The sequence below is a fragment of the Chlorocebus sabaeus genome, chromosome 19, assembly GCF_047675955.1.
Source record: "Chlorocebus sabaeus isolate Y175 chromosome 19, mChlSab1.0.hap1, whole genome shotgun sequence".
In the NCBI taxonomy this organism is placed as follows: domain Eukaryota; kingdom Metazoa; phylum Chordata; class Mammalia; order Primates; family Cercopithecidae; genus Chlorocebus; species Chlorocebus sabaeus.
The window spans coordinates 34,641,716-34,785,894 of record NC_132922.1 but is presented as its reverse complement, the minus strand read 5'-3'; the positions used below and the strand labels follow the sequence as shown (position 1 = coordinate 34,785,894).

The window sequence follows — 144,179 nt, the reverse complement described above, 5'->3', positions numbered from 1 at the left end:
TTTATTTCTTTCTCCTGCCCGATTGCCCTGGCCAGAAATTTCAATACTATGTTGAATGGGAGTGGTGAGAGAGACCATCCTTGTCTTGTGCCTGTTTTCAAGGAGAATGCTTCCAGCTTTTGCCCATTCAGTAGATATTGGCTGTGGGTTTGTCACGTATGGTTCTTATTATTTTGATATATGATCCTTCAATAGCTAGTTTATTGAGAGTTTTTAACATGAAGGGATGTTGAATTTTATTGAAGTCCTTTTTGGTATCTTTTGAGATAATCGCACTGTTTTTGTGTTTAGTTCTGTTTATGTGATGAATTACATTTATAGATTTGCCTATGTTGAAGAAACCTTGTATCCCAGGGATGAAGCCACCTTGATCATGGTGGATCAATGTATCCTTATCAGTCTTAGGTTCAGTCTTTTTACATAATTCCATATTTCTTGAAGGTTTTGTTCATTCTTTTTTGTTCTTTTTTCTCTATTCTTCTCTTCTTGTCTTTTATATCAGACAGATAGTTTTCAGGCTCTGAGATTCCTTCCTCCACTTGGCCTATCCTGCTCATGATACTTGTGGTAGCATTGTGAAGTTCTCATGTTGTGTTTTTCAGCTCCATCAGGTCAGTTATGTTCCTCTCTAAACTGAATATTCTGGTTATCAGCTCCTGTATTTTTTATGATTCTTAGCTTCCTTGTTTTAAGTTAGAATGTGCTCCTTTAGCTCAGTGAGGTTTGTTATTACCCACCTTCTAAAGCCTACTTTTGTCAATTCAGCCATCTCAGCCTCCGGCCAGTTCTGTGCCCTTGCTAGGGAGGTGTTGTTGTCATTTAGAGGAGAAGAGGCATTCTGCCTTTTTGAGTTTTCAGCATTTTTGTATTGATGCTTTCTCATCTTTGTGGCCTTATCTACCTTTGATCTTTGACATTGCTGATCTTTGAACGGGGTTTTTGTGGGGTCTTTTTTGTTGATATTGTTGTTGTTGCTTTCTGTTTGTTTTTAACAGTCAGACCACTCTTCCCTAGGGCTGCTGTGGTTTTCTGTGGCTCCACTCTAGACCCTAGTCACCTCAGTCTCTTCTGCACCTGGAGGTATCACCAGTGAAGGCTGCAAAACAGCAAAGATGGTAGCCTGATCCTTCCCCTGGGAGCACGAGTCCAAGGGGATACCAACTTGATGCCACCTGGAATGCTTCTGTAGGAGGTGTCTGGAGACCCCTGTTTGGAGGTCTCACCCAGTCAGGAGGAACAGGATCAGGGACTGCTTAAAGAAGCAGTCTGGCTGCCCCTTGGCAGAACAGGTGTGCTGTGTTGACGCCCAGGAGTCTCTAGAGCCAGCAGGCTGGAAAGGCTAGGTCGGCTGTACTGGGGAGATAGCAGCTATCCCTCTCCCTGGGGACTTCATCCCAGGGAGAAATCAGAGTTCTGTCCATAGAACTCTGGCTGGATTTGCTAAAATTCTGATGGGGAGGTCCTGTCCAATGAGGAGGGATGGATTGCGGTCTCACTTAAAGATGCAGACTGGCCACAATCAGGCACAGCAGCTGTGCTATGTTATGGGGAACTCCTCCTGGTCCCTGGTGTCAGCAGGTTAGAGTGGCCAACTCAAACCACAGATATAGCGGCTGCCCCTCCCTCCGGGAACTTGGTCCATCTCTGGATGTTTCTAGCCTGCCGCTGCTGGCCAGCTGGAATTCCAAGCCAATAGGCCTTAACTTGTGACGTGCTGTGGGAGTGGGGCCCACAGAATGATGCCACGTGGCTCCCTGGATTCAGCCCCCTTCCTGGGGGAATGCATGGATATATCTTAAATAATCAACTTAAATAATCAATTGGTGATAGAAGAAATCCAAGAGAAATCAGAACATATTTTGAGATGAATGAAAACAAAAATTCCACATCTCAAAACTTATGGAATGCAGCTAATGCCGTGCTTAAAGGGAAATTTATAGGTGTGAATTCTTATATTAGAATGGAAGAAAGATCTCAATCAATAATTTAACTTTCACCTAAATAAACTAGAAAAAGAAGAGCAAACTGAAACCAAAGCAAGTAAAGCAAGGATATAATAAATGTAGAGTGAAAATAAATAAAATAGCAAGCAGGAAAACAATAGAGAAAATAAACAAAACCAAAAGTTATTTGAAAAGATCAATAAAATTGATAGCTTAGCTAGCCTGATCAAGAAAAAAAAAGAACTCAAAAATGTGGTAAATAACTTAGGTTAGGTAAACAACAACAATGACAAAAAACCTAAACCTTTAAATAATCTAGTAAAGATTATGAAAAACCAACAGCTAACATTAAAGTTAGTGGTGAAAGTCTTAAATCTTTTCTCCTAAAATGAGGAACAAGACAAGGATACCTGCTTGCTTTTTCTATTCAACATTGTACTGGAGATTCTAGCCAGGATAATTAGACAAAAACAAAACAAAACCAACCACAGAAAAGAAACCAAACACATCTAGATTGGAATGGAAAACATCAAACTCTATTTTTTGCAGATAAATAATGTTGTGTATTGGAAAATCTAAGGAACCTACAACAACAACAACAAACCTGCTGGAGCAACAATTGAGTTCACAAAAGATAAAAGATCAATGTGCAAAAAATCAGTTATATTGAGAAACACTAGCAATGAGTAGGCTCAAAATGAAATTAGGTAAGTAGTTTTATTTACAATAGCGTTAAAAATAAGACTAAAACAAAAGAAATGTAAGACTACACAGCATTATTGAAAGTGATTAAGACCTAAGTATATGGATACACATTCTGTATTTATTGAATGGAAGACATTACTATTAAGATGACAGTACCCCACAAATTGATCTACATATTCAAGTCAGTTCCTATCAAGATCCTAGCTTCTCTTTTTGCAGAAATTGACTTGCTGATCTAAGATTCATTTGAAAATACAAGGGACTCTGAGTAACCAAAACAATCTTGAAGAAGAACAATGAAGTTGCAGAGTCCACACTTTATTATTTCAAACCTTACTATAAAGCTATAGTGGTTAAAATTGTGTAGTACTAGAATCAGGATAGATATGTAGATCAATGGAATTGAATTGAGAGTCCAGAAGTAAATCCATACATTTAAAGTCAATTGATTCTCCACAAGGGTACCAAGACCATTCAGTGGAAAAGTACAGTCTCTTCAGCAAGTGGTGCTGTAACAACTGGATATCCACATACAAATGAATGAAGTTAGATCTCTTTCTCACATCATATAGAAAAATTAACCTCAAGTGGAAGAAATATCTAAATGAGAGATCCCAAACTATGCTCTTAGACAAAAACATAGGTGTACATCTTTATGATATTGAATTAGAAATGATTTCTTATTTTTTCCTCTCCTTTTATGTGGAACAGGAAAGCTAGAGGGGTTTAGAGTTGTTTTACTGCTTTTCCCCTATGTCAGACAAGGCTCTGATGAAGCAGTTTTTCTTTAGAGCAGGTCTTTCACACAGAGAATGGAATGCTCTGGGCATATTTCAAAATGGTTGTTATACCCACTCACTCTCTCTATCCCCCAATTAGGGTATATTTTGAAATGGTTGCTTTTCCCTTTTCCTTGTGTAAAGGGCCTGAGGAAATTTTCTTCAGCCTTCATCATGAGAACCTGGTGGGGTTTCTGGAAGTAAAATTCATGAAAGTATAAGGGGCCCCCAAGGCGGGACGCCAACAAGTTTTTAACTCTCAAGCTAGTCCACACTCAGCCACCAGTAATTTAATGATTACCATTTTAAGTGTTCCTACCAATTACTGGCTCTGTGGCATCTGCTCTCAGGTAAACTGTGATTTTCTATATTCACCCATCTCTCTAGTTTCTGAGGAAGTGGTTTGCCCTGTGACCTCTAGTCTCAGGTAGATCTAAGAAAAGTTGTTGATTTTCAGTTTGATTATCTTTTTTTCTGTTGTGATGATAGGAGTGATGACTTCCAAGTTCTCTACATGTTGGAATGGGAACTGAAAGACCTAATTAACTTCTTAAGAAACTGCCAAACTGTTTTCCAAAGTGGATCTAGCACTTTATATTCCCGGCATTGTATGAGAGTTTCAGTTTCTCTCTCTCTTTGTCAACACGCCATCTTTCTAATTTTAGATATTCTAATAGGTATCTAGTGGTTTCTTGTTGTAGTTTTAATCTGCATTTCTCTAATAGCTAGTGATGATGACCATTTTTTCATTTGCTTATTTGCCAGTTGCAAATCTTTATTAGTGGAGTATCTGTTCACATATTTTGCCCGTTTTTTAAAAGTTGGGTTGTTTTCTTACAATTGAAGTTTATTTTTTCTTATACTCAAAATTTTAATTGACACATAATAAATTGTACATATTTATGAGGTACAATGTGATGTTTCAGTACATTTTTCATTGCATAATGACCAAATCAGGGTAATTAGCATATCCATTGCCTTAAACATTTACCATTTCTTTGATGTAAGAGCATTCAAAATCCTCTCTCCTAGCTAGAATATGAGTGTGTTTTAAATGTACAACTCTTTGTTTTCTCACAATCCTATGAAATGATAGCTTGAGTCAATGAAGTATCCCCCCAAGTCCTATCAACCTTGTCTATTTTAGTAAAATTTAATATTGTCTAGAAAACACTAGACAAAATGCAGTTATTCAGAGAGAATAACTGAGTCCTCTGGTTATTCTCTCTAACCTGCAAAGGAAGCTGAACACTTGATGTAAACTTCTTCATCAGAGTAAATAAGAAGAATCCCCTCCATTACATACAAAAGAAAAAATAACTGGAGAGATAGTCTCTGCTCTGAGGTTATTATCCTGTGGTCTTTGGTTTTGGTACAGTCTACCCCACCCCATGCCCTTCTCCCTTGTCTTTAATGAGTATCTGTATGTATTGCAGAACAGCATGTTTTTAAGTCTCTGCAGTCTTGGGCCAAGCTCGTTCTATGCCCCACTCTACAAGAATCACAAGAGTGCCAGGCGCGGTGGCTCAAGCCTGTAATCCCAGCACTTTGGGAGGCCGAGATGGGCGGATCACGAGGTCGGGAGATCGAGACCATCCTGGCTAACACGGTGAAACCCTGTCTCTACTAAAAAATACAAAAAACTAGCCAGGCGAGGTGGCGGGCGCCTGTAGTCCCAGCTACTCGGGAGGCTGAGGCAGGAGAATGGTGTAAACCTGGGAGGCGGAACTTGCAGTGAGCTGAGATCCGGCCACTGCACTCCAGCCTGGGTGACAGAGCCAGACTCCGTCTCAAAAAAAAAAAAAAAAAAAAATCACAAGAGCACCAGGATTCTGTTTGGGGTTGCCATGGATATAGAGTTCCTATTACAGAACTGACTTATTCTCAGTATGAGGTAAAGACTTAGAGGTGAGGGTCTCTCAGCAAGGGAGTCCCACCCCATCCTCTGCCCTCTCTGTTAGCTCATGTTGTCCTCTCATCCTCATCAGAATTAAAATTGTAAAGTTTTGGTGGGGGAACTAGATGGTGGTCTCTGGGGCCCATAGACAGGAAAGTTTGCTTACACTCAGCTGGGGGGAACACTAATTGACATTCCTTTCCCCTCCCAGGGACCTTACAGAGTCCCCTTATCCTCAGGGTACTGGGGGACAACCAGTGGGTGTAGGGCCAAATAGCAGTAACCTTATTACTTGCCAGGAATTGGGTAAAGATTTGATTTAATGAGCTTGATTTTGGGAACTAAAAAAGGAAAAAAGGAAAAGCCATAATCCTGAAAGGCAACAGAAGAGAAAACTGCTAACAAGATCTTGATTAAATTTCTTCCTCTTACAGAATGTTGTACTGAAGACACAAGACCTGAGACTTGTGTTATTCTAGCAGCTGAACTGACCCCAGCCTCTTCTGAGCAGCCGTGGCGCCTGAAGCAGTCTGGCCTACAGGTAAGCAGGTCCAGAGTTTACAGGGAGAAACTCCCAGAAATCCAGCTCTGCCTTGGGTTGCCCTGGTTCACATCCGAAGATCTGCTTGGGCCATATCTCTGGAGCACAAGGCGGTAGACTGAGAGCTTTGATATTTCTACTCCTACTGCAGATGAACTGGTATAACCCTGAAACTATGGAATTTGCTGCTGTCTGTGACCCAGCAAATGGAAATAGAAATAGAAAAATAATTAGATAGAAAAATAATAGAAATAGAAAACATTTAAAAAATAAAACAAGCCTCATTCTATGCCTGTTAATGTCCTCAAAAATATGACATTTTAGGCAGTGTAATAATATGCATACACTGGTCACTTTAATTTTTCCTACAGGGGCGGCTGGTTGCCCTATTGGTGGAAGCTCTGTTCAGGGAATAGAGCTGGTGTTCAGCTCGGGAAGCCTCCACAGAGATGGCCACCAAAAGGGCTTCAGTGGTCCCATCTCAATTAACACCTGAAACTTTGCTAGTGAAACCTCAGCACATTCTTAGAGAATCCTAGTTTTTATCAGCAGCAAAAAAATGTGTGCGATCAGTTTCTTAAATTTATTTAAACATTTGAAAAGTTAGAAAATTGTGGCAAAGAGCATTAATTCTTGAGTCTGGGGAGTGTATTACTTTGATGAGAATGTTTGTGTATTTGAAACTAAAGTATGTATCCATTTATATTGCCACATACTGACTTTTATGGCATAATATATGGTGTAGAGAGCAGGTTGTCTAAAAACCAATATTTGCAAAATGCTGAATATTCAGCATGGTTTTATGAAGCCGACAGAGTGGAGTATATTTTGCATGTGTCTTAACTTGCCGATGAGGAAATAAAGTTGTAGAGAGATTAAATTAGCCAAGCCAGGGGTTTCGGTGCTAGGAAGTCTTGATTTTGTAAAATATAGACATAAAACTTTAAAAAAGTGAATCCAGACAAATAAAAAACAAAATCATTCTAAACATATAATCTACTTTAAGTTCACAAAATGTCTTAAACATAATTTAGGCTGTGCTTGACTTAACCTACTTGTTTATTTCCTACCAAGCATGACCAGGAACTAGCCATTGATATCGAAACATTCATTATTCTTACATTTTCTTTCTTTTTTTCTGTGTCCTTCTCTCTCTCTCTCTCTCTCTCTCTCTCTCTCTCTCTCTCTCTCACACACACACACACACACACACACACACACACACACAGAAGTACTAGTACTGTACCCTGAAATTGTTTCTTTAGTTCTTGTCAAAATTCCTCTGATTTTATTTTTCATGTCCTGAAACACTGTCGAGATTAACATCCTGATCGCCTTCCAGAATATCTGACTTTATTTTTTTTATGTGTTTTTTACTCTTTGGTAGAATTATGGATTCATTAACAGATCCTGCTGTATGCTCTGACAGCTATGACCACAATGGGTGAGTTGACTGATCTAACTGGTGAAAAATACTGGGAGTATCAATGGCAATAACAGCTTTCTATAAGAGACTTTAAGCATCGTTAGGTAACATTGTTTTTGAACTAGAGTGGAAAAAATAAGATCAGGTCAGAAGAGGCATACTTGGTACTCAAAGATTGTTTATGACCCTTAGTAATTAGCAGCCAAAACCCTTAGGAAACTATCAGAATGCCCATATATGAGACTCTCTCAAGAGCAATCTAAGAGAGGAGAGAATCCTACTTGGAGAAAGAAGGTGGTAGCATCGGACAGGCAGCAGAGGAGCCCTCGGCAGAAAGAAAGGAGCTAAGAGACCCTGTATCTGTCCCTCACCCTTCAGAGCTGGTACCCCAAACTCAAAGCCATCATCACATTGCATGGAGCCCCTGCCTCAGGTTTAGTCACTTGATCCTATTTGAGGGGAAGCAAAGATATCTGTGACTCATGAAGAGCATGAAGGTGGTGGAAGGACTTGATAATTAGGAAATCAAAATGGGCAAGAACAACGTGTACCTACAAATGGAACATGAATTTGAAGCAAATTTAAGTTAAATTTGCTGTCACACACGATGACCAGATTCAGTAAGAAAGAATTGTATTTAAATCTTGTTTCATTAAACTTTTTTAAGAGTCCTAAACAATTTTTATTACCAAGACATAAAGACCTTTTTCTAGAGAAAAATGAAGTACCAGGTGCCAAGTAACAGATTTACATGATAATTTTTAGGGACAATACATTGTGATTTGTAGCGCAATCATAGCCGATTTGAACCAAAAAAAAGTAGTGTATGCATTTACGTTGTTTCTTACTACTTACCTTTCAATCCTTTGCACTGATCCCAATGAATTGACATCAGAAATCTGTGCTGGAGTCAACAATGAAAGGTGATGTCATAATATATATTGGAGATGGGAGGAATTCAGGTTTGTGAAATTCAGTCTCAGAATTATTCATGGGAAAATAGTTTTCTGGACACTGATTCTAAAATGCTTTCTAAAAAGTTAGGTCTTAAGTAAGCTAACAAATGTTAAATATAGAGTTTCTTGGACACTGTTTCTAAAGTACTGGTAGTTTCAACTTCTGTATGTAACATGCTTTTCTTTTTGGGTCTAGTTGGATGCAAGATAAATAGATCACAGGAAGTCTACTTCTTCCTAGCTGAGTTGACTAGTAGCCAAAACTTTTAGAAACCTGTTGGGTTGCCTATGTATGAGACTCTGCCAGGTTGGGCTATATTAGTTTCTAAGGCTGCTTTAACAAAGTATCACGAACCAAGTGTCTTAAACAAAAATTAATCATCTCATAGTCCTAGAGACTAGAAATCTGAAACTGAGGTTGTTAGTAGGGTTGGCTTTTTATGAGGGCTATAAAGAAGAATCTGTTTGATACCTCTTTGCTAGCTTTTGCTGGTTGTTGGCAGTCTTTGGCATTCCTTGGCAGGTAGACTCATGTCTAGAGTAACTGCAGCTATTTGACCAAAAGTGTAAGTCCAAATTATGTTTGTATCTGAATAATATGCTTTTATAATTCCTCAGCCCACAGCCAATTGAGTTGATGGTAGTAACCTATGATAGAGCCACCCATGATATGTGAGTTAAAAACAAAGATTTATATACATAGAAGTGTATATATACATATATACACATAAATACATACTTCTATCAACATACACGCATGCATACACATATACACACAGAAACATAAAACAATGAAAGAGAAGTTGATATTTGTAAAATTCACTGTCAGGCATGTCCTTGGAAATACAGAGTATCTTTGACACTATGTCGAAATCTTCTCACTGTAGGGTCTATAGATAACTTTCTATTTTTTTTTCAGACCAAATTGGATGAAAGAGGAAGAAGTCATGAAAGGGTTGCTTCTTCCTCTTAGTATATTTGTCACTCTAAGTTATTAGTATTTGATCCCTTAGGAACCTTTGAAGTTTCCCATTTATGAGACTCTACTACTACTAGAGTGGGCCAAAGGGAGAGAGAATCCTATTTGGAGCAATGGGGAGGTACCAGGTGACAGGGAGGAGTGAAGCACTCATCAAAAGGAAGAGAGTTCATGAAACCTTAATGGGTTCCTCACCCTTTAGAGTTCTACCACCATGTGAGGCTGGTGCCCCAAACCAAACCCAAACCCACAGTATTTTGTAGGGAGTTCCTGACTCAGACCTACAGCTACATGGTCATATTTTCTGGGCAGGAAAGACAGCCATGATGGGTGAAAGTAAGGAAGTGACAGGGACTTAGGAATCAAAAATTTAGATGGGGTAAGAGGCATGTTTCCTTACAGACTACAGTTACATTAGAAATAAATGCCACTGGCCAGGCATGGTGGCTCATATCTGTAATCCCAGCGCTTTGGTAGGCCAAGACAGCTAGATCACTTGAGGCCAGGAATTTGAGACCAGCCTGACCAACGTGGCAAAACCCTGTGTCTACTAAAAATACAAAAATTAGACAGGCGTGGTGGTGCATGCCTGTAATCCCATCTACTCAGGAGGCTGAGGCAGGAGAATTGCTTGAACCTGGGAGGCAGAGGTTGCAGTGAGCCAAGATGACACCACTGTACTCCAGCCTCGGTGAGAGTGAGACTGCCAAAAAAAAAAAAAAAAAAAAATACATCTAGTTCCAATTAGTGAATACACGTGAATATTTAAATATCAACCAGATAGTACATTATAGAGTAACTGTAGTTGTTTGATCCAAAAAGTAACTTTAGAATTACATGTGTGTCCAACTATCTACTTTTATATTCCTTTAGCCTGCCTACAGATGAATTGACATCAATAACCTATGATACAACCACCAATGAAATGTGAATTATAAAATATATATATACACAAATATGTAAAGAAATATATATATAGAAATATATATGCATACTTCTGTCTATCTAGACACACAAACACAGGGAGAGAGAGAGAGAGAGAAAAGAGAGAGAGAGAAACAACAGAGAAAGATGAATGAAGATTATGTGCTTTACTCTCAGGATCATCCAAGGCCATACAGAATGTCTTTCACACTGTTTATAAATCTCCTCACTACAGGCCCTGCAGGTCCCTTATCCAACTTTTTGATTAAATTGGATAAAAAGGAACAGGTCAAAAAAGGGAAACTTCTTTTTTTTTTTTTTTTTTTTTGAGGCGGAGTCTCACTCTGTCGCCCAGGCTGGAGTGCAGTGGCCGGATCTCAGCTCACTGCAAGCTCCGCCTCCCAGGTTCACGCCATTCTCCTGCCTCAGCCTCCCGAGTAGCTGGGACTACAGGCGCCGCCACCTCGGCCGGCTAGTTTTTTTGTATTTTTTAGTAGAGATGGGGTTTCATCGTGTTAGCCAGGATAGTCTCAATCTCCTGACCTCGTGATCCGCCCGTCTCGGCCTCCCAAAATGCTGGGATTACAGGCTTGAGCCACCGTGCCCGGCCGAAACTTCTTGTTATTGTCTTGTCACTCTTAGTAGCAGGCACATACTTAGGAAAGTCAGATTTCCTGTGTATGAGACATACTAGAGTGGGCCAAGGGAAGAAAATCCTATGCAGAGCAATGAGCAAGTAGCAGTGGGCAGGGAGCAGTGGAGTCATTAGGGAAAAAAACAGAGCTAATGGCCTGGCAGGGTTCCTCACACCCAGAGCTCTACCACCATGTGAGGCTAACACTACAAGCCCACAGCCATCATCACATGGTACGGAGCAGTTTCTTGACCGTGTGTGAGAGCAGAGAAGACACCTATGATGGTGAAAACAAGGCACTGATGAAGGGATTTTAGTATCAGGAAATGAGATGAGGTCAAAGGGATTTGTACATAGAAACTGCAGCTGAATTTGAATTAAAGTAAACCACCAAATGCTTACTTTGTGCTTCATTCAATTGTAGCAACTAAACATCACTTGTGAGTAATTCAAACCAGAAAGTGAAGTCTAGGATGTCATATTGGTGTTGGACTCTCTCTATATATATATTCCTATATATATATATATATATATATATATATGTTTAAATTCTGTAGCACTGCCAAGTCTAAATTCAAATCACTACCCTGGAATGGAGCTATCAGTGAACTGTGAGACAGAAATCAATCAATATAGATATAAGGATATATGAGCATAGGAGGAAACAATTATATACCATTTATATAAACCTATAAGGATTCATATTACATCAAGGGTGCACCCACAGGTACTGCAGAGAAATATAAAGGTTGAGATTAGGGAAGATTCAAGGGCATTAATGGAAAAACAAAAAACTTTTACACGTGTCTACATGATCTCACTATAGGATAAGAAGGTGCCTTTATGCCTTCTTGAATGAATTTAGATAAAAGATGACCACATAATAAGAAGGATGATTTTTCTTACTAGTCTGTTTGATACTCTGAATAACAAGAATAATTTTCAGGCCGGGCGCAGTGGCTCAAGCCTGTAATCCCAGCACTTTGGGAGGCCGAGACGGGCAGATCACAAGGTCAGGAGATCGAGACCATCCTGGCTAACATGGTGAAACCCCGTCTCTACTAAAAAATACAAAAAACTAGCCAGGCGAGGTGGCGGGCGCCTGTAGTCCCAGCTACTCGGAGGCTAAGGTAGGAGAATGGTGTAAACCTGGGAGGCGGAGCTTGCAGTGAGCTGAGATCTGGCCACTGTACTCCAGCCTGGGCGACAGAGCAAGACTCCGTCTCAAAAAAAAAAAAAAAAAAAAAAAGAAAAAATAATTTTCAGACTGCCTATATGTGAGACCTTACTACGATGGCTGAGGACAGCAGAGAATCCTCTTTGGAAACAGAAAAGGATAGCAGGGGACAGAGAGTAGGGAAGACCTCCGAAGAAGAGAAAAAAGCTAACAACCCTAGAAATGTTTTTGACCCTGCAGAACTCTGCCACAATACAGGGTGATACTCCAAACCCCAAACACCATCACATTGGACTGTGTCCTTGACTCAGACCTGCAGTTACTTTACCCTATTTGTAGACCAAGACAGGCGATCAAGTGAAGACGTAATGGAGAGCCTTTGAGGCAGCATATTTAGTGGAATAAGAGGGCCGACTACCTCTACACAAAAGTTTAGTTTGAAATAACTGTCACCACAAAGGCTGCCACGCATTGGGACTGAGGTCATAACAAAGAGATTTATTTAAATCTGGAAGCATTACTATTTTCCCCAGCCTAAGGTGTTGGTTGCCATCGTATAAATCCTCCTTTCTAATAAAAAATGACATTTCAGAACCAAATAGTGCTATACACATGAATAGTCAGAACTTAACTGGTTTATGGGCAGAGTAATGAAAGCGAGTTTTACCAGAAAAGTGAATTTCAAGTTGTATCTCCTGTCTGTGTTCTTTTGTCATCCTCCAGTCCACCCACAAATGAATTATCAGGCACGAACTCGGAGGCACGTATCCATGAAAGGTGAGTTATGCATACGTATGTCTTTATTTATCTAATTATAAGTGAGCATAGAAGTTTTCACACACACAGGCACATAAACAAATATATCCATCCATCCATCCATGCGTCCATCCATACACACTTCTCTCAGCACACATCCACTAGCAACCCATGCACACAATGGAAACATACAACAAGGAGACAGGTGGACGGACATTTGTGGAGTTTATTCTGAGAAGCCTGTATGACCATAGAGAGTGGTTTTTAAAAGGGGTTTCAAATTCTTCTCATCATAGCCTTTGTAGGTAACCTTGCATCCTTTTCTAATGGAGTCATATAGAAAAGAGCAGGTCACAGGACAGCTGCTGCTTTCTGTTGGTGTATTTGTCACCCTTAGTTCCTAGTAAGCAGCTTCTTAAAGGACTCAGATTTCCTGAATTTGAGAGCCTGTGAGATTGACAGAAGGGAGGAGAAAATCCTGTCTGCAACGTGGAGGAGATAGCAGCTGACAAGGAGCAGTGAAGCCCTGGGAAGAAAAGAATGGAGCCAATGGAACATGGACTTGTCCCTCACACTCCAGAGCTCTGTCAACATTTGAGGTTGGTGCTACAACACAAACACAAGCATAGCACCTCATTGGATGCAGCCCTTCCTTAGGCCCACAGCTACTTGCCTGTGTCTCCTGGACAGGAAAGACTAGCACGATGGGTGAAAGGAAAGACGTGATGGAGAGATCCAGGAAGTGGGCCATAGATGGGATGAGAGGGAGGAATGCCTATACAGTGGAGTTGAATTTAAAAGAAATTCACCCACAAAAGGCATCGAGGATTGGCCAGCTCCATTGGTAGAGAGTTTTGGTGAACTCTTGAGTCAGTGAGTCTCAGATAGGTGTAAAGTATGTGCTGCAATCATATAAAGTATGACGTGTAGGGTAAATGGCATGGCAGATTCCAAAGAACCAAATACACACATGACTTCTGTAAGGGTAGGGCAGTTTACAGGTTGAAAGTAGTTGGTAGGTTGGGTGTGGTGGCTCAGGCCTGTAGTCCCAGCACTTTGGGAGGCCAGGGTGGGTGGATAATGAGATCAGGAGTTCAAGTCCAGTCTGGCCAACTTGGTGAAAGCCCATCTCTATTAAAAATACAAAATTTGCCTGGCCTGGTGGCGGCACCAGTAGTCCCTGCTACTTGGGAGGCTGAGGCAGGAGAATTGCTTGAGCCTGGGAGGCAGAGGTTGCAGTGAGCCAAGATTGTGGCACTGTACTCTGGCTTGGGTGACAGAGCAAGACTCTGTCGCAAAAAACAAACAACAACAACAACAAAACAAAAAACAAAAAGAAAAAACAAAAGCAATTGGAACTATTTTGAACTGAAAACGTTAAGTTTGGGAAGTTACATGTTGTCTTAGTATGTACATTTTAAGTTATTTGGTACTGCCCTAGGTGTGAATTGGGAGTATCTTCTAGTAGGCTGGCCAGTGCAACATGTGATATAAAGGAATACAAACACACATATACATGCATTCATACACACAGAGAGATTGAGTTGGGCTATTGACTGTCACAAGCATCCAAGGGAACAAGGAGTTCCCTGGAAACTATTTCCAGAGTCCTCTCAGAATGAGCTTTGTATGGAATATTCTTTTGGTTTTTGGATGGAGGTAGGAAAATGGGGAGGAACTCATAGAGGTAGGCTTTTTATGTTAGTGTTTGTCACATTTGCTTTCTGTGAGAATGAGACTGTACTAGTAGCGTGGACCAAGGGAAAAGCGAATCCTACTTGGAGTGAGAAGAAGATAGGAGTGGACAAAGATCAGAGAAATGCCAGCCAAAGAAAAGAACAGAACTAACAACTCTGGCATTATTTCACACCCTCCTGAGCTCTGCCTTTATGTGAGGCTGACTGCCTTGGCCCATAGCCACCCTCACATGGGATGGAGCCCTTGCTTGAGGCCTGTAGCTACTTGGCCACAACTCTTGGTCAGGAAAGACAACTAGGATGGGTGAAAAGTGAGGAGCTGATTGGATGTCATAGAGAATGAGGAACTCAGATGCAATTATAAGAAGAGGAACTTACAAACTAAATTTGGACTAGAATTAAATGCTCTCCAGAAATGCTGCTACACATTGAGGTGTAGATGCCCTTACTTAATCTGGATGCATCACTATGTTCAAAGCCTAAGATACTCACTGTTGGTGTATAAAACCTCATTTCTAATAAAAAACAAATGCCATCCCAGGTCAATTTAGTGATGTACATACATGTGAATAATTACAGTGTAACTGGGGAATAACGCATAGTCTAACTGGCTATTTGTTGCAAAACATTACAATTATGCATTGTGTCTGACTCTGACCATATTTGTCCTTTAGTCCCAATCCAAATGCCCTAGAGGGAGTCATCATTGAGAGAAGCCCCAGTGACAGATGAGTTATAAAAGATGCACATGGCCAGATGCAATGGTTCACACCTGTAATCTGAGCACTTTGGGAGGCCGAGGCAGGCAGATACCCTGAGGTAAGGTGTTCGAGACAAGGCTGGCAAACATGGTGAAACCCTGTCTCTACTAAAACTACGACAACTAGCCAGGTGTGGTGGCAGGCGCCTCTAATCTCAGCTACTCAGGAGGCTGAGGCAGGAGAATCACTTGAACCGGGGGAGGTGGAGGTTGCAGTGAGCCAAGACCACACCACTGCATTCCACCCTGGGCAGCAGGAGCGAAACTTTGTTACAATAAAGAAATAAATAAATAAGATGTGTACGCACACACACACACGCACAAACAGTGACAGGGAAAGAGACTGAGATTAGTGAGATTCACTTTCAGAAGTGTTCAGGATAACAGGGAGTGTCTCTGATACAGTTTCTTTCTTTGTCGTCTCACTGTATCACGCATAGATAACTTCCACATTTTTACAGTTGTTTAGAAAAAAAGAAACAGACTACAGAGAGAGGCTCTTGTCTGTTACTGTCTTTTCATCATTTGTTAGTAGCAGTCAAATGCTTTGGAAACTCTGATTTTCTGTGTATGAGAAATACCAGAGTGGGCCAAGGGAAGAGAGAATCCTGTTTGGAGCAAGGAGGAGGTAGGAATTCATGGGGAACTGTGGAGCCCTCAGCAGAAAGCAACAGAGCTAAGAGCCTTGGAGTTGTTCTCCACCCTCCAGAACTCTGCCACCACGGAAGCTGGAGCTCCAAACCTCAAATCGCCGTCCTATTTGGATTGCGCTTCTGTGTCAGACCTCTAATTACCTAACCCTTTTTATGGGACTAGAGAAACCACCATGCTGGGTGAAGGTAAGGAGCTAATGGAGGGCCTTTGAAGCAGAACATTGAATGGAATAAGAGGGCTGACTACCTACAAACTGAGTTGAGTTTGAAATTACTGTCGTCACAAAGTCTGTCACACATTGGGACTGAGGTCATAATAAAGAGGTTGACTTAAATTGCGAAGCATTACTATTTTCCCCAGGCTATGATTTTGGTTGTTGTCATATAAATCCTCATTTCTAATAAAGAAAAAAGACATTCCATGTTCCAATAGTACCATACACATGAATAGTCAGAGATTAATTGGTTTCTGTCTAGAGTAATGAAAGGTAATTTTTCCAAAATATAAATTCAGAATTATGCCTCCTATCTGACTGTATTCTTTTATCATCCGCTAATCCACAGACAAATGAATTTAAAGGAGCAACCGAGACACTTACGAATGATATGTAAGTAATAAATAGTTAAATAAAGACATCCATCAGCATAAGTGTGCATAGAACTATAAACGCACACAGGCACATGAGCAAATATATCCATCCATCCATCCATCCATCCATCCATCCATCCATCCACACTTCTCTTCAACACACGTACACGAATTAATCCATGCACATGGCGGAAACCTAGAACAAGGAGAAAAGAGACAGATGGACGTTTGTGGAACTTACTCTCAGGAGCCTGTCTGGGCATATAGATTTCTTTTTAACGGAGTTTCCAATTCTTCTCATTGTAGCATTTGCTAGTAACTTTGCATCCTTCTTTGGTGGAGTTGTATAAAGAGGAGCAGGTCATAGGAGAGTCACTTCCTCCTGTTAGTGCATTTGTCACCCTTAGTTCCTAGTAAGCAGTTTTTTTTTTTTTATGGGACTCAGATTTCCTGACAGAAATTAATTGGTTTCTGTCTAGAGTAATAAAAGCTAATTTTTCCAAAAAAGTGAATTTAGAATCATGTCTCCTAGCTGACTGTATTCTTTTATCATCCTCTAGCCCACACAGCAGTGAATGTAAAGGAGCAGCCCTGGTGTCACCTATCAGTAAAAGGTGAGTTATAAATCCATAAAGACACATGTATGCATAAGTATGCATAGAGCTATACACACACACACAAGCACATACACAAATAGATCCATCTATCTCCATCCATACACACTTCTGTCAACACATTTACACAAACAAACCCATGCACACAATGGAAACACAAAACACGGAGACAGATGGACATTGTGGAATTTACTCTCAGGAGCCTGCATGGCCATACAGAGTGTTTTTAAAAGGGTTTCTAATTCTTCTCATTGTAGCATTTGTAGGTAACCGCATCCTTTTTTGATGGAGTTGTATAAGGAAGTCAGTTCATAGGAGAGCCACTTCTTCCTGTTAGTGTATTTGTCACCCTCAATTTCTGGTAGGCAATTTTTTAAGGGATTTGGGTTTCCTGAGTTTGAGACCCTACCATAGTGTGCCAAGAAAGGAGAGAATCCTATTTGCAACATGGAGGAGATAGCGGCCAATAAGGAGTAGTGAAGCCCTGGGAAAAAAAGAATGAAGCTAATGGAATGTGGACTTGTCCCACACCTCAAGAGCTCTATCCACATGTGAGGTTGGTGCCCAGACCCAACTCAAATCCACCACCTCGTTGGATGCTGCTTTCCTTAGGTGCACGAGTACTTCACTGTGTCTCATGGGCAGGAAAGACTAGCATGATCAATGAAAGGAAGGAGGTGATGGAGGATTTTCCCAGTCATGTGAAAACCTCTCCTGGAAATAAATCATAAAGGTGTAAGTAATATGGAAAACCTGATTCAAGTTAATTATAGTGTAATGCTCAAGAAAATTTGCAAAATGAATGAGATTTTACAGAAGGAATAAAAGGATTGTGTTTAATCAGTGGCTGATTAAGGAAACATCTAGGTGAGAATTCCTTAGTTGCTCATTAAGCAATAGTATGTGAGTTTTGTATGTAGTATTGATTTTTTAAACCAATAAATAAATCTTTAAAAGAATTTATAGGACATTGGAGGCATGGGCAAATTAAAATGTATTTCTATTATTATTATTTTTTGAAACGAAGTCTCACTGTTGCACAAGCTGGAGCACAGTGGCGCGATCTCAGCTCATTGCAACCTCCACTTCCCAGGTTCAAGTGATTCTCCTGCCTCAGCCTCCTGAGTAGCTGGGACTGCAGTCACGTGCCACCATGTCCGACTAATTTTTTGTATTTTTCGTAGGAGCAGGGTTTCACTATATTGGCCAGGCTGATCTTGAACTCCTGACCTCGTGATCTGCCCGCCTCAGCCTCCCAAAGTGCTGGGATTACAGTCATGATCCACTGCACCTGGCTAAAATGTATTTCTAATATGTACATAGGTTTAATTTATATATAGTTAAATTAATCTCTGATGAATTGACCATTGATAAATGAGTCTGTTAATTGTTGGACTTTACTTACTGGGCTTATGTGGTAGTATTTGCATACCCTCACTTATTATATATGTACATACTTCATATTTATAGAAAATCTACTCTTTTTGGTACAAAAAATGTATTTGCTAATAGTGTCAAAAAAGAGAAATTCACTATATGTCTTTGTGCCTTTTTGCTCCATCAGCACTGCCTTCGGTGAAATGACAACAGGTAACACATGAAGGGACTTTCAACAAAATTTGAGGTTTAAGTAAATAAAAAGCTAGATGTAAACATATATATGTAAATACACACATAGACACACACAAAAGCATACATGTAGAAAAGGGAGATTCAGATTTGGGAAGTTCATTGTCTGGAACATCCACAACAATACAGAGTGTTTTAGACACTGTTTTCTAAAGTCTTATTACTGTAGTATCTGCAGTTACCTTTCTTTCTTCGATCTAGTTGGTGGATAAAAGAGGAATAGGTCTTAAGAGGAATGCTTCTTATTCCTAGTCCATTGGTCACCCTTATTTAGCAGCACCCTGAAACCTTCGGAAAATATGAGAATGTGTGTACTGTATGACACTCTACTAGAGTGAGCCAAAAGAGGCAACAGTCCTATTTGCAGCAAGGAGGAGGTAACAGTGGGCAGGGAGCTGAGGAGCTCTCAACAGAAAAGAACAAAGCTAATAGACCCCGGTCTCTCCATCTGTTACCACATGAGGCTACTGCCCCAAAGATAAACCCACCATCAGATTGTATGGAGGCCCTGCCTTGGGTCTGTAGTTACTTAGCCCTTTCTGAGTGGCAGGAAAGACATCCATGATTGGTGAAGAGTTACTGGTGGTATTTGAATGTGAAAAGGCAAAAAATTACAAGGACAAGCAAGGTGGGTATTTACAAACTGAAGTTGAATTTATGTAAATTTTGCCAGAAACAGTAACGTGGGAATTATGTTTAGGAGTAAAGAAATGTATATAAACTTGTTTCATTAAGTTTTTTTCACAGGCTGAAAAATTTCATTACAAACATCTAAAACTTCATTTCCAGAGAAAAATTAAATACCAGGTTTCAGATAAATAACTGATTAATGTCAATTTTTCAGGGTAACTAGATTATAAATTGTAGAATAATTATTGCTAATTTGTATCAGAAAATTAAGTCTAGGATAACATGTGAAGTCTTGCTATGTGCATTTTTAATCCCTTAGCTACTACCCCATTGAATTAAAAAGAGTAACATGTGGTAGTCGTCAATGATGGGTGAGATTTCAAAATATGGAGAGAAAGAAGAGAGGGGTATTGAGACTGGTAAAATTCACTCACAAATGAAGTCATAAAGAACTGCACTTAAACTGTGATTCATTAGACTGTTTGTTAAGGCCCAAGAGCACCTTTACATAATGTAAGATTTTCTTCTAGGAAAAAATGATATATTAATAGTAGACTCCAGATCATTGACATATATATTTTCAGAGTTCAACCAGTTTATCAATGTAGTGCAATAGTACATAACTTCAACCAGAAAAGTACGTCTCTGAAGTCACTTGACCTGACCTGTACATTTTTAATCCTTAGCACTGGCCCGGATAAAATGACATCAGTAGTCTTTCGCTACTTTGATATATCTTTGATATAACTCACCTTTCAATGGTGGTGTCATTGAAAACTACCGAGATTATTAATTTGGGTCACTACTAAAGGATCTATCTACACACACACACACACACAACGCACACGTATATATGTGTGTGTGTATATATCTACAGATATATCTTTTAGCTATATATGTAGTATATATAGGTATATAAATATGTATTTGTGTGTATGTAGATACACATATCGCTATACATATGTCTATATATGTGCATATTTAAATGTGTGTATATATCTATATATAGATATATTCTTTAGCACTGACCCAAATTAATAACATCAGTAGTCATATATATATCCTTTAATACATATAAGCATATGTATATATATGAAAACATATGTTTATATCCTTTAGCCTATATATGTATATGTATACATATATAGGTTATATATATGTATATGTGTGTGTATGCATATATATCTTGTTTTATTGTGCTTTACTTTATTGCCCCTCAGATATTACTGTTTTATAAACTTCAGGTTTGTAGCAACCCTGCATTGAGCAAGTCTCCTGGTTTTATTTTTCCGACAGCATATTCTCACTTTGTGTCTCTGTCACATTTTAATAATTCTTGCAATATTCCAAACTTTTTATTATCATATCTGTTATGGTGATCTCTGATCAGTGATCTTTGATGTTACTATTGTAATTGTTTTGAGGCAACACGAACCACGCCCATATTAAGACGACAAGCCTAATCAATGATATGTTGGTTCTGACTACTCCACTGACTAGCCATTCCCCCATCTCTCTCCTTCTCCTTGGGCCTCCCTATTCCCTGAGACACAACAATATTGAAAGTAGGCCATTTAGTAAGCCTATGATGGTCTCTAAGTGTCTTAGTGAAAGGAAGAGTCACATGTCTCTCACTTTAAACCAAAAGCTAGAAACGATTGTGAGGAAGGCTAGACTTCTTGCACCAGTTCAGCCAAGTTGTGAATGTAAAACAAAAACAAAACAAAATGAAAAAGCCAAAAAATTTCTTGAAGAAAATTAAGACTGCTACTCCAGTGAACATACAAATGATGAGAAAGCGAAATAGTCTGATAGCTAATATGGAGAATGTTTTAGTGGTCTGGATAAACGATCAAACCAGCCACAGCATTCCCTTAAGCCAAAGCCTAATCCAGGACAAGGCCCTCACTCTCTTTGATTCAATGAAGGCTGGGAGAGGTAAGGAAGCTGCAGAAGAAAAGCTTGAAGCTAAAAGCTTGGTTCATGAGGTTTAAGGAAATAAGCCATCTCCATAACATAAAAGTACAAGGTAAACAGCAAGTGCCAATGCAGAAGCAGCAGCAAGTTATCCAGAAGATCTAGCTGAGATAATTGATGAAGGTGGTCACACTAACCAACAGATTTTCAGGGTAGACAAGATGGCCTTTTATTGGAAGAAGATGCCATCTAGGACTTTCGTATTTAGAGAGGAGAAGTCAATGCACGGTATCAAAGCTTCAAAGCACAGACCAATTCTCTTGTTAGTGGCTAATGAAGCTGGTGGCTTTAAGTTGAAGCCAACAATCATTGACTATTCTGAAAATCCTAGGGCCCTTATGAATTATGCTAAATCTAGCAAGATGGGTGACTAGAGATGCCTGGTGCTTGTCTCCCCTACAAGAAAGAACCAAGGCAACAAATACACATCTAAGATTTGATTAGAGTATCAAAGGGATAGTCCTAGAGTGCAGCAAAGGAGCGAAGACACACCTGTGGTGACTGGAAGTCCCCACAGCATGGAAACACTCAGCCTCTGCAGCCCCTTCTCCCCCATCTGGATTGAATCGGCCCAGAGAGAGGAGGGACTTCTCATTGCAGGGTGAAGGTAAGCAAAAGATCCCCACCAGCCCCACCACCATCACAAACACGAAGTCTTTACAACAGGAGAATCTCACAGTCTTTGCAAGCCCTGAGGCCAGTGTGGAGTACTGCCAAGAATTTACGCAGCTGCATGTCCTGGACTAGGAGTACAAGGTGAAGACTTCCCACCCCCAGAGACCTAAGCTGCAGCAACACAGCACCATCTTGAGACCAGAGTCATCTCTTGAGTGTGCCCTCCTCTGGGGGCCAGTAGCCGCTGTGCCTCTCCAGCACTGGAGCTTTATCTTCAGTACACCAAGCCCACATGGATGGGTTAAAGCCACAATCCCAGCTGTGTGGAGCTTGGTCCCAGGATTGGCTATAACTCAAGTACTGCAGACCAGGGAAATCAACCCCCACCACCACACTTCCAGACAGAGGAATAATCTGCAGTCCCATCCAGGGTAAACTCACTCTTAAGCCAGCCAAACCACTACCTGCCCTCTCCCAAGTGGGAGAGGCCCCTAAGCCTCTGAGCAGCTGATACACCCCCAGCTCAACAGAGTGACTGTGAGCCCATGCTCAGGGCCTGAGAAACAGCCCTGCAGGCCCCATCCACCACAGACATGCTCCTGGCCTGCCCAGGAGCCCTCTGCCTTTCATAAGGGCCTGAGGAACAGTCCCACAGGCTGCCCCCAGCAGGCACACCACTGAGTGGGCCTTGCACCCACGTCTCAGACCTGAGAGACAAGCAGCTGTGTATGCCCAAGTCTCAGGGCCGAGAAACAACCCTGGGAGCTTACTCTGGCCAACATACCCTCAGGCCAACTAAGCAGCCACATACCTATGCCCCAGGTGAGGAACATCCCTGTAGGCCACACCCCACCGAAACACTCCCAGGCCAACTAAGCAGCTGTGCAACCTTTCCTGAGCTGGAGAAATAGTCCTGTAGCCATTCCTAGCAGATACACCTCCAGACCAGCCAATCAGCCATGAATGTCCATGTCCTGGACCTGAGAAAGAGCCCCATGGGCTACTCCCAGAAGACATGCCCCTAGGCCAGCCAAGCAGCCTCGTGCCCACATCCTGGGTCATCGAAGCAGTCCCCTGGGCTTCCCCTGGTAGGCACCACACAGGCCAGCTGAGCAGCAGTGTGCCCACATCCTGAGCTACAATAGTCCTATGGACTACCTCCAGCAGACACACATCCAGGACAGCTGAGAAGTCATTTGACTGTATCCCAGGCCTGAGAAACACCCCCTCTTGGTCAGCCATGGCAAAGATACCTTCAGTCCAGCTTAGCAACCATGCAGCTATATATTTGGCCCATGAGTTTCCCCCAGCAGACTGGCCCCAGGCCAGATGAACAGCTGTGTACCCACATACCAGGTATGAGAAACAGCCCTTCAGGCCACTCTGGGAGTGCATGCTTCCAGGCCAGGCAAACAGCTGTGTGCCTGCATCCTGGGCCTGAGAAACTGTCCTGCAAGGCACATCTGGCTGGCATGCCCTGGTTGAGCAACTGCATCCCGACGCTCCTGGCTAGAGTGACAGCACCATGGTCAGCCACATAAAGCCATACTCCAAGTTTTCTGACCCACTGTATGCCTGCACACACCTCTACCCGAAGAAACAGCCCAGTGAGCCCACCCTTGGCAAAGCTGCACCACCATCACCACAAACTTCCTTAGCCTAGGCCACTGAGTAACTTGCAAATGTTACTAGTGTGGATCACAGCTGAACAAACTACGTGGAGACTACACTTACTGCATTCAAGTAAGTGTAGAACCAAGGCCAATATACCCCAATGAACTGACATCCAAGACCCATTCATACAAATAAATTCATACAAGTAAACCTACTCCATAAAATTGGAAAAGGTGACTTTTTCACCAGATGCATAGAAATCAACCATGAAATGCAAGCAAACATGTCACCTACAAAGGGAAACAATAATTATCCAGTAATAGACCCCAATCATAAACATATGAAATGACAGAAAAAAGAAAAATCTTAAGGAAACTCAGTGAGATATAACGTAATACAGATAGACCAGTCAATGAAGTCAGGAAAACAGGATTTGAAAGAGAAATTCAGTAAAGATACAGATATCATAAAAAGAACCAACAGAAGTCCTAAGAGCTAAACAGTTCAAGGGATGAAATGAAAAAATACAATCAATGGCTTTACAGACAAGAACAAGTAGAACAAATGATTTCTGAACTTGAAGACAAGTCCTTTGAAATAACACAGGCAGGCAAAAAAAGAAAAAAGAATGAAAAAAGCCTACAGGATTTATGGGACACCATTAATTTGATCAAATATTCATATTATGGGCATTCCAGAAGGAAAAGTGAAGAGAAAATGTGAGGAAAGTGTATTTAATAAAATAAGAGCATAAAAATTCCTAACTCTTGAAAGAGAGCTAGACATCTAGTTTCAGGAAGATCAAAGAACCCCAAATACATTCAACCCAGACATTATAATCAAATTGTGAAAAATCAAAGACAAAGATTTTTTAAAATAGCAAGAGAGAAGTAAGACACTTATAATGGAATCCGTGTTAGACTAACAGCTGATTTCTCAGCAGAAACCTTAGGCTAGAAGAGAATGGGATGATATATTTGAAGTTCTGAAAGAAAAAATATCTTTCAGCCAAGAATATTATACCCAGCACAGCTATCCTTTACAAATGAAGAAGACATAAAATCTGTCATAGATAAACAAAAACAAAGATAATTCATCACTACTAGACCAGCCTTACAAAAAATGCCCAAGGGAGTCTTACATCTGGAAGTAAAAAGATGATAACCACTATCATAAAAACATGCAAAACTTTAAGTCACTGTTAGAGTCAATACATAAAGGAGAAAGAGAAAGGAATGAAACCTTATCACTACAGAAAACTACCCAACTTCAAAAGTAAACAGAGAGGAAGAAAGGAAGAAAACATATACAAAACAACCAGAAAACAATAAAACGTCAGAAGTAACTCCTCACCTACCAATAATAACTTTGAATATCAATAGATTAAATACACCATGAAGGATATAGACTTGCTGAGTGGATTAAAAAATAAGATCCAACTATATTTTATCTAAAATAAACTCACCTTACCTGTAAAGAAACGTATAGACTGATAATGAAGGGAAGGAAAAAGATATTCCATGCAAATGGAAGCCAAAAGTGAGTAGAAACAGCTATACTTGTATAAGACAAAACAGACTTCAAGTTAAAAACCATAAAAAGTGACAAACAAGATTATTATATAATAAAGGGTTCCATTCCACAAGAAATGTAATATGTATGTAATTGTAAATATGTATGCACTCAAACACCAGAGCACCTAGACATATAAAGCGAATATCTAGATCTAAAGAGGGAGATAGACCCAGTTACAATAAGAGTTGGACACTTCAGTATCTCACTCTTAGCATTGGACAAATCGTCTAGACAGAAGATCAACAAAGAAACATCAGACTTAAACTCCACCATAGACCAAATGGACATAACAAACATTTACAGAACATCTCACCTAACAGCTGCAGAATACACATTCTTTTCATCAGCACATGAAACATTATCCAAGATAGACCATATGTTAGGCTACAAAACAAGTCTCAACAAATTTTTAAAAATTGAAATTATGTCAGGTATCTTATCTTGCCACAATGGAATAAAACTAGACATTCATAGCAAGAGGAACATTCAAAACAATACAGACATATGGAAATTAAACAACATGCCCTTGAGTTACAATGAGTGAAGAAAGAAATTAAGAATGAAATTTAAAAATTCCTTGAAACAAATGTAACTAGAAACACAACATACCAAAACTAGGGGACACAGCAAAAGCAGTTATTAAGAAGTATGTTTTTAGCAATAAATGTCTGGATCAAAAAAACTAGAAAACTTTCAAATAAACTATTGAACAATTCTACCTCAAGAAACTAGAATAGTAAGAACAAACCAAAGCCCAAATTATTAAAAGGAAATAAATAATGACCAAACAGAAATAAACAAATTTGAGGCAAAAATTACAAATGGTTAACAAAAAGCAGGTTTAAAAACATCAACAAACCATTAGCTAGACTAATTAAGAAAAAGAGAAGACACAAGTAAATTCAGAAACAAAGAGACCTCATAACAGATATGACAGAAATAAAAATAATTATTAGAGACTATTATGAACAACTCTACAATAAATTTGAAAACCTAGAGGAAATGGACAAAATCCTTGACCCATACGACCTACCAAGACTAAACCAAGAAGAAATAGAAAACCTGAACAGACCATAAACAAGTAATGAGATTGAACCAGTAATAAAAAGGCTTTCAACAAAGTCCAGGACCTGATGGCTTCACCACTTCATTCTCACTTGTGAAAGGAAGAGTCATTTGCTACAGCAAACTTCATTGTTGTCCTATTTTAAGAAATTGCCTCAGCCACCCCAACCATTGGCAACCACCACTCTGATCAGTCAGCAGCCATCAACATGGAGGCAACAACGCCCTCCACCAGCAAAAAGACTGTGACTTGCTAAAGGTTCAGGTTATCATTAGCATTTTTTAACCAATAACGTAGTCTTTAATTAAGTTATGTGCATAATTTTTTTGAACATAATGCCATTGCAAACTTAACAGGCTACAGTGTAGGGTAAACATAACTTTCATATGCACAGGGAAACCAAAACATTTGTGTGAGTTGCTTAATGCAGTTTTTGCTTTATTGCAGTGGTCTGGAATGAAACCCACAATGTCTTTGAGATATGTCTATACACATATTATTTATATATTATACATCTGTATACATATTCTTTTATATATCTTTATATACATATATATAGAAAGAGATAGAGCAAAGAAGACAAAAATATGCAAAATTCAATGTTGGGAGTATCCATGAAGAAGGAGTTTCTGGTTAATGATTGTAATTTTCTTTCTTAAATATTAAGTCTTCCAGTGAGCTAAGTCATGTTTACTGTATCCTTTAGATTCATGGGATTCTTGTTATTCAAATATATTTTTCATCACTATTTTGTGTAGCAAATATCTAATGATATATTTTTGCATTTTTTTTTTTTTGGTAGATAAAGTATGTTAGAACGACTTTCCAAGTTTGAAGTTGGAGATGCTGCAAGCGTTGCTTCATATGAGTAAGTCAGTTTGAAGTTTGAAAGGAGGGAGCTATTGATGGATCTCTTATCTTTAGTTAAACAGAGCTTATGCTGAGGCAAGAAGGAAAAAGGGAAACTATGGAAAGATATCAAAATGTATGGGTGGGAGCATACACCATATTTACTCCAGTTGAATTATTAGACAAGTATTATTTTGAAGAAAAAATTCCATCCATTCAGACATAAATATTCTTCTAGCTTGAAAATGTAAAAAGTATTCTTAGAAGAAATTAATTCCATTAAAAGTTTTCTTAAAAAAAAAATACAGGAATGCAGAATGCTACTTAACTCATCACTGTGAACATTTCTCATTTTTACTGGATATTGTGTGATTCCCAATTTTGTAGATTTTGCCTATGAGCAAATGGTATTGATAGCAAAAGCAAACATGTTTTGCTGACTAAAGACCTCTTTATGCTCATTGGGATTTTATTCTTATTTGTTTCTAATCTCACTAGAGTACTTCCTGTTGCACTGACCTGAAGGCATTTTATCATGTACTCACTGTAATGAAACAATACATTCTTAAACTGGCTTGTGTCTGAACTGCAGACATATTCAGGAGATTTTTCTTCTGCTTCTTTCTTGCCCATTTGTTGTATAACCATTTGCCAGCTTGTGTCAATGCTGGAGACGAAGTACTGTCATAGAGGAAGTTAACTCACCATGGTTGTAAGTGGTTGGTGTCTGTCTAAACAAAGATTGGAAACAAAGAGGGCAAATACAAATAGTTCTTCAAATTACCCTGAATTTGCCACTGAATTAAACTGTGTGTCTGCAAATCAGTTATACATTTTCTGTAATGGAGCTGCCCAGGGATGAAGCAAAATTAGACAGATTAAGCAAGGCAAGCATTTCCTTCTTTTCCCACTCCAAACAAAATAAAGCAGGATTTCATTTTATTTTATTTTTAAATTACAAAGTCTCATTACATAGATATAGGAGGAATTTGCAGTAGTCCCTGTGAGAAATGCTGGTGTTTCATACCAGGGGTATGATCTTGGGTTTATAGTAAAAGCTGGAATCAGTGCTGGGCTTTGACATCATATATTCATTCACCTGATACTCAGCAAGTCACTAAACCTCTTTAACTTTCAGATTATTCAAATGTAAACTGGTTATGATGCTATCTATGTACTGGATATTGTATTGTAAAAAATTAGTAATAAAACTAAAATAACATGCAAAAATACTTTGAAAACTCTGTAGCTTTGTGAATAGGTTTTATTCTAAAAACTGAAAATAACATAAGAGTTCATTAAAGGAAAATCAGAAAATACAATCAACAAATCTACCCACATATAATCCTTTTTAAACTTGGATGCATGCACTTCTAAGTTCTTTAAGCATACACATTTTTTGTTTACAGATTATGAGACGACCATACTTATTATTATCCTTTTGTAAATAACCTTATTACTTCATGACATCATGACTATATTTTTTGTTAATATATATTCATGTGCACTTACAACATTATTTGTAACAGTTGTTTTACAAACTGTTATATTTACAAAGTAATATAATTGTGCTATAATTCATTTAATAGTCAGATATTGCTGAACAATTAAGTTTTTTTTACAAGTTTTTAAGTGTTACAAAAAATGAATATATTTGAGGCTAAATCTCTGTATATTGTTGGTTATTTGCTTGTTATAAATTCTCAGAAGTGGAAATTCTGTGTCAAAGGGAATGATTGTGACGCTATGGATATTGATATGTGCTTTAACATCAAGATGCAAGTGTACATTTCTCCCTTCCCACACTTAGTACTAACCATCATTGACTTCTTTGATATCAGTAAATATATTTGTTTTAATGCACATTCTTTGACACACCTTTATTTACCCTTTCTAAGTTAATATTTCATCATTTGCAAACTACCTTTGCCCAATTAAAATTGGGGTGTTTTTCTTTCTTTGGATTGAAAAGTTAAATCTATTGATCCTTTTTCTATTTTATGTAATATAAGTAATTTCTCCCAGGTTGTCTTGCTTTTCACTATATAAAGTATTTCATCTTCATGTAATCAAATGTATCTGTACTTTTCTTTGTGATTTTGTCTTTAATGTTATTCTCAGAAAGTCCTTCTTACCCCAAGATTTTAAATATATTCACCAAAATTTCTGTTTTGAATGTATTTTCTTCATGTATATGAAATATCTGCCCGGAATTTTCTTTGTCTTAAGGTATAAAGTGTAGAAATTTACTGTTCTCCTGTGACTCATAGTTTTCTCAGCATGAAAATGTCATCCCCCTGTGTTGTCCTTACCCTGTTTTAGTGATCTAGAGTGAGCAGGAAGACCAGAGTCACTACAGTGTTTTTAGTGCTTTGCATCATGGCCATCTCCCTACCCCCAGAGTCTGTACTAGAGAAAAATGTGTCCAGTGGGAGAGATAGCACCTGCCTCCAATACAAATCCCACTTCATTAAACATGGTCTGGTTAGTGTCATGTATCTCCCACCTTCTATGGATAAAAAATAAGTCATGTTCATAGTTCATATTTGTGCTTTTAATTCAACTTTGATATTGATATTGGAACTTTTAGTGTTTTAAGGTTTAGTATCTCATATCTTTTTCTATCTCTTTCTCTCTCTTTTTTTTTTCTGAGCCAGAGTCTTGCTCTGTCACCAGGCTGGAGTGCAGTGGCGCCATCTCAGCTCACTGCAACCTCTGCCTCCCAGGTTCAAGAGATTCTCCTGCCTCGGCCTCCTGAGTAGCTGAGACTGCAGGCATGCACCACCACGCCCAGCTACTTTTTTGTATTTTTAGTAGAGATGGAGTTTCACCATGTTGGCCAGGATGGTCTCAATCTCTTGACCTCACGATCTGCCCACCTTGGCCACCCAGAGTGCTGGGATTACAGATGTGAGCCACCGCGCCTGGCCACTATCTCTTTATTTTTAAATTGTCATTTAAATTTAGTTTTTGTCTCTCGTGTATAGCACGTAATGCCTTTAATTTCAGAGTTATCTGAGAGTATTTCTCAATATGCAATATGAGAGTAATATGTTTGTATGTATGATTTCTGGTATGTTTGGTTTTATTTGTCATCTTTTTCTTTTTAAAAATACTTTGATATTTTCTTTTTAAATTGGTCTATATTTTGCTATTGATTTGTTTTTATCTCTTGCATTTTTTATTCATATGCAAGTCAGAAGCCCATTTCCAGTCTATCAATGTTTATATTTAAACATATAGAGAATATAATTATGCCACTTTTCTCCATCAATATTGAGAATAAAACTGGACTTGTACCTGTGAAATATAAGAAATGCAACCTGCCTTTACTTCTATCTTCTTCCACACCTTGAATCCTAGTGTAAGAATGCCTAAAAATTCAAATCCATACTATTATTCATGATTTTATATGATTTATCTTTACTTTTAGAATCATTTATTTACATTTTCATCTGCTACATTTTTATGCTACATTAACAATTATTATTTAGACTTACCTAATTCTGAGTTTATATTATTTACCATCTTTTCTCAGTAAGTCATCTTCCTTATTTCTATGTTCTTCATTTTGATTCATTGCTCAGCTGACTCAAGCCCTTTGAGTAATTGTTTTTAGGAAAGGTACATGAAGGCTATGCTTTGAGTTGCTGCATGTTGGAGTGTGTGTCTATTGCTCCCGAGTGTGAAAAGTACTTTTCCTGGTTATGGATTTATTGAGTCACAGTTATTTCCCTGCAAACTCTGCACATAACTGCTTGAAACTGCATTTACATAGCACACTTCTTTTTAACCAAAAACGTCTCAATTGTATATTTATTTGGTATAGTTTCAGTGGACACTAAAATAGACCAAGGGGCTAAAGCCACCCAAGCCACTCCTTCATGCCTTCGTAATCTGTCAGGCTTGGTTCTGTATGGTGACATTGTCAAGTGAGTTCAGATTTAGATTTCCTTGATACCCAGAGATCCAGTAGACTGTGTGGGATCAGAGGGTCTTGTAGTAAGAGAATGGCAACTTGAGGAGAGAATGCACCTCTTTTGGCCAATTGATCCTCCATCTACATCAGCCTTAATTCTCCAAGCCTGGGCAGAGGTGGTGGGTCCAGGTGGAGAGGGGAAAATTAGAAGGACTGGGGATTTCCTTTATCTCAGGTTAACCTAACATCCTTCAGCAAAGGCCAATTTCTTTTTTTTTTAACTTTTATTTTAGATTTGGAGGTACATGAGAGGTTTGTTACATAGGTAAACATATGTCAGGGAGGTTTTTTTTTTTTTCACATATTATTTCATCATCCAGGTATTAAGCTCAGTACCCAAATAGTTACCTTCTCTGCTCCTCTCTCTCTCCCTACCCTCCCCACTTAAGCAGACCTCAGTGTCTATTTCTTTCTTTGTGTTCATAAGTCCTTATGATTTAGCTACCACTGATAGGTGACGACATTCAGTATTTGGTTTTCTGTTTCTGCACTAGTTTGCTAAGGATAATAGCCTCCAGCTCCATCCATGTTCCCACAAAAGACATGATCTCATTCTTTTATTATGGCTGCATAGTATTCCGTGGTATATATGTACCACATTTTCTTTATCCAGTCTGTCATTGATGGTTACCTAGGTTGATTCCATGTTTTTGCTATTGTAAATAGTGCTGCAGTGAACATTCACATGCATGTATCTTTATAGTAGAATGATTTATATTCCTCTGGGTATATGCTCAGTAATGGGATTGCTCAGTCCAATAGTAGTTCTGCTTTTAGCTCTTCAAGGTATTGCCATACTGCTTTTTATGATGGTTGAACTAATTTACACTCCCACCAACAATGTACAAGTGTTCCCTTTTCTCTGCAACCTTGCCAGCATCTGTTATTTTTTGACTTTTTAGTAATAGGCATTCTGACTGGTGTGAAATGGTATCTCACTGTGGTTTCGATGTGTATTTCTCTAATCTGTGATATTGAGCTTTTCTTCATATGCTTGTTGGCCACATGTATGTCTTCTTTTGAGAAATGTCTGTTCATGTCAAAGGCCAATTTTGGCAGTGCCCCAGTTCTGCTCAGTATCTGCCCTCTTTGTTGTCCAGTCTTAGGCACAGGCTGTGAGCATTGTCTTAGGATTCATGGCTCTCAGGGTGAAACTTAAGTCTTGTGTTGGAGACTTCAGTATGACAGAAACTTTCTGAAGACTTCTCCAACACAGGAGGCTTCAGTAGGACAAGATAATTGTTCCTCATCAGCTACCTTGTCTCCAGCCATAAGGTAAAATGAGGCATTATTGGAGGCTCCATCAAACAGGTTCTCCTTCCTTTGATTAATGGAAGGAGCCCAGTCTTTCGGGTGTTTCTCCTTTGAAGTATATCATACTAAAATGTCTTACCTCTGAAGTTCATTTGCAACCTCAAATGTGACTCTTGCTAATGTGTGTCTGTTTACTAGGTGTCTAGTTTGAAGAGATGACAAGAGCATCATTTACTCCCTGTAATCATTCCTGAAATACCTTATTTTATTGTGGTGGAAACTGAGATCTGGCCGAAGTTTGATGACTTGCCCAGGCTAGCACTAAAATACAGTTCTTTTCTACCACCCTTTTCTGTCTTCATGCTATACTCCCTGAGTAGATAACCACAAGTTTAAGTTTAGTATTGCCATAAAGTTGGGGTTGGGGCTTTGCATGCAATGGAAATGTTACTAAGCATCCAAAGTTTACTGTCTTACTCGCATATATTCTGGATAGCAAAGTAAAATACTCATGGAGCAGAAAGAATACAATTTTAGCTATTGGTAAAAAGCATTTTGTTATACAACTTCTGAATAGTTTTCTTTTAAAATTGTATTTATAAAGGCCTTTGTTTTTTGGTTAAATTTACAATATATGTTAGAAGAAATCTGATTAATTTTATTTTTACTTCTTTTTGCAGCAGCAAGATTAAGAAAATTGTGTGTTCAATTGTATCATCCTTTGCATTTGGGTATGTGAGACATTGAAAACACCATGTGTTAAATATATTTGAGACTTGGCTTGGCATGGTGGCTCACGCCTGTAATCCCAGCACTCTGGGAGGCTGAGGTGGGCAGATCACCTGAAGTCAGGAGTTCAAGACCAGCCTGGCTAACATGGTGAAACCCCATCTCTACTAAAAATATAATAATTAACCGAACATAATGGCGGGTGCCTGTAATCCCAGCTACTCAGGAGGCTGAGGCAGAAGAATCACTTGAACCTAGAAGGCACAGGTTGCAGTGAGCTGAAATTGCACCATTGCACTGCAGCCTGGGCAACAGAGCAATACTCCATCTTAAAAAAAAAGAAAACATATATATATATATATATATATATATATATATATGAGGCTTAATACTTCAATGAGAAAGACTGAAATAAAAAAACAAAAAAGCATTTCCACCGTCCATCAGTTGCTAAGTAGCCATGTGCCCCATCTAATGTAATCTAATTTATCATAAAATTCTGGTTTAAGCTGGACATTAAGACTTGCAAATAAATGGCTTTTGCCTAAGATGAATAGTAACATATCAATACTGTTTTCCTTCCATCTGCAAAAGTAACATTAATGAAAATTAAATGTTAAAATTCTATAATTATAAGTTAAATGTTTTATTAAGTACTGTATACATCTAGACTTACTCTTTAATTCTGGAAACAATTTACTTAGACTCTTCTCTACATAAGAGTGAGATTTCATACTATGATATAGATTTATGCAACATAATTGTTTCCTTTTGAATTAATACTATTTTAATTTGAGCTGCAAGTTTTTAAAAAAGTACTTCGAAGACTAATTCATCTTCATGGATTAGGCAAATAGTCTAACCAATTTATGGAGAATGTATTTAGAATATGTAACAACAAGTGGCAGGAGGTACTTTAGAGTTCAAGACTCACGTGCCCATCACTATGCTAGAAGCACCCATAAATATGGAATCATGTACTTGTTGAAAATGTCACTGATGAAAAATCTTGGTCTTTTATGAGCATGTGTTACTCATGCTTTCATTTGGTTTTTATTAATAAATTCTTTAGAATTATCCAGATTGAGGGTTTACTTTTTATGAGAAATTGGTATAAATTTCTTATGAAATTCTCAAATTTTAAGAAGAGTTTACAAGCAGATACAGGTGATTTTAATTCAGTTTTACTTTTCTCTCTTGAGGTGTTGGTCTGATGTTTCTACTATAAAAGAGCATGATAATATCTTGTGAAGTGGTTTGGTGAGAATTTTGTTTATTAAGAACTGCTTCTATTGGGTGAAAACAGTGACTTTCTAAGATTCTAAGGCATTACAGTTTTTCCTGACACTGGGCAGCTTAATACTTAATAATAACATTTTGGTACCTGATCAGTGGCCTAAATATAGTATAGCTATAGGGACAAAAGCCCCTTTATCTTTGTATGTATGTATGTATGTATGTATTTATTTATTTATTTATTTATTTATTTATTTATTTATTTATTTTAGAATATTTGGAGTTTTCCTGGTCTTACTGCATGTCACTCTCCTCCTTGCCGACCTAATTTTCAATGATAGCAAACTTTATATTCCTTTGGTGTATCATTCTATTTCTCTAGCTATTGCCTTATTTTTTCTCATGGATGTTGTTCTTCGAGTATTTGTCGAAGGGTAAGTTTGATTATTTTTATAATGCCTTATGCTATTTTGTACTTTTATAAGAAGCACTGTGGGAGGCTGAGATGGGAGGACCCCAAGGTCAGGAGTTCAAGACAATCCTGACCAACATGGTGAAACCCTGTCTCTACTAAAAATGGAAAAATTAGCTGGGTGTGGTGGTGGGTGCCTGTAATCCCAGCTGCTTGGGAGGCTGAGGCAGGAAAATTGTTTGAGCCTGGGAGGCAGAAGTTGCACTGAGCTGAGATCACACCATTGCACTCTAGCCTGGGTGACAGGGCAAGACTCCATCTCAAACAAACAAACAAAAAACAAAAAAGAAGCATTTTAAAATAATTAACAGGAGCATTCACCACAAACTGACTTAAGAGCCTTTGGGCCTTGTAAGAACATTGGCGGTAGTCTGGCAGTACCCACCATGGCCTGTGTTTGAGGTGGCCATGGATTGATGCTCCTCTGCCTTTGGAGAGGGGTGGAAAGAGTGGGAGGGACTGCATCTTGTGGTTTGAGTGACAGCTCAGCCATAGCACAATAAAACACTAGGTAGACTTTTAAAGTTTTTGATCTAGGCCCTGATTCCCAGACAGCACCTTTGGATCCACCCAGAGGCTGGGAGAACTTGCCATCCTGAAGGGAAGGACACAGGCCTGGCTGTTTTTACCATGTGATGATTGTAGAGCCCCAGGGCCTTCAGGAAACTTATGCAATAGCTAAGGAGTGGCTACAGCAGGTCTTGGGCAAGACTCAGTGCTGTGCTGGCCTCAGGTCTGAATTAGTGAAGTCACAGTAGTGGTGGCCACAGGGGTGCTTGTGTCACTCAACCCCAAGCTTTAGGTGCTTCAGAACAGAGAGAGAGAGACTCTGTTTGTTTGGGAGAATGTAATTAGATCACAATATTCAAGTTCTTTGAAATATCTGGAAAGCCTTCCCAAAAAAGATGGGTGCAAACAAGCTCTGACAGTGAAAACTATAATATATAGTGAAAACTACAATAAATACCTAACTCTTCAATGCCCAGACACCAAAGAACATCTGTCACATCAACATTATCCAGGAAAACATGACCACACCAAATGAACTAAATAAGACACCAGGGGCCAATCCTGTAGAAACAGAGATATGTGACCTTTTAGACAAAGAAATCAAAATAGGTGTGTTGAGGAAACTCAAAGAAATTCAAGATAACACAGAGAAGGAATTCATAATTCTATTTAGATAACTTGAACAAAGAGATTGAAATAATTTAAAAGAATCAAGCAGAAATTCTGGAGCTAAAAAATGTAATTGGCACACCAAAGAATGCATTAGAGGCTTTTAATAGCAGAATTGATCAAGACGAAGAAAGAATTAATGAGCTTGAAGACAGGCTATTTCAAAATACATAGAGCAGACAAAGGAAAGAATAAAAAACAATGACACATGCCTACAGGATCAAGAAAATAGCCTCAAAAGGACAAATCAAAGTGGTATTGGCCTTAAAGAGGAGATGGGAGGTGTAGAAAGTTTATTCAAAGGCATAGTAACAGAACTTCCCAAACCCACAGAAAGATACCAATACCCAAGTACCAGAAAGTTATAAAACACCAAGCAGATGTAACTCGAAGACGACCTCAAGGAATTTAATAATCACAGTCCCAAAGATCAAGAATAAAGAAAGGATCTTAAAAGCAAGAGAAAAGAAACCAATAATATCCAATGGAGCTACAATATATCTGGCAGCAGACTCTTTAGTAGAAACATTTCAGGCCAGGAGAGAGTGGCATGACATATTGAAAGTGCTGAAGGAAAAAAACATTTACCCTGAAACAGTGTATCCGGTGAAAATATCCTTCAAAGTGAAGGAGAAATAAAGACTTTTCCACACAAACAAAAGCTGAGGGATTTCATCAACACCAGACCTGTCTAGAAGAAATGCTAAAGGGAGTACTTCAGTCAGAAAGACAAGGACATTAATAAGCAGTAAGTAACAACTTTAAGATATAAAACTCACTGGTAACAGTAGGTACACAGAAAAATGCAAAATGTTATAACACTGTAACTATGATGTATAAACTACTCTTATTCTAAGTAGAGAGACTAAACTATGAGCCAATCAAAAATATTAACTACAACTTTTCAAGACATAAATGGCATAATAAGATATAAATAGAAATAAAAAGTTAAAAAATGGGGAGACAAAGTTAAGTTATAGAGTTTTTGTTAGTGTTCTTTTTACTCGTTTATGAAAACAGTGTTATCATAAGATTAAAATAATGGGTTGTAAAATAGTATTTACAAGCCTCATGGTAACCTCAAACCAAAAGACATAACAATGGATACATGAAAAATAAAAAGCAAGAAACTAAATCATATCACCAGAGAAAATTACCTTCACTAATGGAAGACAGGAAGGAAAGAAGGAAGAGAAGACCCAAAACAACCAGAAAAAAAAAAAAAAAAACAAAATGGCAGGAGTAAGTCCTTACTTATCAATAATAACATTGTCAGCAGACTAAACTTTTCAATCAAAAGACAGAGTGGATGAAGGGATGAAAAAACAAGACCCAGCCAGGTGTGGTGGTTCATGCCTGTAATCCCAGCACTTTGGGAGGCCAAAGCAGACGGATCATGAGGTCAAGAGATAGAGACCATCCTGGCAAACATGGTGAAATCCTGTCTCTACTAAAAATACAAAAATTAGCTGGGCGTGATGGTGTGCACCTGTAGTCCCAGCTACTCAGGAGGCTGAGACAGGAGAATAGCTTGAATCCAGGAGGCAGAGATTGCAATGAGCCAAGATGGCACCAGGACACTCCAGCCTGGTGACAGAGCAAGTCCCCATCTCATAAATAAATAAATAAATAAATAAATAAATAAATAAATAAATAAAATAAAAAGACCCATTGATCTGTTGCCTACAAGAAACACTCTTCTCCCATAAAGACACACATAGGCAGGAAGTGGTGGCTCACTCCTGTAATCCCAGCACTTTGGGAGGCAGAGGTGGGTGGTTTACTGGAGGTCAGGAGTTCAAGACCAGCCTGGCCAGTATGGTGAAACCCCGTCTCTACTAAAAATATGAAAATTAGTTGGGTGTGGTGCCAGGTGCCTGTAACTTCAGCTACTCATGAGGCCAAGAGAGGAGAATCACTTGAACCTGGGAGGCAGAGGTTGCAGTGAGCTGAGATCACGCCACTGCATTCCAGCTTGGGTGACAGAGTGAGACACAGTCTCAAAAAAAAAAAAAAACAAAAACCAAAAAAAATGCCAGTATATCTGATACATATTGATGCAAAAATCCTCAATAAGATACTAGAAAACTGAATTCAACAATATATGGGAAAGATCATTCATCATGACAAGTGGGATGTACCTCTGGGATGCAGGAATGGTTCAATATTTGCAAATCAATCAATGCTATACATTATATCAACACAATAAAGGATAAAAACCATAAGGTCATTTCAGTTGATGCTACAAAGCATTTGATAAAATCCAACATCCCTTCATGGTAAACACCCTAAAGAAACTGGGTATAGAAGTAACACACCTCAACACAGTAAAAACCATATTTGACAGACCCACAGTCAGTACCAAACTGAATGTGGAAAAACTGAAAAGCTTTCCTCTGCAATCTAGAACACAACGAAAATGTCCACTTTTACCACTGCTATTCAACATAGTACTGGAAGTCCTAGCTAGAGCCATCATAGAAGAGAAAGAAATAAACAGAATATAAAAAGAAATCCAAATTGGGATGAAAGAAGTAAAATTATCCTTGTGTTTGCAGATAATACATTTTATTTGGAAAATACTAAAGACTCCACAAAAAACTATAATAATTGATAAATTCAGTGAAGCTGCAGGATACGAAATCAATATACAAAAATCAGTAGCATTTCTATATGTCAAAAGTGAACCATTTGGAAAGGACATTTAAAAAGTGGTCCTATATACCATAGCCACAAATAAAATTAAATACCTAGAAAGTAACCTAACCAAAGAAGTGTAAGACCTTTATAATGAAAATGATAGAACACTGAAGAAAGAAATTGAAGAGGACACCAAAAAATGGAAAGAGATTCCATGTTCATGGATTGGAAGAATTAATATTGTTTAAATGTCCATACTATCCAAAGCAATTTACAGATTCATTGCACTCCCTGTCAAAATATGAATGTCATTCTTCACAGAAATAGAAGAAACAATCCTAAAATTTATGTGGAGCCACAAAAGACCCAGAATAGCCAAAGCTATTCTAAGCAAAAGGAACAAAGCTGGAGGAATCACATTGCCTGACTTCAAATTATACTACAGAACTATATAATCAAATACTTGACTTCAAAATACACTACAGAACTATATAACCAAAACACCATGGCACTGGCATAAAAAAAAGACACATAGACCACTGGAACAGAATAGAGAACCCAGAAACAAATCCACACACTTACCGTGAACTCATTTTTCATAAATGTGCCAAGAACATACATTGAGCAAAAGACTTCTCTTCAACAAATGGTTCTGGGAAAACTGGGTATGCACATACAGAATAATGCACCTAGACTCCTACCCCTCACCATATACAAAAATCAAATCAACATGGAGTAAAGACTTAAATCTAAGACCTCAATGAAACTAATATACTACAAGAGGACTTGGGAAGAATCTCCAGGACATTGGTCAGAGCAAAAATTACTTGGGCCATACCCAACAAGCACAGGCAACCGAAGCAAAAATGGACAAATGGGGTCACATCAAGTTATAAAAGCTTCTTTATAGCAAAAGAAACAATTGACGAAGCGAAGAGACAGCCCACAGAATGGAAGAAAATATTTGCAAACTACCCATCTGAAAAGGGATTAATAACGAGAATGGGTAAAGAGCCCAAACAACTCTCTAGAAAAAAATCTAATAATCTAAATTTTTAAGGAGCATAAGATTTGAATAGGCATTTCTCAAAAGAAAACATACAGACAGTAAACAGGCATATCAAGAGAGGCTTAACATTATTGATCATTAGAGAAATTGGCAGTGTAGAAAACTACAATGAGATATCATCTCACCCCAGCTAAAACGGTTTATATCCAAAAGTCAGGCAATAACAAATCCTGACAAAGATGTGAAGATAAGAGAACCCTCATACACTGTTCATGGAAATGTAAATTAGTAGAATCACTTTGGAGAACAGTTTGGAGGTTCCTCAAAAAACTAAAAATAGAGTTACCATATGATCCAGCAATCCCACTGCTGAGTAGATATCCACAAGAAAGGAAATCAGTATATAGAAGAGAGATCTGCATTCCCTTTTTGTTGCAGCACTGTTCATAATAGCTAAGATTTGGAAGCAACCTGTGTTCATCAACAGATGAATGGATAAAGAAAATATAGTACATATACACAAGAGAGTATTATTTGGCCATAAACAACAATAAGATCCTGGCCGAATGTGGTGGCTCACGCCTGTAATCCCAGCACTTTGGGAGGCTGAGGTGGGCAGATCACCTGAGGCCAGGAGTTCGAGACCAGCCTGACCAAAATGAAGAAACCCCATCTCTACTAAAAATACAAAAATTAGCTGGGTGTGGTGCCGGGTGCCTGTAATCCCAGCTACTTGTGAGGTTGAGGCAGGAGAATCACTTGAACCCAGGAGGTGGAGGTTGCAGTGAGCCGAGATCAGGCCATTGCACTCCAGCCTGGGCGAAAAGACTGAAACTCCATCTCAAAAAAAAAAAAAAAATCCTGTCATTTGGAACAACATGAATGGAGCTGGAGATCACTATGTTTGTTAAGTGAAATAAGCCAGGCACAGAAGGACAAACCTCACATGTTCTCACTTATTTTGGGGCTCTAGGGGGAAAAAAAACAATTGAACTCATAGACCTAGAGAGTAGAAGGATGGTCATCAGAGACTGGGAACGGTAGTAGGGGCTGGGGGTGGGAGATAGAGATGGTTAATGGATACAAAAAATAGAATGGGTAACGCCTACTATTTGATAGCACAACAGATTGACCATAGTCAACAATAACTTGATTGTATATTTTTAAATGACTGAAAGGGTGTAATTGGATGGTTTGTAATGTGAATGATAAACGCTTGAGGGGATAGATACCCCACTGTCCATGATAAGGGTGATTATTGTGCATTTAGTTGTATCATGGCACTTGAATTGCCATGTTGGTGCTTTAGTCATATATATGTGTCAAATGATGAATATAACTTTATTGTTTGAAAACATCCCATGAATGTTATATTTTTCTCTTAGTCTACTCTAGAAAATACATTTTAAATAATTAATGAAAGTAGAATTCTTAATGTGGATGAGTCAATAGTTTGTGTTCTTTAAATATTCCTAGCTCTTCTTGCAGGGGGGAATGAATTTTTTTTTTTTTTTTTTTAGTATTACAGGAGACAGCAGTATTTTTCTGACTTACTTAACATTTTAGATACTGCCATTATTGTGACTCCTCTGCTGATTGATGTCATTTACATTTTTTTTGACATTAAGTTTCTTAGGAATATTCCCAGGTATGAAATGTAAGACTTACCTCTCTTAAAGTTTTAAAGTTTTTCATTAATTTTACATTTTCTGTAGCTTTTATTCTATATAATCTATTTTTTTTTTTTTTTTTTTTTTTTTTTTTTGAGACGGAGTCTCGCTCTGTCGCCCAGGCTGGAGTGCAGTGGCCGGATCTCAGCTCACTGCAAGCTCCTCCTCCCAGGTTCACACCATTCTCCTGCCTCAGCCTCCCGAGTAGCTGGGACTACAGGCGCCCGCCACCTCGCCTGGCTAGTTTTTTGTATGTTTTGGTGGAAACTGGGTTTCACCGTGTTAGCCAGGGTGGTCTGGATCTTCTGACCTCGTGATCCGCCCATCTCGGCCTCCCAAAGTGCTGGGATTACAGGCTTGAGCCACCGTGCCCAGCCTTCCAGATAATCTTTTAAACTTCAAATGTTCTCATTCTATACCAAATATATTGCTTTAAAATGAAATGTTTAGGTAAATTCCCACATACTTTGAAACTAAAAGATTGTGACATTTGGGGACCAGTGAAGAGCATCCACACTAAGTACCATTAACTGAATGAAGAAGATGGAGTACCCAAAGAAGGACTTTTTTACTCTTGTACTAACTTTAACTTCTCTACATTTTGAAGTTCTCATCAAATTCCCATTTGTATCATTTTTTTTGGCCTTTTGGCTAAGATGAAGTATAATATTTTTATCAGTTTAATATCTGCTATATAAAAAAATTTATATTAAAAACAATTCCCCTCTGTGCTTCAACTACAAATCCCTTACACATAATGTTCTGTCTGGATTTTTCCTACAGCCAAGAGGGAATTTATTTGAGCATATGCAAAATTTGAGTGACTTCAATCATGAGTTTCTAAAAAATTGCAAACAGAACAGAAACTAGGAGATGACACGTGTGGCAACACAATGGTAGAGTTTTGCAGTATAGTTGTGGTAGACACAAAGAAAGCTTAGGCAAAGTTAGAACTGTTAGGGATTAGGAAACTAAAGAGTGTATGAGGACCTGGTGACTTTTTGTTTGTTTGTTTGTTTTTTATTGTGACAATGAGAAAAATGAAAGAGCAAATGTATACTGGGATGTAGATGGTGGCTTCCTAAGCTTGTTCATGGGTCAAATAGCTGATTTCTTTTTGTACCCTAGCTTCCCTGGACTACAGCTCAGGCCCCAACTAAGCATGTTAAGTGATAGGCTTTTGGAGTTATTTGAAAATAACCTTAGCCAACGTGGTCCTCTGACTAGAAACCTCAGCATCGCTTGAGAGCTTGCTAGAAATATAAGAAGAAAAATACTTTAGGCCCCACCCTGGACCCACTGAATCAGTATCTCTGGGACCCAGCAATCTGCAGCTTAACAAGGTTTTCCAGATGGCTCTTATTTACATGTGCCCAAATCAGAGAAGCACTAGTCCAGACCATCAGTTCCCTTCTTCAGTGTTTCTGATGGTAGGAGAGACACCAGCTAGCACACTTTGGAAGTATCGAAATCTGTTGCCTGCCTGATGTGCATTAGCAGCTGTAGTGAACCTCTGTTACTCATGGGAATAACAAAGATGAACAAGAATAATCAATTTGTTTTGATGTGGGAAAATTGAAAACGCTAGTCTTAAATCCCAAAATTAAATTAACAAATGCAAAGAGCCTGTTGTATCACTATGTCTCTAGACCAGAATTTCTCAACCTCGGCATTACTGACATTTTGGGCCAGACCATTGTCATGAGAGGGTGGTGAGCAGTTACATCAATTGCAGGCTGTTTAGCAAAATTCCTGGCCTCTATCCACTAGATGTAAGTAACACACACACACATACACACGCACACACACACACATATCAGTTGGGAAAACCGAAATGCCTCCATACATTGCCAAATATTCCCAAGGTAGGTAATTGGGGAGAAGAGGGAAAATTACCTCTGGTTAACAACTGCTGCTCTAGACATAGTTTATGTTGATAAAATTCCGTTTCTGAAGCAAAAATGGATCTTTTAAATTTATTGTTAGATGGACACATTTAGTTTGACTTCTACGACTTATTATTCTGATAAGAATTTTTCATCTGATTCATCAAACAAGACAACTTGAAAAGCTGATGAGAAGGCTGGTAAGTGGCAAAACATGATTATGATTCAGAAAAAATATTTTGTGTTTTGGGACCCATTGGCAAGGGTTGATATCTATACTGTATAATGTTTTTATTTTTATGTTGATGAATGTTTCACAAACTAATGATGATTTTAAACTCTCAGGTTTCAGAAAACAAAAGGCGATACACAAGGGATGGATTTGACCTAGACCTCACTTATGTTAGAGGTTTGTGACACTTAACTGTTGATTTACTTGTATTACTTCATTTTTTCTTGTAATTGTATTTTTTTTTTTGCCTCATCTAAGACACATTCATTCAAAATATTCTTTGTTCATGAGGATATATGCCACTGTGATAGTGTGACACATTTGTGGTTTAGCCCTGGCAATGGAAGAGCTGCATGTCTTCTCATTTCAGGACTACTCGGTTGCAGCATAGGAACTTGAATGGATTTTCAGCTGACTCCGTTTGAGTTTCAATTTATTAAGCTCTAGTAGTTATTCTGAGTCTCAAGGATCCCAGAGAGACCTCTTCGCATCCTAGAACCCCAGAGAATGAGGTCAGTGCTTGGTAGATCTCAGGTTTTCTGAGTCAGAGGGCTGCAAAGCACCTTGGGAGTTTCCACCATCACTGGTGCCCAGAACTCTTAGATTTTCTCTGGTATTTAAGATAAAAAATAAATTTTAAGAACAGGGAGAGCTTCATACTGAGGCCAACGTAAGTACATGGCATACGGTTAGTACTAGTGGAGTCTTAAGAACGCCATGCCAGTTTAATTGTCATTATGTTGGATCATTTAATATGTTATTTGATTATCCTGAGTATTAGCTCTTTTCTGTTAACCTCAATCTTAAAAGTTTTTTTTTCTGTGAAAATGGAGTCTGATCATGTATAAATTATTTTTTGTATGTTATAGGAAATCTATAATAATGTTTGTAATAGTGATGGTTTTGATTTTCAGAACGTATTATCGCTATGTCATTTCCATCTTCTGGAAGGCAGTCTTTCTATAGAAATCCAGTTGAGGAAAGGGCCTTTATCTGACAAATACTCATTTCTCAGTGAATGTAGACTGTGTAGTCATAAGTTTATTATTGACCCAGATACAGCAGTATTCTTTTAAAAATGTACTCTTTCAAGTAAAAATAATAATAATAATAATGGATTAATACCAGTTACAATTGTGCCAGTGGTTACAAACCACCCCAAAACTTACTGGCTTATAACAGCAACTATTTATCTGGCTCATGATACTATGGTTTGTGAATTTGGGATGGGCTTAACTGTCCAATTCAGGTGCCTGAAGAAAGGATTTTCTGTCTCAGCTAAGCTCATTCATGTATCTGTGGGCAGCTACTGGGTCATCTGAGGACTGATTAGTCTAAAATGACTTGGCTACCCTCAACTGACAGAGCCACCACATGCTACATGCACCCCCCCCAAGGTCCAAGGCCCATCCCGTCTGGCACCTACTGCTGCCAACAGCTCTACCCCCTTCACCAGCAGAGCCACCATATGCTGCATGCACTTCTAAGGCACTGAGGACTGGCCCTGCTGGTGGCAATATGCCACAACTAGCAAAGCCACTGCACTTAGCATGCATATGCCTAGGGCCTGAGAACTCATCTGAATGATGGCTCCCACACCAAGAAAAACCATACCACTGTCTCCACAAACACTCACCATCAGACCACTGAGGCACTCACAGACACCACTGAATGCTGATTATAGCCAAAAAAGTCGCATGAAGACTATATTACTGCACCCACCCAGAACCAAAGTCAAAGCACCCTACTCAATGAACGCTATAGGGGACAACTATTGGAAAAAGTATTTCTCTATGAAAGCTCCCTAACATTGGAAGAGGCAACTCTTCCCCCAGATGTGCAAAAATCAATTTAGGGCCCCAAGAAACATAAAAAGCAAGGAAACATTACACCTCCAAAGAAACACAATAATTCTCCATTAACAGACCCTAAATTTTAAGAGTATATCAAATGGCTAAGAAGGAATTCAAAATAATGATCTTAAGGAAACTCTATGAGATACAGAGAATACAGATAGACAAATCAATGAAATTAGAAAAACAATTTATGATCTTATGAGAAATTCAACAAGGATATATATATATATGTCATTAAAAACCAGACAGAGATTTTGGAGCTGAAGAATTTAAGGAATAAAATAAAAATACCATCAAGAGTCCAGGTGCAGTGGTTCACACCTGTTATCCCAGCACTTTGGGAGGCCAAGGCAGTGGATCACTTGAGGCCAGGAGTTCAAGACAAGCCTGATTAACATGGCGAAATCCTGTCTCTAAAAAATAAAAAAATTAGTTGGGTTTGGTGGCGTATGCCTGCAATCCAAGCTACTTGGGAGGCTGAGACATGAGAATTGCTTGAACCCAGGAGGTGGAGGTTGCAGTGAGCCAAGATTGTGCCACTGCACTCCAGCCTGGGTGGCAGAGCGAGACCCTGTCTCAAAAAAAAAAAAAAAAAAAAAAGCAAGAGATTTAAAAACAGACATGGGAGAGATATGGCCAAAATCTAGGAAGCTCAAAGGTTCTCAAATAGATTCAACCCAAAAAGGTCTTCTCTGAGGTGCATAGTAGTCAAACTGTAAAAAGTCAAAAAGAGGGAATATTCATCAGGTGTAGCGGCTCACACCTGTAATCCCAGCACTTCGGGAGACTGAGGTGGGTAGATCACTTGAGGCCAGGAGTTCAAGATGAGCATGGCCAACATGAAGAAACCCCATTTCCACTAATAATACAAAAAAATTAGCTGGGTATGGTGGCATGAACCTGTACTTCCAGTAATTTGGGAAGCTGAATCACAAGAATTGCTTAAACCCAGGAGATGGAGGTTGCAGTGGGCTAAGATCACACCACTGCACTACAGCCTAGGTGACAGAGCAAGACTGTATCCAAAAAAGAAAGAAAATATTAAAAGCAGCAAGTAAAAGCATCAAGTCACATATAAGGGAATCTCCATTTGATTAACAGTGCATTTCCCAGTGGAAACTTTACAGGTCAGTAGACAATAAGATGGGATGATATATTCAAAGTACTGAAGGAAAAAAATAAACAAAACTGCCAACTAAGAACACTATACCCAGCAGAGCTATCCCCTAGAAATGAGGGAAAAATAAAGTATTTCCTAGACAAGCAAAAACTGAAGGAATTCATCACCACTAAACTGGCCTTATAAGTACTGCTTAAGGTGGTTCTACATCTGAAGCAAGAGGATGATTACCATTGTGAAAACACACAAAAGTATAAAACTCACTGGTAGCGCAGATATGCACATGAGAAAGAGAAAGGAATCAAACTTTGTCACTACAGAAAATAACCAAACTACAGAGATTAAAAAAAAAAAAAAAAAAAAAAAGAAGAAAAGAACAAAGGATATACAAAACAACTGGAAAAAACTGAACAAAATGACAGAATAAAGCCTCATCTATTAATAGTAACCTTGAATGTAATATAAAAAGATCAAATTCCCAATTAAAAGATATAGAGTTGGCTGCCAAAATTTTTTTAAAAAGACCCAACTGTATACTGCCTACAATAAACTAACTTTACCTGTAAAGGTTCATACAGACTGAAAGTGAAGGGATAGAAGAAATTATTTCAGGCAAACAGAAACCAAAAGCGAGTAGAGGTAGCCATACTTATCAGATAAAACAGACTTTAAGTCAAACTCTGTATGAAGAGACAAAGAAGGTCATTTGATAATAAAGGGATCAACTTAGCAATAAGATATAATAATTGTAAATATATATGTACCCAACACTAGAGCATTTAGATAAACAAGGCAAATATTATTAAATCTAAAGGGAAAGATAGACTTCAATGCAGTAACAGTTGGGGCCTTCAACACCCCACTCTTACCATGGGACAGATCATCCAGACAGAAAATCAACAAAGAAATATCAGATTTAAGCTTACAGATAGGAATAAGTTCTGGTGTTCTATGGTGCTGTAGGGTGACTACAGTTAACAATAATTTATTGTATATTTTTAAATAGAGAGGATGTTGAGTGTTCCCAACACAAAGAATGATAAATATTTGAGGTGATAGATATGCTGATTATCCTGATTTGATCATTACACGTTGTATACAGGTATTGAGATATCCCTCTCTACCTTATAAGTATGAACAAGTATTATGCGTCAATTAAAAATATTTTTGAAGAATGAAGGAAACAGATTTTTTAAATGAAAGGAAAGAAAATAACCTGACTTGGCTGAATGGCCCCAGGTGGTCTCTCATTCTCCAGCAGGCTACTTCAGGCCTGTTCACATGATGGCAGAGGCAAGAGTCCCTGGAATGGCAACAAAGCAATGCAAATCCTCTTAAGGCCCAGGCTCAAAATTATATATTACTTCTACCCTATTTTACTGGACAATGCAAATTACAGTACCAGTCTGGATTCAAGGAGTAGAAAATAAACTCAAATTCTTGATGAAAGGAATTATAAAGAATTGTGGCCTTTTTTGATAGTCTACCATAGGGAAGAAAGATGGGGATGCTATAACCAAAATGGGTATTCTTAGGTTGAGATCCTAAATTATAGTGAGGGCATACTGGTTTAGGCTCTGTGGATGACTAAATTAATTTCAAACATATAATGCTGTTTACTGTGAAATGCCAGCTGAAAGGATCATTGTTTAATTTTATGTAATTTGCAATACTTACTATACCTCAATAAAAGTATAATTATCGAGGGCCGGCATCAGTTGCTGAGAGGTGGAAGGAGTAGCTCTCTGCAGTGTGTTAGCTCAGTTCCCAACAGGACAGTAGCTCTCTGCAGTGTGTTAGCTCAGTTCCCAACAGGACAGTAGCTCTCTGCAGTGTGTTAGCTCAGTTCCGAACAGGGCAGTACCCCTCTGCGGTGGGTTACCTCAGTTCCCAACAGGACAGCGCCTCTCTGCGGTGCGTTAGCTTAGTTCCCAACAGGGCAGGGCTGCAAGTTCAGCTGCTTCCCAGAAAATGTCCTGGATCCCCCGGCCTGAATGATCATCCCATGACTGGAGAACGTGGACAGATTATTTTATCAAGAAACTGGTGATAAACGAGGGACTATAGGAATTAAGAACTGGGCTGAAAAAGAAATGTTTAGAGTGATGCAAGATGGCCAATTAGAAGCAGCTGCGGTCTGCAGCACTCACAAAGAGAAATGAAAAACGGCGAGGGAATTCAGCACCTTCAACTGAGATATCCAGGTTCTCAGGTTGGGACTGACTGGATGAACAGGTCGGCCAATGGAGAACGAAGAAAAGCGGGGAGAGGGTGCAATGGCCCAGCCAGGGGCAGCATGGAGCCAAAGGAACCCCCACTCCCAGCCGAGGGAAGCAGCGAGGGATTGTGCAATCCTGCCCAGGAAACGGTGCTTCTCCCATGGATCTTTGCAAGCTATGGATCAGGAGATCCCCTTGTGAGCCCACGCCACCAGGGCCTTGGGTCTGATACACAGGACTGTATGGAGTTGGGCACATCAGCTGCTCAGGCACACACAGAAACCCAGGAGTTTGACACACTCTAGCACCTGGGATCTTCAGCACAGTGGGAAATCTGTCCATATGTATCTCTGGGAAGGGGGCTGAATCCAGGGAGCCAGGCGGCGTCATTCTACAGGCCCCATTTCCATGGCACCTCACAAGTTAAGACCCACTGGCTTGGAATCCTAGCCTGCCAACAGCAGCAGGCTGGAATCCACCTCAGATGGGTCTGAGTTCCTGGGGAGGTGGGGAGAGGCAGCCGGCATCACTGTGGTTCATAGACTCAGCCACTCCAGCCTGCCAGCTATGGAGAATACAGTCTGGACAAGGAAGAGTTCCCCACAACACAGCACAGCTGGCTTGCCAGATCGTGACCAGACTGCTTCTTTAAGCAGGACTTCAATTCATTCCTCCTCACTGGGCAGGAATCCCTGTGGGGGCTTTAACCACTCCAGCAATGGTTCTATGGACAGAGCTTTGATCTCTCCCTGAAATGGAGCTCCTGGCCGGAGGGGCAGCTGCCATCTCTGCAGTTTGGCCAACTCAGCCACTCCAGCCTGCTGGCTTTGGAGAATACGGGTGGGCTGCAGGAGGAAGTATCCCCCACAATGCGGCACACCTGCTCTACCCCAAAGCAGCCAGACTGCTTCTTTGGAGGGGTCCCTGATCCCACGCCTCCTAACTGGGTGAGAACGCGCAACAGAGGTCTCCAGCCACCTCCCGCAGGTATGTGTGGGCTGGCTATAGGTCAGTATCCCCCTGGGATGGAGCTTCCAAAGGAAGGAGCTGGCTGCCATCTTTGCTCTTTCGCCGCCTTCACTGGTAATACCTCGTTCAGAGTCTATGAGGAACTTAAATTTACAAGAAAAAAACAACCCCTTTAAAAAGGATCTGAACAGACAAAGGAACAGGCAAAGGATCTGAACAGACACTTCCCCAAAGAGGCATGCATGCAGTCAACAAAAATATGAAAAAAAAAAAAAAAAGCTCAGCATCACTGATCATTAAAGAAATGCAAACAAAACCACAATGAGATACCATCTCATGCCAGTCAGAATGGCTGTATTAAAAAGCCAAAAAACAACAGATGCTGGGAAGGTTGCGGAGAAGAAAGAATGCTTTTACACTGTTGGTGGGTGTGTAAATTAGTTCAACCCATATGGAAGACAGTGTGGCAATTCCTCAAAGACCTAGAGACAGAAATACCATCTGACCCAGCAATCCTATTATGGAGTATATACCCAAAGGAATAGAAATCATTGTCTTATAAAGATACCTGCATGCACACATATGTTCATTGCAGCAGTATTCACAATAGCAAAGACATGGAATCAACCTAAATGCCAGTCAATGATAGATTGAATAAAGAAAATGTGGTACATAGAGTGGGACGTCTGGCTTCTGAGTGGGAACTTTTGTAGCGCCAGCAATGAAAGAGAGAATTAAATATGGGTGATGTTGAGAAAGGTAAGAAGATTTTTGTTCAGAAGTGTGCCTAGTGCCACACCATGGAAAAAGGAAACAAGCACAAGACTGGGCCTAATCTCCATGGTCTCTTCGGGTGGAAGACAGGTCAGGCCATTGGATTCTCTTACATGGACACTGGTAAGAACAAAGGCATCACCTGGGGAGAGGATACACTGACGGAGTATTTGGAGAATCCCAGGAAGTACATTCCTGGAACAAAAATGATCTTTGCCAGCATTAAGAAGAAGGCAGAAAGGGCAGACTTGACAGCTTATCTCAAAAAAGCTACAAGTGAGTAATAATTGGCCACTGCCTTATATTACAAAACAGAAATGTCTCATCAGTTTTTATGTGTACCATAATTTAGTAGATCTCATACACCAGAATTCAGATTATGAATGACCGTCAGAATATTTTGTTGCGCAGTCCTGATTTAAAACTAAGACTGGCTTGTGGTTAAATAAATAAGTCTGGTTTTTGAATATTAATAGTGATTCCAATTCAGTAAATGCTATCACCGCTTACCCCTTCTAAATATATGATTAGACTTTGTTAATAATGTTCAACTTTTCACAAAGATGGTGAGTACCATCTTAAAACTTATTAGAGATTGGTTTTATATTTATATTGCTTCATATTTAGATTTATATGACTGGTTATATGAATATCTTTAAATACTGGGGAAATTTCTTCACTGTCTCAGAACCAAGCAAGATTCACCTGTATTTTGTGTTTATTTGCCTCTTACAGGCAAGGGTTGAGGATAAGGTAGCAATGTCTACTTTGTACTTTTGGTCTTAACTATGCCAATCTAATTAGAATGCCCTGTATTTAAGATGGTTCCTTTTACTGATTCAAAGGCATTTTGTGTGGTTTCTGTGTAATATCAAATAAAGAGTATTTAACACGTAAAAAACAACAACAAAAAGAAAATGTGGTACATAAACACCCATAGAAAACTGTGCAGCCATAAAAAGGAACAAGATTGCATCCTTTGCAGGGACATGAATGGAGCTGGAAGTTGTTATCCTCAGTAAACTAACACAGGAACAGAAAACCAAACACTGCATGTTCTCACTTATATGTGGGAGCTGACAATGAGAACACATGGGCACACGGTGGGGAATAACACACACTGGGGCCTGTCGGGAGGGAGGGGATGGAGGAAGGAGAGCATCAGGAAGAACAGCTAATGGATGCTGGGCTTAATGCCTAGGGATGGGATGATCTGTGCAGTAAACCACCATGGCACACATTTACCTATGTAAAAAACTTGCACATCCTGTGCACGTACCCCTGAATCTAAAATAAAAGTTGAAGTAAAAAAGATATATAAAATTATCTGTATATACATATGCCTGATATAAGTATACATTATACATGCATGCATATATAACCACATTTTTATTGAGGTATAACACATATAGTAAGTTGCACTAATCAAGTGTTTGTCTTGATGATATTATACGTAAGTATATATACATGTAACTAACACCTCTATCAATATTTTGGTCTATGACTGACCTCCAATTAATTGTTGTAAAGATATAAAGTATCAAGGTTCATGTTTTTCATATAGCTATCAATTCCTCCTGTACCATTTATTGTAAAAAGCATAATTTCCCCCAATGAATTGCAGAGGTGTGTTTATTGCAAATAACATGCACATATATGTATAGGTCTGTTTCTGGGCTTTTCGTCCTTTCATTATGACTATCTGTACTTAAGTCCAGATCACAGTTTTAATTATTATGGCTTTGTAGTGACTCTTGAAAACTTGTGTATAAGTCCTCCAACTGTATACTTCTTTGTTTAAAAACTATCTTGGCTTTCCTAGATTTTTTGAATTTCCATATAAATTTTAGAATCATCTTGGCAATTTACATACACACACCTCCACTCAATGCCCCACTCCCCAACCCCCACACACCCTGTTAGTATTTTGACTTGGGCATTGACTACATAGCTTAATTTGGAGAGAACTGACATCTAAAAATACTGAGATTTCCAACTCATGAACATAATACATCTCTCTACTGACATCTTCTTTGATTTCTTTTAGCAGTGTTTGTAGTGTACAGGTTTTACACATCTTTTGTTAGTTTTATTTCTACGTAGTTGATAAGTTTTTATGCTATTTTAAATGATATTTGAAGATCTTCATTTTCTAAATATTTGCTGTTGGTATATAGGAACATAACTAATTTTTGCATATTGACTATTGTTTATTTGTTTGTCTTAAGACAGGGCCTTGCTCTGTCACCACAGGTGCCACCAGTGCAGTGGCACCTGGGCTCAAGCAATTCTCCCACCTCAGTCTCCCACATAGCTGGGACTATAAGCAGGCATCACCACACTTGGCTAATGTATTTTAGTTAGTTTATGTACAGAAGGAGTCTCTCTGGTCTCATTGACCCAGGCTGGTCTTGAGCTCCTGGATTCAAAGAGTCCTTCCACCTCAGCCTCCCAAAGTGCTGGGATTACAGGTGTGAGTCACCACACCTGGCCTTGTATGTTGACTTTACATCTAGCATCCTTCATAAATTCACACATTCATTTTAATAATGAATGTGTAGATTCCCTGGGATTTTTAAAATGTATATAATCATATAAAGTTACTACTTTCTTCCCACTTTTTATACTATTTTCTTTCTTTATTGAATTATCTAGTACTTTCACTGTAATATTGAATAGAAGTGGTAAGAGGAGGCAGCCTTGCCCTGTTCCTAAACTTGGGTGGAAAGAATTTCATGCTTCACTATTTGAAATGATGTTTGCTATAGGCTTTTGTAGTCATTCCTTACTAGATTAACACAGTCCATTTATTTCTAGTTTGCTAAAAGTTTTGAATCATGAATTGGTATTGAATATATCAGATATTTTTTCTGCATCTATCAAGGTAATCAAAATGTTTTTCTGTTATTCCATTAATGAGATTTTCAAATGTTAAACCAACCTTTTTTATTTTTGGAATAAATTCCTTTTGGTCTTAATGTATTATCTTTTTTATATAACACTAGATTCTGTTTGTTAATATTTTATGTAGAACTTTTCATCTGTGTTCATGAGTGATATGTAGTTTCCTTTCCTTGAAATGTCTTTATCAGCTGGTCTACAATTACCTTAGCTTAGGTGCCTTGGGTAACTCCCATCTGCTCAACTCATCTTCATCCTCCATCAGGATGAATATGATGGATATGTTTCATGGTAATGGCAAAAGGAAAAAGCTAGAGTGGAATCTTGCCAGTGCTTTTGCAGGCCTCTCCTTTGTGGCATCCCAGTGGCCAAATCAACTCATATAATGGAACACAAAATTAGAGTGAAAGGGTACTACGAGGTGAAATATGAGAGCTTGGATTCAGGAAAAGGTGAAGAATTGAGACCATTGATGGAATGATTCTACCTTATTCTCAGGCAGGGAAGCATTTTTATACATGCAGATAGTTCACAAGAAATAACTAATATATAGTCAGAAACTCAAGACTTCAGCAATTATATAAAAAGTACATTTGTAAACACCTAAAGACCTTGAAGAGAAGGGTCTGAACCACATCTCACCCAGGTTATGCTATTCTTGGCTAAGACATGACTCTACCGCTCCCTTGGCCAATTTTGAAAATTGTTTCAAACTATTTATTGGAGGTGGAATTACTTTTTGTCGCTCTTAATGGACACATTCATGGAGTAATGTGACTAGGGTCTACTGGATGGGTCATGGCACTTGAGGGCAGCCATCCTAAAATTTCCAAATTCCATCTTTATGGGTAAAGCATCTCTTGATTGCTAATATTGTTTTTTAAAGCAGGTTAAGCTAATAACTGAGTTAATTATAGCATGTCTAAATTGAGCCAATTTTCTTTTAGTAGATTTGGTGGTGACTAATACAAATTTGGCAACACTTAATATTAGCTGGGGTGTTTTTAAAAAGCCAAAAACTTTTAGCATGTAAATCAAAACAAAGACATTACTATTTCCTTCTAGGATGATCTCTAGACTCTTGGTTTCTATCAGTTATTAAACTGTTATCTCCTTGGGGCATTGACAAAGTACTAATAAGTCATTGATTGCTTTACCATTTTTAATCAGAGTATCCAAAAAGGAGGTAATCACGTGTTTTTAATAAATTCCGCAAATCATAAACCACCCAAAAAGCAAATCTACCATCCATATTAATATTTAGTCTTTCATCTTTGCCAGAGTGCAGCCCCAAATCTAAGCTACTAGTTCAGCTACTGGGCAGGCTGGGAATCAGGCCATGGAGCACTTCAGTGATTGCATGTTCAATGATAACAGCATATCCTGCACTGGGAGTGTCTCTGTCATATTTGAGAACCATCTACAAAATGTATTAAATCAATTTTGACTAAAAGGGAGAAGATTCAAATCCAGGCATACTTAACTCCTGAGAGGATGCTAAACAGTCATGTGATTCCCCTTTATTCTTAAAGGGGAATAAAGTTGCAGGGTTACATTTTGAACAGCAGCGAATATGCAAAGCAGACATTACAGTTTTGTAAGTGGTAAATTGACTAGTGGGGAAATGTCAGATGCTGCCTTGAAGTAGCAGAAACTTTAGAGATGCAGGACCCATAGAGTTAGTGGAGAGACAAGCACAATGGTGGAAGCATCAACACGTTTGGCCACTGCTACCACCTCATGCAAGTACAGAAGTATACCTTTGCCTCCAAATCAAGGAATGTACTAAGATAGGCAGAGAGAGGAGTTTGGTAGATTTAGGAAAACCCGGAGGTGGAGTTTGTTGCAAGAAGGCTTGGGATTACTGGTGTGAGCCACCACACCTGGCCTTGTGGAATAGATAGCATTTTCTACTTTTGTGTCACAAGGAAGAGTTTCAGAAATTATAAACTTAGTAAGCCCATGCAAAGGCTGAGCTATTGAGAAGAATCAGATATGCAATTACCTACATTCCTACAATCTTCTTAACCATTTAATTTCTGTTCTTGGTAGAATTGAATCGCTTTATTCTGGCTGAAAACAGAAACTGTCCATCTGGTGACAGATTGTGACCAGAAAAATGTAGCTTCTTAGCAGAGTTGAAATTTTTTCTAGATTCTTTATGTCCTTTTTCACCTAATTTGGATAAGAGGTATTCAGAGTCTTCAGTAAACTACTCAGATCAGAAAACAGAGCAGTAAATCATCTAAATATTGAGTTGATATATATATATGATTATAAAAATTATATATTATATGATTACAAAAATTATATATATATAATTTTTTAGACATTGAGAGAACTAGGAAGTGGATTCGGAAAAATCCCTAAAGCTTAACCATCCAGGCATATTTGTTTTCCCATGAAAAAGCAAATATTGACTGTTTTTCTATATATGTATACTAAGGAGGGCTACACACAAATTTCCACTGTGAGATACTTACTTGTTGAGAGAATGAAGGACAGAGGCGGGCGTGGTGGCTCACACCTGTAATCCCAGCACTTTGGGAGGCCGAGGAGGGTGGATCACCTGAGGTTAGGAGTTCAAAACTAGCCTGGCTAACGTGGTGAAACCCAGTCTTTACTAAAAATACAAAAAATTAGCCAGGCGTGGTGGCGGGCACCTGTAATCCCAACTACTCAGGAGGCTGAGGCAGGAGAATTGCTTGAACCTGGGAGGCAGAGGTTGCAGTGAGCTGATATCGCACCATTACACTCCAACCTGGGCAACAAGAGTGAAACTCCATCTCAAAATAAAATAAAATAAAGTAAAGTGAAATGAAAGACAGGACTGTATTCTAATGGTTGCATGATATTTCATTAGTGCTATGATTAATCTCTAATGTTGGACATTTAAGTGTCACTATAATCAATAATACAGTAACAGACATCTTTGCACATAAGGCTTTTTCTGTATCGATTGCTAGGAGTGAAATTACCTAGTTAAGAGTATGAAAATTTTTAGGGTTCTTAATATATATTGCCAAATCCAAGAGCAATTGTATTCTTGTATCAACAATAAATCAAAGTTTTAAATTTCATGCCTTATTTTGCCAACATTGGATTTTCTCATTAAAAGGGAAAGGGTTAATTTCATGGGTGCAAATGGCATGTCATTGTTTTGACTTCTTTATTGGTGACACTGAATATGCAGGTTGTTAATCAGTTAGATTTTCTCTTTTTTGGATTGTTTATGTCCTTGGCCCATTTATCTATAAGGTGAGTAATATTTAAGTTGTTGTTAATGAATTATTAATTGATCATACTAGGCATAGTCCCCATTCAGCCAATTTTTCTGAAAAATCGCTTCCCTTGTTATTCATTATAGCATTTTTAAGCTGAAATTTCAGATTTTTATGAAGTCAAACCTAAGCCTATTGATCTTCCATTGATTCAACACTTTTAGTTCTTCCTCATCCAAAGAATTGATTAAAATTTGCTTAAATTTCTCGTAGACATTTGTAGTTTTTATATGTGATTTCTAAACCCATATGGATTTTATGTAAGAAATTCCATGAATTCTGAAGTATATAAAACTGTTTATCCTTGCCTTCCCCACTATGCAGATTCAGAGTGTTCATCTTTTTGACTTATTATTTCTTCCTAACAGAGATAGCCAGTTGTATAAATGGATGATTTTGATACCTTAATTTTATTTTTCTCAATATTAAGCCAGTAAACATTGCTCTGAGGGTAGCATACTAATCAGTTTTAAGATTTTGTGTCATTTTTGTTGTTGCACAGAGATATATACATATGTGTGTATATGTTTCAGAAAGGTACATTTACTGAAAGTTGGATTCATATAGTGGTATTAACTGTATTTTAAATAATAACTACTATTTGTTTTTCATTTTAAAGGTTACACATATATATACATATGTATACACACACACTCATAGGTACACATATATCTTCATTTTAAAAAATAAGAGAACAGATGAGCCAAAACAGTCTCCTTATTGTTACCAGTTATTTAAAATTTGATACGTTTATATCATGCATACACACAATCATACTATATGCTTTTTGCATTTATTTGTTTACATAGTGCTTAGGTAGACTGTAATATGCAGATCACTCTCTAAAGATGTATCTATCCATAATTAAATTTAAATAAGAACTCCAATATGAATTAGATTTAAACAAGAACCGCATTAACTGTGAATTAATGATTTAGAACAAATTACTTCAAGTTAGTTAACCAGCTAATTTCCTCATCTGATAGCTTAAACAGTGCGTATTTACAAGAGATTCATCTGAGTAGCCAAACACACTTTGTGGACTATTTGAAAAATCACAGTGGATTAGAACTTGAAATTTGCATACCTTGTATTCCCTGAATCTCCCCTAGAAGATGCTAGTGAGAGACAAATTAATGAAAGTAATAACCATTTTAGGTTACCCCTAGGAAATAGCTTATGTTGGTGCCATGTAAATATGTAAGATATGTGTTTGTCCTTTTTAGGAAGTCGTGCGGTTTCTAGATAAGAAACTCCAAACCACTATCGAGTCTACAATCTATGCAGTATGTACATTACTCTATATTTTGCTACTGTAGATAGAAAATGGATTACTGTATGTAAGAAGATGATTATGTTTTTTACCTTGCATTTATTCATAAGCATTTGGTGGTAGCAAGGAATGAATTTAAAAATCCCCATCTTGGACTGGCCCCATTTAGTAGAAGGAGTTAGCCCAGCAGCACAAAGTTCCCTGTGAAGGAGGAGGCTTTTGGCAGGACCAGTGAGGCTGGAGTGGAAGCAAACCATTTTCGGGAAGATCTGTTCTAGCGATATTAGGTTTAGGAAAATCTTTCTGTTTTTCCTGCCAGATTGTGTTATGAGGACATAGACAATTTAACAAATGAGTCCTCTGCCCCACCAGCAGTGGGCTGTGATGAGAGCAGAGCCCTAGATGGGAAAAAAACAAAAAACTCTGTGGAAAATAGGTTGTAACTCAGCTTAATACTCTGTCTCTCTTGATTTTTTCCTCTACCTGTATACTCAATAGACATTTTCAGGGGGCAATCCTTTTGGTCAGCTACATTTGCCTCTTGTGTGGTTTCTAACTACCCTGCAATACACAATGAATAGTCTGCTAGAAAGTTAAAAATTATACCTATTAAACAAAAATAAGTTGAGTTTAGGTTACATGAGATGGATAAACCACTACCATCCTTACGTTTTTGAGACCCTTGCATTTATTTTAGAGTGGCAGGAACAACTTGGAAAGCTCTTTTTGAAGATAGATAAGGAATTTCAATAAGATATGTTAATTTATTCATAACTTCATCATGTATCATATTATTCCCTATAGAGATATGACATACATATTATTTATTTTAGGTGAAAGAGCTTATGATCCTAAACACTTCCATAATAGGGTCAGTAGAATCATGATTGATGATCATAATGTCCCCACTCTACAGTAAGTTTTATGCTAAGTTGACTATCGGAAGAGGCTAATTATATTGGGCTTGATTTTTTGAAAATATTTTAACTAAAAATCTTAAACTTGAAATCAGTGAGATGGTGGTTTTCACCAAGGAAGTAAATGAGTGGATGGCTCAAGATCTTGAAAACATCGTAGCGATTCGCTGTAAAGGAGGCAAAGGTAATAACATTTTCCTTTTTATTTCTCCCTTTCTAAAGACATGTAAATATAGATAAAGTACAAGAACAAGATACATATTGCTATTGATACATATTAACAATTGTTAGCATTTAAAAATATTAGCTCCAAGATTGAAAGAAGGGAAGGAGAAAGGAAAGAGGAGAGGAGGAAGGGTAGGAGACAGGGAGAGGATAAGGAAGGAAAGAAAGCAGGAAAAAAGAACTACGGAAGGTTGAGCATATTTTCCCTCGTTTTCCTAGTATTTGGATTTCTTTATTTTTGCTTTGCCAGTTTATATCTCTCAAAATACAGTCTTTAATTTTAGAATGTCAGAGTTTTGTTTTATTTAAGGCTGATCTTTTTAAATTTTTAAATTAACATAAAAAATCGATATATTTATGATGTACAATATGATGTTTTGATGTATATAAACATTGTGAAATGGCTAAATCAAACATTAACATATTCATTGCTCCACATATTTTTGTGGTGAGAACTTTTAAAATCTACTCTCTCAGCAATTTTCAAGTATACATTATCATTAACTATGGTCACTATGTTGTACAATAAATTTCCTGAACTTATTCTTCCTGTCTAATTGAAATTTTGCATCCTTTAATCAACATCTCAGGCTGGGCACAGTGGCTCACACCTGTAATCCCAACACTTTGGGAGGCTGAAGCAGGCAGATCACATGGTGAGGCCCTATCTCTACTAAAAATACAAAACATTAGCTTGGTGTGGTGGCATACACCTGTAATCCCAGCTACTCAGGAGGCTGAGGCAGAAGAATCTCTTGAACCCGGAAAGCAGAGGTTGCAGTGAGCCGAGATTGCACCATTGCACTCCAGCCTGGGCAACAAGAACAAAACTCCATCTAAAAAATATAATAATAAAGTAAAAACCAACATCTCCACAATCCCCCCAGTTTTGTCCCCCGGTCCCTGATAAACACCATTCTACTCTCTGCTTCTATGAATTTGACATTTTTAGATTGCACGAATAAGTGAGACATGCAGTATTTGTCTTTCAATGCTTGGTTTATTCCACTTAGCACAATGTTCTCCAGATTCATCCATATTATCTCAAGTGACAGGATATCCTCTAAGGCTCAATAGTATGCCTTTATTTATACATACCACATGTCCTTTATCCATTCATCTATTGATGACATTTACATGGACTCCATAGCTTGGGTATTAGGAATAATGCTACAGTGAACATAGGAGTACAGATTTCATTTCCTTTGGATATATACCCAGAAGTGGAATATCCAAATCATATGGTAGTTCTATTTTTGTTTTTTTGAGGAATCTCAGTGCTGTTTTCCACAATAACTACTAATTTACATTCACACCAACAGTGTACAAGGGGGATCCCTTTTCTCTACATCCTCACCAACTCTTCTTTTGTGTTTTTGTTAATGACCATCCTAATAGGTGTGACGATATCTCTGAGGTTTTAATTTGCTTTTCCCTGATGATTAATGATTTTTAGCATTTTCTCATATACCTCTCGGCCATTTGTGTGTCTTCTTTTGGGAAATATCTTTTCAGGTTCTTCGCCCATTTTCTAGAGAAGTAACTTGTTCTCTTGCTATTGTGTTGTCTGAGTTCCTTTTTTAAAAAAATCTATCAACCTATTATTGAATGTATGCTTTGTAGATATTTTCTCCCATTCTGTAGGTTGTCTCTTTACTCTATAAATGTTTCCTTTGCTGTGCAAAAGCATTTTAGTTTGATACAGTATCATTTGTCTACTTTTTCTTTTGTTGCTTATGCTTTTCAGTCATATCCAAAAATATCTTGTCCCAGACCAATGTCAAGAGATTTTCACCTATGTTTTCTTCTAGTAGTTTTCCAATTTCAGGTTTCACAGTTAAGCATTTACTTTGAGTTGATTTTCGTATATGGGTGAGAAAGGTTGCAATTTCATTCTTCCACAAGTAGCTATTCAGTTTCCCCAGTATTGTTTATTGAAGAGGCTGTCCTTTCCCCATCTTGGATTCTTGGCACCTTTGTCGAACATCAGCTGACTATAAATGCATGAATTTATTCTGGGGCTTTCTATTCTGTTCCATTGGTCTACATGTCTGTTTTTGTTCCAGTAATATTTAAGGTTGTTCTTAAACTTTGTGAAAACCTTTTAGATTAAGGGAACCAACGGAGATGCTATTTCAAAAATTATACTGGAAATTTTATAGTGTAATGATACAAAGAAGTTGACATTGGTGAGTTTAAAATGGGGATAAAAAGGCCAATTTTGTAAATTCAACCAATTTAAGTTTAGTTAGATTTTCTCTCTTCAGGTTTAGGCTTTAACTAATCATCTAAGCATATTTCACAATTTTTGACAAACATAAATAATTACAGTTTTAGTGGGCTCTAAATCAATTTTTATATCAAATTCCAGGAAAACATAACACTGTAAACTGACTTACATAATTCAGTAAAATCAAGTTTTAGTCTTATTGACTAGTTTCAAGCCCATTAGTTAATATACAGGTTCTGTGTTTAGCTGTATATTAGTTGATATACAGGTTCTGTGTTTAGCTCTGCAGGTTGGAATATTGTGTATAAACTGGCAATTTACAATACCATAGTTAAATTAAGAATATAGAGGTTGAATCATTTGAAATTGCCAGTTTTAAACCATCTTTTGCTTTAAAAATGGCCATTTCACATTGCCCAACCTAAAATGTTATCATTCAGGAAGTTAGCATCAGTTTTCTATTAACTAATGCTAATTCCTTGCTTGAAGGAAAGCATTCGTTTCAAATTTGACTTTTTTCTTTTTTGCTGAGAGGGGGTTTACGTTATTCCGTGTTCACATAATATTTTGTTGATTTTGTTAAAGGTTATTTAGAGGATTAATATTCAGCTGGTATGTACCAGAGCAGCCTCTTTTTTAAGTGTTCATTCATATTAGTCTTGCTGTCTTCTGTGGTTGCTGCCTGCAGGTTACCAATAGTATCATGATAGTAAAAATATTTTATATTGATTTGTAGGAGTTCGTCAAGAATCTGAATGCCAATTTTTCTTAGTATTGCAATTACATTCTCCCAACATATTGCCTTTTAAATTTGATTGTGATTTATTTTGTTGTACAAAAGTTTGTAAATTTTTTTGTTTTGTTTTGAGACATGATCTCACTCTGTCACTCAGGCTGGAGTGCAGTGGCACGATCTCGGCTCATTGCAGCCTGAAACTCCTGGGGCTCAAGCGATCCTCCCATCTCAGCCCCTCTGAGTAGGTGGGACTACAGGTGAGCATCACCATGCCTGGCTAATTTTTGTATTTTTGGTAGAGACAGGGTCTCACTATGTTGCCCACACTGGTCTCGAACTCCTGGACTCAAGTGATCCACCCACCTCAGCTTCCCAAAGTGCTGGGATTACAGGCATGAGCCATCGTGCCTGGAGAGGAGTTTGTAATTTTGAAGGTAGTAAAATTTGTTCATCTATGTGTGTGTATGTATTTCATGCTTTTCTGTCATGTTTAAGAAATTCACCCCTATACTGATGTAGTGAAGATATTCCACATTTCTTCAAAAATATTCAAGTTCTATTTTTAATATTTGGGTCTTTAATCTAATTGGAAGTTGGGAGAGGTATTTTTTTCATATAGATAGCCAATTGTCCCAACACCATCAATTGCATGCTATTTTGTTCTCCATTAATTTGTAATCCCTCTCAGTAATATACTAAATTTCTATAAATATTCAAAACTGTTTCTAACTTCTCTCTACCACACTTTTGTAATTTTTGTAGCTTTATAATATAGTTTGATAAAGGTAGAATAGTCTTTCTCTCCTTAGAACTTTATTATGATGTTCAGTTTTAAAGTCATTTTGTGAAATGCCATAATAAAACACTTTTAGGATTTTTGTTGGAACTACATCGAAATTATTGATTAACTTGAGAGAACTGACAACTTTGCAATATTGAGTTGTACATATGAATTATCTTGTTCCTTTTTAAATAATGTTTTATACTTTTTTCATCATGTCTTTGCATATCTTTTCAAAAATTCGTTCCTACACAAATTGTTACTGAAAATGGCATCTCTTTTTTTCTATTACATTAGGTTGTTTCCAATTTTTACTGTGATAAATAATACTGCTTTTTTTGTTTGTTTTTATCACCCAGGCTGTTTGTATCAGCCTGGGTTTGTTTGTATCACCCAGGCTGGAGTGCAGTGGCATGATTTCAGTTCATTGCAACCTCTGCCTCCTGGGTTCAAGCAATTCTGGTGCCTGAGCCTCCCCAGTAGCTGGGATTACAGGCATCCACCACCACACCCAGCTGTATTTTTAGTAGAGATGGGGTTTTGCCATGTTGTCCAGGCTGGCCTTAAACTCCTGACCTCAAGTGATGCGCCTTCCTCTCCCTCCCAAAGTGTTGGGATTACAGGCATGAGCCACCGCGCCTAGCCCAATAATACTGGTTTTAAAAATATACACTTCTTCTTGCACATGTGGCCACATTTTTGTTGAGTATATACCTTGGACTAAAACTGTTCTGTCTTAGGGTAATGAATCTTGAACTTTACTTGATAATGTCACCTGTTTTCTAAAACAGTTGTACAAATTTTTACTCCACTGGTATTGTATACTTCAAGCGTTCCATATCTTCCCCAATACTTGCAATTCTGAGTATTTTTATTTTTAGCCTTTGGGTGTTTGTGTGATGGCATCTTACAGTGGTGATCATTTGCATTTCTATAATTACTAAGAAAACTGAGGAAGTTTCTTTAAGATTATTAAGTATTTGGATATCCTTTTTTGTGTAGTAAATTTTAAATTTTCTTAACCGTTTTTCTCCTGGGTTATTCATCTTTTTTCTCTTGATTGTAGGAGTTCTTTGTGTATTCTGATTTCAATTATGTTACTGATCATAAATGTATTTCAAGAAAGCTTTTCTGCTCTGTGATTTGCCTTTTCTCTCTCTCAGGAGTATCTTTTGGTTGACAGAGGTTCTTAGTTGGATTACCGTCATAGGTACCATGCTCTCCCTTTATAAAGTTTGTGTGTTTGGGTCCTGATTAAGACAATTTTCCTTGAGTTTAAAGGACATTTTACTACTATATTTTCTTCTAGAAGGTTCATTCCTTTTAAAATTGATTTATGTGTGTGGTGTGCGGAAGGCATCAGGTTTCATCTTTTTCCATGTATGGCTATCCAATTATTGCAGCACACTGGTTGAGAAGATTTTCATTTCTTTACTACCTTGCAAAACATGAATCTGTTTCTGACCTTTCTGTTCTGTTCATCGATTTTTCATCTGTGTGCCAATAGCACAACTATCTTATTGTGGCTTTCTAATACGTCCTCATTTCCAGTCATGGAGTATAATTATCTTTTCCTTTTTCTTCACAATTGTTTGGGTATTTTAGGTCATCTACATTTCCATGTAAAGTTTGGAATCAACTAGTCAAATTACACACACTGGATAGAAATTTGTTTGGAATTGCATTGAATTTATAGCCTGGGGAGAATCAAGTCTTTACAATATTGACTCATCCAACACATAAACAGAGGTATTCTTCTCGTTGAGTTAGGTCCTCTTCAATTTCTCTTTACAATGCTTTCTCATTTTCTGTATAGAAAGCTCGCATATTTTTGGCAAGATTTATGCCTAGATTTTTTTTGTGTGGTTATTTAAATGATATCCCTTTAAGATGTTTATTTTCTAAATTTTTTTTGTTGTTTTAAATGCAGTTCATTTTATTTATTCATCTTGCAATTAGCAACTTTCCTAAACTAACTTTTTTTTTTTTGTTTTTTTTTTTTGTTTTTTGTTTTTTTTGAGGTAGGGTCTCATTCTGTCACCCAGGCTGGAGTGCAGTGTCATGATCATGGCTCACTACAGCCTCAACCTCCCTGGGCTCGGGTGATCCTTCCATATCAGCCTCTTGAGTAGCTAGGATCACAGGCAGGTGCCACCATGCCCAGCTAATTTTTTGATTTTTTTGTAGAGATGGGGTTTCGCTATGTAGCCCAGGTTGGTCTCAAACTCCTGGGCTCAAGTGATCTGCCAGCCTCAGCCTCCGCCTCCCAAAGTACTAGGACTGCAGGCCTGAGCCACTGTGTCCAGCCTAAACTCACTTATTAGTTCTACTAATATATCTATAGATTCTTTTGGATTTTATGGTACATGATTACATCATACAAAAATAATACATTGTATTTTTTCTATTTCAGTCATTTCTCTCCCCTAGCACTGGCTAGAAACTTTAGTACAGTGTAGAATTAGAAATGGCAATAGTGACCATCAACATACAGTTCCATTCTCAAAGGAAAAGCTTTCAACATCTCTCCAATTGCTTTATGAGTGAGTGTGTGTGTGTGTGTGTGTGTGTGTGTTAGCTACCATGTATTAGATTAAGAAATTCCTTGGCTGGGTGCTGTGCTTACACCTGTAATCCCAGCACTTTGGGAGGCCCGGGGGGCAGACCACTTGAGGCCAGGAATTTAAGACCAGCCTAGGCAACATGGTGAAACCCCATCTCTATTCAAAAATACAAAAATGTGCCAGGTGTGGGGGCGCATGCCTGCAATGCCAACTACTCCGGCTGAGGCAAGGGAATCAGTTGAACCCAGGAGGCAGAGGTTGCAGTGAGCCAAGATCGCACCACTGCTCTCCAGCCTGGATGACAGAGTGAGACTCTGTCTCAAAAAACAAAACAAAGCAAAACAAAAAAAAAGAAAGAAAAAAGAAATTCCTTTAGTTTGCTAAGAGTTGGGTTTTTTTTTTTTCCAATCATGAATGGATGTTGAATTTTTAAAGATTTTTCTGAATCTTTGAGATGATAATTTTTCTACTTTATCCTATTAATAAATGTGGCTAATTACATTAAGTGGTAAACCAACATATTTCTGGAATAAACGTAATTTACTTGTGCTATATTATTTTGTCAAATAATTATTAAATTATTTTATTATTAAATTGCCAGATCCTGTTTGCTAATATTTTGTTTAGGATTTTTAAATTCATGTAATCTGGGCAATTGGTTATAATTTTCCTTTCTCATAGTTTCTTCAAATCTTGGCTTCATAAAATGAGTTAGATTTCATTTTCTCTGCTTTTATTCTCTAGGTAAATTTACACATGCTGATTTTTTTCTTTCTTAAGTGTAAAGTTAAATTCACCAGTAAAGGCACATTGGCCTAGAGTTTTCTCTGGAGAGAAGTCTTTAAATTCAATTCCACATATAGAATTTTTAAATAATTTTATTTATTTTGCCCATTTTGGTAGATTATAGTTTTCCCAGCATTTATCCATGTAATCTAACTTTGAAATGTCTTAACATCAAATTGTTCACAATATCATTTTACCATTTTAATGTCTACAGAGGTGTTCCTTTTCTTATTCCTTACATTGCTTTCTTGGTGCCTTTTCCCCTTTTTTCTTTTGATTAGTCTCATCAGGGATTTATCAATTTTACTAGTCTTTTAAAAGTACCAAATTTTTGGCCTTTTTGGTGGTCTCTATTATTTATTCATTTTTTATTTCATCAATTACTATTACATTTAGTATTTTCTTCTGTACTCTTTAGGTTAATTTGTTCTTTTCCTGACTTCTTGAGATGGAAAATTCTTAGAGTGTTGACCACTCTCTTTTCTATTTACTCCAGCCTGGGCGACAGAGAGAGACTCCATCTGAAAAAAAAAAAAAGACAGAAAGAAATGATGGAGCACCTATTGCCGTTCTTGCACTTGTTCCTGGGGAGCTCAGAGCCTATCTTTTACAAGTGTCCTGAGCCTCTTGCAAGCCTTTCATGTGTGTTTCCTTCCTGACTTCCTCCTATTTTTCTCACACCTCTGAACCTGCTGTCAGGTGAAAAATCAAAGTGGGCCCCAAATTTAAGAGCTCATGAATTTGATGGTGTGGGAGTGTCCTAGACAGTCCAGCCCTTGGGGGTGGGGAGTTGGACAGAGAGGAAGGACGGCATTCCAGGGGCCAGAGCCAGAAGCAGAGGGACTCCAGGCCTAGAGTAGGATTTCCAGGCTGAGGAAAGAGAGGCCGTGGGTCAGGGGAAGGTCCAGACCAGGACAGGGACAGAGGGTGTATCTGGAGGCTCAGCCAGAAAGAGCTCCCTCCAAAACACAGGCAGCGAGTTGGAGGGTGAGCTGCAAGGAGGAAGGGGAGGTGGGAGAGAATGGATGGACTGGTGTTCAGTGAGCCGACTCCTCCTATCCTGGCCTATGTCCCCAGGGGACACGCCTGGGAGCCTGTGATCCTCTCCTCCAGGCTGCTTTCCCACTGGTGCCAGGATTCCCCCAACGCCACACTGAGCACCCAGGAGAAGCATCAAATTGTATGAGAGATAAGAAATGAAGAGAGGGAGCAGGATTTCTGGTTGACAAAAGACGTTTGAGGGTTTTCTGGGTACAGGGAGAGGGGCTGGATGGCTTGGGATGCAGAGAGACCCCTCCTCTGGGATCCTGCAGCTCCAGGCCCCTGTGGGTGGGGCGAGGGTTGGGAACCTATGAACATTCTGCAGGGGCCACTGTCTTTCTCCACAGTGCTCCCGTCATGCGTGACCTGGCAGTTGAAGATGTTGCGGGATCTCCACTGCTTGGGCGTCAGGCTCAGGTAGCTGCTGGCCACGTATTTGTTGCTCTGTTTGGAGGGCACAGTCATCTCCACGCCCTAGGTGATGGGGGTACCATCTGCCTTCCAGGTCACCATCAAGATTCCTGGATAGAAGTCACTCATGAGACACACCAGTGTGGCCTTGTTGGCTTGCATCTCCTCAGAAGATGGTGGAAACAGAGTGACTGAGGGGATGGCCTTGGGCTGACCTGTGTGGACAGAGGAGGGTGTGAGAGATGGCAGAGGTAGCGTGGGGTGCTGTGGAGCACCTCTCTCTGTCTGAAGTCTCTGGGAGGGTTCATGGTGTGGCCATCTGGTCCACCCAGGGTCTCTCCCCCCATCTTAATTCCCTCCTTTCCACTAGAGCCATCTGGAGAGCAGACAACCCTGCACCTTCCTAGGGGCCTTCCCAAGTCCCCTTTGCCAGGTCCTGGTCCAGTCATTTCCTCTGCAGCCTCGGTTTCCCCGTGTGTACCCACAGCAGGCTGTGCTCCCTCCTTCTTGGTTTCTGGAGTCTAAGTTTGGAATCTAGGGGTCTCTCCCACAGCACACAAAACTGTCCTGGCAGGGTGTGGGGAGGCCTAAGCCTGGCATGGCCTGGAGCTTCCTGTCCCCTGGGACACCTGGCCCACTCACCTCTCCTGGTGAAGCACGGGCTCCACCCAAACAAACCCTGGGGCTCTGCCGTCGACCCCATCCCACCAGCCTGACCACAGGACCCTTCACATCAGCTGGGTTCTTGGGGCTGCTTGCCCAGACTGAGCGTGGTGGCACACACCTACAGTCCCAGCTACTTGGGAGGCTGAAGCAGGAGAATCACTTGAACCCAGGAGGTAGAGGTTTCAGTGAGCCAAGATTGTGCCACTGCAGTCCAGCCTGGGTGACAGAGCACGACTCTGTCTTAAAAACATTAAAAAAAAAAAAAAAAAAGGCTCAAATGTGTCCTATGAAAAGTGTGTTGGGTCTGTCAGTATACAGCATATAAAATGTATGAAAGGTAGCCTGTTCCAGAGTTAAGTTTGGAAAGCTGATGACCATCTGCATATACACAGCACGCCCTTTTCCTGCACCACAGTATCTTCAAAAATTCTTCCCTCCAATCCTTTTTTTTTTTTTTTTTTTTGGAGACAGGGTCTCACTCTGTCACCCAGGCTGGAGTGCAGTGGCATGATCACAGCTCACTGCAGCCTTGACCTCCTCAAGTGATCCTCCCATCTCAGCCCCCTGAGTAGCTGGGATTATAGGCGTGAGCCACTACACCCAGTTAATTTTTTTTATTTTTATTTTTAGAGATGGGGTCCCACAATGTTGCCCAGCTCATCTGGAACTCCTGGGTACAAGCAATCCACCCACCTTGGCCTCCCAAAATGCTGAGGTTACAGGCGTGAACCACCACACCTGGCCTCCAATCTCTTCAAATTTCAGAACCTTACCTTTCTATCACTATAACACTATTTCCCTCACAGGATGCATGGTTATCATCAAGAAAGGCAGTAAGGGTGAAGATTTTTAGCATTTCTCTCAGTCCCATTTGGTGCTTACATCTTATTTTGGGTTGCACTTGACACCTTGACATATGGAGTACTTGTCAGTTAGGCTTACAACAGCCTTAGAGTGATCATGTGGGTAATCTTGATGAGAGATATGATCATTAAATTCTAACCAAAATGTAGCATCCAAACATAAGACAAATACTTACAAGTGATTAATCCTGCATGAAAGAGAGGATAACGGTGCCCACCTCTGATAATCTGTCCCAAATCAAGGCAGTACAATTCCTGCAAAGAAAAAAAAAACAAAAGCATGTCTGCTAGTTCCAGGCCTGTGTTAGAGAAGGCTCTTTCTAGGGGCACCAGAGGGAATGGAGTGTAATTCAAACTGGAAGCCTTTTAAACCGAGAGCTAGCTCACCTATTGAGGCTATACCTTTTAACTCCACTCAACTGCAGTAGTCAGGACTCTTGTTCCAAGTGACAGAAACCCAACTCAAACTAGCTTAAGCCTAAAGACAGATTTTTGGGCTGTCTCATGGAATTCATAAACAAGATAGTTCTGACTATCTCTCAGAACTCATTGGCCGTAAGAACTCTGTGGAGCCAGAGACTCAAACACCACTCTCTTCTCTTGTCATGTCTCCGTTTCTTTGAGATTTGACCTTATTTCTCAGCAATTCCCCCAATCCTCTAGTTCACATAATCTGAAGCATGGTTACCAGGAGCTCCTAAATTTTATATTTTGCAATCAGAGAGCCTGGTTCAACTCTCTTTCTGTCTCCAGTTGAAAAATCTGTGTAAAGACATTTATTGGACTGGCCTGGGCAGGTGCGTTCCCCTGAATCAATCAGCACTGGGCATAGGACAAGTTCACATAATAATCGGGCAACCTAGAAAAAGGAAGTAAGGAGCAGAGGCAGCCCTTAGAAGGCAAGTAGTGCCAGAATGACATTCCCATGGGTGTTCTCTGAATCAACAACCCTACCATCCTGTTTTCTTTTGCATTCATTAATATTTGTGTGAGTCTGGAGAAATATACCATGTTCATGGATTGGAATACTCAATATCATAAAGATCAGTTCTCCTCAAAGTGATTTGTAGATTACATGTAATTCTTATCAAAATCTAAACAGATTTCTTTCTTTCCTTATTTATTTATTTATTTACTTATTTATTTAGAGACAGAGTCTCGCTCTGTCACCCAGGCTGGAGTGCAGTGGCACAATCTCGGCTCACTGTAAGCTCTGCCTCCCGCATTCACACCACTCTCCTGCCTCAGCCTCCCAAGTAGCTGGGACCACAGGTGCCCCCCATGACACCTGGCTTTTTTTTTTTTCTTTTGTATTTTTGGTAGAGATGGGGTTTCACGGTTTTAGCCAGAATGGTCTCGAGTTCCTGACTTTGTGATCTGCCTGCCTCGGCCTCCCAAAGTGCTGGGATTACAGATGTGAGCCACTGCGTCCAGCGCTTTTTTTTTTAAACAAACAGTCATCATTAGGATGAATCTCAACATATTTCTTAATAAATATTGACAAGCTGATTCTAATTTTGTTTTTAGAAAGCGTCTTGCTCTGTTGTCTAAGCTGGAGTATGGTGGTGCAATTACAGCTCACTGAAGCCTCAAACTCCTGGGCTCAAGAAATCCTCCCACCTCAGTCTCTCCAAGTGCTAGGATTACAGATGTCTGCCACCACGCCCGGCTAATTCTAAATTTATATGAAAATGCAGGCTGGGTGTGGTGGCTCACGCCTGTAATCACAAAACTTTGGGAAGCAGAGGAAGGTGAATCACCTGAGATCAAGAGTTCCAGATCGGCCTGGCCAACACAGCAAACCCCGTCTCTACTATAAAAACACAAAAAAGTTAGCCAAGTGTAGTGGCACATGCCTGTAATCCCAGCTACTCAGGAGGCTGAGACAGGAGAAACACGTGAATCTGGGAGGCAGAGGTTACAGTGAGCTGAGATTGCACCATTGTACTCCAGCCTGGGCAACAAGAGCAAAACTCTGTCTCAAAGAAAAAAAAAAATGCAAAGGGCCAAGAATAGCCAAAATACTGGCTTGTTCTGAAATCTCTGGTCTATGAGATAATCCACCTTTTTTTTTTTTTTTTTTTTTTGAGACAGAGTCTCCTCGCTCTGTTGCATAGGCTGCAGTTCATTGGTGTGATCTTGGCTCACTGCAAGCTCTGCCTCCTGGGCTCACGCCATTCTCCTGCCTCAACCTCTCAAGCAGCTGGGACAACAGGCACCCACCACCACCCTGGCTAATTTTTTGTGTTTTTAGTAGAGACGGGGTTTCACCGTGTTAGCCAGGATGGTCTCGATCTCCTAACCTCGTGATCTGCCCGCCTCTGCCTCCCAAAGTGCTGGGATTACGGGCATGAGCCACCGTGCCCGGCCAGACGAGATGATCCACTTCTTACTGACTTCAAGATGTGATAAAAGGCTTGGCACAGTGGCTTATGCCTGTAATGCCAACACTGGGAGGCTGACGTGGGAGGATCACTTAAGGTCAGGAATTGGAGACCAGTCCAGGCAACATGGCAGGAGCTTGTTTCTGCAGAAAAAGTCAAAAAAAAAAAAAATTGCTGAGCACGATGATACACACCTGTAGCTCCAACTATCCAGGAGGCTGAGTCAGGATGATTATTTGAGCCCAGGAGTTCAAGGCTATAGTGGCTGAGGTGGGCGGATCATGAGGTCAGGAGAGCAAGACCATCCTGGCCAACATGGTGAAACCCCGTCTCTACTGAAAATACAAAAAAATTAGCCGGGTGTGATGGCAGGTCCCTGTAGTCCCAGCTACTCGGGAGGCTAAGGCAAGAGAATCACTTGAACCCAGGAGGCGGAAGGTGTGCGCCTGTAATCCCAGTTACTGGGGAGACTGAGGCACGAGAATTGCTTGAGTTCAGGAGACAGAGGTTGCAGTGAACTGACATCTCACCACTGCACTCCAGCCTGGGTGACAGAATGAGACTGCCTGAAAAAAACAAAACAAAACAAAACAAAAAATCAAGTGCTATTTTATCTTGTGTTTTATGATTAAACATCTACAATTGTCTATTGCACTAAATTTATTATTTTTATTGTATTAAACTTTAGGTTCATGGGGCACATGTGCAGGTGTGTTCCATGAGTACACTGCAAAATGCTAAGGTTTGGGCTTCTAGTGAACCCATCACCCAAACACTGACCATAGTACCCAATGAGCAGTTTTTCAACCCTTTGCCCTCCTTCCCTCCCTACCTGTGGAGTTCCCAGTGTCTGTTATTTCCATCTTTATGTCCATTTGAACCAACTGTTTAGCTATTTATTAATTTATTTGTGAGATGGAGTCTCACTCCTTCACCCTGGTTGGAGGGCAGTGGCTCCATCTCAGCTCACTGCAACGTTCGCCTCCCGGGTTCAAGCGATTCTCCTGTCTCAGCCTTCTGAGTAGCTGGGATTACAGGCACGCACCACCACACCGGGCAAACTTTTGCAATTTTAGTAGAAATGGGGTTCCAGCATGTTGGCCAGGCTGGTATTGAACTCCTGTCCTCAAGTGATCCACCTGCTTTGCCCTCCCAGAGTGCTGGCATTATAGGTATGAGCCACTGCACCTCGCCTATTTTTAAATAATACTTAATTTTCTTTCATTTTGCTAATAATTTAGAGTACAATTATATAATGATGTTAACTTTTTTGGGGGGGATTGGACGGGGTCTTACTCTGGCACCCAGGCTGGAGTGCAATGGCTCAATCATGCTTCCCTGCTGCCTCAAATTCCTGGGTTCAAGTGATCCTCCCACCTCAGCCTCCCAAACAGCTGGGACTACAGGCACGACCACCATGCCCAGCTCATTTTTCTATTTTTGTGGAGACAGGGTCTTGCTATGTTGCCCAGGGGGGTGTCAAATACCTGAGCTCAAGCAATCTGCCCGCCTAGGCTTCCCAAAGTGCTGGGATTATAGGCATAAACCACCGTCCCTAGCCTAATAATGTAGAATTTTACTTAATGCTTCATAATATCATTTTAAAAGTTTGTATTGGAAATACAAATGCCTGGGTGACAAAGCTAGACTCCATCTCAAACAAACAAACAAACAAAAAAGCATCTAGATAGATAGACATAAACAGACATACATCTAGATAGATAGATATATTTGGTAAAAGTTTGGCTTCTGCATTTGTGGGGTTGGCTAAGCAAGCCCAGAGCCCACAGGACTGTCTGTCAGGAAACGACAATCACCGGTGGGCTGGAGCCGCACAGGCAGGGCCAAAGCTTGCTTTTCACAGGCATTCAGGAAGAAAGATCCAGAGAGAAGGGAGTACAACGGTGGACTCAACTGCTATTTGAAGTCTGTGCTCCAGGAAGTCCTAAGCCCTCTCTTTTTTAAAAAAAGAAACATAAACTTTTTGGCTGGGTGTGGTGGCACAAGCTGTAGCTCAGCTGCTCAGGAGGTTGAGGCAGGAGAATTGCTTGAGCACAGGAGTTAGAATCTAGCCTGAGCAGCTTAACAAGACTTTGGTTCTAAAAAGTATTTAAAAAATAGTTCGGCCGCAGTGGCTCACGACTGTAGTCCCAGCACTTTGGGAGGCCAAGGCGGGTGAACTGCTTGAAGCCAGGAGTTCAAGACCAGCCTGGCCAACATGGTGAAACCCCATCTCTACTAAAAATACAAAAATCAGCCGGGTGTGGTGGTGCATGCCTGTAATCCCAGCTACTTGGGAGGCTGAGGTGGAAAAATTGCTTGAACCTGGGGAGGCAGAGCTTGCAGTGAGCCAACATTGCACTGCTGCACTCCAGCCTGGGTGACAGAGTGAGACCCTGTCTCAAAAAAATAAATAAGAAATATTTTCAAAATAAAACACTTTTAATATTATTTTTTTTTTCTTTAGCAGCACATTGGGAAGTTGAGTAAACTTTTAATTTTAAAACAGTTTTAGAATTACAGACAAATTGCCAAGATGGCACAAAGTTCACACATACCCTTGTACCTGGCTTCCTTCTTATGAACATCTTAAATTAGTATGGTATATTGCTACAGCTAAAAAACCTGGCTGGGCATGGTACCTCACACTTATGATCCCAGCACTTTGGGAAGCCAAGGCGGGCAGATTACTTGAGTCTTGGAGTTCAAGACTAGTCTGGGATACACAGTGAGACCTTGTTTTAGTTAAAAAAAAAAAAAAAAAAAAAAAAAAATTTAAGGCCGGGCGCGGTGGCTCATGCCTATAGTCACAACACTTTGGGAGGCCGAGGCAGGCGGATCACCTGAGGTCGGGAGTTCAAGACCAGCCTGACCGACATGGAGAAACCCGGTCTCTACTAAAAATACAAAATTAGCCGGAAGTGGTGGGGCATGCTTGTAATCCCAGCTACTCGGGAGGCTGATGCAGAAGAATCACTTGAAACCAGGAGGCGGAGGTTGCAGTGAGCCGAGATCTCACCATTGCACTCCAGCCTGGGCAACAAGAGTGAAACCCCATCTCAAAGAAAAAAAAATTTTTAATGAAAAATTGGACCAGGCTGGAGCACAGTGGCACAGTCACACCTTACTGCAGCGTCAAACTCCTGGGCTCAAGCAATTCTCCCTCCTCAGCCTCCCTAGCAGTTGGGACTGTAAGTGCATACCACCATGCTGACTAACTAAAAGAAAAAAAAAATTTAGAGAGATGTAGTCTCGCTATGTTGCCCAGGCTAGTCTCACACTCCTGACGTCAAGATCTTCCCATCTTAGCCTCCCAAAGTGCTAGGATGTGAGTCACCATCTCCGGTCCCAATAAACCAATACTGATACATTATTACTAACTAAGGTTCATCTTGATTCAGATTTCTTTACTATTTCCCCTAATGTTCTTTTCCTGTCCCAAGATCTCATCCAGGAGACCATACTATGTTTAGTTCTTAAATCTCCTCAGGATTGCTGGAGTGCAGTGACTCCATCTCGGCTCACTGTAACCTCTCACCACTGAGTTCAAGCTATTCTCCTGCCTCAGCTTCCCCAGTTGCTGCGATTACAGGCACCTGCCACCATGCCCAGCAGTGCAGTGGGACGATCTTGGCTCACTGCAACCTCCGCCTCCTGGGTTCAAACGATTCTCCTGCCTCAGTCTCCCAAGTAGCTCGGATTACAGGTGTGTGCCAAAACTCACTGTTTTTTTTTTTTTTTGGAGACAGAGTTTGAGATGGGGCTTTACCACATTGCCCAGGCTGGTCTAGAACTCCTGGCCTCAGGTCATCCACCCTCCTCAGCCTCCCAAAGTGCTGGGATTACAGGTGTGAGCAACTGTGCCCAGGCTATTCTGCACTTCACTTGCAAAATACTTTTCCCTTTACAATAAATTGCTCTATGCTGCATCACCTTTGCTGTGTGATTCTTATTTAAGTTCTTTATTTATTTAAATTATTTTTTCTTTTTGAAACAGGGTCTCACTATGTTGCCCAGGCTAGTCTCAAACCTTTGAGCTCAAGCAATCCGCCCACCGTGGCCTCCCAAAGTGCTAGGATGACAGGCATTAGCTACCACACCCAGCCTAAATTCTTTGAAATTTAAAACTGTGGCCCCAAAACAGCTGTCAATCATTGCACCACTGCCATCCAGCCTGAGCGACAGTCTAAGGCCTCATCTCACAAAAGGAAAAAGATATATTAAAAATAAATAAATAATTTTTCCCCCCCTAAAAACAGGGTATCCCAGTCAGGCATGGTAGCTCACACCTGTAATCCTTGCACTTTGGGAGGCCGAGGCAGGTGAGTCATCTGAGGTCAAGAGTTCAAGACCAACCAGGCCTACATGGTGAAACCCTGGCTCTACTAAAAAAAACCCACAAAAATTAGCTGGACACAGTGGAAGGTGCCTGTAATCCCTGCTACTCGGGAGGCTGAGGGAGGAGAATCACTTGAACTTAGGAGGCGGAGGTTGCAGTGAACCCAAGAGTGCACCAGTGTCCTCCAGTCTGGGCTCCTACAGAGTGAGACTCCAGCTCAAAAACAAATACAACAAAAAAGACAGGGTCTCCCTCTGTTACCCAGACCAGAGTGCAATGACGCGGTCACAACTCACTGCACCCTTGACCTCCCTTGCTCAACTGATTCTCCTGCCTCAGTAGCTGGGACTACCGGCACACATCACCATGCCTGGCGAATTTTTTAATTTTTTGGGGTGATGGTCTCGCTATGTTGCCCAGGCTGGCCTTGAACTCTTGGCCTGAAGTGATCCTCCTACCAAGTCCTCCTTACAAAGAGCTGGGATGACAGGCGTGAGCCACCACACCCGGCCCTCCAAAGCTGCCTGTTCCTTGAGCACGATGTGTAGCAAGGGGAGCTAAAGTGACAGCAGCACCGTGGGGAAGGGACAGGACTGCCACCCTGAGCTATGTGACGTTAGGCCAGACCCCTCTTCTCCAAGCGAGATCAACCACATGAGTGATCTCGGGAGCCCGTGCCCGCTCAGACAGCCTGGATTTTAGCTTCGTAGATGGATGGGAACCTGTGAAGGTTTAGAGATGCTGGGAGAACCTTTTTCCTGGGAGAGCTTTCCAAACAGGGAACAAACAGAGCCACCCTGGGCCCTGCTGAGGGAGGATCCTACCAGAAGCCGTCACCACTGTCTCGCTCCATGCCGGTGGTGATGTTGATGTCATCGATGCAGGTAGTTGGTGTCATGTACAGAAGCACAGACCGCTGCAGTCCCGCGTAGTTGAAGAAGTCAAAGTCTGTGTTCTGGACAAAGTAACCCTTGGGAGGACTGTGGTTCGTTGGGCCCTTGCCATGGGTCTTTTGCCTTCAGTTCACTTGCCTCCCCAGATCAGGGCCTCCTCTATGTGAAGGCCACCCTGTCCCTGGCAGGAAGACCACAGGGTGGGGCGGGAAGGTGGGTGCGTGCAGTGGAGGAAGGATGGTACCCACTTGGACGTGTCAGTCACGTACGGATGGTCCCTGGTGGCAGGGTTGGGGGGTGAGGGTGCTGTTGATGGTGACAGTGATGCAGAGGTGGGAGGGCAGGGGCCCCACCGGGAACAGGCTGCTGATGTCAGCCTCGAAGGGGAGGTAGCCCCTTTCATGCTCTAGCCTGTGGACACCATTCACCCACTGCAGACATAGAAGATATGGGGAGGGGGAGGCAGGTCCGGACATGAGGAGGGGCTCTGCTATCGGGCACTCCCTCACATAACCCGTAGCATGGGGCTCAGGGGCCTGCCAGCCAGACAGGAAGAACGACATCCCAGTGGGGTAGATCAGGCCACCTATCCCCCTACACAGGGCACAGCCCCCAGGGCAGGGTAAGGCCCCCCACCGTCACACCCCAGGAGACAGGCTGTGGGTGGAATCTGAGGGTCCTGTGCTGTTCAGCAGCTGTGCCCACCCACCCGCCCTGCCTGCTCCTGGCCACACTGACCACAATGGTATAGAAGTGGGCACTGCCAACCCTCAGCACCACTCTTGTGTACAGGTCCTGGATCCATCGCTTCAGCAGGGTCACCTCCCATTCATACCACACCCAGCTGACAAAATGTCCAGTCCTGGCTGATGTCATTGAAGATGCAGAGAACCGGTATGTCCAAGGTGGGGCCCGACTGCAAAGAGAAGGGCTGGGCTCAGCTCCTAGGCCCTCAAAGGCATCTGGGACCAGTGTGCTGCACAGCTGTGCCCCCAGGCCTAGCACAAGCTCTGACACATGGCGGGGACTCCTGGTGGAAAAGACAGATAACTTGCTGATGACAGGTCCACTGCCAGTGCAGGTTGTACAACTGGACCAGTGGGGACAGGAGATCCTCATTGGAGCGGATGGCACCCAGTATCTCTGGAGACGGGTGAACCCAGGGGCATATCGCAGCCCGAGGCAAGAAAGTTCAGACCTGTGACTAAGATGCAAATGACCCACTGCCTGTCACAGGGAGGAAGGCTGGTTAGGGGGATGGGGGAGCTTTGCTTAGGACACTGTGAGTGAGGCCCACGATGGCAGCCAGCCCTCTCCTCTCTTTCTCTTGTACTGAATACCACAAAGTCAGAAACAGAGGATGTAGGCTGGGGACGGTGGTTCACACCTGTAATCCCAGCACTTTGGGAGGCAGAGGCAGGCGGATCACAAGGTCAGGAGTTTGAGACCAGCCTGGCCAATATGGTAAAACCCCATCTCTACTAAAAATACAAAAATTAACTGGGAGTGGTGGCGGGCGCCTGTAGTCCCAGCTACTCGGGAGGCTGAGGCAGGAGAATCGCTTCAACCCAGGAGGCAGAGGCTGCAGTGAGCCAAGATCATGCCATCGCACTCCAGCCTGGGTGACACAGCGAGACTCTGTCTCAAAAAAAAAGACAAAGTAAAAGAGGAGGTAGAACAGGCAAACGCGGCCCAGACCTCACCGGATCCCACTTCTCTGCTGACCACATTCCAAGTCAGGAGGGCAAGAGTGGTGGCGTCCTTGGTCTGATGTCACTGTCTGTCCTCTATCTGAACCCTGAAAACCAAGCTACCTTCCCCTCTTGGCAGAGCCAACCACAGAATGTCTAAATTGTTCCCTCCTCCTGATCCCCCGGCCCAGCTCTGTGCAGGGCCTGCCCCTCAGGCCTGACTAGTGTCTGGTGGCTCACGCCTGTAATGAGCGCTTTGGGAAGTCAACGTGGGAGGTTGGCTTGAGGTCAGGAGTTCGCCTGGAGAACGTACTGAGACCCTGTATCTTAAAAAACAAAACAAAACCAAAAAGTTGGTTTTTGTTTTGAGACGGAGTCTCAGTCTGTCGCAGAGGCTGGAGTGCAGTGGCCTGATCTCGGCTCACTGCAACCTCCGCCTTCCTGGTTCAAGCAATTCTCCTGCCTCTGCCTCCCAAGTAGCTGGGATTACAGGTGCTCACCACCACACCTGGCTAACTTTGTATTTTTAGTAGAGACGGGATTTCACCACGTTGGCCGGGGTGGTCTTGAACTCCTCGCCTCAGGTGATCCGCCCGCCTCGGCCTCCCAAGGTGCTGGGATTACAGGCGTGAGCCACCAAGCCCGACCAAGTTTCTTTCTTTTTTTTTTTTTTTTTTTTTAATTAGGCATGGCGGCCCCAGCTAACTTGCAAGGCTGGGGCGGGAGAATCGCTTGAGCTCAGAAGTTAGGATTGCCCCATTCCGCTCCAACCTGGGCGGCAGGACCAAACCCAGTCTCAAAAACATTTCAAAAACTAAAAATAAATATTAGAAAGGACACTGCCCGGGCTCAGCTATCGCCTCCCGACGTGGCTGGAGAAGAGCGCTTCCCCCTCCTCCCACCTCCTCCGCCCTGGCCCTCCCCGGTCCCCCTGGTCCCTCCGGTTACCCCGTCCTCCAACACCGCGCCCCCAAGCCCGTTGACCTTTAACCTCCTCAGGGCCCCCAGCTCCCGGGCACTCAGGTGAAGGAGGGTGCAGGGCGCCGGGACTTAAGCCATTCCCAACGCCGGGCTTCCTGGCGCCTCTCCCAACAGTCGCCCCTACCTCTGCTCCTGGAAGCCCCGGCGTCGGTTGTCGGAGAAGTGGGCTGGGAAGCTTCAGAGGCCGTGGAGCTGCTTGCGCTCCCGCGACGCGCTCTCCCGGGTGTACAGCATCCCGCCCAGCAGCGCCTGCGGGCAGCCACACAACAGCTGCTGAGAGCCGCCCAGGACACCGCCACCAGCCAGGTCATACTTCCCGCTCCCTGTCTTGTCAGCCAGTCTGAGGGGATGAGAGCGGCAGCGCGGGGGAAGCCCTACGGGCCTGTCGCGTGACGCGCCTGCGGTGTGACGCGCTTGACGCTACCGGCGCCATGTTTGTTCAGGGCGAGTGCCAGGCCTGGGGGGGCGGGGCGGCGCCAGGCGCTGCCCAGTAGCACCTGTGGCTGGAATCCAGGGCTAGGCCTTTGGGAAAGCGAGACCCCCACCCTCAGCTCCAGCCAAGAAGGGAGTGGTCTGGTTCCCATCCCAGCAGAGGCTGGACGATCTAGGGCCGCAGGCCAGGACAGAACCCCCGAGATTGGTGGCATCCCCGATTCTTCAAGGGGCACCTCCACTTGCTTTCCCCAGCAGGAATTGGAGCAGGCCCCAGGGGAGCCTCTTCCCTGACTGCTGGATGCAGCCTCTTGCAGGGATACATGTCCTTGGGAGGCGGTCGTAGCCTTGACCCTGGACCTCTGGGACCCCGACCCTAACCAAGGGGACAGAAGCTCCTTCTTGGCTTTGAAGATATATGAAGATACAGGGAGAGAGGCCAGGTGCAGTGGGTCACGCCTGTAATCCCAGCACTTTGGGATGCTGAGGTGGGAGGATCACTTGAGGCCAGGAGTTCGACACCAGCGTGGCCAACATGGCGAAACCCCCTCTCTACTGAAAATACTAAAAAAAAAAAAAAAAAAGGAGCCAGGCATGATAGCAGGCGCCTGTAATCCCAGCTACTCAGGAGGCTGAGGCTGAAGACTCACTTGAACCCAGGAGGTGAAGGTTGCAGTTAGCCGAGGTCGCACCACTGCAGTCCAACCTGGGTGACAGAGCAAGAATCTATCTAAAAAAAAAAAAAAAAAAAAAAAAAAAAAAAAAAAAAAAAAATTGCAGGGAGAGGGTGCCCTGCGGGACCCCACTTTACTCCAGTAGGGAAGGCACCGTGTGGAAGGGTAGAGGAAGAGATCTGGAGACAGTAAAAAAGACATAGGTTTATTAAGGGGACTTTCACACAGGTGCAGTGGCTGTGGCTGGACATGAGAACCACTACATTTGTAAAAAGCATGCAGCTTCCATAACATTTTCACCTAGCATCCTCGACCTGTTACAGGTGGAAGGTATCCGAGTTCCCGGTGGTGAATCCATACACAACTGAAACAACCTCAATTCTTGCCTCCTCAGAAGAAAGACTTTGACTGAGGATCACAAGGTAGATACCAGATAGAGGCAAGTTGCAAAACAGGAGTAAAATTTTATTAAAAAGCAGTCCAGGAACAGGCATGGTGGCTCATGCCTGTAATCCCAGTACTTTGGGAGGCTGAGTCGGGTGGATCACTTGAGATCAGGAGTTTGAGACCAGCCTGGCCAACATGGTAAAACCATGTCTCTACTAAAAATACAAAAATTAGCTGGGCGTGATGGTGAGTGCCTGTAATCCCAGCTACTTGGGAGGCTGAGGCAGGAGAATCTCTTGAACCTGGGAGGTGGAGATTGCAGTGAGCTGAGATTGAGCCACTGCACTCCAGCCTGGGCTATAGAGTGAGACAGTTTTTAAAAAAATGGTGTGAACCTGGGAGGTGGAGCTTGCAGTGAGCAGAGATCGTGCCATTGCGCTCCAGCATGGGCAACAGCGAGACTGTTGAAAGAAACAAAGAAGGAAAGAAAGAAGAAAGGAAGGAAGGAAGGAAGGAAGGAAGGAAGGGAGGGAGGGAGGGAGGGAGGGAGGGAGGAGAAAGTCATTACTTAGTAACTGCTTTATTTATAAATATAATTTGATATTCAATTCATCTTACTTTTCCACCTCTATCTGCTGGTACAGTCTTAAGGCTGAACTACAGTAGAAGTAAAAATAAGCCTTGGGACCAGGCATGATGGTCCATGCCTGTCATCTCAGCACTTTGGGAGGCTGAAGGGGGAGGATTGCTTGAGCCTAGGAGTTCAAGAGCAGCCTGGGAAATATAGCAAGACCCCACCTCTACAAAAACTACAAAAATTAGCCAAGCATGGTGGCACACACTGGGGGTCCCAGCTACTTGGGAGGCTGAGGTGGGAGGACTGCTTGAGCCCCGGAGGTCAAAGCTTCAGTGAGCTGTGTTTGCATCACTGCATTCCAGCCTGGGTGACAGAGCGAGACCCTATCATAAGTAAATGTATGTATGTATGTATGTATGTATGTATGTTTGTATGTATGTATGTATGTATGTATAATGAAATTAAACCAGGCTGGGCATGGCAGCTCAGGTCTGTAATCCCAGCACTTTGGGAGGTCAAGGTAGGAGGATCACTTGAGCCCAGGAGTTCAAGACCAGCCTAGGCAACACAGTGAGACCCAGGCTCTACAAAAAGTTTAAATATTAGCCAGCTGTGGTGACGCATGCCTGTGGTTCCAGCCACTTGGGGGGCTGAGGAGGGAGGATCATTTGAGCCCAGGAGGTTGAGCAATGAGCTGTGATTATGCCACTGCACTCCAGCCTGGGCAACAGAGTAAGGCTGTATCAAAAATTTTTTTTTAAATTAAACTAAATAAATTCAGCTATTCTAGTCATATATCAAGACCTCAATAGCCACGTGTAACTAGTGGCCACCATTTCACACAGTGCATACATGGGGCATTTCTATCATTGCAAGGGTTCTTTTTTGAAATAAGGTCTCACTCTGTCCCCCAGGTGGGAGCACAGTGGTGCAATCATGGCAGACGGCAGCCTTGACCTACTGAGCTCAAACGATCCTCCCACCTCAGCGTCCCAAGTAGCTGGGACTACAGGCAAGGACAACCATAACCAACTAATTTTATTTTTTATTTTTCTTATTGTTTTGAGATGGAGTCTCACTCTGTCACCCAGACTGGAGTGCAGTGACACGATCTTGACTCACTACAACCTCTGCCTCCCTGGTTCAAGCAGTACTCCTGCTTCAGCCTCCTGAGTAGCTGGGATTACAGGTGCACACCACAACAACCAGCTAATTTTTGTATTTTCTTAGTAGAGATGAAGTTTCACCATGTTGGTCAGGTTGGACTCGAACTCCTGACCTCGTGATCCACCCACCTCAGCCTCCCAAAATGCTGGGATTACAGGTGTCAGCCACCTTGCCTGGCCGCAACTAATCTTAAATTTTTTGTAGAGATGGGGTCTATGTTGTGCAGACTGGTCTCACACTCATGGACTCAAGAGAGCCTCTGATCGCGGTCTCCCAAAGTGCTAGCATTCCAGGTGTGAGCCACCACACCCAGCACCTGCAGCACCCAGATCTATCAGTGCTGACCTAGAACCTCTCAAGAGTTTCTTAAGAATTCAGAACTGGGGCCAGGCATAGTGGCCTATGCCTGTAATTCCAGCACTTTGGAAGGCCAAGGCAGGTGAATCACTTGAGGTCAAAAGTTCAAGACCAGCCTGACCAACATGGTGAAACCTCACCTCTACTAAAAAAAAAAAAAAAAAAAAAAAAAAAGATTAGGAGAACGTGGTGGTGCACACCTGTAATCCAAGTTACTTGGGAGGCCGAGGCAGGAGAATCACTTGAACCGGGAGGCGGAGGTAGCAGTGAGTCGACATTGTGCCACTGAACTCCAGCCTGGGTGACAAGAATGATCTTCCCTCTCAAAGAAAAAAGAAATCAGAGCTGGTTACCTTTTCAAAGAGGATGAGCAAGGGTGCATATCCGCGAGCCACTTCCCCCTTCTTGATTAGTTTGCAGAAGTGGCATTCTGTAAGCACGATAAATTTAAGGGTGCAAACAGAACAGCACAGTCCACTGTCGGGGGCTGTTCTTTGTGTCAATGGGAGTCCCAGGAGCTTTGACAAATGAGTGTGAGCTGCTGGGGAGGGAACGAGGGGCTGGATGGGGTTCAGGAATTCACATTAAAAAAAAAAAAAAAACCCGACAAGATAAAGCAACCTATCTTTGGTGAGGAAGACGAAAAAATGAGAGGGATAAAAATATGAGGACAGGCCTGGAATGGTGGCTAGGGAGGCCAGCCAGATCTCCACACAAAGGTTCTGCTTTTAAGCAGGAGGCAGCCTCAGGGGTGAAAGTTTCCTGAAGCAACTCAGGTCAGGCCTCACATACAAGAGCCCCAGAGACTCCAAAAGCACCAGCTCAGCCAGCCAAGAACCCAGGGCCACACCCTTCTGAGACCCAGACTCCAAGTGAGGATCGCTGGGATTCAGCAGAACAGGAGGACGTGACAGCTGGACGACCAATACTTCCCAACACCCTTCCAGCAAGCAGCTGTGGACCTGCCATAGGGGCGGTGACAGGCAGGATGGTGGTCTGGGAAGAAGGATCCCAGACTGGGTGTCCCATAGGACCAGGTTGTGACAATCCCACAGCCAACACTCATGCCCCAGCCAAACCCAAACCCAACAGCTCCCCAAAGCCCTCCATGTAAATAGCCTGTGCACTGCTAAGCAGATACCTCAGGGAACAATCTGACGGCTGTAAAGAAGATGCAGCCTCAATAGGGTTCCACAAGCCTTCTGCAAGCAAAGCCTTCTTTGCTTGGGTGCCTATTCAAAGCACTAGGGAAGCTCTTAAAAGATACAGGGCCAGGCACAGTAGCTCACGTCTGTAAACTCACCATTGTGGGAGGCAGAGGCAGGAGTACAGCTTGAGGTTAGGACGTTAAGGACAGCCTGGGTGGAGTAGTGAGACCCTGTCTCTACAAAACACAAAAATTAGCATGGCATGGCGGTATATGCCCATAGTCCCACCCACTTGGGAGGCTGACAAGGGAGGATTCCTTGAGCCTGGGAGGTCAAGGTTGCAGCGCCCATGATCATGCCACTGTGCTACAACCTGGGCCACGGCACAAGATCCTGTTACAATGAAACAAGCAAACAAAAAACCAAAGATGCCTGTCTTCTGCCCCATCAAATAAATCCAAATCTCTGCAGGGTGACACAGGGTATTCGCATTTTAAAATATCTTCTCTGCTGAATAAAAGTATAGTAATGGCTGAAAACCACTGAGTTATGTAAATACACTTCCTGTGACTTATTTGTAGCCCTTTCGTATCTAGCAGTTTCTACAGACCCTCTCTGCGAGCTTCAGAAGCCAGAATGAGCAGGGCCAGGTGAGAGATGTCCTAGCACACTGAGGGTAGAGCACAGCTCCCAGCTCAGGGGGACCCATTTCTGAGGCGAAGGCCCCCACCAGGGTCTCCGCCTGTCTTTAGAGGGAAAATCACACCTCAGAACCCCAGAGACACAAAAGAAAGCTCGAATTCAGCAGATACCTGCCACTGGGCCCTGGAGCGGCAGCCCCAGGAAAAACTGCCATGGCACTGTCAGCTCCCTCCAGCCCTCTCTCAGGTTCCAGCAGGAGGAGGGCTGTGACTAAGCTCAGAGGTCTCAACAAAAGGTGGGTTGAACCTCAGAGGAGCTACTAATAGGCCTATAGTTACCTCAAAACTCCACCTGATCAAGGCCAAAAGTGAGTCCTGGGTGGGCAGCCAGGAAGAAAGCAGGGCAGAGAGGAAACACAGGGAGAGGGGCCCTGGGACCACATCAGATACGGAGGGAACCAGGGGAACGAGAGCAGCCCTGATGATTGTGCTCCCCACAGCCCCTGAATGTCTGTGTCCCCTGAGAATTCAGGGTGAGGAGCTCCCTCTTACCCTTCACCTGTTCCTGGGCTCTGGCAGGATGGCCTGCTTCCTGCCCCAGCCTCACCCACTCTCCGCAGTCGTCACCACTGATGTGGGCAAGCTGATGTCTCTGGTTTGCTGGGCTCTCACTCTCCACCCAATGGCACCAAGTTAACTTCTTTGCATGCTTTATTTTCTGTGATTAAAAAGGGAAGCAATTCTCACTAACGCCATTTCTCAGAGGAGAAAACAGGGATGTTCTATGACTTCCTCAAGATCACCAAGCTACAAGTGGGAGCTGGGTTTGAATGGAAGTCTACTCATGCTCCTAAATTTGAGCCATCCTCCAAGGAAAGGACAGCACTGTAAAAGCTCAGTGAATGGGGCGGGAGTCCTCACTAAGACCTGACCAGGCTGGTACCCCGATTTCCAACTTCCAGCCTCTACAACTGGCAGAACCATAATTATGTTTTTGATCAGCTCCCCAGGCTATGGCTCTTTGTTGTAACATCCTGAACTAGCCCAGAAGTGCGATTTCATCATCTGTGTCATATTCCATCATTCAGAAGGGAGTCACTAACCCCTCAGTGCTGTCTTTGTGGATGCTGCCCACCCTAGGCTGAGATGAGGCACAGGATCTGGGTCTAAATAAAACGGGAAGGCACTGGAAGGTACAATGTCAGAGGAGGAGGTCTGAATTTCATTTAATCTCAACCTCTACTGATGCGGCATGAAAGACAAGGCCCAGAGCAAAAGTGTCTTCTCCTGAGACCACACTGTGGACCCCAGGCCCACTGGAGTTCTATTCCATGCTACTTCTCACTCCTTTTTGAATTTCCTCCATCTGTAAGTGTGTGCAATATCTACAGGGAACACCACACCATGAGTTTTATAAGATCTATCTCAAACACACCTCATGAGTTTCCTAGGAGGGAGATGCTAGCATAACCCCCATTGTGCATGCTGGGGAGGCCCCAAAACACCAAAGGAGTTCTCTAGGGTCTCACAATTGCTAAGATAAAGGTTGTTTGACCCAGAACTGTCTCCTCAAACCTGGGACCCTGGTTACATCCAGGTCTTCCCAAGGTGCTGAAGGGGAACACTTTGGCATAATGGTGAAAGGTAAGGAGTTGATGGGGGAGGGTGAGTGGCCAGAAGCCCAGTGGGGCCTTTGAGTAGGTCTTATGGAAAGGAGGAGGTTACAGGATGGAACCTACAAGATGTGACCTCACTTCCTTACAGACAGACCCCAGCAGAACTTAGAATTCTGGTAACTAGGCACCCATATTATACACACAGCCCCATTTCCAGCTCAGTTGATAGTCGACACTCGAGAGAACAACATGTTCTCCTGCTGTGTCCCGACATGCTGCCGTGCTCCTCGTCGCAGAAGAGGCCAAAATGAGACTGTTTCTCGAGAATATAGACATTGGTACAACCCTCACCCTCGACGCCTCTGGCCCTTTGCCAGAAGGCACCCACAGGTAACACAGGGCCCAGGGCAGGCCCGTCCAGGCCAGGCCTCAACTGTGTCCATTAGGGCAGTGCTGAGCCCCTCCCCATGTGTTTGGGGGAAACAGGAGAAGAGGGGCCCTCCCTGGACAGGAGCAGGTATGTTGTCAGGGGTTGGGAGCCTGGTCAGTATGTCAGGTTCACAGCCCAGACCACACCTTCAGGATGGGAAGGTGAGTGTCGAGGACACAGTTTGTCTGCTCAGATCTGAATCCCAAGACCTCAAGTTGTCATCTTCCAGAGACCTCAAGCTCCTCTGGCTGGAGGTCTACACAGATGCTCCTATGTGCCAAATCCTGTTGGGGAAGGGGGCGCCAGGGAGGAGTTCTAATGGGGGTGTCCCACTGTGGGGTCAGCCAGGCAGGCCACTGACACCTCTTCACCTGGTTCACTCTCTTTGCAGAGCTCCACACAGCAGATCAAGCAGGAGCTGTTGGATGGATTCCATTTCTCCATCTTCTTCAAAGAAGGGCAGGGACCCCCTTCTACCAACCATGGCCAGTGCTGGTCTGGGGTGAGACTGGGCACAGAAGGGTCTCCACAGACAGGGACTCCAGAAAACCAGGGTGGGCCCAGGACTCAAACACGAATATGGGGACTCCCTAGGCTCTGTCCTAGGGCTTTCACACTTGAGTGAGCCACTGTCCTCTCCCAAAGGAATCTGGCTGCCATTAGTCCCCAGGGGTAACTTGGTTACAGGCAAAGTCCCTTTCACCTATCAGAGGAAGATCCGAGAAAATCCTTCTGTTTTCACTTTCTGCTATGCCAGGAGTATCTCAGCATGTTGCTACAAGACTTGGGTATGATGGTAACATTGTAGCACATACTCATACTGTTATCATTTTAACTCCCCACCCTAAGTGTATGTCCAGCAATAGGCAGCTCCCCTGCCCTGCTGACCTCTTCTAGGACTTAAAATCCAACACTTCTACACAAATAAGTTCGGGGGGGGGGGTGGTGATTACAACAAAAGAAGGTGAAGTTACTCTATGCATCTGTCTTTAAAGTGTCATCTCAGAGAACTCATCCCTGCAGACCCACCGGGCACCTGCTGCACCCTCGCATGTCACTGTAATATTCCTTAAGGGAGGCCATGTTCCACAGTGGGTCAGCCTTTCAGTGCTGGTGGAGCCTGTCATGATAAAATTCCCTTTCTAGGCAGCCTTTCTGCAGGGAGCATAATCCTATGTGTGTCCTAACAGGCTGGAGCAGTTTGCCAGGGCTGCCGTAACATGCACGCTGATTGAAAGGCTTAACCACACAAATCTGGTTCCTCACAATTCTGGAGACTGGAAGCCCAATGTCAAGCTGTCAGTCTGGGGTGGTTTCTCTGGGCCTCTCTCCTTGCCTTGGAGATGGCTGATTTCTATCTCAGTCAGCACAGGGCCTTCTCTTGAACTTCTCTGTGTGCTGACCACCTCTCCTTGTAAGAAGCCCAGGCATATTAACTTAGGGGCCACCCTAATGAACTCACTTCTCCTGAATTACCTCTTGGAGAACTCTGTGTCCAAGCACAGTCAAATTCGGAGTCTCTGGAGTTGAGAATAGAAACAGTTACATTTGGGGGAGGGGACACAATTCAACCCATAAAATACACAAATCCCCTGCGGAAGACACACACCCGGGAAAGGGATATCTGGGTGAAAGGATGTGCAGATAGCAAGTTTCAACAGGTGTAGCCAGTTGACTTTCCAAAAGGGCTCCAGCTGCTCACAGCGTTACCAACAGCCTCTGAAGGTAGCTGCTTCTTTGAACACAACCTCCCCTGAATACTAACATGTTCTTAACTTTTTGTCAATCTGCTGTCTATGTGACAGAGAGAATCACCTTGTTTCATTTCTGCTTTAAACCATACATTTCTGTAACCTTTCCCGGTTTCAATACCTGCCTGCGTTTTCTCTTCCATGAGTTGCCTGACAGATCCTGGGCCTTGGGATGCACTTCCTCCCACCCTGGAGTCTTCCGGCATTTTCCCCTTGGCCAGGGCTGGGATGGCCGTAGCTGTTTCTCCAGACTCACATTCATGTTAAAGAAAAAAACAATCATATCCCTTTAAGTCAAAGGGTTCTTCTAGAGCATCTTGTCCGGTGTGCTGTCACTAAAATAAGGAGGGGATGAGACCTCCCCAGACCCTTTCCTTCCATATAAGAAGTGGAGCCTCAGGTGGCCTAGAGGGAATTTCATCCAGTCCTCCCTGTGGAAGGTGCTCTCTTCTGACCCGTGTGCTGCTGAGCAAGCATCTGACATCCAAAAGCCCGCGTCTCCTCTTCTCCACCATGAGGGTGCTTTTTGAGGATTGCAGGGATGATCCTCTTCATGCAGGCTGTTGATACAGAGGGTGTTATTGCCCCACAGCTCACATTCACCGTGCTGATGCCTTGAAGGCATGAATCATTTTATCTTTCCCCATCCTCACATGCAATTTTACCTTGAAAGCCTAGAACCCTTTTCACCATGGGCAATCAGGTTCTCAACATGCACAAATCCCTGAAGGGTTGATGCTTCTTGGTGTGAGTTCCAGATCCCGATCCTCTGGTGGTTCATAGTGTTACCACTGACTCTCATGTCCCTCCTTGTCCCCCTAGTATGAAAATGAGATCTGCAGGATGCCAACTTTCCAGCCCAGCACAGGGGAGAAGCTGTTGGAGTCCCTGGTTCCAGCCTTTCTAACTAAACCCATCTCCTCTTATGCTACCTGCCTGGGTCCCTCCTGGGACTTTATTACCGTGCCACACTTTTTGGAACTACTGGTTAGAAGGTGAGTGTCCATCCCCTCCAAGGCACCGAGGTGCCTCTGTCCCATACTGGCTGTGTCTTGAAGATGCACCTCTTGGAGCCTCAGTTGGCTCCTCTGGAACAGGGAGTAATGAGAAGATGAACCTCACAGCGTTCTTGTAGGGAATGAATGATCTAAGACACAGCAAACAAAGGGGTCCCTAGAGCCTAAAACTCTGGACAATCTGCTGTGGGTGCTGTGATTCATGTTTATTACTTTTCTCTTCCCCCTCACTGAAGCAGCTCTCAGCATTCTGCCGCAATGACCCATCTCTCTTACTGTTTGGAAAGGCACATAGAAAGCAAGTCTGCAATGGCATTGGTAAACGATGTCTGAGTTTCCTTCTGGCTGGACTTGCTCCTTGATACAGACAGAAGAGGGGTCCCTTCATGCTGAAAAAGGAGCCACAGGCCCATTCAGACATCTGGAGAGGCTCACTGAGTTTCTCCAATGGTTGGGGTTCACTCATTCATCACATACATACAAAACACTTCATTTGTGCATCATTCTTCTTGTGACTTGGCATAATTTCATAAACAAGGCAGATGACAATCCCTGGGCCTCAATTCTACTCAGAGTCAGGTGCTCACAGTAGGCACAATAAACAAATCGTTTCTACAGAATGTTAGAGGTGAAACCCTCATGGCCACCTCTACGTATGGTGGCATCCTCCCAGATTCTTACTAGAATGACGGAGCCCAACAAGTATAAACTGGGGGGACTTAGGGTTCTGAAGGGCCTCTTCACCCACAAAACATGGGGAGAAATATGTGGACTCTGGCTGAGAGGAGAGACTAAAGGAGCCCTGGGGTTCATATGTCTTGTAATTCCCACAACAAGGCTGACATCTGGGGACTTCCCCTGCAAAAGGCAAATAGAGAGTTCTGTAAATGGAGACTTAGGTCCCTTGCAAAGGAGAGGTGAGGCTGCGGTCACAACTGGCCACTGAGAGACCCATCCCCAGCACCGTGCCTTCTCAGCTCTCCTTGTCCTCCTCCAGCCAACATCTGCCCCTACCCCCCTAACCCCAGGACCAGGGGAACAAGAGCTGGACCTTTGATGAGCAAGCTGCTCACAAATCTGCCTGGAGCTGCAGTCTTGAGTGGCCAGGTGCACAGTGCTGTGCTCCAGGGCCGTTGGGAAGAGAATGTCAGTGGGACGCTGGGGCGCAGAGGGGTCCATACAGCCCTGCTACATGGCCAGATCTGCCCCTTCCAGGACAGCACTGATGGCTTGGGGTAGGGTGGGGCTGTCCTCTACACAGGCAGCAAGAGGCCAGGGACCCAGAACCACACAAGGGTGCCCTGGAGGGTTGTGTGGGAGAAGGCCAGGCCTCTGACTCAGCTGTCCACTCCATCACCAGCACCACCAGCTCCATTTTGTTCACCTGGCCCCCTGAAAACACTTCAGTTTGCTGCCAGGCCCTGCAATGGTCAACTTTCTGGATAAAGCTGGCCTTCAGGACCTTCACCTGGCCTGGACTGGGCTTGGAGGACCATCAGGAAATTGTTCTAGGCCAGTTGGTGCTTCCGGAGCCCAAGGAGGCCAAGCCAGAAGGTGAGGAGGCTTGTAGTCTGGAAGACTTTCCGGGGGTGGTGTTTTGGGGCTAAAATTCCCTTAAATTCCATCCAGTCTTTTCTATACTTGGAAATCCCAGTGAGGAGTGACTGGAATGGTGACCTTTTCTCCTTTTCCAGATCCTGCTCCACCTCCTGGGCAACACGCATTAACAATGCTGGCCCTGGAGCCAGCACCACCACTGCTGGCGGACCTGCGGCCTGCTCTGGAGCCAGAGTCACCTGTAGTCCTGGATGCACAAGGATATCGACATTCAACACCAGCACCAGCACCAGCACCAGGGGAAGGGCCCCCTCCAGGAACAGTGCTGGAGCCACAATCAGCCCCAGAGTCACCCTGTCCCTGTCCCGGGACTGTTAAGAGCCAACACACTGAGGAGTGGCCTGACATCACGACCTTCCCTCCCAGGCTGCTGGCAGAGCAGCTGACCCTCATAGATGCGGTGAGCAGCTGGGCTTTGCAGGCTGTGCGTCTGGCACCAGCTGTCTCAGACCAGCCTCTCCCTGAGGAGCAGCCAATGCCCTGGGTCCAGTTTCAGCCCCACTTCTTACCAACCATGGGATCTGGATGAGTTTCCTCACCCACAAGCCTTCCCTGTCTGCATGTGGACAGCAGAGATGGGAAATCACCTGTACCAGCTTCACAGAGTGACTGTGCAGACTGAATGACAGGGGATGGACAGAAAGCAGGACAGGGCAGGTGATCAGCGAGGGGCAGGCAGGGCCATGGGTCACTCACCCAGCTTCTCAGGAGCCTCACTACCCTCAGCACTTATTAGGTACCTGACGCATACTAGATTCTATGGCAGACACCCAAACAGCGCCGAAGGTTGCAGTTGCTGCAAGGAAACCGCACCGGTATGGAGAGAAGGAGTAGAGGGCTGATTGGGATGGGAGTAAGTAGAGGCCTCGGGATGGGCAGGCCTGAGCCACCTTCTAGTTCTTGGAGTGAGAATGGCCTGGAAGAAAACGTCACTCTCACTTTCTACCCATGTTGGGTTCTGGGCCATGATGCATTCAGGGCCCTCAGTGGGCAGAAAACCAAACGCAGGGACTCCCACAAGTCTGGAGCATATTTTAAAGCTTTCTGAGCTCCAGCTCTGTTCATGCCAGAGACTGTGGATGACTGTGAGCTCACTTCCTGCCTGGGACTGTGGGTGACTCTGAGCGGGGGTGTACTGTGTCCATGACACTCTCCTCCTCCCCCAAAGGAGCTGTTCAAGAAGGTGGAACTCTATGAATGCTTGGGATCCATCTGGGGCCAACGACATCAGAAGGGGAGTGAGCACGTGGCACCCACAGTTTGCGCCACCATTGCACACTTCAACAGGCTCACCAACTGTGTCACCACCTCCTGCCTCGGGGACCACAGCATGAGGGCCCAGGACAGGGCCAGGGTGGTGGAGCACTGGATCAAGGTGGCCAGGGCAAGCCATGGTTGGGCCTTGGAATTCCCTCTCTAAAAATGGGGAACTGCCTCTTCTCCTCCATCGGCTTTCAGGATTGGCATCTATATCTCTAGCCTGAGCCCTGCACATCCCCTAGGCTCTTCTTCCCAGAGCTTCCCTGACCTTGACCCCCATGGCCAAGTGGTGGCTGCTCACTTCTGACCTGGGATCTTCCTTGGGTTGAACTGAAATCTTTCTAGATGAGTGACATTCACTCAGCACCAGGTGTACCCTCCTGAGGCTCCCTGGGCCTCTGCTTCATTCAGGAAGGGAGATCTCAGCAGAGGGGGCTGAGGCTGAAGTGGGTCTGACTCCAACTCTGAACCTCACAGCTCACTCTTCCCTCTCCAGGAGTGCCTACGCCTCAACAACTTCTCCTCAGTGCACGCCATCGTCTCTGCTCTGCGCAGCAACCCAATACATGGGCTACACAAGACGTGGGCAGGAGTGTCCAGATGAGGAGCTCCCTCCAGCGGAGCACCAGGGTTGACCTCGGGACCCATAGGTCTCCCCATGTGCCCTCAATGACTCTGAAAGGTTCTTGGAGACCAGGGACATTGGAGCAGGGATGGGCTGGTGGGTGTGGTCACTAAGCTGCCCTGGACTCCTAGGCAAGGATTTCCGACTCAGGACTAAGGGTTTTTTAACCATCAGGAACAGGCTAGAGCCACCTGGAGGCTTTCAGGTGTTTGTACCCAACAGTGGAACTGTGTCCAGGTGGAAGTTAACTGTGAACATGACGGGGCTCATGTGAAGTAGAGATGGGCCAGGAGAGTAATATTACCAGTCCCACCCTGGTCCTCTGGAGCCCTTGTCATCAGAGGACCCCACTGGAAACGCTCACACAGGAAGCTGGGATTCACTGGGTTTTCAAACAAAAGGGATTGGAACTCACAAATCTGCCCCCTGATTCCCAAATTTACCCTTTTTTCTTTCCTCTGTCCATAGCAAAAGCACAAAATATCTAAAAGAACTCTGCAAAAAAGACACTGTAGTGAAGAGGGACCTGCTGATCAAGGTACAGTGGAGTCTGGGAGATGCGGGGCAAGTGTTTAAGGGTCAGAGAAAAGAGTGAGTTTGCAAGGGCATTGGACCCGGTGTGCAGTGGTTATTTTGTAATGTTTTGACTTACCTACAGAAAGTGGACTTGAAAAATTCCCTCCAGGCCTACCTTGGGCAACCAGAAAGAGAGGTGTGGGTGTCCATGGGCATGTGGGGGCACGGGGGCAGGAGGCCCTGGAAATGGGATGTGCCAATGGCTGCTGGGCTGCTGGGCTTCTGAGTGGGGGTGATGAGCTACAGCATTAGCAGGACTCTGGCTCCCATGCTGGTCTATGCTGCTGGCTTGGAGCTTCCTCCAGGCTGGGGGTGGTCATTGTAGGTGGAACTTTCTTCCTTCCTCAAACTGGCAGCAATTCCTCAGGAAGTCAGGCCTCTGCTGCTGCTTCTGTCTGCAACGCACCTCCATGGGCAGGGACTGTAGTCCACACTGGGGGAAAGAGGGAACAACAATAGAGGAAGCTCATGTGCCAGGGAGTCCAGTAGACTGCCCAGCTATGGGTACCAATGGGCAAACTCAGGACAGATGTATGTGCTTGCTGGGACTCCCCGCTCTGCCCTTTGCAGACATCTGGAAATGGTCATGTCACAGGATTCTCACCAGTTAGCAGTGACACATGCTCATGACAAGTATCTGGGGATCCATGCATTCCTAGGGGATCCTCCCTGACCAGATCGCAGAATCCTCCATGCAAATGAGAAGGCAACTTGTCACCTCACCCAGGATTCTGGAAAACCTGCCATATCCATCAGAGGTGTCGCCTCAGGAGGCCACATCCTGAGTGGAGGAAGAGAGAGTTCTGTGCACGGAACTCCCCTGGGGGATCATTGGCAAGGCCAAACCATGGATTTGGCAAGGCACAAACCCACTTTGTGTGGCAGAGACTCCAGTGGGACTCAGATATGCAGGTGCCACTTAACCAGGTCTTCTAAAATGCTCTGCCCCTTTCCCATCACGACTCCGCAAGACTGGAGAGCTAGACACTCAGAGACTCCAGAGAACAAGACTGTGATGGGTGGTGGTGCTGGGATGTGGGGTGAAGGCAGCCGAGACAGAACCTCCACTAGGGGGAGGAGGTGCCCTCTCTTTTGGGGCCCTGGGGAGTCACTGCCCACTCTGGGTCTCTGTTTCCTCATCTGGAAAATGAAGGGATGCTGAGCCTGTAGTGCAGGCCTCACAGGGTGGAAATGAGGTTCAAGAAAAGAAAGCAATTGGAAGGTGCTCCTGAATGGTTCTTCCTCAGAGGGATGAGGGGGAGAACAATGACAACAGCTACAGGAAACAGTACTCAGGAGGCCCTGTGAGGTAGCTGTGGTTTTCATGGCTCTTTACAGAAGAGGAAACAGTCTCAGGGAGGCCTGGCTGCATGATTGGGTGACACACACAGGGAGTGTGGAGCTGGCCAGTGGTATGAGCACTATGCCAGGTGACTCATGCCAGTCCCTGGGGATCCAAGTGTGGGGTGGATGGGGTGTAACTGGAGGAAGGGAAGACAGCCTCGCTGTCCCTGTCCCTGATACCTGGCAGGCGGGGAGCTTTAAGGTGGCCACCCAGGAGAGGAACCCCCAGAGAGCCCAGATGAGGTTGCAGAAGCAGAAGAAGGTGAGTGAGACTGTGGCATGGAGGGACCGCAGGGGATCAGAGGACAGGGCTCTTTTCCCCACCAGCTGGAGACCTCCTTATCAAGACAGTGGGGGCTTCCTCTCCAGCCCTGTCCTCCTATGGCCACTGGGCCTGGAAAACCTCCATTGGAGAGACCAGAGCAAGGGACTGTGAAAGCTGGAGTCAGAGTAGATGTGGGGAAGGGGAAGGCTGGGACCACAGGTCCTTGTGACTTGTTAAAATCCCACCATAGAGGTAACTAGGAGTGATTGCCAGACTTGGAGGTCAGCTGGAATAGAGGAGGCAGAGAATTGGGAAAGGCAGCTGAGGGTCTTTGGCTGCTACAACTGGGAGACCTGGGGAGGGGGTTCTGGGAGACAGGGGCTGATGGGATTTCATGGGACAGGGCCTTGGGCAGGCACCCAAGGGTCAATACTCATCACCACTACCCCTCCCACCTCTCCACCCCTCCATGGCACAGGGCGTGGTCCCCTTCCTGGGGGATTTTCTGACTGAGTTACACAGGTTGGATTCGGCCATCCCGGATGATCTGGATGTGAGTGAGCCCGGGGCAGGCTGGTTGGGAACCAGGATCCTGAGGCTTGGGAGGAGAGGGGCCTGGCTCAAGCCTTTAGATCTCAGCCCTTGGAAAACGTCCTCTCCTGAGAGCCTCACAGCTGCTCCTGTGGGTGGGGGTGTCAGGCCCATCTCATACGGCTGAGTGAAGGAGGCTCCATGGCAGCCACCAGTCCCTATCCCTGAGTGGTGAAGCTGCAGAGCTGCCTGACTGCAATGCTGCTGAAGTGTGGGCTGAACTGGACTCAGATTCCCCATGGGGTAGTCCCATAATAGAAGGGTGAAATTGAGCCTTTCCAAGGGCAGGCAATTCCAGGGTCACTGAGTGCTTTCATTCTATGAGACACCTCAGTTTCTCTGTCTGTCATCAGAGAGGGTCGGGGCAGAAGGTCCCTGAGCCTCAGCTCCCTTGCCCCCTGCTTTAGTGCCCAGAGCCTGAGGCAGGTTCAAGTTCTGTCATGCGCACATCCCCTGACCCTGGTGGCCCTGGCAGAAGTGCAGCATGGGAAGGGATGGGGTGGGGCTGTTGTGGGCCAGGGACCTTTCTGATGGACTCTGTCTGCCTTCCAGGGCAACACCAACAAGAGGAGAAAGGTGAGCAGCTGGGGCACTCACATTGGTTGAGGGTGGAGATGTGGATGTCACAGTCCACCCTGAGCAAGACACTCCCTGGCTCCATCCTCTACATCTTAGGTTTACTGGGAGGGTTTGACACACACAGGAGGAGGAGACCTATCCCAGTGGAGAGAGTGGGAAAGGCACTGGAATCAAAGACCAATTCCTGCACGAGGGCCTGTTCACATCCAACTCTGAGAACAGGCTGAGGGCCTCATGGGGCCCCTTCACAGAACAGCCCCAAGGACCAGGCCTTTCTTCCTGCCTGCCAAAGGCCCCCTCAGCATCTTCTGCCCAGGCCCTGTCAGCATCCTGCCTTCTGTCTCTAGGAGGTCCGCGTTCTGCAGGAAATGCAGCTGCTCCAAGTGGCTGCCATGAATTACAGGCTTTGGCCTCTGGAGAAATTTGTCACTTGTTTCTCAAGAATGGAGCAGCTCAGTGAAAAGGAGAGGTGAGGGCCTGGCACATGGGCAGAGGGTGGGAGAAGGCTCTGCATTTTTTTTTAACGTGGTCTGGCTCTGTCGCCCAGGCTGCACTGCAGTGTCACCATCTCTGCTCACTGCAACATCTGCCTCCTGGGCTCAAGCCCTTCCTCAGCCTCCTAAGCAGCTGGCACTACTGCTATCCACCACCATGTCCAGTTGTTCTCCTGTTGTTGTTCTGGTACAGGTGGGGTTTCACGATGATGTCCAGGCTGGTCTCAAACTCCTGGCCTCAAGCAATCCACCCACCTCAGTCTCCCAAAGTACTGACAGTACAGGTGTGAGCCACCCAACGTGGCCTAGAGGAGGCTCCCAGTGGACAGCTGCAGGGAGCCTATGGCCATGACTTCACCGCCAGCATCAAGCCCTGTTGCATGGGGACTGCTGGGGACCCAGGATTTCAGCTGGGCAGGCACTGAGAGGGGACCTGATGTGTGGTTCATGGTGGCCTCACAGCTGCCTCTCTGTCCTGCAGCTACAAGCTGTCCTGTCAGCTAGAGCCTGAATCCCAGTAGGCTGGAAACATCCTGCAGTGCCTGGGACCCCACCGGGATGCTGGCCAGATCACCGGCTCTGCATCATCCTTCACTGAGACCGTGACACCAGGAAACCACATCTAGGTGGCTGGCAGCTCAGCTGTATCTTGACCCCGCTTCTCAACCCCAGCTCCTCCTGCTGGCCAGGATCAGGCCATGGGACTTTTGCAAGTCAGGCAGGAAACCATTTTATGTTTATTTTCTTTAGTGTATAAGTAATAGTTTTTTTTTCTTACCTTTCATTAAAATAAAATTTTAAAACACTATTCAGAATGTTCTATAGTTGTTGGAATGAGAACAGTAACTCCAGTGCAGTAACCGTATACCAGTCTTTAGGATTCATAGTCTAGCATGCCAAATTGAGGCTATGGCTGAACAAGTCATGGAATAGCGTTCGCATTACCTGCCAACCGTTTAATGTTTTTCTTCTTTATTCAAATTAATTATTGTTAACTCTGTTTAAGGAAAACAAAAAATAAAACAAACAAACAAAAAAACCCTTAAAAACCATAGTATGTCACCCAATCTACCACTCTTGTTCTACTGACCAGCTACTCTCAAACTTAAATTCTAGTTAAATTCAAGTTCCACTGGGTTACTCTACTTTTTTAAGTTGTAAATATTTAATGAATCACTTAAATATTTACTGAAGGGCTGGAGATGGGAGGTATTTATGCAAGTGGTAGGGCTGGCCTTCTCCAGAAGTCCTGTGCACAAGGGAGCTGGCCATGAGTCTCCAGGAAATAAAGTTTTCCCACTATGGATCTTCCCAGACTTTCTGACACCTCTCCCCTAAGGGAACATCAAGGAAGGAGAGAATTGTTTGAACCCAGTATCTAAAGGATGTCCCACAGCTTAATTTGAACATGAGCCCCATTGTGGTATATCAGATAAAAACAAGTCAAAGAAATCAACATTTCAGGGTCTGAAATATAATACCCCAAATCAGCACAAAATAAACACTTAAATTCAGTCCTGGAGCCACAAAGCTCCTATAAGAAAAGTGGGAGTTTGTATTTCAGCAAAACTGGTATCTATGCATGCAGTTTGCAAAAAAGAAAGAAAAGAAAAGCAAAAATTATCTATGGCAAGAAACCCTTAGGCCACGCAATTGATTTGGCAATACTTTTTCTTTCTTATTTTTTGTTCTTTTTGGATGGACACAAAAATCACGGCTAACAAATGTGAATACAAACACATGGGACTATACATCATTTTAGAGCTTCCGCGTGGGAAAGAGAAACAATGAACCATTAAAGAAAGCATCCTGATGAGTTCATGGCCTTTGTAGGGACACGGATAAAGCTGGAAACCATCATTCTCAGCAAACTATTGCAAGAACAGAAAACCAAACACCGCATGTTCTCACTCATAGGTGGGAATTGAACAGTGAGAACACTTGGACACAGGAAGGGGAACATCGCACACTGGGGCCTGTGGTGGGTTCGGGGGTTGGAGGAGGGATAGAATAGGAGATATACCTAATGTAAATGATGAGTTAATGGGTGCAGCACATCAACATGGCACATGTATACATATGTAACAAACCTGCACATTGTGCACATGTACCCTAGAACATACAGTATAATAATAATAAAAAAGAAGGCATCCTACACATTGAAAGAAAGTTCAGGGTGCACCTCCCACCCTGAATCACACGGCTACACCCAGCACAAACTACAGAGGCCCAGCGCCCTCTGGGTCACATCCAGAAACTCCACAGTAGGGGAGGAGACAAACTGTTTCCCAGGAAGGGCAGCTCCCCAGGCCTGGTCATTCTCAGACTCCTGCAGTCAAAGGATGGGCAGAGCCAGCTGGGATCGCCATGCTTCACTCTGACCCACATGACTGGCCTTACCTCCTCTATGGGAAGAGAGCCGTCCACACAGCCTCAAACCCAGACATAACAGGACAGGACAGGCTGGGCGCCAGGGAGGCCAGCCAGATCTCCACACAAAGACTCTGCTCTTAAGCAGGAGGCAGCCTCAGGGGCAAAAGTTTCCTGAAGCAACTCAGGTCAGGCCTCACATACAAGAGCCCCAGAGGCTACAAAAGCACCAACTCAGCCAGCCAAGAACTCAGGGCCACAGCCTTCTGAGACCCAGACTCTAAGTGAGGATTGCTGGGATTCAGCAGAACAGGAGGATGTCACAGCTGGCAGACCAATACTTCCCAACACCCTTCCAGCAAGCAGCTGTGGACCTGCCATAGGAGCGGTGACAGGCAGGATGGTGGTCTGGGAAGAAGAATCCTAGACTGTGTGTCCCATAGGACGAGGTTGTGACAGATCTCACAGCCAACACTCATGCCCCAGCCAAACCCAAACCCAACAGCTCCCCAAAGCCCTCCATGTAAATAGCCTGTGCACTGCTAAGCAGATACCTCAGGGAACAATCTGATGGCTGTGAAGAAGATGCAGCCTCAACAGGGTTCCACAAGCCTTCTGCAAGCAAAGCCTTCTTTGCTTGGGTGCCATCCAGCCTGCATACAAATTACATTTATATAGATTTCTGATATAGGATGATTCATGTACTCTTTTATTACTTGTCTTTTAATGGGCAAAACACTTTTTTTTTTTTCTTTTTGAGCTTATTTTTTTTGGTACAATGTAACTTTTATTTTAGATTTGGAAGTACGTGTGCAGGTTTATTGGTAATATTGTGTGACGCTGAGGTTTGGGGTATGATTGATTGCATCACCCAGGTACTGTGCATAGGACCCAATAGTTAGTTTTTCAGCCTATGCCCTTTTCTGCTGAGCCCCCTCTAGAACTCCCCAGTGTCCATTATTGCCATCTTGATGTCCATGAACACCCATTGTTTAGCTTTCACTTATGAGTGAGAACATATGGTATTTGGTTTTTTGTTCCTGCATTAATTTGCTCAGGATAATGACTTCCAGCTGCATCTATGATTCTGCAAAGGGAATGATTTCTTTTCTTTCTTTTTTTTTTTTTTTTTTTTTTTGAGATGGAGTTTCGCTCTTGTTGCCCAGGCTGGAGTGCAATGGCGGAATCTTGGCTCACTGCAACCTCCACCTCCCAAGTTCAAGCAACTCTCCTGCCTCAGCCTCCCAAGTAGCTGGGATTACAAGTGTCTGTCACCATGCCCAGCTAATTTTTGTATTTTTAGTAGAGATGGGATTTCACCATGTTGGCCAGGCTGCTCTCGAACACCTGACCTCAGGAGATCCACCCACCTCGGCCTCCCAAAGTGCTGGGATTACAGGCATGAGCCACCGTACCCAGCCTGTTTTTTGTTGTTGGTTTTTTTTTTAGACAGAATCTCACTCTATCATCAGACTAGAGTGCAGTGGCACGATATTGGCTCACCACAACCTCTGACTCCTGGATTCAAGTGATTGTCCTGCCTCAGCCTCCTGAGTAGCTGGGATTATAGGCATGTGCCACCATGCCTGGCTAATTTTTACATTTTTAGTAGAGACAGGGTTTCACCATGTTGGTCAGGATGGTCTTGATCTCCTGACCTCATGATCCACCCGCCTTGGCCTCCCAAAGTGCTGGGATTACAGGAATGAGCCACCGCACCCAGTGCACTCTGTGACTTTTAAGTGGTGTGTTTAAACCATTTACATTCAAGGTTAATATTGACATGTGAGGTTTTCACCCTATCATGAAATCGTTAGCTGTTGTTTTTTTTTTTTCGGTACTTTCTATTGTATGGTTGTTTTATAGGGTCTGTGAGCTATGTACTTAAGTGTGTTTTTATGATAGCAGGTATCATTCTTTCATTTCCATGTTTAGAACTCCCTTAGGCATCTCTTGTAAGACTGATCTAGTGGTAATGAACTCTCTTGGCATTTGCTTCTCTAGAAAAAAATGTTTTTATTTCTCCTTCACTCATGAAGCTTAGTTTGGCGGTATATAAATCTCTTGATTATGATTTATTTTCTTTAAGAATTCTGAAAACAGACCCCTCAATCTCTCCTGGCTTGTAAAGTTTCTGCTGAGCAGTCTGCTGTTATCCTGACGGGCTAACTTCGTATGTGATCTGGCCTTTTTCTCTAGTGCCTCTAGGGCTTTTCTTTGACAGTGACTTTGGACAGTCTGGTGAATATATGCCTTGGTAATGTTCATTTTTTATATATCTCACAGGCACTGTCTGGCTTCACTGTACTTAGATGTCTATCTAGCAAGATTCAATAAATTTTCTTGAATTATTTTCAAGAAATGAACTATGTTTTCCAGGTTGTTTTCTTTTTCTCTTTCTCTCTAGGGAATGCCAGTAATTTGCAGGTTTGGTCACTTTACATAATCTCATATTTCTGACTTTCTTCACTTTTAAAAAATCTTTTTTCTTTATTTTTGCCTGACTGGATTGGTTCGAAAGACCAGTCTTCAAGCTCTGAAATTATGTTTTCTACTTTGTCCCGTCTATTGATAAAGCTTTCACTTGTATTTTGAAATTCCTTAAGTGAGTTTTTTTAATTCCAGAAGTTCTGATTGATTTCTTATTAAGATGTTTATCTCTTCCTTTATTTCCTGGATTGATTTAGAAGTTTCTTTTTGTTGATTTCAAGCTTGAATCTCATTGAGCTTCCTTGCAACCCAAGCTTTGAATTGTTTATTGTCATTTCTCAGTTTTCATTTTGGTAGGAAGCATTGCCAGAGAGCTAGTGTGATCCTTTGGTAGCGTCACTGCATTCAGATTTCTCATGGTGCCTGAATTTTTGCACGGGTCCTTCTTAGCTGGAGATGCTAGCACTTCTAATTTGTGTAATTATTTTTGTTTGGGTAGGACTTTTTCTTTTTCTTTCCTCTCCTGTATTATTATTATTATTATTTTCTTCTTTTCCTTTCCCTCCTCCCTAGGGGGTGGACTGTAGAGCATGCTAGGTAGGCTTTTTTGGCTTTGCTTCTGTAGCCCCATGCACTTCTGTCTGCAGGTTTTATACTGGGTGTGTGGTTTGACCTACAAGCCAGTAGATGGCGCCATGGGTAAGAGCTGGCTGTTGCCAGAGCTGCTGGCTACCTACTTGATCCTTGTTTATTGGGAGGAGCTCTCTGTTGCCTCAGGCAATGGGCTGATTTCCGGAGTGCACATTAATTGGAGGTCCCTCCTCAGCCCTAGGGATAGGGGGATTGGGGGCATAAGATGGGTGGAGCCAGATAGGGAAAATCCCCCAGTCTTGTCCGGCTCTCAGTCCAGGTTTGGGAAAATGCTGACCGCGTTTCCCTGTGTCTTGCCCTCACAAAGTCTCCAAGTCTCTCCTCAAGTTAACTCCAAGGCTTGGGAGAAACAAGACTCTTCCTCTGCCCGGGTTGCTTGGATCTCCAGTGGAAAGATGAGACAGAGGGTTGCTGTCTGTCTCTGTCACATACTGAGGCTTCACTCCACTCACTTTTATCAGTCGAATGCTGTCATGAGGGCTGCTTGCCTGCCTTGTCCTCCCCAGGATCTGGGATGTCCTTTATAATTCCGGGGAATTGCCATTTTCTTTCTTGAATTAAAACTCACAGAGTTGGTCTTTATGTACTTGCTTACTACTGCCAAATGACTGAGGCATGCTAAAAGCCTGTAATCTGCCATCTTGGAAAAAACATCCTTGCATCCTTAAGAGAAATGGCACTTGGTGTTTCTACATTGCTGAATTCACTTTGAAAATATATGTATATTTTAAAATCTACATTTATATGTGAGACTGGTGTAAAGTTATCTTTTCTTCTACTGTATTTGTGCAATTTTGGAATCAGTTATATTAATGTACTAAATGAGTTGGGAATTTTTCTTTTTTCCTATTATCCAAAAAAATTATAAACGATATGAGATGTTGCTTTCTTATAGATTTAGTAAAAACCTCATCATGGCCTTTTGTCTACAGGTGGTGAGATATTTTTACTGTAAATGTAATTTGCGTGTTTTTCACCTGTGAGGCGGAGGTTGCAGTGAGCCAAGATTGTGCCACTGCACTCGAGCCTGCGTAACACAGCAAGACCCTGTCTCAAAAAAAGAAAGAAAATCAACTTAAAATGCACTCCTTGAATATTTCTGAGTGTATTTTTATACCATGTATGTTCCTTGAACTAACTTCTTTTCTAGGAAGAACTGGAACTATGATTTGTGCCTTCCGTATTGCCTCCGAAATATTTTTAACTGCAGAGGTATTAAAGATGTTCTACAAACTTTGTCTTATGATAATTGAGTTTGCTTGTTCTGAAACATCACTGGTAGGACATTAAGATGATTATTTTAGTCATGGTGCTTAGTAAAATTATAATTAGAGAAGCAGTTTTTAGAAACTCTGTTTTCAATACTTTCTTGTCTAACATGCACTAGTTAGTAGCTGACTTAAGAATCTCTTTGGGCCGGGACTAGAGTGAGGTCAATGAGGTGCAAAATTTAAGGGAATGCTAAAAATTGCAATAGTTAAAATAAATAATTTCAATGCAATATTTTAACAACAAAAATTAATGCAAAAAATCTACGATGTATACATTATCAACGTTTTAAATAAAGACATGACCTGATGGGGAAGGATGAAGGTGAGGGGAGTAAAGCCATGTTACACAGATAAAAAAAATTCAGTAATCAAGATGCTTCCCTCACTTTACCTGGCTGTGCTCTTACTCCTGCCAGTAGCATGACTTCTTCCTTCCTCGTGAGAATAGTATCAAGCTTAATTAGATAACTCCAGCCTTGACCATCCTCACAACTCTTAGGTAGATAAAAAGCAACATTTCACAACTCAAAACAAAGCCTCTGCTGAATGTAAATATCTTTGCTTAGTCAATACATGTGGAGTCTGTGACCTCTAGAAATTTCTGGTAAGACAAGGTGGGCTGTTTCCACTTCAAGCAGAGTTCTCAGTCATTTTCTTTTCTGCCATATTCTTGCTGAATTGCTGCCATTTCCAGCAGCTCTGCTAGAGTTGTTTGGCCTACAGTCTCGGGAAGAGGTGGTGCTTATGCGCAATGCCCGGCACTCCAATTCCACCACATTTGGTTTCTCTAATTTGAGGTACACAGATTTTGAAAATGGATGTTCTAGGATGGTGTTTTTCAAGCTATGGATCATGATTTATCAGTGAGTTGTAAAATAAAGTTACTGGGTTGTAACTGACATATTTTAAAAATAAAATGGAATAGAGCAGAATAGAAAATATAAAAAGATTTAATTATTGGGGGGGGTGTGTGTGTGTGTCTCTTAGGTTTATTAATGTGGATTGCAGCTTAAAAAACAAACGGTTTGAAAGTCATTGACAGCTATTGATCCAGAGCCCTAGACTGAGATCCAGGGACCTGTATTCCAGGCCTGAGCTGCTTCTAACTGGCTGCAGCATCTCCAGGGCAGATTGCTTGGTTTTCTTTTGGTCTCAGTGTTGTCATTTGTAATATGGAAAGAAGGGTTGGACCAGATGCTTTCTTTTTTTTTTTTTTTTTTTTTTGAGACGGAGTCTCGCTCTGTCGCCCAGGCTGGAGTGCAGTGGCCGGATCTCAGCTCACTGCAAGCTCCGCCTCCCGGGTTCACGCCATTCTCCTGCCTCAGCCTCCCGAGTAGCTGGGACTACAGGCGTCCGCCACATCGCCCGGCTAGTTTTTTGTATTTTTTAGTAGAGACGGGGTTTCATCGTGTTAGCCAGGATGGTCTCGATCTCCTGAACTCGTGATCCACCCGTCTCGGCCTCCCAAAGTGCTGGGATTACAGGCTTGAGCCACCGCGCCCGGCCGGACCAGATGCTTTCTAAGGTCTTTCTAGCTCTAAAATTTTCTGAATTTGTGAATCCTTGAATGAGAGAAGTCCTAATTTTGTTATTTTGGATAGCCTCTGCCCGAAGATCACTGCGGCCGGGCACGGGTGGCTCACGTCTTTAATCCCAGCACTTGGGAAGCTAAGGCAGGCGGATCTCTTGGGGTCAGGAGTTTGAGAGCAGCCTGGCCAACATGGTGAAACCTCTCTCTCTACTAAAAATACAAAAAATTAGCTGGGCATGGTGGTACACACCTGTAGTCCCAGCTACTCAGAAGGCTGAGGCAGTAGAATCACTTGAACCCAGGAGGCAGAGGTTGCAGTGAGCTTAGATCCTGCCACTGTACTCCAGTCTGGGTCACAGAGCAAGACTCTACCAAAAAACAGACAAACAAACAAATTACTGACTTTAGGAAAGAAGGTGGGTGTAGAAACACTAAGGGTACCTAATATAGGAAAGGAATGTGTGCAGATGAACCATGGCTGTATTGTACCCTTTTTGTTTGTTTGTTTTTGTGGGAAAGCCTGTATTATTTTGGAGAAAGGTGAACAGATAAAACCAACAGCAATAAATTTCAGGGAGTAGAAACTCCTTCTCAGGTAAGTTTTCTTTTTAAAAATGGGAGTTTTTTTTTTTTAGGGGAGTGGGTTAAGGTTGCCACCTGTTACTTGGTTTCATTTTAGACTCTTCTCCTTTGGTGATCAGGTAGCAGCAGTTGGGTGCCCTGCAACAGGCCTTGGTCCCTTCCTGAGTCTGAGGGTCATGCTTCAGGTGCAGCCCACATGTTGGGGACTCTGTCTTCTCCCCAGAGAATCCTGCTTTCTATTCTATACTGGTTATTGTTTACGGAGCTCAGGAGTTGATTATTTTCCCAAAGTGGGAAGATCCAGTACCCAAGGCTCCAGGACCCTGAAGTTTATCTAAAATCACCAGCCTTTGATTTCAATGTTAAAAAAGATCCAAGTCCTTCACAAACCCTTATTAGGGCAATTCAGCCCTTGCAAAACATCACAAAGTCTGTTTTTGGATGACTCCTGGGGTGTTTGTGTGTGTGTGTGTGTGTGTGTCTTTTCTGTGTGTTGTCAGGGAGGTGTATTTTAAAAGAGAAAATAAAAGGGGAAATAAACTTTTCAAAACCCCTTCCGTATATCAGACAGTATTGCACTTTCACGTATCTCATTTAATACCCATAACACCCATAGGAAATATACACTGTTACTCTGTTTCTTCTTTTAGAAATATTTTGTTATGGAAAATTTTAATCATACACAAAAGCAGAGAATCATACAATATATCCTCACATAGTCATCACATTGCTGCAACAGTCATTTCAGCCTGCAGCCAGCCATGTTTCATCCATTCTTTTCCCACTCCACTCAAACCCCCCAACCCCACTCTCCACTCTTGCTTTCCCTAAATCTGGGTTAATTTTAAAGGAAATTTCAGTCATCAGATCATTTTATCCCACAAGCATTTTAGTATGACATTTAAGTACTCTTAAAACAACAACAAAAAACCTTAACACTTTTTATCATATCTAAAAATATTATACCTTAAAAATCCTTAATATCAAATTTGTAGTCCATGGTTGTTTCCAAAATTGTCTTAAAATCTTTGAAAATTTAGTTTGTTTAATCAGAATTCAAACAAAGTCCACATATTTCGTTTGGTTGCTGTGTCTCCTAAGTGTCTTTTAAGAATCTAAGTTCATAAATTTCTCACCATTTTTTACTACTTGTAATTTGTTTATTGCAGAAACCGGGATGTTTATCCTATAGCATTTACAACGTTCTAGACTTTGCTGAACCATTCTAAGAGTTGTCTATTCACTATCTCATTTAATATTCTCAGTAACTCTTTGAGTAGATACTACTATGATTTTCATCTTATAAATTAGAAAATTGAGGTTCAGCAAAAGAACTGTTGAACCAAGGACTGAAATCTCGATGTCAGTCTCTGAAGCCCGCGCTGTGCACAGCTTCTCATTTCTATTGCCTTTTCTATGTTTCCCCTGAAACCGAAGTGAGAGTGGGTTGGGAATTCCTGAATAGATTCGGATGTGGCTGTAAATGAGTTTTTCTTTAAGTGGTGGAAGCTGAGTGAGTACTCTTGGCCCTATGAGAAGAACACTTTAACTACTGGCCCCAAACCTTGAGTTTGGGCCAGGAGAACTCAGCCTTATCCACTGATACTTTCCTCCCACACCCAAGCCCCAAACAAAACAAAACAAAGATAGTTATAGACCCTAAGCTAAAAGTAATAGGTGAATTTACTGAAGTGCAGCCCTAATCCTGCCATTTCCATGCTCAAAATCCATACTCTGTCCCCACTGCCAGTGGCAATAAACTAAATGTTTCAACCTGTCACTTGGGAGCCGCAGTTTGACTTTTCCAACCTTTTCTTCCGCTGTGTGCATGCACACATCCCACACTCCACACATTTAGACTGTGTGCTGTTTCCCAGCCTATGGCCACTTGATACCCTCATGCCATTGCTCGTGTCCCTTTTCCTAGAGACCCTTTCCCTTCTCAGCCTGAAGTCATCTCTTGCTTTTTCAATTCTTAAAGCCCTTTGTGTTTCTTTTAGGGACTACGTCACTTTGCGTTATTCTCTAGTTATTTGAAGTGGTGACTTCTGTATCCCCTTTAAAGGCAAAGCCCATGGCTTACCCATCTTTCCACCCTTTTCTCATAATATCTTCTTTGTTTGTAGTGAGTGCCTCCTATGTGTTGGTTGTATTAATTTCTACTACAAGTCCACGTTGTCTTAAGTTGTAGGAGAAGGAAGCATGGGAGTACAAGCAGCTTGAGGGCCCTGGTGGTTTACAGCCCTTAGGGAAAGGTGGAGAATCTAGTGGCAGAAGCTAAGGGGATGCTAAATGGAGCTCCTTCAACAACTCTCCCCACACATCTCCCCATCCCCATTTCTTCTGCAGTCCTGCATAGTTTCCCTAACGTTAGTCCAGAACTAGCACAGCAAAGGTTGCAACTGAATCTCTTCTGATTCGCTGAAAAAGCAACACAGGGACTCAGCTGCACGTTTGAGAGCTGTGCTGGCAAGACCTCAGGACAGAGTGGCCTCTGTGTCTGCTGGTGAGTCTCAGACACCATTGCATTCTGATCCTGCATTGTGGGCCATTCTACTGACTGCATCTACTCCTAAGTTAAGAACTTTCATGAGCCTTCCTCATGAATGGCCCTTCCTAAAGGAAAGTATGGCAGTTAGTTACCTTAATGAACTCCAGTGGGTTAGTTACTTTAATGAACATTTCCCAATGGGTAAGGAACAGTCTGTGAACTTAGGAGTTTTGTTTTGTTTTTAATTTTTGAGACAGAGTCTAGCTCTGTCGCCCAGACTGGAGTGCAGTGGTGCAATCTCAGCTCGCTGCAACCTCGACCTCTTGCGTTCACATGATTCTCCTGCCTCAGCTTCCTGAGTGGCTGGGATTATAGGTGCCCATCACCACACATGGCCTATTTTTGTACTTTTAGTAGAGACAGGGTTTCGCCCTGTTGGCGAGGCTGGTCTCAATCTCCTGATGTCAGGTGATCTGCCCGCCTTGGCCCCCCAAAGTGCTGGGATTACAGGCGGGAGCCACCATGATGGCCAACTTTTGGATTCTGAACCAGTTGATTCAGGACCAGAGCTCTTCAATGCCTTGAAGAAAGATTCAGGGGAGAGCCATTGTGAACAGCTTGCCCCGGGGAAAGAACAAGGCTAAGAGAATTCCAGGGCTTCCTTGTGAAAACAGAACTGAGGAAATGCAAAGTGAAGAAATTCTAGCTGTCAGGAACCAGAGAAGAATGACAGGAAGCCTGCTTGAGGTATGGAGGTATCCTCTGGAGTTTTCACTTATACCATATTCTCTCATGCCCAGGAAGCTGCTCTTCACCAAACCACAAGCCTTCCTCCAACTCAGTCACAGCTAAGCTTCTCTCTGGACACTGATGATGCTGTAACTGTTTTGTTGTGCTTCTGATTAGTTGCCATCTCAACCTTAAGCAGCCTATAAACAGGACCTGGCTACATCCTTGTTACTTCCCCATTGCTCTGAATTCAGTATTTTCCCCACAAGGTAGATAGTTGTGAGGCAGCATCCCGAAAAATGCCTAGTTATATAATGGCATCCAGTAAATGTTTTCTTAATTACTTACCTCCCTTAACAAGCTTTATGCAAAAAAAAAAAAAAAAAAAAAAAAAAAAAGAATGCAGACTTCAGACTTTTCAATCTCCACTTAAAGTAAGGTTTCTGTTGCTTTTCAGAATAGATATGTTGGATATTTTGCACAAGTGAAACATCTCTACAACTGGAATCTCCCTCCAAGATGGGTACTCTTTATAAAAAGATTCATTATTTATTCGATTCGTGGTAAGTGCTTCATGTATAATTGAAGCATTGGGCAGGAGGGCCAATGTTCCCACTCTGGGAGGGTTTTGCTCATAGTTGTATATGCAAATGATCCTGACTCATACCTGTCTTTTTACATATCCTCACACATGAACTCCTCCTTCTGTATGCCCCTCCTCCTGCAATTGCCCATTGATTGCCAGTCCTTAGATGTTCTTCACTTTTTCTTTTCCATCACCAATTTGGGGGACTTCATCCCCTTCCCATCTCTCCCGTTCTCATTGCTCCTCTAGTCTCAACCCGGGGTGGACTTTTCAGGGCAGAGTGAGCCTCTGGTGAGGGAGGAGGAGGACCATGTACCCTCAAGACTGCTTATTTCTCAAACCACCTGTAGTTCAGAGTTTGCCTTGGTGAAGGTGTCTCCAGATCACATCATTTTCTCACCTTCTTTTTACAGGCATTTTTTTTCTCATCACCTTGGGCTCTCCCTTTCCCCTCTCTCCTCCATCTGTAACCTTCTCACTCACAGCTTACACTCAGGGGAGGTGGGAAAGCAGGATGTGTGTGTGGAAGGGATGGGGCCTCACCACTCCAGCTGCCAGAGAGGTAGCAGGGAGTCTATGCTTCGGAACCCCTAAGGCAAACCTCTTCTAGCAGCCAGCTTGTGGACCTGAGATGGTGCCAGTGCTGGGTGCTATAGGTGCCATGGTGCCATGGTGCCAGGATGCTGGTGTCCACACAGACAGCCTAGGATTTTTAGCCTTCTGAGTTTAGTTCTACATTTCACTGATTTCTGGTCGACATCAATAGAAGTTCTGCAACTGGAATGGAAAAGGGGGAACTGAGGCAAGATACTGTGATTTCTAATGACAAATGAATATCATGGTGTTAGTGAAAACAAAGTTAAATGAAAAGAAAACAAACAGCATATGAGATGATCTATCAAAGATAATTAATACACTAATTTATTAAAATATTTGTTTTAATTTTCTACCTTTAGTTTTGTACATATTTGAATTAAAATTAATGTAGAGTTGAGAGGCAAGCAATAAAAAAATTAATTGGCTGAGAAACCAAGTCTTTGAGGAAACGCTAAGGGAAGTGGGTCATTTGAATTGAAAAAAAGGAACAAAAAAGCCTTTGCCTGTAAATATATACTGAACACCACAGGAATTTTTGGATCTAACTATCCTATATTTTTATAGAGAGTGCATCAGGAACTGGCCTTAAAGTAGGGCCAAAGTAGTTAAACTACAGTATTTATTATTAAGAATCATTCTGATTAAAAGTCTGAAGAAAGCAACACATTAGCAAGAAAGGTTGCAAGTCACCTTCCCTGAATTTTCTTTTTCTTTTTCTTTTATTTTTTTGGAGACAGAGTCTTGTTCTGTCGCCCAGGCTGGAGTGCAGTGGTGTGATCTCAGCTCACTGCAACCTCTTCTTCCCAGGTTCAAGTAATTCTCCTGTCTCAGCCTCCTGAGTAGCTAGGATTCCAGGCATGTGTCACCACGCCTGGCTAATTTTTGTATTTTTAATAGAGATGGGGTTTCACCATCTTGGCCAGACTGGTTTAGAACTCCTGACCTCAAGTAATCCATCCACCTTGACCTCCCAAAGTGCTAGGATTATAGGCGTGAGCCACCATGCGCATCTTACCTTCCCTAAATATTTTTTCTGGAAAGATAAAGTGATGGGATTCTAAGTCTTTGAAGCTGAACTCTATGCATTTTTTTCTCTTCTCTAGTCTTATAAAATCTGCTTTAGGAGACAGAACTTGGCTTGAAACCTTGTCTTTCAAAAACAAAATCCGTGCAAGACCAAATAAGTAACTACTGATACGTTGTTAGCTTGGATAATTTTTTCTCTTTTTAATCCATGATGTTAATTAGTGAGACATACTGATCTTCACGCTAACCAACCTACCTTTTTAATTTCATTTAGGTGTTGGAACAGGTGATGTATGTGATCTAAAAGTCTAAACAGTAATGGAGAAAAAGGTTGTATTTTTCCAGTACTTCATTAGGAAATTGTTCGGTAAGAGAAAACATGTGAATTGAAAAAAAAATCTGATGTTTGTTTTAAGGCTGAATGTCAAACCAGCAATGTTCACCTCCCTAAACTATCACTCACCATAAAGAGATTCCATAACGCTTTCTGGTTATCATCAACTTGGTGTCACTGGGTTTGGATGCAAACCAGAGATAAATTAACCTGTTTGCTCAAAACAGTTTTCTCAGGGTGCTTTCCAGAATTTATTTCTGTTCAGTGTTGCTTTGCCTTTCACACTTCTACAAATGCTGAGCATGTTCCCAGGAATGTATTAAGGATTTTAATTTACATATCCAGTCATTTTTAGCCAATTCTCTTCTTCTCAGTCATTTTCTTTTATTATATAGCACTGATTCTAAAATTTTAGTGTGCATGAAAACCACCAAAGAGCTTGTAAAAATTTATATTCCTAGGTTGTACCCCCAAAGTATGATTTGGGAAATCTGGAATGGGGCCCAGGAATCTATAGACTTAGCAATGTCCCAAGTGATTCTAAGTCAGAGGTTCTGTGGGATGACCCTGTGAGAAACAATGCAAGAGTGAATGAACTGAGGAGGGACCTCTTTATCCAAAGCAAAAGGGACCTGGTAGTCAATGTTTTGCTACAATGAAGAAATGCCTAAAACTATATACCTTTTCTGAAATAGTAAGAAAACATCCTTCATGGTCTAATAACCATAAACTTTTAGAATTCCTACCCAGGCCTTTGTCGCAAATTCTCCTATTACTGACCCTGTTCCCTGCCATCCTCTTTCCCCTCCGCCCCCCCCCCTTTTTTGGCCTCTCCTGACTGAGAGCATTCAACCAGGCCTGACCTTTGGCTTTCTGTTCTTAGCAAATGCTTTACTCTTAGTTAAAGAATGACCTATTCCCCTTACTTCAACTATTATTTATTCATTGACTGAACAGATATTTTTGAGCGCCCACTGAGTTGTAGATGCAGGAGCTACAACATGAACAGTTTCCACTCCGACTCAAATGCATCAGCCAGTCTGGATTATCAATGAGCTTTCTCTCTGCTTCTGCAAATGGCACCAGCATTCTTCCACTCAGGCCTTGGGCTTTGATTCTCTTTGCCTCGGTCCCCTAAATCCAGTCAGTCATCAATCTCTGTAGATGATGCCTTTGAGAGTTTTCTGTGTTCTCCTTCCTTTCTGTTCTCACTGCCACCAATTGTCCAGAATGTCCTTTGCTCATGCCTGGATTTCTGCAGTGGTCTCCTTACACTTTCTTTCTCCTTATATAATGCAATGTCTAGAGTCCTGAAATATGCACCCTGAAATATTGCTCTCATTGTGAAAAGCTGTAGGTTGAGCAGAAGGCACACGGTGTGCCCATGGTCAGAGCCAGTTCACACCTCTGGCTCAACGTCCTTATCTGTAAAATCAACATCACATCTCAAGTGCGATGGGAATTAAATTAGATAATATATAGAAAGTTTCTTTGTAAACTATAAATCACTAAATAAGTGTTATGTGTGATAATTATCAGGCCTCTCTGTCCCATAGGAAATGGCCCACCGTATTTTTCAACACCTTCACTCTTATTTCCTTGGCTCTTGAGCTCTTAAGATATAATAGCCCTAACGTAACACCTGAGCTTTTTTCCATCAGTAGCTTGACCAGCAGACTTCATTCCAAATAAACTGGGTCATCCCTTTTGGCTCTTGGAACACAGCTCTAATTTAGTTAGTTAGTTGGTTATTTCTTTCCTTCCTTTCTTCCTTTCTTTTTTTTTTTTCCTGGAGCCAGGGTCTCATTCTGTCGCCCAGGCTATAGCGCAGTGGCGTGATCATGGCTCACTGCAGCCTCAACCTCCTGAGCTCAAGCAATCCCCCATTTTATTTTATGTTTTTAAATTTTTTGTAGAGGCTGGGACTTGCTATGTTGCCCAGGCTGGTTTCAGACCCCTGGGTTCAAGCAACCTGTCCACCTCAGCCTTGCAACCTGCTGGCATTATAAACATGAGCCACACTGCCCGACATTGTTTGTTGTTGTTTTTCCAATTTTCTTTCTTTCTTTCTTTCTTTTTCTTTTGAGACAGAGTTTTGCTTTTGTTGCCCAGGCTGGAGTGCACTGGCACAATCTCGGCTCACCACAACCTCTGCCTCCTGGGTTCAAGTGATTCTCCTGCCTCAGCCTCCCAAGTAGCTGGGATTACAGGCATTCGCTACCACGCCCGGCTAACTTTGTATTTTTAGTAGAGACGGGGTTTCTCCGTGTTGGTCAGGCTGGTCTCGAACTCCCGATCTCAGGTGATCTGCCTACCTCAGCCTCCCAAAGTGCCGGGATCACAGGCGGGAGCCGCTGCGCCTGGCCCATGTTTCTAATTTCTACCTTGTGTTATTGCTCGTCTTTTTCCCTCCGTTTGAACTGGATTCTATTTTCAGAGCTCTTCTTCCTTTATCTAAACTGCTTCGTTCCCAATTCAGTTTCTACCTTCTTAATGAAATTTTCGCATTCTGCACCTTCTGTTAACTAGCCCCCAGTAGTGCCTAACAGCAAACCCAGTCTTTATGATCATATTCAGTTTTGTACCATTCTACTATTGTTTCTTATGTGTACAGCTCCCTGAAGGGGCCAACCGAGTCTGCACCTTCTTTTGTGTTTTTCACAGGGCCTCGCATAGACCTTTCTTATTGTGGGTGCCATTATTTATATGAGAGTGAGTCAAAGAAATAATATAGCTTCAAAGTCATTCATTCCAAAACTTGACCTATCTTTGGTCACTCCATCCAGCAGCCTGCATTGGTCAAGTTCAAAGATCCCATTGACAAATACACGAGTTCTGATAAAACATGATGAGCAGGGGGACCCCACTCTCCCCTTCCCTTGGAAGGGGCGTGCAGGCCCAACCCCCAAGTGTTACAGACCCCCGTTGTTATTTTTTAAATTTAGAAAATAAAAAACGATGATGGGTTACGCATTGCTTTTTGAATGTCAATCCTAGCTTTAAAATTGAGCTTCTTAATGTATTCTCAAAAAAGGCCCTAACACATGAACATCACATGATACACATTAAATAATAATATTTAATTGATTAAAGTCTAATAGAAAATTCAATACTTTTTAAAAGTGAAACACTTTTGAAAAGTGCCTCATGGCAGGGCACCGTAATCCTGCCTGTAATCCCGGCATTTTGGGAGGCCGGGGCGAGTGGATCACGAGGTCAGGAGATCGAGACCATCCTGGCCAACATGGTGAAACCCCATCTCTACTAAAAATAAAAAAAATTAGCTGGGCTTGGTGGCACATTCCTGTAGTCCCAGGTACTTGGGAGGCTGAGGCTGGAGAATTGCTTGAACCCAGGAGGTGGAAGTTGCAGTGAGCTGAGATCATGCCACTACACTCCAGCCTGGCGACAGAGTGAGACTGTCTCAAAAAAAAAAAAAGAAAAAGAAAAGTGGTTCATGATAACCCTCAGACATGTTGGCCTTTAAAAGACATAAACAACAGGCCAGGTGCAGTGGCTCATGCCTGTAATCCAGCGCTTTAGGAGGCCCAGGCGGGCAGATCACTTGAAACCAGGAGTTTGAGACCAGGCTGGCCAATATAGTGAAACCCCATCTCTACTAAAAATACAAAAATTAGCTGGGTGTGGTGGCATGTGCCTGTAGTCCCAGCTACCTGGGAGGATGAGGCACAAGAATCACTTGAACCCGGGAGGCAGAGGTTGCAGTGAGCCGAGATCACACCACTGCACTTCAGCCTGGGTGACAGTGAGACTGTGTCTCAAAAAACAAAGAACAAACGAAAACACACACACACACACACACACACACACACACACACAATAGTATTGCAACTAGAAAAGATTATTAATAATTTATACATATAGTGATCGGGCTGTGAAACCAAAATACTCGATAAATATAGGAAGTCATGATAAGTGAAAAGGAATCTCATTGTTATCATTATCTAGGTTTATAGTTCTCAATTCCATGTGTTCATTCACAGATATTGCATGACACTGAAACAGACAGAGTATTAACTGATGTATTCGACGGTCCCCCTCTGTACGATGATGTGAAGGTGCAGTTTTTCTCTTCGGTGAAGAATCACAAAATAGCCTCTGCCATTGTTCTTGTCTGGTCTAATGATTTTATTTAAAATTTGCTTTACTACAATTCCCAACAAAGGAGGGGGAGGAAAACAATAAATCAGATCTATAACAAATTTTTTAAAAAGAGCATATGTAATGTATATAATTTTTGTTTGTTTTTTTATTGTAAATTTTCTAAATTTTTCTGAATTTACATGTATTCTCAAATACAAAACATACAAAATAAACAAAAAAAGTAAAAGCCAAGATGCTAAAACAAAACAAAACAAAACAAAAAAAAACCAAAAAAAAAAAACCAGAGGTATGTTTTACTGCATGGCAATGATTACGTTTTGTTTTGCACCTTTTTAAAAAAATTAAGAAATTGAGACAGGGTTTCACTCTGTCACCCAGGCTGGAGTGCAGTGGCGTGATCATAGCTAACTGTAGCTTCAACCTCCTGGGCTCAAGCAATCCTCCCACCTCAGCCTCCCGAGTAGCTAGGAGCACTGACTGTAAAGAGAGTTAGGTTTGGGTGACTCAGTTGGGTGAAACAGAGGAGGCCGCACAATACAACACATGAAATAACCAAAGCAGTTTTTTATTAATTCCAGAGAGAAGAGGGCAACATGCTTCGCAGGGCCAACTGGAAGGGGGACCTGTGCTCAACTGATGGGTGGGGAGCAGTAGCGAGAGAGGGGGAGGGACCTGAGAGTGGAAGCCTTTATTGGGATGTAAGGTGCTACCTGAGCAGGTTTCCTGCGGGGAGGTCGAATTTGGTTTCATGCAAGCAGCCATGAGTCTCTGCTGTGACTGAGAGGTGGTCACTGATATATCCACATGGTCCCTGCAGAGTATGGGGGTCTGTGGGGTGAGTCAAGTAGGTTATATCTAGCTGTCCCATAATGAAGTGGTCACCAGGAGAAGGTTGTATAAGGCAGACATCGGGATCAGTCACATGGAGAAACTGGGAGGAGGTGAACTGGAAACTGCTGAGGGTGACTGAACCCCACTTCTGATATCAGAAAGTCCAATTTATATTTAAAAGGGATGCTGAGGCAACAAAAAAATGATAAGAATTCACTACAATATACTTGGGTCTATATAGGCATAGGTCCTTACTAGAGTGTGTTTGGCACTATCTAAACCAGATTCAAATATCAGCATCTAAATTAAATACCTATCATGGGAAAAATACTCTTCCTTGAAAATGTGGATAGAAACAGCAAAAGAATACAATAGCATTTTCTTCAAGCCTCCTCCTTTGTATCTTGAGTGTATTGTTCTAGATTGCAGAGTGTTACATATTTAATGGTTATAATTGATAAAAATATAAAGGAATAAAGGAAGGAGCTTTAATTTCTTTGGAATGATTAGTTCTTGGGATCAGTTTTACTTTGAATTTTTCTTTTTCTTTTTAGAGTCTTCCTAAATACTATGACAATTGTCCATTTTTCTTCTGGTTCAACACATCTTTTATTCAAAGTAAGAGGTATGGATATAATATAAACCCATAGGAACAGCCTAATCTTCAATGTCTATGTATAAAGTGTAATGGCAAGTCTTTTGCTGGTTGTCATAAACTTAATTTATAGAAAGCAAAAAATTATCGAACCACCATTGTTCATTGCATTACTCCTCTTATTTTGGTTAAGAATACGTTTGTTCTTGAGACCCTCTGTTGCAGTATCCTCAAGGTCCGTGCCATAGGACTGTGTTATGAGTTCAAAAGTATTATAATCAGATTTTTAGTGTGGTAGTAAATTTCTCTCAAAGAAGTTCAATATGAGTCTGCTCAGCGCCTTCAGTATGGCAGGTCCCCGTCAGTAGGTGCTGATTTACCAATGACGAACCACCACCAAATTTTGTGTTAAAGTGAGGCAGGACCTAGGGAGGCTTCAGCTAGCTGAAAAGCTGACTGACACACTTATATCTAGGAGAAGTTACAAGACACAGTATTAAGGAATACAGCTAAAAAATATCATTAAGTAATAGTCTATTTAAATAGCCATTTAAATGTGGCTTTCTAGTAACTGAATTGGGAAAACTTTCTGAAAAATTATTAATTGGGCTTGGAGATTATTGTTCCAAGAAACCTTCTACCATATTTGGAAACTCATTTCTCAGTCTAGAAGTTCTCCACTATAAGTAGCATTTGTTCTGTGATGGTGAAAAATTGAGATTTTTTTTTGTGTAAACCATACTCTTCAATACAAAAGGACAAAATTGTTGTAAATGATGTAGGTCAGAGTTGAAGAAGTGGCTATGATTATATGTGGCATGAATTGATAGTTATTGTTACATCCAGTCCTAATCTTTTCTTCAAATGTGAACTGGATCTAATAACTCCTAAAGTCCAGCAAGGCAACGGCAAATTAAACCTCTGGCCTACATACTTGCAATGCAAAACATTTAATGGATTTTGATAGAGTGAACTTTGGGTATGATGGAAACTTTTTACAAGTTTTTTTTTTTTTTAGATGCATACAAGCAATAAGCTTTTTCTTCTAACATGAGCAAAGTCCCTCAAAATGAGACCTGGGTGAAGCTTCATTTGATGCTGCTCCTCAAAAGGGGTTCTTGCTAAAGGATAGTTTTTTTCCTTTAAAACACTATGTTCATTTTGGAGAAGTGATAAGCTAGATCACTTTTATTCTTACTTTTATATACATTTCTAAAGATTTCTGTAACATTTAAATTTACATACTACTTGGTAAAGCTGTTTTTGTTAGTTACGAGGTGGTTGTTTAGCCAAAAACGCTAACTTCTATCATTTAGAACACTAGGCATAAATGGGTTAACCAATTCATGCCTAGTGTTCCCTTATTGGAATGCTCAGCATATGGGATTTATATCCTACTGCTCAACGTCATTTCCAAGGTCTGATTGTAAAAATTCAAAAAATTGCAAACCTCACACATAAATTAAAAGAGATATAGTATTTTATTCCTGGGTTTCCATTCAAGTCTATCCTGACTGATTTCTGTCCCATTTAGAAATGGAGATATTTTATTAAACTTGGATGTCATTAATTCCATATAAAGCAATGGTAAGAGAGTCAACATGTGTTACTCATGTGTTGCTGAAGATTAAAGTATTTTTAAGTCTCACTAAAAAGGTGGAAGGAGCCAACTGAGACACAAAAAAGGGGCTGAGGTTCTATTCATGATGAGGTTCTTTTTTTGTTTCTTCCAGCTCTAACGTGAGTACCCAACTGCGTGGCTTTTCGGTTAGCCCCAGTAGAAAATGTAGTAATTTTTTTTTCTATTCTTAGGCTTTATCTGCCAAGAAATGAACTGGATAATCCACATAAACAAAAAACATGGAAAATTTATCCACCACAATTTGCAGTGGAGGTACTTTTTGGTGAGAAGTGACTTACAATTACGTTGTAGCTGGATCCAATTAAGTATAGTTCCCCCTTCCCCTTCTGGGAAAGAATTATGTTCATTCCAACCCCTGCCACATATTCATATGTCCTAAATCTTCCTTGATGATATATCTGTATTTATATATGTTTACATATGTTCTTGATAAATCTATTAAATATATATAGGTAAAATGTCAGGGTTTTTTTTCTTTTTTGAAGGCACATACTTCACAGTTTCCATCTTGTATGTACATATATTTGGAACACAGTATGCGGGAACATTCAGCATCATTTTGAAAACTTTGAGATAGAACTTTCATATCAAAAATTTGAGATATTTAAAAATTGTGATTCCCCAGCACCCACTTACTTACGTATTTTTGGTCAAGTATTTATTCCCTGCTGTGGTTCACATTTGTAATTTCAGATTGATTAGAAAGCTAATTTATATATTTTTCTTCCCCTTCATTTACAAACTGTCTGTTAACAGATTGGCAACAAAGACTAAGTTTTAAATCTAGGAGAGAGAAATGTTTCACACAAGCAGTCCCCCAACTCCCAGCACGCCCTCTCTCATTCCAAGTATTCAATAGGTAGCTTACTTGATAAGCTTCCTTTAATTACACACAGACACAGGGGTTGGGGTAAGAAGATTGTGGTAAATATGAAGGATAAGTAATCTTTGGTAACTTCTGCTTTTGTATAAAATTGTAAGTGAAGCCAAAAGAAATATGTGTTCTTAGAGTAATCTAGGTGTATTATTTTGAAATCCAGTGCTCCTGCTCACAACCAACTTCACCTAAGCTTGGGGGAACTCTGAAGGGAGGTTATCTTTTCATTATAAACACTGCTTAGCCTTATGTCTACAGGAAACCATTATTATTTCCTCTTTGGTGCTGGGTGGCACTTTTTTTTTTTTAAACAAATTTTTTATTTGTATTTTTTATTTTTTGAGACAGCATCTCACTCTGGTTGTCGAGACTGGAGTGCAGTGGTGTGATCTTGGTTCACTGCAGCCTCAACCTCCCAAGCTCAGGTGATTCTCCCACCTCAGCCTCCCGAGTAGCTAGGACTATAGGCGCATGCCAGCACACCCAGCTAATTTTTTGTATTTTTAGTAGAGACAAGGTTTTGGCATTGTTGCCCAGGCTAGGCTCAAATTCCTGAACTCAAGCAATCTGCCTGCTTCAGCCTCCCAAAGTGCTGGTATTACAGGCATGAGCCACCATGCCCAGCCTGTGGGTGTTACTTTATTCAAAATACCTTTATTGCCACTGTATCTTCAGGCCATGATTGTCCTTGAAAACGTTCTATTTTGGCTTTATTGACATTATTCTTATTTGAATGATTTTCCTTTTATTGGCAAGGCGCTCAACGATCTAGACCAAGATGAGTTCATCAGGAAATGAAAGGTAACAACTGATAAGACAAGTGTCAGTGCTAAAACACGATACACTCATTCCTGAAAAACCTTGCACTCTACAGAAAGCATTAAAAGAAGAAGCAGTTCATGAAAATACAGGGTTTGAGAGTTCAAGGCAAATCTCTCCAGCGTAGCAACTTTGTAACCAGCACACTAACCGCTCAGACCACCCAGGTCAGCAACTCAGTGTCTGGAGTTTGCCATAGGAACTTTTTAATTTTTGAGTGTAAATAGAAAAATACTTGATATAAGGGCTGTGGGTACCAGAGTGGCACAGATGAGAGTAGAGCCCCGAGCCATGGTGGGCACGGAAGGCAGCAGAGCCCCACTAGGCTGGTGAGCGGCCTCGCTGCAGGTGACTTTTTTCTCCTCTAAATATTCCAGAAAAGGTTCCAACTGCCAGTGCAGCAGCCCAACTAAAGGCCTTTTTCCTTTACTCCCCCTGATCTGGCTCCCCTTTGAGGAAAAGATCGTAGAACATGCTTTCAAATTCCTTTCATGTTAATATTACACCCTGCCATTCATACGACAGAAACGTGTAGGCACAACATAGGCTATACTATTTCCTTTAGAATTCACACAGCAATAATCTCCAGAGGGCAGAGTATGTCCTGGGTTTAGGTGAATAGGGAGGAAAATACTTAGCTGGCTCAGTGAAGAGCAAGATCTGTCTTTTTCAATACTAGAAATACAGGAAGGAAGGAAACCCCCTTTTTTATATTAAGGATTTCACTTTTTGAAACAAGGAGATTACCACTAAGGTTTCTTTTCCCCAGACCTCCAAGACCCACCACAATTTCTGGAAATTATGAGTTGTCACACTATTCTGCTTTTACTTATTCAAAGAAAACTCGTTTAAGGCCTCTTTGGGTATTGCTTTCTTAGAATACAAAATGAATGATTTTTTGAACAACTCAAGAAACTTAGATCAGAATGATACTCATGTTTTAAATGTTTTAACTTTAATTTACATATGGGAGTATATGTGCAAGTTTGTTACATCAGTATATTGCACCCCAGTAGTGAGCGTAGTGCCCAGCAGGTGGTTTTTCAACCCGCACCCCTCTCCCTCCACCCTCCTCTAGTAGTCCACAGTGTCTGTTGTTCCCATCCTTATGTCCAAGAGCACCTGTTGTTTAGCTCATAAGTGAGGACATGTGGTATTTGGTTTTCTATTCCTGCATTAATTTGCTTAGGATAATGGCCTCCAGCTCCATCTATGCTGCTGCAAAAGACATGATTTCACTCATGTTTATGGCTGCGTAGAATTCCATCGTGTATATGTACCACATTTTCTTTATCCAGTCCACCACTGATGGGCACCTAGGTTGATTCCATATCTTTGCTATTATGAATAGCACAACAATGAACATATCAGTATGTGTGTCTTTTGGTAGAATGGTCTTTTTACCTTTGGGTAGATATCCAATAATGGGATTACTGGGTCAAATGGTAGCTCTGTTTTAAGTTCTTTGAGAAATCTCCAGACTGCTTTCCACAGTGGCTGAACTAATGTAAGCTCCCACCAACAATGGGTAAACATTCCCTTTTCTCTGCAGCCTTGCCAGCATCTGTTGTTTTGACTTTTTATTAATAGCCATTCTGACTGGTGTGAGAGGGTATCTCATTGTGGTTTTGATTTGCACTTCTCTGACAATTCGTGATGTGAAGCATTTTTTCATATGTTCATTGGTCACTCATATGTCTTCTTTTGAGAAGTATGTGTTCATGTTCTTTCCACATTTTTTAATGGGGTTATTTGGTTTCTGTGTGTTGATTTGTGTAAGTTCCTTATAGATTCTGGATATTAGACCTTTGTTGGATGCATAGTTTGCAAATGTTTTCTCCTGTTCTGTAGGTTGTCTGTTGACTCTGCCGATCGTTTCTGTTGCTGTGCCAAAGCGCTTTAGTTTTATGAGGTCCCACTTGTCAATCTTTATTTTTATTGCAATTGCTTTTGGGAACTTAGTTAAAAATTCTTTCCCAAGGCCAGTATCAAGAAGAGTACTTCTGAGGTTTTCTTCTAGGATTTTTATCACTTGAGGTCTTACATTTAAATCTTTCATCTATCTCCAGTTAATTTTTGTATGTTATGAAAGGTATGGGTCCAGTATCATTATTCTGCATATAGCTAGCCAGTTACCCCAACACCATTTATTGAATAGGGAGTCCCTTCCCCATTGTTTGTTTTTGTCAACCTTGCAATATCAGATGGTTGTGAGTGTAAGACTTTATTCTGGGTTTTCTATTCTGTTCCATTGATGTATATGTCTGCTTTTGTACCAGTACCATGCTGTTTTGGATACTATAGCCTTATAGTTTGAAGCCTCTGGCTTTGCCCATTTGCTTAGATTTGCTTTGGCTGTGGAGGCCCTCTTTTGGTTTCATATGAATTTTAGAATACTCTTTTCTAAGTCTGTGAAGAATGACATTGGTAGTTTGATAGAAATAGCACTGAATCTGTCAATTGCTTTGGGCAGTATGGCCATTTGAATGATACTGATTCTTCCAGTCCATGAGCATGGAATGCTTTTCCATTTAATTGTGTTATCTCTGATTTCTTCAGCAGTGTTTTGTAGCTCCTGTAGAGATCTTTCACATCCTTTGTTAGCTGCATTCCTAGGTATTTCATTTTTTTTGTCGCTACTGTAAATGGGATTCTGTTGTTGATTTAACTCTCAACCTGGACATTATTGGTGTATAGAAATGCTGTTGATTTTTACACATTGATTTTTTTATCCTGAAACTTTGCTAAAGTTGTTTATCAGTTCTAGTAGCCTTTTGGCAGAGTCTTTGGTTTTCTGGATGAAGAATCATATCATCAGCAAAGAGAGATAGTTTGACTTCTTCTTTTCCTATTTGGATGCCTATTCTTTCTTTCTCCTGCCTGAGTTCTCCAGGTAGGACTTCCAGTGCTATGTTGAATAGGAGTGGGGAGAGTGGGCATCATTGTCTTGTTCCATTTCTCATGGGGATTGGTTCCAGCTTTTGCCCATTCAGTTGGTTGGTGGCTGTGGGTTTGTCATAGATGGCTCTTATTATTTTGAGGTATGTTCCCTTGATACCTAGTCTGTTGAGGTTTTTAACATGAAGTGATGTTGGATTTTATCAAAAGCTGTTTCTGCATCTATTGAGATGATCATATGGTTTTTGCTTTTAGTTCTGTTTATGTGGTGAATCACATTTATTGATTTGCATGTGTTGAACCAGTCTTGCATCCCTGGACTGAAGTCTTCTTGATTGTGGTTTATTAACTTATTGATGTGCTGCTGGATTCTGTTTCCTAGAATTTTGTTAAGAATTTTTGTGTCTATGTTAATCAGAGTAATTGGTCTGAAGTTTTCTTTTTGTATGTTTCTCTGCCAGATTTTGGTATTAGGCTGATACTGGCTTCCTAGAATGAGTTAAGGAGGAGCCCCTCATCTTCAATTCTTTGGCATAGTTTCAATAGAACTAGTACCAGTTCTTTGTACATCTGGTAGAATTCAGCTCTGGCTTCATCTGGTCCAGGGCTTTTCCTGGTTGGTAGATTTTTTATTAATGATTTGATTTTGGAACTCGACATTTGTCTATTTAAGGTTTCAATCTCTTTCTAATTCAATCTTGGGAGACTGTGTATTTCAAGGAATTTATCCATTTCCTCTAGATTATCTAATTTGTGTGCATAGAGTTGTTTATAGTGTTCTCTGAGGATCTTTTGTATTTCTGTGGGATCGGTTGTAATGTCATCTTTGTCATTTATGATTGTACTTATTTGGCTCTTTTTTTCTTTGTTTAGCTATCAGGCTATCCATCTTGTTGATTTTTTGAAAAAACTAACTATTGGTTTCATTGATCTTTTGTGTGGATTTTTTCATCTAGTCTCAAGAAAAAAAAAAACCAGCACCCCAAAAAGCACTTCATTCAGTACTTCTCTAATTTTAGTTATTTCTCTTCTGCCAGCTTTGGGGTTAGTTTATTGTTTTTTTTCTAGTTCCTTAAGTGCAATTCAGATTTTCACCCAGGAGTTATGCAGGAGTAAATTATGTAATTTCCATGTATTTATATAGTTTTGAGAGATCTTCTTGACACTGATTTCTATTTTTGTCGCACTGTGGTCAGAGTGTGTGCCTGGTGTGATTTCAAACTTTTTGAATGTATTGAGGCTTTGCTTTATGGTCAAGCATGTGGTTGATCTTAGAATATGTTCTGTGTGCACATGAGAATGTATCTTCTGTGTTTGTTGGGCAAAGTGTTCTGTAGATGTCTGTCAGGTCCAGTTGGTCAACTGTCAAGTGTAAGTACAGAGTTTGTTAGTTTTCGACCTCAGTGATCTGTCAATTGCTGTCAGTGGGTTGTTGAAGTCTCCTGCTGTTATTGTGTGGCTAAATATTTTTGTAGGCCAAGAAAAACTTGTTTTATGAATTTGGGTGCTCCAACGTTGGGTGCGCACATATTTAGGCTAAGTCTTCTGGTTGAATTGTGCCCTTTATCAGATATTCTATAAGGAATACCCTTCTTTGTCCTTAATTTTTATTGGTTAAAAATATGTTTTATTTGGCCGGGTTTGGTGGCTCACACCTGTAATCCCAGCACTTTGGGAGGCTGAGGCGAGTAGATCACGAGGTCAGGAGTTCAAGACCAGCCTGACCAACATAGTGAAACCCCATCTGTACTAAAAATACAAAAATTAGCCAGGTGTGGTAGCGCGCCCCTGTAATCCCACTTACTCAGGAGGCTGAGGTGGGAGAATTGCTTGAACCCGGGAGGCAGAGGTTACAGTGAGCCGAGATTGCACCACTGCACTCCAGCCTGGGCAAGAGAGTGAGACTCCATATTTAAAAAAAAAAAAAATCAACCACTTAGAATAGTACACACATTAAGCAGATCCTACATCTAGAATGGGTTAAGCAACCATTTATAAGCATCTTCATGAGGAAATGATCACCTCTGGGTTTTTCTGGTAATATTTGAAATAAACATGGAACCAAACTGTGTTTCCCTCAACACATAACTGTCCAAATTACGTTGGCAAGTAGAGGTTTATGTAAAGGCCCTGGCAGAGCTATACTTAGCCTTTTGAATTAGGTGCAGAAGGCTGCTGACCACTCTCCATTTTACCAAGGGAAAGAGCAGTCACTTTTCTATTTCAGTACAATTAAGGGCAGAAATGATATGATGCAAAATAGAGCTTCTTCCATACAATTTAAGATGTAAGGTATAAGGGAAGACAAAAAAGCAAAATTCCCAAGAAATCAGAATAACTTCACGCTGGTCTTGTACTCCAAGAAACCCTGAGATGAACTGTAGTCCTCAAACCCCTGTGCTTGACTCAGGCCCTCCAGGACACTTCAGTATGCTTCCAGCTGGCTCATTTTCAACTTCCTGCTATATTCGTGGGCCAAACTAGTGCTCCATGGGCAGGGAATGCTCGAATCATAGTAGGTTTCAGTCTAGAATATAAGGCCATTATTCCTAGAAGACAAAAGGGCAATCAAAGACTGCAAAAATCCCTCCTCTGGGGACACCCACGCAGCTTCGTAGCACAGGTATATTTACACAGACAAAGCCAGAAAAGAGCGCTAAAAACCAGCAAGTCATGGAAGGACGCATTCCCAGCTTTCCCTAAATAGACCAACAGAAACAAGGACAAGTGTCAGGTCTCCTGGCGAAACTGACTGATGCTCAGGTAACACACTCCAATTCCATGCTTGGTTCACTCTTAGTATATGGATGGGGCAGAGCTGAGGCCTGAGATGGCCACACAGATGCAACCATGGAGAGAGGTGGCCGCAGCTTTGCAGCTTCACCTGGGCAGTGGCAAGAGCACCAACCTTGAGGCTGGAGACTGGTTTATAGTATTAGTACTGCCCAGGGTGGTTATGAAGATTGAATTAGATAAGGGAGGTATAAGTACTTTGTAAAACTTTACATGTTATGCAAATTTAAGGGAGGATTACTGTGAGTAATAGACAAGGTATCTTTGCTCTATTTGGGACACGAAGTTTCTGTGTTACTGTTCTCTTTCTTTTTACAATCAAACCAGAGAAGTTCTTATCTCAGATTTTAAGATGTATACTAGATGCTGGAAAAACAGGTGTTTACTCACCCTCGTTTTTCACAACATTTATAAAGGTTCTGATAAACCCTGCCTGTTTTCCAGACATGGAAAGAACTTGATTTCTGGATTTGATACAATCCATTGGGTATGCCGCAAGGCAGAAGCAAATCCCGCCAACTCCATCCACCACTTAGCATCAAAGGGACAGGGCCTAGAGAAAAAAAAAACAAAAAGCAAATTGTATTTTGTCTCAAGAACAGCTGATGTGACATTTCCAGAGATCAGTGTAGTAATGGCTGCAGGTAGGTGAAAATAAACATGCTCATGCTGTGGGATACAGTTCTTTGAGGAAACTGCCAAAGCTCTTGTTACCAAGCTCTAAGAACACAAGGTTTTGTTTTGTAGCCCAGGTCTACCCCTGGGTCTTGCCAAGTACAAGAAGCCCTAGTGAGGGTTACATTTAGTTTGGTCGCTGACGTGTCGAGGGCTGGCCCACACGAACCAGCAGGCCTCCAGCTGAGTGGCAGCCCCTTACGGTGGAGAGAAGACAGGCCAAACACAATCTACGTCTTTTCTCAACTTTCTCACTCTTAAGTATTTTAATAGCCCTGATTCTTCCTTTACCATTAAAAGCCAAAATTGTTTTTATTAAACATAGCAGGTAAGTCTGAGAGCTTGTCTAACCCCAGGATAGATTCACCACACTGAGGGAGATGGTAAGAACCAGGTAAATGCGTTTGCATGGACAGCAGTGGGGTATGATGGTGTTTGCTCCCTGCAGGTATGGTTTCTGTGAATCCTCTGCTCTTCATGCTCTCCTCCCCACATTGGTGGCTCCATATGGCACAGGGAAGCTTCTGGATGCCAGAAGGTAACATGGGGGCAGGCAGTTGATAGCACCCCACCCTCCAGGCTTGGTAATTTCCTGAGGACAGGGGCTGAAGCAGCACATCCCAAACTTTCTTATTGGAATAAAGTTTGTTAATTTTTCTAGATCTATTTTAGAAGAGAAGAGATTCAGAAATGACTTTCCTAATTGGGGAATCACCTATAAATTAATCTTGAAATAAGCTTAAAACTTGGTAATCTTAATAGTGGTTTGAGAGCAGCGAAAACCATAGTTCTTTGGAGCTTACCGTGTTTAGTTGGTTGGTACAACTGCATGCGATGTTTGGCTCACATAGTGAGTGAGTTTTTCTTCCCTGCTTCCCTGCCTTCTCTCCCCATTTTGTCCTTTGCTAAGGAAATTGAACTGAATTGAAGTTCAGGTCTTCTATAATAGAGCGTCTCTCCTTCAACAGGGAACAAAACTACAGTCGCCTGTGGTTTTGCTTCTCTTCAGTCTCCATCATGGCATGCCACACTCTCCTGATTTGGGCCCTGCTCGTTTCTTTACTGCCTTCCTGCCTGCCCTTTTTGTGCCAGTGGCTCATCCCATTTATGCTCAGCCCTCCTCGCTGTCTACACTGTCTTCTTGGGCAATCGTATCCAGTCCCAAGCCTTTTGAAAAAACAAGCTATACCCATCCTGGTGGAATTCCTGCCTATAAAAGGGCACACCTTCAGACCTCCAGGCACCTCCAGCGAACACTGCTGTGCACAAGGAACCGAATTCAATTGTGTGGGACCTGCAGCTGCAATCGGATTTCAAATTCCTATTGCTGATGATCAAGTTAAAATATGAATGTGCTGGATTAAATGCTTTATTCAGCTTGTCTGCATCTAGGTTATCTAAATTACACACCCACTTAAAACATGCTGTCACCTCTTCTCTTGGAAAAATTAATTATTTTAATGTAATTCAGATCTCATTTTATCCTAGCCCAGCGGTACCTGGGAGAGAATGACTCTGAATTAATCACTGTAAAATCATATTAAACTATATTCCACTAAGTCAGAATTGGGGATAATTTGGCAATTAAAGGGAGAAATGGGTCATTCCTCTCCTGTAAGAAATGAAGAGTAATGATGGGATCACAGAGATCGTACATGCAAGGGCCCAATACATGTTCAAAACATGCCCACCAGCAAATGGCTTCCATACCAGGCTCCCAACCACACTGTTACAATTTCTGTCTTTCAAATTAACTGTAAATTATAAATGTGGTACCCAAATACCTGCATGCACATAAATAGGAAAAGGTAAACTCTTTTTTTTTCTTTTTAGATGAATTCTCGCTCTGTCACCCAGGCTGGAGTGTAATGGCACAATCTTCACTCACTTCAACCTCTGCCTTCTGGGTTTGAGCAGTTCTCCTGCCTCAGCCTCCCGAGTAACTGGGACGACAGGCGTGTGCCACCACATCTGGCTGATTTTTGTATTTTTAGTAGAGATGGGGTTTCGCAATGTTGGCCAGTCTGGTCTTGAACTCCTGACCTCAAGTGATCCACCTGCCTCGGCCTCCCAAAGTGCTGAGATTACAGCATGAGCAATCTTGCCCAGCCAAAAGTAAACTTTTAAATTCTATCACAACAGGTTCTAGATCTTTGACAGACTGACTGAAAGACATAAAATGTCAAAAGGTGAGACTCTCTCATGTGGCTAAACACCCTCCTACTGCAGAGACAGAACTGAGCCCAAGAGCATTCATGTGCTGGTGAGAGGTGGCCAGGGGCAGGCAGATGGTTGCACCATTCTCAGGGTCAGCATCTTCCCCATGTGGCATGGGGGAGGGTCACGGGGCCTGGGAGGCTGTAGCCTAAAGCCATGCAGTGGGCAAGAGACTACTGGGCAGGCTCCTGCTGGCCTTCAGTTCCCTGAGCATCCGGTGCCAGGATGCTCCTTGTGGGCTCTGCCCTGGGAGAAGTGCCCTTGCCCAGTGCTCCTTATCAGTGTCTGTGATGCGCTCTCTCCAGTCCTCCTCATTAGCATACCTTGGCTGATGTTTCGCTCATGGAAAAACACTTTACTCTTCTCTGAACAATTTCTTTTTCACAATTGAGGAAATGACTGATGAGGCGACCACACTCAGGACCATACTCATCTGTTGGTGGGGGTTTGGGGGGTGGACTGGATAAGGCATGACCATACTCACCTGTTGGTGGGGGGGTGGGGGGTGGACTGGATAAGACGTGACCATACTCACCCGTTAGTGGTGGGGTGGGGGGTGGACTGGATAAGACATGACCATACTCACCCGTTGGTGGTGGGGTGGGGGGTGGACTGGATAAGACATGACCATACTCACCTGTTGGTGGTGGGGCGGGGGGTGGACTGGATAAGGACAGCATTGGGCGACATTCCTTCTGGCCTTCCCACTGCAGGGAGCCACAATTACTATGAGAATCCTGTGGGAGGCCAGGGTAGTCCAGGATTTCCCTTTGGGCAATCAGTATTCCAACTGCTCCCCCTACTTCTGTACTCTGGAGAACTAAATCACCACCACGCCCTTCCCATTCCTCCTGTGCCTCAGCCCGAGGGTCCTGCTCTTCCTGCATGTTCGAGCTGATCTTTCTAGGGAGCAGCCTGCACTGTGCCAGCGCCACCCCCTTGTCACAGGCAGCACCTCCTTGTGCCCTGGGAGCCTCAGTCTGCCCTTGGGCTCAGGCCCCTAGGCTCAGGTTAGCTGACATTCCCAGGAAATCCTACACCTTCTCCATTCCTTTCATGGCTCTAAGACACAGTTCAGTATCAGTCTCATTGCAAAACACATTTCTAAAGAGTGTCCTTTCTTTCCCAACACTAGCAGGGACAGTAAGTGGTGTTTCCTGGGAGATGCTGTGGTGTTATTTTTGCACTGCAAGGGCTCTGAAGAGTGCCAGGCTTGAAGTGAAGAACCACGTCACCTGCCTATCCCAGCCAGGTGACAATGGACAAGGGGCTTCACCTCTGAGCTGTTTTCCAGCTGCACTGGGCACATTCCTCCCCTCACCCTGACTCACAAGGTGTTAGCAATAATGGACACTCCTCTACCTTCTGCCACACTCTGAACAATACTACACTTCCGTCAAATGGATTCATCCCAAAGGTAAAGCACGTTGCTTCTGGCAGGAGAAAGGTAACGTTTTCATACCACTTTCATTTGATCTCATTTAGAAGGTACTTGAAGAATAGAGAAGACTGGGTTTTCTCTGGGATTATAGTCAAGCATTTCTTAATGACCAGGACATGTTCTGAAAAACGTGTCATTACACAGTTTCATCACTGTGCTGTCATAGAGCATACACACCCAACCATAGATGGCATAGCCTACTCCACACCTAGGCTGCACAGTATGGCCTGTTGCTGAAGGCTACACACCTGTACAGCATGTTATCGTACTGGATATTGTAGGCAACTGTAACACAGTGGTATTTATGTATCTAAATGTATATAAACACGGAAAAGGTATAGTAAAAGATGGTATAATCTCATGAGATCACCATCGGATACACCATCCATCACCAATAGAAACATGGTGATAAGGCACCGGACTGTACCTACAGCCCCCACCGTGAGGTCAGTGGCAGCCTGGATAGTGGGATTGGACTTCATGTTTGCCCACTCTTCTGCTGGTCTCGTGGAAGGCAGCTCTCTGGAGCTTATGACAGGCACCACATATCCCTGAGGGGAGGCAAGATATCACCATTAGTCCAAGTCTGCAGCCTCCTGTTCTTTAGGCCTGCAGCCAAATTACTGAACCTAAATTTCTGGGAGCCAAGAACTGGGCTCTACACTGTTCCAAAGGAAAGGGGCTCAAGGTATCAGTGCAGCTTAACAATTGCCCCCTAGAATGCTACGGCCACCAGCAGCACTTCAACTGACCTTTCTGAAAACTGAAAAAATGAACACCAAATAAGTAAGTCAACCACACATGTACTAAACCACATCGGGCTTGCTTTTTTAGAGGCCTGCGCTGAGCCATCAGTTGAACAGACTCAGCTCTAAATTCAGACAGCAGCCTGTGCTGGGTGCGTAAGAGGATGTCACAAGATAGTAGGTCTGGAAAGAGGTACCCAGGCAGCCAAGGGTGGGAGCTGCACCCCAGGATCACAAACACCTTGGTGAATGCCTACTCTACCTGCAGTGTGGCCCCTTTGGCCTCTATAGCTGGGAGTCTTCATCTGTACAAGGTGAATAATAAAAATATTAAACAAAGGCAGTCAAAAATAGCCACATTGGTGTTGGGGTAATCAAACCCAACACCAGGCCGTGGGGGCTACGAAGTCCAGCGGAGTCAAAGGAATGAGACAAGACGAGTTAATAGTACACAAAGTGGGTCCAGGGGGCCAACGCTACTATGGAGGCTGTGAAGGCCCTGAGCTCTGGGAGCCCACACTATTTATTGGTGATTAAACAAAGAAGCAGGTGGTGAGGACGTGCTGGTCGAAAGGAAGTGGTCACATCAAGTGTTTAATTTATAGCTGTGTCAGTTTAGCATTTTCTTTAAAGCATGTGGAACATGTTCTGCTACTCAAGATAATGTTTAACATGTCCTTCTAACTCAAGATACAATCAATTTATGATCCTGGGAGAGCAAGAAGCAAGGAGCCAGCAGGTCTGGACACATTCCAGAGGCCACAAGGGGTTTTACATCCTGAGTCCTGGATTCCATCCAAGCCACGAGGGGTTTTATGCCTGGGCTTAGGTTGTAGTGTGGCGGGGCAGCTTTCCACCCTTAAGCGCCTAGCCTGGTGTTCCATAGGCCACAGAAGGTTTTAAAATCTGGACCCAGGACATGTTCTAAGGCTCTTTTCATATGATATCAGACTAGAAGTCTTGCTTCAGCTTTTCTCCCAACAATTGGACTGATGGGATGCTCCACTGTGCACAAGCATCATGGGTTCTTAAAACAAAGCCCTGCACAAAGCACCAAATATGTTCCTGTCACCACAGTCCACCAGCCCTTCAACTATAAACGTGCACAGGAGTCACCTGGGGGCCTTGCTAAATAAAAATGCAGCTTCTGATTCAACAGCCTCGAACGGGACCAGAGATTCTGCCTGTCTTGATGAGCTCCCGAGTGAGGCAGACAATTCCAGTCCACAGACTCACACTTTGAGATAGGGCACCGGGGCCATTGTGTTCAAATGTGCTTGATAACCTGGAGCACTTATTAAATATCCAAGTTGCCAGGACTTTCTTCTGGAAATCTTGATTCAGTATGTTTTGTTTGAAGCCTTGGACGTTTGGGAAAACTAGAATTTCTTCTCTCTCTTTTGACAGAAGTCAACTACTGTTGAGGCATGGGCTTAATAAATGTTGACTAAAATATCCAACTCAACAACCAATCCTGTATAATTTTCAAACTGTATCAGTAACTTGCCAGGTCCGACCTGACCCTGGCTGTGCAATGGACGAAGAAATGCACTCAGACACAGGTATCCCATGAAAGAGCAGGCTAGGGGACCCAGCAGCTCCCAGACACCAAGGATGGTGCCGTAAAGAGTCAGCAGCCACAGCCCTGACAGGCTGGGCCTCCAGGCTTTTATTCAGTATGGATTTAATGACAAAGGTCTCAAGTAAACACCACTAGAGGGTAATTAACATTGCTGACCTCCCGAATAGAGAGCAGTCATGTGCCTGCAGATGATCAAAAGTGGGTCTTAGGACCACATGAGTAAACAAGCTATTTAGATAAACTCCTCTACATTCCTATGTATCTACGCCCTAAGCTTTTAAGAGAATTCAGCTGCCTTCAGTCAAATCATTTACTGAAGCTTTGCAAACCTCCCAGTCTTCCAAGAAGTTTTGTGTCTATTTCCTACAACTTAACTTTTATAATTTCTCCCACCACCCTGACAGATCCCCTACAAAAGACCATGTTTTTTCTCAGCTTGCTCAGTCCAGCTGAGCTAGCTTTCCACTGGACTCCTGAATGGGAGAAGGACACAGGCTCCCAGGACCATCCACAAGCATCTCTCATCACCGTAAAGCTCTGAAACACTGGTTGGGTGCAGAGGCTCATGCCTGCAATCCCAACACATTCAGAGGCTGAGGTGGGAGGATCGCATGAGGCCAGGAATTCAAGACCAGCTGAGGTAGCATAGCAGGACCCCATCTCTACAAAAAGTACACCCCAAAATTAGCTGGGTGTGGTAGCACATGCCTGTGGTCTCAATTAATTGGGAGGCTGAGGCGGGACTATCCCTTGAGCCCAGGAGTTTGATGCTGCAGTGAGCTATGATTGCACCACCGCACTCCAGCCTGGCAGACAGATTGAGACCATCTCTAAAACAACAACAGGCCGGGTGCAGTGGCTCATGCCTATATTCCCGGCAATTTGGGACGCCAAGGCAGGTGGATCACCTGAGGTCAGGAGTTCAAGACCAGCCTGGGCAACCTGGCGAAATCCTGTCTCTACCAAAAATATAAAAAATTAGCAGGGCATGGTGGCAGGCACCTAGAATCCCAGCTACTCCGGAGGCTAAGGCAGGAGAATTGCTTGCATCCAGGAGGAGGAGATTGCAGTGAGCTGAGATCACACCATTGCACTCCAGTCTGGGCAATAAGAGCAAAACTTCATCTCAAAAAAATAAAAAATATAAAAAATAAAATGAAACAATAATAAAAATGAGACAGAAAACTGAAATATTTTAAGTTTCATTTTATTATTGCTTGTTAGTTGTTTAAAGTAATTCTACTTCCACTTACTTTATTTTTAAAGACACTAATTTCTACACTGAATAAAACCTTAATGAAGTTTCATTATAAGTATCTATTATCATTTGATTATTTTCTACATAGAAGCATGCAAAAAGTTTAAAATTCAGTTTCATTTGATTTAGCCTTGACTGTAATGAAGGACTCTATGAAGAGGGGACACAGTGTCTGTGGGCTGAGTCCCAGCAACTGCTTGGTGGCAGAGTCCCCGTCTTTCCCCAGTTCAAGCCATGGGCAGATAGATGGGCACTGTCCTTCAGTTCTTCTTACCCATTCACTTGCTTTCTTTATTGCCTCAAAATCTGAGGGAATATTCCTAGATTAAAAAAAAAAAGTTTCAGATTTCAGAATATAATAACATGTGAAATGTAATGTGGTACTAAACCCATCACATGATATCAGACAAAATGATTCTGCCAAAAATTAAGATATTCAATAAAAGCAGTTTTCCTTGACATCTTACAGAAGTTCTTCTACCCGTCTGACCTGGAACGTATGCACTGCATTGTCAAGTGTCCCGTGCCCACCACTTCCCGGCTTCCACGTGCCTCCAGGCATCCCTGCTGCCTACAGGACAGCTCAAGTTCCAGCCTCTCTACAGTTGTTTATGGTTGTCCCCTTTCCATGCTTCTCAATCTAAATCCTATCCATTCTTCACGCACAAACTCAAGTACTGTTTCACAAATGAGGCTTCTGTTTCTCTCTCCTTCCCACTGCACCAACTTGATTAGGTACCTTCAGAATATCTGAGAGTCCCCTATGAAACTGGCATCTATTCAGCTGTGTTACGTAAACCAGGAACAACTTGCTAGAATAAGCATATCGAGTCAAGCCTGTGTCCACTAAATGGTGTCAAATATTTGAGACTGTTGAATATTCAAGTCTATTCAACACTTAGAAAAATTCTGAGACTGTTCATTAATATTAATTAGTTACTTCCTCATTTGTTCTGTCATCTGCTAGAACTTGTTAGTGAACAAGTGGCAACATACACCAAAGTTTTTCAGAAAATTCTATAGGGGAAACTTAATATTTTGAAAATTCTCTCCCTGTTCCTGATTTTTCCCTGTGAACTGGGAAAGGGCTGTCAGTATAGCGTGGTGGTCAAGAGCTGGGTTCGAGTCCTGACTCTGCAGTCACATGATATTGGCCATGTGATACTGCGTGGCTTTCATTTAACACTGGGAATCTCAGTTTCCTCAATTACGAGAATAATGTGAGGTCCTATGGGTTTGTGGTGGAAATAAACAAAGTTTATAAACTTAACATGCTTACTAGTCCCTTGTACACAGTAGGCACTCAAATGTTCGCTGAATGTCATAATAGAATGAACATACTAAATAAGAAGCATGCCCAAAGTGGTTAAAAGATCAATGTTTCCTGGTAAATGTTTATCTACTGATAGTTACTAACTGCTGAAAACAACAAAACTGGCTTGAATATTTTCACTAATTCAGCTGGCCTCCTTCAGTCCAGTGGCCTCTACACTTTTTGGTTCACGATTCTACTAGTAAGAAAGTCTTGTGCCTACACCCCCATGTAATGTGCTCCTACATCAATGTTATGTACATCTTGAACTAGAAAATATAGAAAAAAGTTTCAAATATGCAATAAACAGGAAATAAAAAATATTTTATTTTATTTTTTTTTTTTTTGAGACGGAATCTCGCTCTGTTGCCAGGCCGGAGTGCAGTGGCACGATCTCAGCTCACTGCAGCCTCCCACTCCCCGGTTCAAGCGATTCTCCTGCCTTAACCTCCTGAGTAGCTGGGATTATAGGCACATGCCAACATGCCCAGCTAAGTTTTGCATTTTCAGTAGAGACGGGGTTTCACCATGTTGGCCAGGATGGTCTCAACCTCCTGACCTCGTGATCCACCCACCTCAGCCTCCCAAAGTGTTGGGATGATAGGCATGAGCCACTGCGCCTGGCCTACAATCGTATTGTCTTACGTACTAAAGTGCCAACAAACCATTTTGTTAGCACAATATCAGTGATGTAGTAAGAGCAATATGCTGGAATATACTTGATCAATTTTGAAAATTTTGCTTTAATACTTTGTGGTATTATAGTTCAAAAGCAGGTTCAAAGTTTATACTTGTTCTAACAGCTATAATAATAATAATTGGGAACAATCTAAACAGAACAAGTACCTCTTTGGATGTGCCTATTAAGTCAAATACTAATCTTTTAGTCCCATCTCCTAGCTGTTCAAAGTGTTTTTTCTTTGATATTTATTTAATTAATTCTCTTGGCAAGTGGTACTGGGTTTATTTTAAAATAAAATATAAAAAATAGGCTGGTGCAGTGGCTCACTCCTGTAATCCCAGAACTTTCAGAGGCCAGTGTGGGCAGATCACTTGGGGCCAGGAGTTTGAGACCAGCCTGGCCAACATGGCAAAACCTCATCTCTACTAAAAAAACAAAAATTAGCTGGGCATGGTGGTGCACACCTATAATCCCAGTTACTCGGAAGGCTGAGGCACAAGAATTGCTGGTCTTAAACTCCTGGGCTTGATCTTGCTGGGCTCAAGTGATCAACCTGGGAAGCAGAGGTTGCAGTAAGCCGAGATTGTGCCACTGCACTCCAGCCTGGGTGACAGAACGAGACCCTGCCTCAAATAAATAAATAAATAAATAAAAACAAAAAAAACAAAACCCCCAAAATAGAAAAAAGAAAAGAATAAATTCTCATCTTTCTTGGCAAACTAATGAAAAGGTATTGCTTTTTAAAAAATGGAAGCGTAAATTATGATTTTCCTTTTTTTTAGACAGGCTTTCACTTTGTCACCCAGGTTGGAGCGCAGTGGCACAGTCACAACTCCCTGCAGCCTCGACCTCCTGGGCTCAAGCAGTCCCCCCACCTCAGCTTCCTGAGTAGTCACACACTACCACACTCGGCTAATTTTAATTTATTTTGTAGAGACAGGGTCTTGCTATGTTTCAAGGCTGGTCTTGAACTCCTGGAAGCAAGCAATCCTCCTGCCTTGGCCTCCCAAAGTGCTGGGATTACAGGAGTGAGCCACCATGTCTGGCCCAAGGGCAGTGATCTGCCCACACTGGCCTCTGAAAGTTCTGGGATTACAGGAGTGAGGATCAAGGATGCGAAAGATGAAATAGTATTCTAGGCATATTGAGGTCATATATAATAGATAAATCTGTGTTTTGGTTGAGAAACTCCCTTACCAAGGAAAGACAGAAGAAAACACACAGCAAGTACTCAGTAACGAGTCTGTGATTAAGGATCGAACATACCTGAGCAAATCACTGAAATAAATCCCACTTCCAAGGTTTCCGATGTCTGTTCTTTGCACACCACGATCTTCCACTGCTTTGGGTAAAAGCAACCCTCTGAAAAGAGAAGGGCAGGATAAAGTGTAAGCCCAACGCTGACTGCATCTCTCCCTCGCTCAGACCTTTGGCAGGTTCCTACTGAACTTGTGGCATTCTGAGAACTCTGCAATCAGGGTGAGATCATGGTTGTCTCTGGGAACAGAAGCAAAGGGAGATTTCTGCTTTTTTTTTTTTTTTTTTTTTAGAGAGAGTCTCACTCTGTCCCCCAGGCTGGAGTGCAGTGGCACAATCTCGGCTCGCTGCAAGCTCTGCCTCCCGGGTTCATACCATTCTCCTCCCTCAGCTTCCCAAGTAGCTAGGACTACAGGCGCCCGCCACCACGCCAGGCTAATTTTTTTTTTTTTTTGTATTTTTAGTAGAGATGGAGTTTCACCATGTTAGCCAGGATGGTCTTAATCTCCTGACCTTGTGATATCCGCCTGCCCCGGCCTCCCAAAGTGCTGGGATTACAGGCATGAGCCACCATGCCTGGCCCCTGCCTTTTACTATATAAACATCTATTGTTTGAATTTCACATTAGGAGATTGAATGAATTTTGTAAAATAGCTTTTGGGTTTTAGTCCTACTTAGAAAGCTCATCCCTACTTAAGGATTATTTTTAAAAGATTCTTCCATTTTTCATTTAGTATACTTTTGGTTTGATTTTAAATATTTAAATATTTGCTCTATCTAGAGTTTAAGTATGAGAAATGAGGTAAGGGTCCAACTTTATATTTTTTCCTTGTGGTTACCCATTTATCTCTATAGATAGTATTGAAGAAATTGTCTTTCTTCCACAGAGATAAGATCTACTTGTATCATACCCTAAATCTTCTGTGTTTTTGAGTTCATTTGTGTTTAATATTAATGTCACCTTCATTATGCTTCTTTTCCAGAATTATTCTGGTAATTTCAAAATTAAAAAAAAAATATGTGTTGTAGAATCAGCTTTTCACTTCTTTAAAAAAACCTTATTGGTAATTTTATCATGATAGCACTAAATCTATAGATTAATCCAAGAAAAACTGGCATCCTTCTGATTACTGCAAGTTGTCTTTTGGGTCCCTCAGTAGAAGTTTAATGGGTTTTTGTTTTCTTTTTTTCCCCAGGTGGGTCTTGTATGTTTCTTCCTAAGTTTCTTCTAAGTACTTAATTAACGGATCTACATTTAATAATATTTTCTCCTGCTCCTGTGACTTCAGTTTCAGCCCTAATATTAAGTAGTAATTCAAAGCAAACAGAATCTTAGAGTTATGTTTCAAATAAACAGCTCGTGTTGTCTGGTGCGCACTCTAATTTCTGGACTCTTCTCTTTAAATATTGGGCTATCCCTAGATTAGAAACACACAGAAGAGTGATGAATATATAATCACTTTTCTTCATATGACACAGTCTTCAAGAAGCAATTCATACCTATGTACTACATTTAAAAAAAATAAATACATAATTTTTCAAAATAGAGATGAGGTCTTGCTGGTTTTCCAGGCTGGTCTTGAACCTCTGGCCTCAAGTGATCCTTTTGCCTCAGCCTCCCAAACTGCTAGGATTACAGGTGTGACCCACCATGCCCAGCCATAAATATGTAATTTACATAACACACTTCATTGTAAGCTGTGTAATGTTCTCCAGAATGCAGTAAGCTAGCTGATTTTAACTGAAAAGACCCATGTAATAGAAAAAAGTAGGAAAAAAAAGGAAAATGCTTCACATCTGTGAGGCTGAAATTTTTGAAAAGTAAAGATGGCTACTCTTACCAACACAAGATTGCCACGATATTTCGTACGGGAGAACCATGCAACAAGGGCCTCACATTGCCAAGTTTGCTCAAAAACTCTGTGGTTTCATTCACTCTGCCAAATCTAAATATCTGCAAGATATCCACTGGGCTCTTACTGTAAGAATTAGAAGAAAAGTCTTTAGATTACATAATTGGAAACAAAACAAAAAGTCATTATAGCAGAAGAAATCCCAAAAGAGTCCAAATGTCTTTTATCAGGAAACTGATTCAATGAGTCGCAGCACAGCCTATCTTGGAAGTATTATGCAGGTAGTAAAACAAACAAACTCTTTTTTTAAAAATAAGGATATGTAGTAAAGCATACAGTAAAATATAAAATTTAAAAGTAGATTACAAAACTTTATATATAGTATGACCCCAATTTTGTCAAATATATAATAATATATGGAATATATAGTTCTTGCTCTGGGCAACAAAGCAAGACCATGTCTCTGAAAAAAATAAAAATAAAAAAGAATGCAACTTCTGGCCGGGTGTGGTGGCTCATGCCTGTAATCCCAGCACTTTGGGAGGCCAAGGCGGTTGGATCACTTGAGCCCAGAAGTTTGAGACCAGCCTGGGCAACATGGTGAAACTCCATCTCTACCAAAAATACAAATATTAGTTGGGTATGGTGGTGCACACCTGTAGTCCCAGCTACTCAGGAGGCTGGGGCAGGAGAATCACTTGAACCTGGTGGGGGGTGGGGGCGGTAGAGGCTGCAATGAGCTGAGATCACGCCACTGCACTCGAGCCTGGGTGACAGAAAAGAAAGTTTGCCAGGTGCGGTGGCTCACACCTGTAATCCCAGCACTTTGGGAGGCCTAGGCGGGCAGATCACGAGGTCAGGAGATCGAGACCATCCTGGCCAACATGGTGAAACCCTGTCTCTACTATAAATACAAAAATTAGTTGGGCGTCTACTCGGGAGGCTGAGGCAGGAGAATCGCTTGAAGCCAGGAGGCAGAGTTTGCAGTGAGCCAAGATCACACCACTGCACTCCAGCCTGGCGACAGAGCAAGACTCCTTCTTAAAAACAAACAAAAAAAAGTTATCAAATGCCTTATTTTTAAGTGCTGTTTAGGAAACCAACCAGGTTTGGAGAGAGGGTTGTCAAGAAAGGCCTTTCGGGAGGTGACATTTATTGGAATGTGGCACCATAAAATGTCTATTTGAAGACCTCACTGGTTGTTATGAGATGGATGGGGCAGGAGTGGAGGAGAACATCTGGAAGGACATTGTAGATGGGATAATGTGATCTGGATTAAAGATGGCGGCAGAGTGAATGGAAGTGAGCCAAAGGAGGAAGGACACTTTGAAGGCAGAATTGACAGAACACGGGTATGTGGGGATGAGGGAGAGAGAGACCCCACACTGGCTCTGAGTGGGTAGCTAAGATGGGGCAGTTGTTGGGGGAGACTGGGGTATGGCTGAGGGCAGCTGTGGTGGGAGGAAGGGCACATTTTCCCAACCCCATGTCCAGTGGCCTCAGGTCAATACCTTGATATTAGCTATGGTGGGAGTATTTGCTTCCCAGAACTCAGCAAATATTCCAGACCAGGACTTTTCCTTCACAGAGCTGGCTTTCAGCACACCCCTGGGGTGAGCAGCATCGGGGTGATTCAGGCTGGGTTATGTTCTACACCCAAATGTTAGCAGTGGTTATATTATCTCTGGGTTTCTCTGGGTGGTGAGATTTTGAGTGATTTTTAATTTTCTTCATATTTTTAGATATTTTCTAAGCTTTTAGCAAAGAACATGAGTTTTATAACTAGAAAAAAGTAATATAAAGAAATCATGATTAGTGAAATGAAATGAAGAAAATCTAATTTTTCACAGCAGCAGGATCTTTCCCTAGGAAGAAGCCCACTTTAGTCGTGTGACTACTTTTGTACTTAGGGGGTGGGGTGGCTGACCAAGGGCTTGCTCAGGTAGCCCTGGAGGGCTGAACTACAGCTGCCACTCCTGGGGCTTGATATGGCTCTTCCTGTCTTCCTGGAGAAAGCTTCTTGCCCTCCAGATTCTACTTTCCATTTCACCAGACTCTTAATAAGTATAGGTTTCAGTGGACACCTAGGGGAGGGTCAAAAGGCAAACCAAAAGAATTTGATCACATATAAAAACAAAATCTGGAGAAGGCCTGTGGAAATGAATGTTTTTGAGACAGAGCCTTGCTCTGTCTCCCAGGCTGGAGTGCAATGGCACGATCCTGGGTCACTGCAACCTCCACCTCCTGGGTTTAAGCGATTCTTGTGCCTCAACCCCCAGAGTAACTGGGACCACAAACGTGTGCCACCATACCCAGCTAAGTTTTGCATTTTTAGTAGAGACATATTGCCCAGGCTGGTCTCAAACTCCTGACCTCAAGTGATCTGCCCACCTCGGCCTCCCAAAGTGCTGGGATTACACATGTGAGCCACGATGTCTGGCCCAGATTTTTTAAAAATTAAAGTGAAATTCCAAAAAGATAAAATTAACCATCAAGTGTACAATTAGGTGGTATTTAGTACAGAACATTCAAAGTGTCATGTAATCACCACCTCTAGTTCCAAAATTTTCATTTGACCAAAAGAAAACCCCATACCTTTTGACTATCAGTCCCCATCCCTCCCTCTAATGGCACCACACAATTTGCTGTCTCTGTGGATTCTATTCTACATATCTAGAAATATCTATTCTATTCTACATATCTAGAATCTGTTCTATTCTACCTATCTAGAAATATCTAGAAATATCTAAAATAGATATTTCATACAAACAGAATCATACAATATGTGGTTTCTTTCACTCAGCATAATATTTTTGAGGTTCACCCATTTATAGTATGTGTCAGTACTTCCTTCCTTTTCATGGCTGAATAATATTCTATTACATATATTTATCATGTTTTGTTTATCCACTTCCTTGTTGATGAACATTTGGGTTATTTCCACCTTTTGGCTGTTGTGAATAGTGTTGCTATGAATATTCATGTACAAGTACCTATTTTAGTACTTGCTTTCAAGTCCTTTGAGTATAGAACTAGGAGTGGAATTGCTGGGTCTTATCGTAATCATATGTTTAATGTATGGAATTACATTAATTGTAATGTAATTAATTTACATTGAGGAATCAACAGTGGCTGCATCATTTTTCCCTCCCATCAGCAATGTGTGAGGCTTTCGGTCTCTCTATATCGTCACCAACACTGATAATTTTCCATTAAAAAGAAATCATAGTTCTGGGAAGCCACACTACTCAGGATAGCCATAAGCTGCCCTCCCAGAGAGGAAGGCTGCAGGACGCCTCTGAAACTTGGAAAAAAGAAGTGCCTGTCGAAGTCACTCCATTTAAGAAGGTAGAGTTTAATGTAAGTTTGGAAGATTCCCATCAAAATGGTTTTATTAAGCAGAAGGGCAAGCTGGAAAACCCTCTTCAGCAGAACAGCTGGCTAAGGCTCACTGCTATCAAGGTGGACAGGCTTCTCTGTTCAGCAAACCAGGCTCACCCAAGGGGTGCTCTACACAGACTTGGGCTTGCTAAGGGAGGAAGGTACCCTGAGGGATGTCCTGGCCTATACAAGGCTACAATTTTCTTTCTCAATGAAGAAAGCAGTAACACATTCTATCATGTTTTTCACCTTCATTTTTATTTACTTCTTACTCACACAACTAAATCCTTTGCAAAATACAGTATACATTTCAGGGTACAAGGTTAACAAAACCCCTTCTCTTTCTTGGACACATTTGACCATGGATTAGCTTTCTAGCTCTGTTCCCATGGAAATCTGATAAAGATGGCATGTCAGCTGTAATAGCAGGCAAAATTGCTTATGTAATTGTGGCCTCTCATTGATAAATTGCATTGAAACTAGGGGTTCAATGGTGGGAAACCCAAGCTTTGGGCTTGTCAGAGAGCAGTGACTCGTATAATTGGGTATGTCCCTTGAGGGCGTCCGGAGCCTAATACAATGTTACAAGAGCTATGGGCTCTTGTGGGGTAGGGCTTCCAAGCCAAGTGGATCTCACATCCACCTGATGTAAGTCTCTTTCTCTTGTACCTGAGCTGACACTCAGTGTGGGAACAAAGGGAAAAGTTCCTGGAGCCTGTGTGGACCTCTGTGAGGGCCACTCCCACGGAGAAGTGACTGTTTCCTGGCCCAAGATAGATCTGTAGGCAGGGCGCGGTGGCTCATGCCTGTAATCTTAGCACTTTGGGAGGCCAAGGCAGGTGGATCACAAGGTCAGGAGTTCGAGACCAGCCTGGCCAACATGCTGAAACCCCATCTCTACTAAAAACACAAAAATTAGCTGGGCGTGGTGGCACGTGCCTGTAATCCCAGCTACTTGGGAGGTTGAGGCAAGAGAATCACTTGAACCTGGGAGGCAGAGGCTGCAGTGAGCTGAGATCACACCAATGCACTCCAGCATGGGCAACAGAGTGAGATTCTGTCTTGGGGAAAAAGCAAAAATTAAAAGACAGATCTGTAACTCTGAATGTCTACTTGAGAAGGCATCCTGGTGGGTGTTGCAGCATTTTATTTGAACTTCAGGCATTAATTCTAGATATATTTTTGTTTCATGATTGTTTTAGATTGGAACTGTGCTCTTGACCTGATACTGACCTAGGGCAAAGGTCATGGCCTCTGCCAAGCCTCCCTTGTTGTTCCCAGGGTTCTGTGACCTTAAGCCCTCAATACCTTATATATATATTCAGGGTTGGAACTGTCACAGTGGATTGTAACGATGAGTGTTATTTCTTTCTAGACAGTGATTTCTGAGGGCCAGGATTGAAGCTATTTGTAAGTGTCAGCCCTAGTTGATTGCTTGGTACATAGCAGGTGCTTAATGAAGTGTATCAGTGGAATGCTTTCAGAACTATAAATATTAGGAAAATATTCCAGAAGTGATGTGGAATAAGAACAGAAATGCCATACACCCTGCACCCAGTAAACATTCCCTTCTAGTGGGACCCTGTGCTGATCTACTCAGGGGGTGATGTCCTCACCTCCCACACTCCAAAAGAGAATACATTTCCCCTTTGCAAAATTATTTACCAGGTGTTATGGCTGAACTATACCCCTACAAAATGCATATGCTGAAGTCCTAACTCCCAGGACCTCAACAATGGGACTGCGTTTGGAGACAGAGCCTTTGAAGAGATAACTGATTAATTAAGTGAGATCATAGGGGTGGGCCCTGACCCAGTATGACTTCTATCCTCATGTAAAGAGATGAGGACACAGAGGCCCACAGGTGGAAGACTATGT

The 144,179-nt window shown here is 42.2% G+C and overlaps 1 protein-coding gene and 3 pseudogenes across 1 annotated transcript; 3 read left to right on the top strand and 1 right to left on the bottom strand.

Moving 5' to 3' along the window:
- The first annotated feature begins 26,945 nt into the window (after positions 1-26,945).
- LOC119622774 (phosphatidylinositol 3,4,5-trisphosphate 3-phosphatase TPTE2-like) lies at positions 26,946-118,922 on the top strand (annotated as a pseudogene).
- Positions 50,176-50,493, top strand: LOC119622775 (cytochrome c-like; annotated as a pseudogene).
- LOC103222907 (uncharacterized) lies at positions 66,588-85,588 on the bottom strand (annotated as a pseudogene).
- Positions 86,215-97,527, top strand: LOC103247571 (ral-GDS-related protein-like). Its single transcript, XM_073007099.1, is given in 14 exon segments — positions 86,215-86,561; positions 86,993-87,136; positions 87,138-87,155; positions 89,175-89,347; positions 90,729-90,922; positions 91,063-91,385; positions 92,154-92,369; positions 92,742-92,842; positions 93,336-93,408; positions 94,978-95,052; positions 95,534-95,608; positions 96,199-96,222; positions 96,573-96,694; positions 97,201-97,527. Coding segments are annotated over 14 exon segments (1,719 nt in total). The 5' UTR covers positions 86,215-86,420; the 3' UTR covers positions 97,241-97,527.
- Positions 118,923-144,179: the final 25,257 nt, after the last annotated feature.